Source organism: Ptiloglossa arizonensis, chromosome 7 (assembly GCF_051014685.1).
Source record: "Ptiloglossa arizonensis isolate GNS036 chromosome 7, iyPtiAriz1_principal, whole genome shotgun sequence".
Classification (NCBI taxonomy): Eukaryota; Metazoa; Arthropoda; class Insecta; order Hymenoptera; family Colletidae; genus Ptiloglossa; species Ptiloglossa arizonensis.
Genome location: NC_135054.1, coordinates 21,953,957 through 22,088,068, shown reverse-complemented (window position 1 = coordinate 22,088,068; position 134,112 = coordinate 21,953,957). Strand labels below are relative to the sequence as shown.

At 45.7% G+C, this 134,112-nt stretch overlaps 16 protein-coding genes and 1 long non-coding RNA gene across 27 annotated transcripts; 11 read left to right on the top strand and 6 right to left on the bottom strand.

The window, feature by feature from the left end:
- The first annotated feature begins 564 nt into the window (after positions 1-564).
- LOC143149693 (uncharacterized) lies at positions 565-3,031 on the top strand. The gene is made up of 5 exons (XM_076317260.1): positions 565-582; positions 994-1,233; positions 1,294-1,490; positions 2,628-2,865; positions 2,945-3,031. Exons 1-5 carry the CDS (start codon positions 565-567, stop codon positions 3,029-3,031), a joined length of 780 nt encoding a protein of 259 aa, XP_076173375.1.
- Positions 3,032-5,928: 2,897 nt separating this feature from the next.
- Positions 5,929-7,744, top strand: LOC143149692 (uncharacterized). Its single transcript, XM_076317259.1, has 4 exons — positions 5,929-5,946; positions 6,341-6,420; positions 6,487-6,716; positions 7,428-7,744. The coding sequence occupies exons 1-4, from the start codon at positions 5,929-5,931 to the stop codon at positions 7,742-7,744; spliced, it is 645 nt and encodes a 214-aa protein (XP_076173374.1).
- Positions 7,745-9,563: 1,819 nt separating this feature from the next.
- Positions 9,564-10,924, top strand: LOC143149264 (uncharacterized). Its single transcript, XM_076316477.1, has 3 exons — positions 9,564-9,587; positions 9,957-10,455; positions 10,626-10,924. Exons 1-3 carry the CDS (start codon positions 9,564-9,566, stop codon positions 10,922-10,924), a joined length of 822 nt encoding a protein of 273 aa, XP_076172592.1.
- A 2,598-nt stretch (positions 10,925-13,522) lies between these two features.
- Positions 13,523-14,676, top strand: LOC143149691 (uncharacterized). Its single transcript, XM_076317258.1, has 5 exons — positions 13,523-13,534; positions 13,702-13,852; positions 13,944-14,018; positions 14,083-14,192; positions 14,485-14,676. Exons 1-5 carry the CDS (start codon positions 13,523-13,525, stop codon positions 14,674-14,676), a joined length of 540 nt encoding a protein of 179 aa, XP_076173373.1.
- A 6,173-nt stretch (positions 14,677-20,849) lies between these two features.
- Positions 20,850-21,692, top strand: LOC143149374 (uncharacterized). Its single transcript, XM_076316690.1, has 4 exons — positions 20,850-20,861; positions 21,033-21,159; positions 21,247-21,416; positions 21,552-21,692. Exons 1-4 carry the CDS (start codon positions 20,850-20,852, stop codon positions 21,690-21,692), a joined length of 450 nt encoding a protein of 149 aa, XP_076172805.1.
- A 5,202-nt stretch (positions 21,693-26,894) lies between these two features.
- On the top strand, positions 26,895-28,746 carry LOC143149307 (uncharacterized). The gene is made up of 2 exons (XM_076316543.1): positions 26,895-26,955; positions 27,881-28,746. Exons 1-2 carry the CDS (start codon positions 26,941-26,943, stop codon positions 28,643-28,645), a joined length of 780 nt encoding a protein of 259 aa, XP_076172658.1. The 5' UTR covers positions 26,895-26,940; the 3' UTR covers positions 28,646-28,746.
- Positions 28,747-30,802: 2,056 nt separating this feature from the next.
- LOC143149580 (1-phosphatidylinositol 4,5-bisphosphate phosphodiesterase) lies at positions 30,803-53,514 on the bottom strand. 7 transcript variants are annotated; one of them, XM_076317116.1, is made up of 19 exons: positions 53,372-53,514; positions 45,490-45,544; positions 40,837-41,069; positions 40,171-40,230; positions 39,720-39,857; positions 39,236-39,315; positions 38,747-38,882; positions 38,531-38,631; positions 37,175-37,341; positions 36,298-36,508; positions 35,790-36,048; positions 35,255-35,455; positions 34,953-35,157; positions 34,479-34,636; positions 34,197-34,403; positions 33,466-33,838; positions 33,244-33,393; positions 32,131-32,846; positions 30,803-32,053 (listed from the first exon to the last, which is right to left on the bottom strand). In XM_076317116.1, exons 3-19 carry the CDS (start codon positions 41,005-41,007, stop codon positions 31,985-31,987), a joined length of 3,402 nt encoding a protein of 1,133 aa, XP_076173231.1. In that variant the 5' UTR covers positions 41,008-41,069; positions 45,490-45,544; positions 53,372-53,514; the 3' UTR covers positions 30,803-31,984. The 7 variants fall into 7 exon arrangements, with proteins under 7 accessions (XP_076173231.1, XP_076173232.1, XP_076173230.1 ...); XM_076317117.1 differs by having other exon boundaries at positions 45,490-45,538; positions 53,372-53,480; XM_076317115.1 differs by lacking the exons at positions 45,490-45,544; positions 53,372-53,514 and adding an exon at positions 43,876-44,603 and having other exon boundaries at positions 32,131-32,581; positions 32,669-32,846.
- Positions 53,515-79,106: 25,592 nt separating this feature from the next.
- On the top strand, positions 79,107-81,097 carry LOC143149689 (uncharacterized). The gene is made up of 7 exons (XM_076317257.1): positions 79,107-79,888; positions 79,975-80,056; positions 80,141-80,223; positions 80,320-80,422; positions 80,494-80,595; positions 80,804-80,959; positions 81,029-81,097. The coding sequence occupies exons 1-7, from the start codon at positions 79,107-79,109 to the stop codon at positions 81,095-81,097; spliced, it is 1,377 nt and encodes a 458-aa protein (XP_076173372.1).
- Positions 81,098-82,807: 1,710 nt separating this feature from the next.
- On the top strand, positions 82,808-84,496 carry LOC143149688 (uncharacterized). The gene is made up of 4 exons (XM_076317256.1): positions 82,808-83,585; positions 83,772-84,034; positions 84,190-84,345; positions 84,416-84,496. The coding sequence occupies exons 1-4, from the start codon at positions 82,808-82,810 to the stop codon at positions 84,479-84,481; spliced, it is 1,263 nt and encodes a 420-aa protein (XP_076173371.1). The 3' UTR covers positions 84,482-84,496.
- Positions 84,497-87,618: 3,122 nt separating this feature from the next.
- LOC143149057 (uncharacterized) lies at positions 87,619-89,233 on the bottom strand. Its single transcript, XR_012992679.1, has 2 exons — positions 89,180-89,233; positions 87,619-87,878 (listed from the first exon to the last, which is right to left on the bottom strand). It is a non-coding gene; the product is annotated as an uncharacterized LOC143149057 (long non-coding RNA).
- A 3,969-nt stretch (positions 89,234-93,202) lies between these two features.
- On the top strand, positions 93,203-95,368 carry LOC143149687 (uncharacterized). Its single transcript, XM_076317255.1, has 6 exons — positions 93,203-93,501; positions 94,005-94,411; positions 94,508-94,607; positions 94,903-95,004; positions 95,074-95,229; positions 95,297-95,368. Exons 1-6 carry the CDS (start codon positions 93,208-93,210, stop codon positions 95,366-95,368), a joined length of 1,131 nt encoding a protein of 376 aa, XP_076173370.1. The 5' UTR covers positions 93,203-93,207.
- Positions 95,369-95,814: 446 nt separating this feature from the next.
- LOC143149686 (uncharacterized) lies at positions 95,815-96,953 on the top strand. The gene is made up of 3 exons (XM_076317254.1): positions 95,815-96,108; positions 96,165-96,580; positions 96,743-96,953. The coding sequence occupies exons 1-3, from the start codon at positions 95,815-95,817 to the stop codon at positions 96,951-96,953; spliced, it is 921 nt and encodes a 306-aa protein (XP_076173369.1).
- A 587-nt stretch (positions 96,954-97,540) lies between these two features.
- On the bottom strand, positions 97,541-105,683 carry LOC143148934 (putative cytochrome P450 12a5, mitochondrial). The gene is made up of 11 exons (XM_076315775.1): positions 105,260-105,683; positions 100,536-100,811; positions 100,021-100,132; positions 99,842-99,964; positions 99,634-99,775; positions 99,075-99,325; positions 98,817-99,000; positions 98,581-98,750; positions 98,431-98,509; positions 97,905-98,105; positions 97,541-97,836 (listed from the first exon to the last, which is right to left on the bottom strand). The coding sequence occupies exons 1-11, from the start codon at positions 105,363-105,365 to the stop codon at positions 97,726-97,728; spliced, it is 1,755 nt and encodes a 584-aa protein (XP_076171890.1). The 5' UTR covers positions 105,366-105,683; the 3' UTR covers positions 97,541-97,725.
- Positions 101,426-104,690, bottom strand: LOC143148935 (H2.0-like homeobox protein). Its single transcript, XM_076315776.1, has 3 exons — positions 104,438-104,690; positions 102,160-102,350; positions 101,426-102,092 (listed from the first exon to the last, which is right to left on the bottom strand). Exons 1-3 carry the CDS (start codon positions 104,565-104,567, stop codon positions 101,901-101,903), a joined length of 513 nt encoding a protein of 170 aa, XP_076171891.1. The 5' UTR covers positions 104,568-104,690; the 3' UTR covers positions 101,426-101,900.
- Positions 105,684-106,973: 1,290 nt separating the features above from the next.
- LOC143148808 (uncharacterized) lies at positions 106,974-112,748 on the bottom strand. 2 transcript variants are annotated; one of them, XM_076315489.1, is made up of 4 exons: positions 108,445-112,748; positions 108,195-108,364; positions 107,437-107,720; positions 106,974-107,271 (listed from the first exon to the last, which is right to left on the bottom strand). In XM_076315489.1, exons 1-4 carry the CDS (start codon positions 108,453-108,455, stop codon positions 107,134-107,136), a joined length of 603 nt encoding a protein of 200 aa, XP_076171604.1. In that variant the 5' UTR covers positions 108,456-112,748; the 3' UTR covers positions 106,974-107,133. The 2 variants fall into 2 exon arrangements, with proteins under 2 accessions (XP_076171604.1, XP_076171603.1); XM_076315488.1 differs by having other exon boundaries at positions 108,195-112,748.
- On the top strand, positions 108,656-109,852 carry LOC143148809 (uncharacterized). The gene is made up of 4 exons (XM_076315490.1): positions 108,656-108,841; positions 108,919-109,172; positions 109,232-109,348; positions 109,592-109,852. Exons 1-4 carry the CDS (start codon positions 108,766-108,768, stop codon positions 109,850-109,852), a joined length of 708 nt encoding a protein of 235 aa, XP_076171605.1. The 5' UTR covers positions 108,656-108,765.
- A 76-nt stretch (positions 112,749-112,824) lies between the features above and the next one.
- On the bottom strand, positions 112,825-133,271 carry Cep164 (centrosomal protein 164). Of its 4 annotated transcripts, none has more exons than XM_076315484.1 (11): positions 132,909-133,268; positions 128,080-128,328; positions 119,838-120,623; positions 118,671-119,473; positions 118,184-118,603; positions 117,155-117,489; positions 115,555-115,994; positions 114,828-115,000; positions 114,204-114,435; positions 113,752-113,946; positions 112,825-113,214 (listed from the first exon to the last, which is right to left on the bottom strand). In XM_076315484.1, the coding sequence occupies exons 1-11, from the start codon at positions 132,985-132,987 to the stop codon at positions 112,967-112,969; spliced, it is 3,960 nt and encodes a 1,319-aa protein (XP_076171599.1). In that variant the 5' UTR covers positions 132,988-133,268; the 3' UTR covers positions 112,825-112,966. The 4 variants fall into 4 exon arrangements, 3 of the variants coding, with proteins under 3 accessions (XP_076171599.1, XP_076171601.1, XP_076171602.1); XR_012992608.1 differs by having other exon boundaries at positions 113,075-113,214; positions 113,752-113,926; positions 132,909-133,269; XM_076315486.1 differs by lacking the exons at positions 112,825-113,214; positions 113,752-113,946 and having other exon boundaries at positions 114,226-114,478; positions 132,909-133,271.
- Positions 133,272-134,112: the final 841 nt, after the last annotated feature.

Below are 134,112 nucleotides of genomic sequence, written 5' to 3'. Positions count from 1 at the left end.
AAAGAAACAAGTTACCTTAAAGCGTGTTTTGGATCGAAAATGGTCCAAACGACACCCGTGAGAAAATTGAGGAAATACATCGAGTCTGTTACGATAGACGCGATAAAAAATAATATATAACGAGGGTCGAGAGAGACCCGAGGAACTCGGGGTTAAGATCGAAGAGTGTAACTTTCGACTGGAGGTTGATTACGATGCCGATGAAATAAACCCACCTTTTCCCCCATGAGAAACGCGACTTGCAGGAAGTATATCAGAATATAGATCTTGTTGTTTTTCTGGACAGGAATTAAACACAGTCCATCAATTTTCAGACTGGTAGCCAGCTCCCCGTAGCAGTGATTGTACGACAACGCCGCCGCAAGGAATCGTCATTAGACAATAAAGACCCGTAATTCTCCCGCGGTATGTCAATTTTTCCATTACCTTTATAGTCGTCATCAATTTTGTCATTAGACCAACGCCGGTAGGGCATTCTCCCGGGAAACGGAATCTGTATATATACTCGTCGTTCGAGACGTAGAATTCAGTATCATCGATATCGTCATCCACAGCTCTTCCAAGATGAGGATCACCTACACGGTAACGATTGTTTCAAATTTTACAAATTCTCGTCCCGATAAGGCGTATCGTACAAATCGTAGAGCATCTTCGCCCGATGCACGCAGAACACTGTACACGAGTAAACGTCTTCTTCACTTTCCTCGAAACTGTCCCAATTAATCTCGAATCGATCGAGAGACACCTTTCTCCAAATTTCCATAAAATATTCGTCCTCGGTGCTGGTTTCGTTTTTAAAAATTTCTCTTTCCGTTTTCTCGAGACCACGTTCTTGTCACGAGGATCGATGTCGTTTCAAATTTATAGTTACCAAAATCGCGACGCGTATCTTACGTCGACGGAGTCCGATCGAAAATAATTCGAGCTCGTTCTGCAACCATTTTCTCGAGAGAGTCTCTGGAAATTAAACCAAGATCTCCGAAATCTTTTCAGATCGTTGTCGCGCTCTTACTCGTCGCAATCGTCCAATCCAAATCCCAGTTTAAGAAAAACAAACGAGGGGTGACACTGTACGGGCCAACTGGTTTCGATTTTTCTCGGGTGGGTTCGATCGTGTCCCCTCCACTTTGGCCCCCCACCAGTTTCGAGCCTGCTCCTTGGAATCCCACAGGAATATCCGATATACCCCTGACCCAGGTGCAAGTTCAAGCCACGCACGATGTCGCTGTTCAGGTAAGATTTGCACACCTCGAGGGGTGGTTCTTTACTTTAATTCGAACGCGTCGATCTCAGGCTCTGAAGGATCCAGCTCCAGGAACGCCCAGCATCGCGTATCCCCCGGAGGTTTTGAGAGCTATCCAGCAGGCCAGCGAAGCGAACCATAACGTGAACATGGCTCAACAGAAAGTATCCGAAGCTAAGCAGGCGGCGGTTGTTCAGCAAAAGGTTGCTCTGGCGAAAGAGGCGGCAGCGAGGGAGGCTGCGGCAAGGTAAACGTAATAGATATCGTCTCGTCCTGGGACGAAGCAGTGGTTTAATTTGTACCGTGGTTTGTTTAATAACAAGCCACCGCTTCGTGTTGCGATTAGCCTCGGTGCAACGACTACAAACAATGTCATACACCGATGCATTCTCATCTTACGATATTCGTTCGCAAAGCGATGCAACGGAGGATTCAAACTAATTGCTTTCGTTTCGTTACCGGTTCCTCCATGTGTTCTCGAGGTATGGAAGCACCGTTGGAGAAAGATTTCATTGCGGAGAAAAATTTCTTTCGAATAAGATCAGGGTCAAGTACAAAGCGCTTTCTTACGCGCTTCTGGATTGTAGTCGAATTCAAGAATCGACGAATAAGAGCTCCCGAGAACCCTCCCCCTCGATGGCTCTGGAAGTTAATTACTGGAATGTTTCGCGAAAGGCAAATGTAATTTATCTTCCTACTGTTCTTACTCTGGTGATTCTCTCCTCGACGCATTCTTGAGCTGTAAAAGCAAGTGCTGGATAGAGGAAGATTGCGAACGCGCAGTCTCGCGTGGAGAACAATTTCTCCTAAAAAAAAGTCTGGGAGACGATGAAGCTGTTTGATCAAAAATTCTATCCTTTATTGAATATCGAGTTTGGAATAACATTGGGCGATTATTTACACGAGTCACAGTTAGTTGTCGCGGCGTAAAAAATTTCTTCCACGCTTTCGAATAATGGTTAAATCGAAGAATCAACGAGAGCTCTTGGGGGCTCGAAGCTTGGTTAGTTTCACGGTGCATTCGCTCTTGGGAACGAGCGATATACATACATTTTAGGGTTGTCACGTAAGTTTTGGAGTCCTCCGCAGGGAACAATTCCTGCTCAACCCTTTGCACTCGGAATTTCAGTTGCACAGGCACTGCGCTTTACGGAATTGTTCTTTCGTGTACGGTAATTGTAACGAATTAACGTTTCCATTGGTCGTTGCTCGGAGAATTCACGAAGAATTCATTAAAATTGTAAAGCAACTCCTACGGTACGGTGCATGTACGCGGAAGTTGCGTTGCGCTTCCGTTGTGAAAAAAAAAAACAGTGACGGTTCGTTTGCGCGATCGCAACGAACAGAAGTTCCCCAGCAACGTAAAATATCGTTTGTTCGACAGGACGCAGGAAATTTCGTCAACCGCGGAAGCGGAAGCCAGATCGAGCGCTAAGCAGCTCGTGGCACTTCAACAGAGACTGGCGTCTCTGAAAGACGCAGTTGCGGCTGCACAACGAGTAGCAGCTGCCAGAGAAGCTGCTGCCGCGGCTGCGATCCAGAGGAGCGCCGCTGCAACTGCAGCCGAGTTGCAGAAGCAGGACGTCGATAAGCAGATCACACGGAGCGAGCAGGAAGCGAAGGTAAAGTAATTGGAAACGCGATTTTACGAACTCGCGAGCGTTCCATCGAATAGAAAAATGTTTCGTTTTTACTTCGCAGGAGAAGGACGTGATAGCCGCGAAGGAAAATGCAGTGGCGAACGCGGTGCAGCTGACCTCGTTGTGGAGTCCTCTGCGTCATTACTAACCATCTCCGACGCGCTCTCTATCGGTTACAGTTACGGTGGCGGTTGCCTGTATTTTTTACAATCTGTTACGAATAAAATCTGTTTCGCAAAAATTCTGCCACGACTAATTTACGTAGCGTGTCGCGCAGCTACGTAGAAAGTGAGTACACCACGCGTGTGCTTTCACCGATGGGATGCATTGTATCGCGAGCAACGGATTCGCCGATCGCGTTCGCGACCGTTCGTTAAATTTAATCGCGTCTCTTGACCAGAAAGAACCGATCCCTTCCTCGAGCTCGCGCTCCGTTCAGCTCCCGTTTATCCGCGATTATCTAACATCCCCTCCTCGCGATCGTGACACACTTGTCGGTCGATCGTCGCGACGGATCGTTAACCCTCGGAGTACCGGAACCGGGTCCTTCGCGACCCACACTTTGTCGAGGTTCCATCCTGCGAAATACGCCATCCGTTCTCCGTACGCCTACTTCGAACTTTCAATCATTCGCTACTTAACGAAATGAAAAACATCTCGAAAAGTACCGTTCCTCGAAACGTGTTCTTCGGTTCCGAAAGCAATCGAGAGCAAGGCGTTGACCTAAACTCCGACTTTCCACGTTCAACGTGCCCATTTTTGGCGCCTGGTTCAGCAGAGTGTAGCGAAGCTCTCGGGCTGACTCCGTCAGCGGAACGCGAGGGTTAAAGATGTCGCGTCGTTGCCACTTTTTCTCAAGGCTGTCGTTGTTTCGGGGTGGGTTTTCCCCGTTTCGAATTCACCGTTTCCTGGACCGACAGGAGACAATGGGCTCGCAATTATGCCACGGGGAAGTCGCGGTGAAAGTGGCCGAGGCGCGATCCGTTCCGCAGGAAGACGGAGTATCGACGACCGAAGAACGCAAGATCGGTGTCCAGTTACGTGCGATACAACGCCCAACAGCGTTGCACCGGGAGAACGACCGGATCGGATAAACTCTCCTCGTCGGATCTACGAGCGTGTCCCGCACGGAATCCTTTCACTCGCCTCTTTCCTGACCATCCGTAATACCCCCTTTCTCCGTCGCCCGTTTGCGGTCACGGCGATCCTGTCGGGTCTCCGCGAATCAAGAGCAATTACGTGGGAAGAAAGTCGCTCGATCAAACTCTTTCTTGGCCCGGTGACTTCCATGCCTCCTCTGCGATCATTTACCTGGACAATGGCTCTTTCTTTCGGCGTACGTTCCCGCCGTGGAACGAAAGAAAGAACCACCCCCGGGGGCCGAGCGATGCGCGTACATACCGTAGAATCGCCAACGGGTTCGGAGTGCTCGATTTCTTCGGGAATATCCCCGGCTCGAGCTTTCCAGGTGGCTTCACCCACGCCGAGGAAATGCAGAAACCTGTTTAGCGGCGATGATAAATTGCGAGAGAAACGTGAGCAATTTTTCGACAATATCGCCCGTGGGTGGGAACGTTTGTGTACAAAGAATAGTTTCGAAATGGTCTCTACTGTGCGAACGAATCGGAGGGCGTTTATTTAATTTTAGAATCTGTTACGGGGACTGAAATTTTGACGCGAGATTATCGATTAAATAATCGGGGAGAGTTAATTTTACCGAAGTTTCAATATTGATCGATAAACGAGGCTCGGAAAACACCGATGTAAGATACGGGAGCGTTTTCCGGGGTGAAGGAAACGATTCGCAGCCCGACCCGATCCTGTAACGTAGCCTTGCATTGGAATCGACCTCGGCCGAGCACGTCGCGCAACGATCGTTCTCCCTGGAAACGGTTTAACCTGTTTCGTCAAAAGGTTCGCAGTAACCGTCGTTCGAGCAGTCGCGACTATTATAACGGCGAGCGCTCCTCCTTTCACACCGAACCGGCCAATACTTTCATCGATGCTGGTTTTTTGGCTCTACTCGCGTTTTGCCTTTTACCTCGCCCGGTCTTATTTGCTTTCCTTTCTTATTTGCGCGAAAGACCGCGCTACTCTCACTCGAGCCGGCTGTAACGGCAATTATTTTTTCCCCGATCGCGTCGCGCAGTGTCCGTCCACGCAACTCTGCGGGAAAAAAGAAACGAACGATAACGAACCACCGATCGAAGTGGTCGATCCACTCGTTGGCGAAAAATTCGTGCTCGAGTTTCGATCGTTCGACGTAGCGGAAACCGTTCGATCACGGCGAGTAGTCGCGGTCGATTTCCGCTCGGGAATCCCATACGACGGGTGGCATCGCGAAATAGGGCAAAACGGAAGAAAGAGATCTCCCCGTCGTAGAAAAGGAAATCGCTTTCATCGGTGCTTGGAATCGCGTAGGTCTCAGCGACGGTCCGTATGGGCGTTCACCGCGTTCACTCGGACCGCCTTGGTCGGCGAATGTGCATTCCGTCGGCGTTTCTCGAGGAAGAGCGACGCGACGACCCGGTCCCTCCAGCGTATGAATTTCAATCTCCGACGAGAGAAACCAGCCCCGAAAGTTATACAAGCCGTGGAACGGTTTGCGCCGCGTTACGAACCAGACGGACCAGTGTCCACCGCACCGGGACGAGGAAATACTACACGCGGAAAGATCAAAGGACGAAACTTGTCTCTCTCGTGATCTCGCAACGATTCGTTCGTTCGATCATCGATCCAGGCGATCGTCGCGATCGTCGCGATCGTCGCGATGTCCACGGGTCCTGGATCACCGTGACACTGAAAGTCGCCCGGCGTCTAGGGTGTCCAAGAGCTCGGTATCGCGTTTCGTACCGCGCTTGTGTTTCCTACGTGCGAGTGTAGGATACGAGCGCGAGCATGCGAGTCCGGTTTTCAGGAGAGAGATCATCCGCGCGGACTCTTGGAAGGGGAGAGGGAGAAAGCGTATAAAAAGGAGAGGTCCATCGGCAACTACCCGCAGTATCCCTATCCGTTTCTTCATCCACCGTCCTCATCGGTCAGAAAATGATTTCCTGGTCCCTTGTAAGTAACTCGCGATCGAGGCAGCCAAGGAGAGAACCGAACGGCGGGTGAACCGTGACCGAAAAAATTACGCTCGCTGCTCGTATCGCGAACAATGACGGTGAAAAGTGTCTATTTATCGTCCAACGGGTTACTTTCTTCCGCGCACGTTTATTCCGGGCTCGTAAACGCGTCACGGGGACAGCCCCCGTACCTCGCGAGATCTATATTTATGTCGCGAGAGGAAGTTACCGCCGTTGTGGACTCATCGCGAATAAGTGATATTCGGTAGCTTCTACCGAGCACGATCGCGAGCTTGTGAACGATCATCTGTTCCCGAGCGTAACGACGACTCGATAATTATTCGGTTAGTTTGTTGTTACTCTTTTGAGCTCGATTCTTTCGACTGTTTCAGCATATCGCGCTCGTGGCGTGCCTGATCGCGAGATCCGCGTTGGGCAGCATCGAGACCAACGATTACGGTGGCTGGCAAGGGTAAGACTCACCCCGTTTACTCGTTCGGTCGTTGGTCGATTTTCTAATCGGTTTCTCGCTCGACAGATTATCCGGAGGCAGCGACTACGGAGGAGGACACGTCGAGGAATTGGGACATTTGTCGGGCGGTATCCACGAAGGACTCTCCGGTTACGGTTCCTACGGATACGGGGGCGGAGGGCTCGAGCACGGATTGCACGGAGGACACGTTCAACATCATTATGCTCCCGCGGTGCCGGTCAGCGAGCACGTCGAGATCACGAAACCTGTGCCGGTACCCGTGATCAAGAATATCGGTAAGTCGGGGAGAAGAGGCGAAGGTACTTTGGCACCTTCCTTTGGATCGAGTGCTCGAGAACGCATCTGACACACAGTAGAGATTTTTAGCCGACAAATCGGAGAACTCTACTCGAGACGTTTACTCGTTGGACGACTCTCTCTCGAAGACTCTCGCTACGACTAGACTCGTTTCGTCGGGGACCAAATTATTTGTACGCATTCTTGCAAAAGTATCTCGACGCATACAAGATCGAAAGAGGGAAGGATTACGAACAATTTGTCATTTTCTCTTTTGCATCGACTCCGTTCATCGATCACCCAGATTCGTAGTCAACGGTTTCTACGATCGCACGACTATAATTCGTTGCCTCGAGTCGCGTAAACGTGGACAAAAAATAGTTCGTTACTTGGTAAATACTCGTGCTAGTCTATTCTCTGCCCGGTCTGCACGGTCCACCTTAAAACTTACGAAACCTTTTCACCGTGTAGAAACCGTGTCTCGAAGCTTTTTTACTCTTGCTCGTACGCGTGACTTTTCGTTCTCGGTCGACCGTACGTACAGACATCTACCGTTTCTTTGTCAAAGAGCAGAGGCTCCGTTTCTCTCGATTCGATCGACCGATTCCGAATAACCTCTCGTTTCTCGATCGCGCTTTCACGCTCGTACACGCGTGCACACGAGTCGCTTGCAACTCAATCGAGACTTTCCGCTTGACCACCGTCAACAGGAGTGCCGGTCGCTCAACCGGTGGCGATCCCAGTGCCGCATCCGGTCGCAGTGGGCGTACCGCAACCGTATCCAGTTCACGTGCCGATCGCGAAGCCGGTCGCGATACCGGTGGTGAAGACGATCGCTGTTCCGATCGAGAAGAAGGTCCCGTTCCCGGTGGAGAAGGTGATACCGGTCCCGGTGGAGAAACACGTGCCGATACCGGTGGAGAAGCACATACCGGTGCCGGTGGAGAAGCCGTATCCGATCCACGTGCCGGTCTACAAGCACGTGTTCCATCGAGTGAGGTCTCACGGTCACGGATGGAGCCATTAGTACGCGCGTATCGTCTCAGGAGGACGGTCGAATCCGTGCGCGATTTCGAAAGATTTCGTAGGATCGGCGAGATCCTCGACAACGGACGGATGTCCTACACGTTGAGTCTATTTGTTACACAGTATTTATAATTGTTCTGTTGCCAAATAAACGATTGATCTTCAACCGTATCGTTCAACCTGTTCATTGTGTCCCCGTTACCGTTAGGTTACCATTGGGCGTTCCGACCCAGAAAGCCATCGATCGCATATAGGTCGCGGTAATTTCCCACCCGTGGAATCCTCGTTCGCTTCCCGATCCGAGCAATGATAAAGCCAAGTCACGGAGGAAGTGGTCGCGCAATCGTCGACCGTTTCCACCGCGTACCTCGAACCCATCGGATACGTCGATAACGTTCGATCGACGTCCGTCAGCGAAAACGACACCCCGTACTTTTTCCCGCGAAGCCTCGATTACGAGTCGAGGAGTAATAATCCGACTCGATTCGCGTAAGCTACCGCGGCGGATCATTACGGACGGTTGAGTCACGAAACTCCGCCGGGCGTCGGTCTTTTAATTATCATAATTTTCTGGCTAGTTACGAGCCACTCGGTTCGCGGCCAGACGGACTCCGAAAAGACTTTCGTTATGCTCTCTTCACAAGCGCAGAGTTTAATCGCGTAGCCAGGCCGCGATGTTTGTGTCTCGAGTATCGCGGACATGCGATATCGCATCGGCCTGTTTGTCGCGCGTTTTCTACCGTTCGACTCGCGAGTATTAATTACGCTCGCAGGACTCGCGAAACAATGTTGGTAGGAAGGTTCCCCGCGCGTGTCGCGGGACCGAGTTTCCCGTGAAAACCTCCGCCCAGCGGAACGCGACACTTCGGCGCGTTAATTAACCAACGATGCACCGTGTAAACGATCCGAGAACGGTGCAGAGATCGCGAGACGACGTCGAACACTTTCTAACTCACGCTCGCCGCGACGAGGGAGTAAAATAATAAAAAGGAAAACACGAGGCGCGGAAGGATTAGAGAGAAATATAAAAGGTAGAGAGTTGAACAGGCCCCGATGCTTTCATCGCGGCGCAGAAAATTCGATCGTAATGATCTCGTGAAAATTATAAAATGAAATCTCTCTTCCGGTCCGGTGATCGTTTTCACGAGGAAATTGATTATTCATCGGTCGGAAATTCTCACGGAAAGGCTCGTAATCTAATATTAATTCGAGCAAATCGTAATCGTTCAACGACACTCGCGAAGTGGAATTTAAACGATCGGTACGATATTCTCGTTTTTCTTCGCGTTCCGCAAAACGAAGGATACGTTTGTAAATAACGATACGTTCTACCTGGCAGTCGTTCTCGGGCCCGATTGAATCGCATCGATCGTGGATTTCCTTCGTTATCGCGGCGAGAATTGCGAATCACCGCGACGATAGAAGTTACCGATGCATCGAACCGTTCGATGCACGTGGAATCCTCCGAGTTCCGCGAGCCTTGAATACGCATTGACGTAACGGTAGGCGCAGCACGGTAGCGGTGGCGAATCGTAGACGAAGGAGCGTACGTGGCCTCGCCTCCTTCGAACAGAGGCAGAAAATGTCTAATTCGCGCGGCGCGGATTCGCAAAAGTGGCCAATACTTGGGACGGTGTTCGCTGGACCGATGGCGGAGAAAGAATTGCACCGACGGGGTACAATTCACCGCCACGGGCGCCGGGACTAAACTACATCGTCGACAGTGAAAGGCACAACGGTATATTAAGACGAGCAATGTGCAAAGATGTATCAGTCGCCGAAGGAACTTCTGCAACCAGCTACCTGGTGTACAGAGCCAAATGCGTCAAAACATGAACAGAATCGTGAGTAAAGAACACGGGAGCACCGCGTCGATCTTTTCCAAATATTTTTCACCGCGAGGAGACCGATCGAAATTCGAATAAAACGTTCGCGTCTCGTTTTTTTTCGACGCGTAACGATAAATCGAACGTTTACCGACCATAACCGTCGAAGACTCGTTCGTCCATCCGCGATACTCAAAGTCTTTTGTTTCGCGTCCTCGAAAAGTTTCTCGTCTCGCGTCCAATTTCAACGGTCTATATTTCGTTTAACTTTCGATTCGAGATTCCTCCAAGGATAGTTAACCGCGCGATCCTTTTACATTCTCTTCCCATTCACTCGACGTTCGAACGTACCTTCACTCGGACTTGAACTTTACCTTCGTGGTGCAGGCGCTGCTTTCTCTGGTGTCCTTGGCCGCGGCCGTGCCGTTGATCGTGAACCAGGATCAGAACTCGTACCACCCTCAGCTCTACGGAGGTTTCCAGCCGATCGAGAGGTCCGATCACGAGAGTCTCGGCTCTTCCGGGGGCGGAGGTTACGGCGGCGGCGGTGACTACGGAGCCAGCTACGGCGGTGGTAGCTACGGCGGTGGTAGCTACGGTGGAGGCGATCTCGGTGGCGGTGACTATGGCGGCGGTAGCTACGGGGGTGGTAGCTACGGGGGCGACCTGGGAGGTCACGGAGGATTCGAGGGATCCTCCGGAGGACACCTGGACGTGTCGAGCGACCACTTGGGCTCGGATTACTCCTCCCTCGGCGGTGGTTACGAAGGTGGTGACGACGGTGGCGTTTCCCTGGACGGAGGCCACAGTGTAGTCCAGAGCGTGCCCGTGTCCGAGCACGTCGAAGTCACGAAGCCCGTGCCCGTCAAAGTGATCAAGCACATCGGTAAATGATCGCAAAATACGCGTAACGACACCTAACCGGTGCTAATTGCTCGTGGAAGTTCGAGAAAGTTTCGAAAGCGATAATTACGATAATTTGAAACGTACCGATAAAAAAATTGTCGGACGATTGCGCAAATTTTGCTCCAATCTCGCGAATTGTTCGTCTTTCAGGAGTTCCGGTTCCTCAGATCTACAAGATTGGCGTACCCCATCCGGTAGCGGTCGGTGTACCCCAACAGTACCCGGTGGCTCAACCGGTTCCAAGGCCGGTGCCGGTGCAGATCGTGAAGACGGTGGTCGTACCGATGGAGAAGAAGGTCCCGTTCCCGGTGGAGAAACACATCCCCGTCCCGGTGGAGAAACCGATCCCCATCACGATCGAGAAACACGTGCCGGTGCCAGTCATCAAACCGTACCCGATCAAGATCCCCGTGTACAAGACCATCTATCACCACGCGAAGAAACACTAATACATTGGACGCACAGGAACCCGCTCGAACGATCCCGAAACGCTTGAGAGACGTTCCATCGCTTTTGCTCGAGGTTCGCACGTAGACTGAACAGCCAACCCCGATGGAACCGCGTTGGAAGGCTACGAAAAATCGTCTCACCGCGATTCGATTCGATCGTCGAGAGAAACGACTGCATTTATATAGTTTCTTTTCTACTGTATATACGTTAAGCATCGTTGTTACCATTGTTCTTTTGTTACTAAGTTTTATATTAATTTTACAATTTTTGTTTCTCTTTTTAACGAAACGTTATTGTTCTTGTTTTTCAATAAAAGGCTTGAGAAAATAGACACGCGTGCACACACGAATTCTTTCGCGGTGAAAGTCGATCATCGACGGAAAGCCGAGCGTAGATTTCCCTCTCGATATCGGGGAGTCGTCTTATCTGTCTTGTAATACGTCTATACGTTTACCTCGATCGGATGAAATACAAGCGATCAACGTTACGGATGAGATTTATTTTTGGTATACCGCGGGCGTGAAATCGACAAACAGAAACAGATACTATCGATAATTGCGTCGTTGCGTTTACGTTTTACGCGCGACGGGGAAGACCGTGTGGAAGATACAGGAGAAATTCGATTCACGGGGAACTTTCCACGCAGGATTAGAGGGATCCGGTACATTTTTCCTATTGCTACGTATAAATTGAATACACGAGCAGTTACCGACGCACGCATCGACGTATTCGAGTTAACGCGCTCGAGATCGTAATCGAAACTTTCACTGGTATTTTCGATACATCGACCGCCGATTCCGTGGAAAGTGAACGTTTGCCAAGTGGATTATAGTTCGGGAGGGAGCCCGATTCACCGTTGCAAATGAGGCGTGAAGACCAGGGATGCTCGCCGAGGCAACCTCGCGAGCGATAAACGAAATCTCGCTCAACGTAGCGCGGTCGACGCTTTCTTTGACGTTTAAGATGTTCAGAAAGCGACCGCGATAAATTGAAAAAAAAAACCTATCCAAAGTGCGTATTAATGGCCGCCGGGTAACGAACATGCAAATTAGTTTTCTCGCCCACCGCGGTTATCCTTTTGTTCGTCGATACGTGGGTTTATATGGGACACACCTGTACTCGAATTGAGTCGAGTTTCATTGAGCCAGATTTCTCGAATATTGTGGATCAAGAGCGAGACCTACGAGATATACCGTGCGTTAAATATGTACATTGTTCCGAAAGACGTTTCTTTTGTACTCCCGGTCTTGCTCTGTTTAACGTTCAGAAATCTCGGAGGTGTATTAACCCATTTTGAAAATTTGACGACAATCTAGGAGAAAACTATCACCTCTGGGTACTTTTCGTCGTTACTTCGTCCAAGAATCCATGTACGTACAATTTTCGACGAAAGAAAATTTTCTATCGGAAAGGATCCTTTTTCAGAGGTAAACTGTACATATTAGAACGCAATGTGCGGGTAGAAAGAATATTCTAGGTACGTAAGGAATCTTGTACTGTATTTTTGCGATAAAAATAGATACCAGATGCAATTGTTCTCCCAAGTCGTTTCACTGCGTAATTAGGTTTTCATAATAGAATTTTAGCTACGTTTCACCTCTCTCAAATTTAAGTTCTGTTTCCCCTGTTTTTGTTATACGCGTACATCTCTACTTTCATTTCACCGGTAATTCTCGCGCATAATGAGGTTAGATTTTAATAACATTTTAGCTGCGTGCATCCTCTTCGAAATTTAGATACTATTTTCTTAATTTGTATCAGATTTGCATATCTCTACCCCCGATAATTTTCCTACCTAACGGGGTTAAATTTTAATAGCAATATGTTGGCTGCACTCCCCTAGGAATTTAGGCTCTGCTTGTTTAATTCTTTCAAATCCCTATCTCCGTTTCACCGGTAATTCTCGTACGGAACGTGGCTAGATTTTCGTAACAATGTACAAAATTTAGGTACTCGGTATATTTTTTTTTAATATTCGTGTAACTGTACGCCTCGCGTTTCCCTTACGTAACGAGGTTAGATTTTAATAACAACGTTTCGGCCGCTCCTCGAACGTACACACTGCTTTGCATCCACGTATACGTGCCTCCGTGCTTTTCGAACAAAAACGTTCGGCAAAACGAACGATAAGGGTTTCGTAAGAAAAACCAACGAGTTTCGAACGTAACTCTCAATGAACAAATATTGGTCAGGCGATTGACCGGTATCGGGAAGCAGGAAGCAGTTCCTACTCCCACCATTGTCGGTTCACCCGTGAACGTACACGTACGTTCCATCGGGTCTAGAAAGTAGCGTAATTAAGTTGCTTAACGGTAACAAAAGGAAGACGCCGAAAGTACGAGCGGCTCGAAGTTGCAAATCGCGCGATCGTGGAAAGACGGAAATCCTCGCGTTGCGTAACCGGTCCCAACCAGGGCGTCATTGGAAGAAACAGAGAAACGTAACCCGCACGGGTGAAGGTGTCGAATAGAATTTCACAGGGTGGTGGGGTCCTCGTGTTTCCCTCTGTACAGCTATATAAAGTGACTACGCGAAGAATTCGTCTCGAGTTTATCTTTTATTCACCGAGCATTCGTATGGGCCGACACAGGAATAGAATGGAGAAGCTCGTACGTGAGTCGTGTCGTCGCCACCCGCTATATTACGACAGTTCATGCTAATAAACCGTTATCGATTAAGTGTAACACGCGGCTTCAGGGATGTTTCGTGATTGTTTTTCACACCCGTGTCCGGTGCGAAGTTTCATTCTTCCGCTTGTTCTTTTCTTTTTTTTAAGATCTTGACGCTGACGTTGGTCGGTTCCTGCTTGGCAGGGTTGGAGCTGGGTGGTCACGATTTGGGTGGTCACGGGTTCGGCGGTCACGACCTGACTTTGGGGGAGATCGATGTGGGTCAAGATGGCCACGGCATCGGTTTGGGTGAACTAGGTCCGATCGCTGATTAAAACATCCGTTCGCGCTATTTGCGTTCGCGGTTGCCCCCGCGATAACATTTCACATTTTCTTTCCATCGATCCAGGAGGACTGGATTCCGACATCCATCTCGGAGGTCACGGCGGAGGCGGCCACTTCATACCCGTTGTCAAAACAATCGGTAAGTGAGTCACGGTCCAATCAGCGACAGATCTTCACGCCGTGTTAAATTTTACTCGAAACAGGAGTTCCAGTGCCGAAGCAGGTTCCGTTCGTTGTTCCGACTCTGCAGGTCCAGCAGGTCCCTCAGAGTTATCCGGTTCCGGTTATCGTCCCGAAACCAGTTCCTTATCAGGTTCGATTACGCAGCACTTAATTACGGGGCCGTATTAACGTATTCGAGCGCACACTTCCGAAGTATAATTCGATTAATACCGGATCGATAAAATTACGTATAGAAATATAAATCGTCTCGGTAGTTTCCAATCGGAATAGAGATTTTGTGTCGAATAATGTGACGGAATATTCTTGGATTTTCTTCGATGCGCAAACATTTGAAAATACCGTTCGTCGCATAACATTTGTCCGTTGCGTCGCTCTGTGCTCGCTGGTTCGATCAACGTCGTGGATTCGTTCCTTTTTCGCAGGTGGAGAAACAAGTGTTCACGAAGGTGGAGAAGAAGGTGCCCACACCGATCGAGAAGATCATCCCCGTGAAGATCGAGAAGCCCGTTCCGTTCACGGTGGTGAAACACGTCCCGGTTCCCGTGGTGAAACCGATCCCGATCAAGATTCCAATTTACAAAACGATCGTTCACAGCCACAAGGGTCATCGTTGATCACGTGGCAATACATGGCCGATTGTTTCGTATTTATTTTTACGTGTTGCACTCTGTATCTCGCGATACTGTACTCGGAAGTTATTTGTTAATAAATGTGCTCGTTGAATAGAAATCGAGGTATCCCTTACGAACTTACCTAAACTTGCCCCGATTAGCGAAACAAATTTTTGCCACGGGGAATGGTAACGAATACACTTTTTCCGAAGTTCGGAACGACCCGCACCGGATTCGAGGTGAAACAGGAAATTGTCCAACGGTTTCGACAATTTAAGTTTCTTTCTCGTTAAATAGAACGCGCGGCGGTATCGACAAACGCAGCGCAACACTGTCAATTAATTCGATTTATTACCATTGATTGGCGGAACTCATTATAACATAGCCGTGCCGGAGTTTTGCCAGCCCGATGACGCGAATTGCGAATCGGAATTAATTAATTTCAGCAATTACGGTGCACGGGTACATAGGGAACCGAGAGGATTCCGTGTTACGCTATTACGTTAACGCGACGTCACGGTCTTGGCTCGTTATTCGGCGACAATGGCGAAGGATGCCGGGAAGGAGAAAGGAGAATGTGCGTTCAGGGCTCTCGTGGCGAAAGTAATCACCGGGATTGCTTTCCTCTGTCATTGACCTTCGTTAAATTCGCGGTGAAAAAGATACCCGAGGAGAATGTAATCGAAATTCTTTTTCTCTTGAAATTCCTCTTCAAATTTATCGAGGCACCTTGAAAGAAATTCCACGAAGAGACGTATCTCGAGAGAAAGAGGAACACCGAGTTGAAAAAATCGACATTGGTTAAATTTTTCCGATCCTTCGAACGCGAAAAAGTACACGCGAGATATTCTTCGACCACCGATCGTTCTATCGCGTGCGGTGAACGCCCGTAGGCGTTCTATACGCGTGCATACTCTACACGCGAGAAGATTTTCCGCACAGAGGACACGTTTCGCATCGAAATCTTTCACCGTCGAAGGATCGATCGAACCGTCGCTAACTCGGGAACGAAGCGATCGACGTTCAGCCAACTTCTGTCCGTAATGGTGCATTATCCTTAATCGTATCGCTACGAAGATTCTCGGAGAACGAGAGAAGAAAGTACGCGACGCGGAGAAAACCGTGGAGAAAGTAAGGCGCAAAGATGATCCATCGTTCTGGTCGATCTTGGCAATCACGAGGAGGAAGGAGGCAGAGTAAAAAGAGTCGTAAAAGGAGGAAGACGAATCCTCGTGGCGCGATGGCGGCGCTAACGATGCGCATTGTACAGAAACGAGAAAATATCGCGGCAACTTCCGTGTTCCACGATGGGTAGGACGTTAACGTACGTGGCTTTTCGTTGATCGAGAAATCGGAGCAGGCTCGAGCCGTGCGACGATATTCGTGATACAGGATGGTAAATCCGGGGAAACGATCAAACTCGGTGAAAGTATAGAGAAGGTTTATTTTATGTTTCGATAATCGGTGAATTTTTCGATCGAATGTATGCCAGAGGAATCCGATGAAATAACACCGGCGCTGAGACGGCTCCTTGTTTCTCCAACACCGCTCCTAAGGTTCTCCAAGAGATCGTGTTACCCCCGAAGAAATCTTCCAAACCGGTAGATTTAATTGCTGGTTCGACTCGATGCACAGAAACGCGAGGACTAACGATTGCTTTCGCGTGCTACCCCCTCCTTTTCGTGGCTGTCCTTCACCGTGGTTTTTTTGCAATAACGAGCGCAATTCAACGCAGAGCGTTAGAGTACGTACGGTGCATACCCGCGGAAACAGGAACAACAACGTGGGCGAAAGAAATGCTTGTTGCAGAAAAAAAAGAAGGTTGTCGGCGAAAGTAAAATTCAAAGTGGAGCTCGGCCAGTCTCCGTGTTAGCGGCGTTCTAAACAGAGACGACACGCCTCGTTTGCTGTAAAACATCGACCATTAAATTGTCTTCGCGGTTCCGTGGCGATCCGCGCGCCACTCCGCCGAATTAATCTCCGAGGATTCCTTCGACCGTACACTTCGGAAGAACGCTCTGCGAGAAACGTCTGGAGCCCATAATTTCGTTCGCAATTTTGTAATTTGCCTCGCAGAATTTCGACCGACTGCAACTTTGATCGAATTCGCGGTGTTTCGAGGTGTGGTCCGATCGGAGAATGCAATATTTCAAAGGTGGGGAGATTTTTGAAATCGGTCCAACGGTGATAGGACGTTGCAACGAGAGAAAGAAAATAAAGGAGAGTTCGATCGTTCCTGTTGTAATAATTTTATGCGTTGAAAAAGAGTATACGTTCGGTTTAAACAGAGAATTAGATCGATCCTTCGATGGTGGGAGTAAAAACCTCTCTTACGTTTCAAATTGCAGTTCATCGTCCAGGTGAAACGTTTCGATGATTAACGCACCAGTGCGGAAGAATTTATCTGGAAACATTAACATTGTACATTCGTGAGGAAGCAATCAAGATTCGTTATCTCGCGAGCAACAGAAAACGTTCTTTTTCTGTTTCCGTTACATACGTTTCACGTGAACGTCTGTTTCTCCGTCCCGATAATATCGTTACATCGATAACGTTAAAACTACTCTCGGAGAACGTGGACACTTACCTCCTCTGCGTTCCAATTCGAAGTAAAATGTTACATCGTTCGACGAAACAATTTTCTTCGTGCTATTCTTCGCCCGTAAGGATCCAACAATGGGAAGAACACGAGGACAATTCGAATAATATCGAAGTTAAACGAAGTTCTTACGAATAGTAAAATTTTACTAGGAACACTCCAAGTTTTCATTCTCCCGTTTGGAATCGTTTGCATCCAGGAATATTCCATCGATTTGGAAAACGTTGTATCGTCAGTGACACCGATCGATTGTTAATATCGATGTAATGGATAGTACGAGGCGTATTTAGATTACCGTTGAAATTAATTTCTAAACGAGCCGTCGCTCGTGGATTATATTCGGTGATATCGGTAACTCGACGCGTTGATAACTAATTTCGCTGCTCGGTGCAAACGGGTCGGGCAATGGGGAAAAAAATTTGGCGAGGTACTTTCACCTCGAGCGAGGTCGCGGGTCGCGACCCGATCGCGACCTGGTTCCGATCCGAATCGAGAACAATGAAAAGCTTCTGGAGCCGAACTTTCAAAATCGTCGAATTCTCACCGAGAACTTTGTTCGTCGAATTTGTTTGCCGGGCTGTTGGAATTAATTCGAGCCATCGAGATCGGCTCCTTACACCGACCAGCGTCACGTGTCTTTAACGAGGTCTACGCGCGTCGCTGAAAGCGACACCATGAGTCGTTACTAACACCGTACCGGGCACATTTCCCCGTCCCGTGTATATTCAAGGTGCGTGTACTTTGGCACGTACGCGTGTACTGTTTCGCGTATAATTAAATTTACACGTAGCGTGTTAACGTACTTGAATGGTAATTCGTGAACTTTTGAAACTACGCTCGGATGTAACCAACGTTCCTAATACAATTGGATAGAATTTAGAATATTCTCTTCCGTTTCGGCCGTTCGGTGATTTAATTTGCTTTTGCGCCTGTAACCGTGAAATTAGTACGATCGTATTACCGTTAATTAGCGTTTTAAGGATCGTGCGAATTAAAATACGGAATTAACGTACGCGTAATTAAATACACGTGTATTCGAATATACGCGGAATGATAGACGGAACGCGGGAGCGCTGAAAGTTGCACTCGATCGGTGTATCGATAGACCGTTAATACGCGTTCGAAGCCGTGATCTCCAACGCCGAGTCATCGAGTGTCGAATCGAATACACTTTGACCATCGAGCGGATTCATTCGATGCGAGCAGCTTTCGGTCGGACGAGCTTAATGGGAACGGACCGTGAGCCGCGGTACTTACGTTTAATGCAAACATCGTCCCTATACTTAGTCCGAGGGAAATTCACGCGGAGGAAACAGCGCGGCCATGCAAACCATACCGAAATCCGAGACAAACTTTCCACCGTGAAATGATAGCTTGCACGGGTCTCTCCGCCGTCCTGAGATATTACCATATTACATATTATCCGCGGTTCGCATTAAATTGCCGCCGCAGTTGCATTTAACTTCTGTTCTATCTCATCTCCGGGCTTCTGGGATTAATATACACGTTAGCGGACAACCAAATTGCGTCGCGATGTTTCCTGGACGACGAGCTGCCCTCGAATAATTAAAGTCTCTCCTATCCGAGGTTAAGAGGATTTCGAACGAGAACCGTTACAGAGAATTTTGCGAAGCGGTGGCACACGGTGGTGAAACGGCGAACGCCGCGTCCCGTATCGACACCGCTCGCGAAGAATGTTGCAAAAGAAACGATTTACGAGCGCCGCCCGATACACTTTCTTCTCCTTTCTTCGTCCGTGAGCGAGCTCCGCGATCGAAATCCCGAAATCTAATTTCACAGATACAAAGAACTCATTGGACCCGACGGTTTTTTCATCGGCGATCCTTTCACACGGAGAACGCGTTCGGACTTTCGTTCCGTGGTCTCGCCGAAAAATTTGATCCGCTTTGAGTGTCTTTACGCCAGAGAGCGTACCAACACCTTCACTTCCGGTAAACTTGAGATTTCGCGTCGAGACAACCGCGGCTGGCTACACCCGAAAAAAGAAATCGCTCCGGCGACCCTTTCCCGTCATCGAGATCTCAATACTTTCGAAGAATACCGCCCGAGTACCTAGAACACGACCATTCAAATTTATACGGGAACTCGCTTAATGGAGTTTTTTTTCACCGTCCCTCGATTATTCCGTTCCAAACACAACCGAACGGCAACCCGTTCAGTTTGCCACACGAACTCGAAATCGTCTCTGGAAGTTTTCGTAACCGCACGAAGGCGTTCACTTCCGGTAAATGGAGCGGCCGTGTAAATTTGCGGTTGCATCCAAAGGCGCTTTTGATCTTCCGCTTTGTCGGTGACTTCGCGGTTAATCGTTCGAATTATTCATGATCCCGTTTAAATCTCGACCAATATAGAATCTGGTTTAATCTTGGATTCGGTTCTCATCGGTTCGATTCCGAACTTTGCGAATCGAGAACCGAGAGACTCGTTCGGAAATCTGAAAAAGGGAACTTTGTCAATTATGCGTACCGACTTTGAATTTGTATCGATTTATTCCATTCCCGGTGACTCTGCGTCGTTGGGCCACCGCGCGCGAAACGTCCTTCTCTAAGGATTCAATTTTACAGCAAAAACTCAAGTGCAAGTAACCAAGTAACTTTTTAATTTCTAATTCAACGTACACAGGGACGCTAAATTCTTTATCTACGTAAACCTACCTTCCGTATACTCGTTTCTGTTAAGCTCTAATTGGAATTGTTTATCATCGAGTGGTGTTGAAATGGATGCAACAATGATCCAAAGAGCGTGAAATGTCGACGGTGAACGGTCGACGTTAAGGACTGTACTCGTATTTCAACGTTTTGGCTATTTTCCTTTTTTGGTTTTTCCATTCAGTTCCAAGCCAAGAGTCACAAAGATAGCACAATACTGTCGTCGTTCGTGCCAAATTATATCACCGTATATTTCTTTATCCCGACTTTGTATTCTCCTACGTACAATCGATAAATTATACATATTACGATCTAAGCTTTACAACAGGTAGAAATATTACCTAGCACGAAACACCTTCTACATAAATTCTATCTACCTCCCAGTCTCGTCCCAGTTAAAAAACATCGTTCGAGCTTTCCTCGAGAAAAGAGTGGATCGACGTTTCGTTGATTAGAATTTTTCTAATCGCGTAATCGCGATGTCTCGATACCGAATAACCGATATCGACGAAACTCGTCCGATCGAGCCTAAATGCGAACCCACTGACCGTAGCGTATTACTCTAACGACAGAATAGAACCGTGGCGTGCATTTCCCGCGCCCGCAAGCACGCGTAATCTCGACTTCCGGTGTACCGTAGACGGAGAGCGGTTCAATGAACCGCGCGAAAAATGAAACGCGAACCTTTCATATTCATCGTCGGTGCCTAGACTCCCCCCGAAGGTTGCCACGTGGTGATACCTGGCACAGCATATCCTGGCAAGGGTCGGGACTCTAGTGCAAGGAATCAGTGAAAGGTGGTGGAATCGATGTTAGTATATAAGCTCGTTGTTCCACTGTCGTAGACATTCGACGCTCGATTCTTGTGCCCGTACAATTAACACACCCCCGTACGAAAACCTGCAATCATGAATCAAATCGTAAGACACCTGTTCAAGTATTCTTAAATCGATGCGAATGTAGCGTCCACGGGAAAATTTAAACCCATACCTGCCCACGCAATTCATTGTTAGAAACGAATGCGATCGATAGTGTACACGGTTCATAGTTTCGCCGCGTTAAATGGAGGATTAACGATCGAATGTTTACAGATTGCTCTGGTCGGTCTGGCCGTGTTCGTTGGAATGATTTCTGCGAGCCATCTGGACGAAGACCACGGTCACTCGACCTACGAGGAAAAATCGAAGCCAGTGGAGATACCGATCTATAAAAAATACGGTAAATATTTCGGTTGAATTTGTAACGGTTGCGAACGCGTTCACGGGAACGGGGTGATTAAACGAATATTGTTTTTACCTATTTCAGCGATCCCGATACCGCATCCGGTGCCGGTCGAAATCCCCCAGAAGATAGAAATCCCGATCCCGCAGCCTCAAAGCGTCCCCATCGAGATTCCTCAGCCTTACCCGGTGGAAGTCGTCAAGGAGGTTCAAGTACCTATTGAGAAACCGGAGCCGGTTATCATCGAGAAGCATGTAAGCGCAAACGTTGAAAATTCACCGACCGTTGATAGAATTCCTCGCGGGTAACAATGTAAAGCTCGCGGACGGCTCAGTTGCGTCGCGGGACGATGATCGATCGCTCTAACGTGTAATCTCGCATTCGCGCAGGTACCTTTTGTGGTGGAGAAGCCGTATCCAGTGTACGTGGAGAAGAAATTCCCGATTCCGGTCGCCAAGCCGTATCCGGTTCATATTCCGGTCTACAAGCACGTATTCCATTACAGCTCGAAGAGCAAAGGATGGCACTAAAGCGCAAACCTCCAGCCGTTCGGGAAGTCCGTTTCGTCGGACCGATTGTCGTCTTTCTTGGAAACTATTTAATCGAACGAGGGTCCCGAATCGTCGATACGACGATCGCGACGTTTGTTCGAAGAAGGGATCGTCGACGATCCTCTCGCATCGGGGGAACTCGTTGACGGGGCCGATGTTGCCAATGCTCTTTGTTACTATTACAATTTTATACAATCGTTAAGTTTTCCTGTTCCAGCGAATCTCAATGTGGGTTCATCTTTTTTTTTTGTTAATAAACGATGTCTGAAACGTAAACCGGCGTGTGTTGTGTGTTAATCGGACCCGGGGATCGTTACGCGCCGATAAATGCGTTCGCGTGTGCCCGGGCGCTCGCTCGCTCGCTCGCGCGCACGCGCGCATAATTCAATTAGTCGATCGCGGAAGATAATCGAGGCCGGTTTGTACGGTTGATCGATCGGCAGGAAACGGTACTGGGTCGAAACACGCGTCTTCCTGTTCGCGGTCTATCGACGAACAAAGGGGAAACCTCGTAATCCCCGTTGGATTTCTGTTTCCTCGTCATCCGCGTGTTACGGATCGGCTGTGAAAGAAAACCGGCCGCCTACAGGTATTCCGCGCGATCTTGATTCGCCATAATGAGCCCGAGACAGCAGACGGCAGCGTTCCTGCATCGAAACCACTTTTACTCGGGATACACTTTCACTGTTCCGCTCGCTGAAGGATCGTGTACGATTCGAATCTTCGAACGTCTCTGGCACGGCCCCACCCTCTTCCTACACCCCTGGCCACGCTCGTTCCGTGTTATTGAATCGCGAATCGAACACGAATCGCTACGAAAAACCGTCACGGACGAGGTCGAGGCGCGAGAAATTCGACGAACGAGACCCACCTCGAACGTTCTCAGGAGTCTTTGCCAAGGTCTCCGTTCGAAAGTTCGATCCGCGACTCGGCGAGACGATCGATGGGGAAATTCGATGCACTCTGAAACTGTGCTGGATCGAGTGTCCGTAGCTCCGCGACGCCGTGAACGTTTGCGGCCTTGTTTCGTTACGATCGACGTGTCGTTGGTTATGTATGAACTATTTTTTCATCGGTTACGAGGACGGTGTACGATTATTTCGTTTACTATTTCCGTTACGATCGTAGCGGAGCACTGTATCGCACCTGAAATTGGAATTTACGAATAAAGTTACTTTTCCTCTTGGGAAGAACGTTACAAAATTTATCCCTACATTTCTACCAACCTTGACACGCACTTATTTCTGTTCGATTAATTGAAACGATCGAATTGACAATTTTCACGTTCTAGAAAGTTACGAAGATGCAACGAACAAGGAACAGAAAAACGTGTCTCTTTGAAATCTCCGGAGCAAGTGTCATCGAACAGCTCGTTGAGTTGTTTCGTCGACGATTAACAAGTGTTCCGGCATAACCGGTAGAATGTTAGTAGAACGTAACAAAAAGTTACAACACGTGGAATTGCACGTGAAAAAAGTTTAGTTTTAGCGAAACCAATCCGAAGGTGTAAATAAAAATTGCACAAAGTCGAATATGAATATTTGTAGAAAAGCGTTATCAGTTTCTGAAACTTTTAATCGAATATTGCGGCTACCCCGAGGGTAGTTTTCCATAAAAGAAAATACACGTATAGTACTTTCCAGCGCTTCGTGTACAAAGTTTCTCGAAAATTGGAGACATCTGGTCTCTCGAAAAGGATATTTTCGTTAATTGAACGATAGATGATAGATAAACGCAGCGTGTGAGTTGCTTTACACCCTCAGCGCGAAAGCGGCGACCGTTTGGTAAACGTTCTTCGGCGATCGCGTGTTAACTGAGATGAAAACGCCTCTACTGGTTAACACACCTTGCCCGACAGCGATTTACAAATTGTTAAGCCCGCGAACCAGACCACGACCAGGCTGCGCTATCCGCGGTAGACTGATCTCATTCTAAATTCTCGTTCGCCGCGGAGATCGTTATACTCAACCACCTCCGACTAACAAAAATGTTATTCACGGATTGTCGGCGAACAACCGGGGCTAATTAAACGCGCAATTACTCAACGAGATGATCGAACGGATAGAAACAATTTCCTTTCGCTGTTTGCCTCCCACCAACCATACAACGTACATTCGATACGGTGAAAATCGAAAGCGATCACTGTGTTTGGTATCCGTGGGAGCGGTGCCCATAAATTTCACAAATATCTTTTTCGCTCGCGCAATTGCCGTAGCGTTAAACGGAGCAACTTGACACGTTCGTTGACCGACACGGCGGCTCCTTTTCAAATTTTCTCGAGTCGTCGTTCATCTCCGCCGGAGAATAAAAAGAAGAAAACAAATTCCAACGAAGCGTGTATCGTACTTTAATGATATTCGAATCGAAGAAATCAATTTCGCTGGAAGTTGCGGGGCACCGTGAAACGTTAATTTCGCTAATCGTTCGATCGGTGCAGCGATAAATCGAAAGAAACGAGAGGCTTTACGACGTTCGAACGTCAGGAAGAGCGAAGGCCTACCCGTGGATGTGTTATTATATCCCCGCAGACAATCGTGGGGGGCATCGTGTACGTGCACGGATATACACGACGAGCAGAAAGAGTCAACGTAATGAAGAGAAGGGAGAAAGCGACGTTGGTATATAAACACTTGGCCGTGACTTTGAAAGCATCAAACAGTTCGTGGCCAGTTAACACTACGGGTTGAGCGCAGTGGGATTCGTTCGAGCGTGATCGCCGGGTTTACCAAGCAAACCATGAGGATTATCGTAAGTTTTCACTTCGTCGCGAGAGTTTTCCATTCGCGTTCACCGAGTTTTTCTCGGCCGGAGATCCCTCTCGATCTCAACCGAGGGAAGATACCTCGAAACACGAGATTCTCGGACGATTTCGACGAATGTTGTCTTGGTCTTTAGATATTGACCGCTCTGGTGGCAGCAGTGTGCGCCTCTTACGAAGAGGAGCATGGCGGCTCCACCTACCACGAGACATCGAAACCCGTGGAGATACCGATTTACAAAAAGTACGCTATACCGATCCCGCATCCGGTACCGGTGCCAGTTCCGCAGCAGATCAAGGTACCGATCCCTCAGCCCTATCAGGTCGAAGTACCGGTGCCCCATCCGGTCCCAGTGGAGGTCATCAAGCACGTAGAGATCCCCGTGGAGAAACCCGAGCCCTACTTGGTGGAGAAAAAGGTACTGGGTAAAAGGATAACCTTGCGCTAATGTTCCAACTCGAAGGAACCGAGGGAAAGCACCGCGTTTCTCTGTTCTCGAGGACATCCAAGACGGTGTAGCTTTTCGCGGATCGTTGTTAACGACTCTTTTTGTCCACCTTCGGACCACTGGCTCTGTGAATGTCGGACACGCGGTATTTTTCATTATTTTCACGCAGAATGGCCAACGACTGTCGTCCAGGCGTCGTCGGGTTGCTATGAAAACGATACGCGCAATTCTCGCGAAGCTCGGGATTACGTTACGAGCGCGTTGGCCTCGTTGCGCTCGAGGACGAACATTTACATGCACGGGGAACATCGACGCGACATTCTCTCCGCGAGGATGTCACTTGTCCCGTTACCTTCTTTGGGTAAAGTCGAAGAAATTGTAATCGTTCGGTTGCTAGTTTGGAAACTTTTCCATTTTCGCGTTTTTCTCCGTCATTCTGTCTCGTCGAGGTACGAGAACTCGGGAGAGATATTTTCATGTACGAGAATTCACGAGGAATGTCCCAATAGAGAACTCACGGAGAAGTGTCTCGTTATACGAGAAGTTGTATAGAGGAATATCTCGCTCTATAGAACTCGCGTAGAGGAATGTCTCGCTATACGAAAACTCGTATGGAGGCACATACCTTCGTCTTGCGTTAATACAGACCTCGCGGAGGAAAATTACGATGAAAATTCTTTAAGAACGAGCGTTCTTTCCCTAGAGAATTTATTCTCCTCGGTGTTACATCGAAACATCGTTGTTGCAGGTGCCGTACGTGGTCGAGAGACCGTACCCGGTGACGGTGGAGAAGCATTTCCCGGTGCCCATTCCGAAACCGTACCCGGTCCACGTGCCCGTCTACAAACACGTCTTCCATCATCAAAGCAAGGGCCACGGTTGGAAACACTGATCCACACCAGGAGCGACCATCTTCGAAGCCCTTTAGCCAAAAAACTTACGACACATTGTACATAGCCCGTCACACCTAATGTATTGTTACGTTGTTTAAATAAATTGTTGTCGTTTTTTTCTTTTTCGTAACCACGCTGGTGTACACTTTCTTCCCTACGGTGCCGCGTTCGGTTTCGAAAGCGCGTTGCTCCGTCGCTGGGCTCGTCCATCGGCGAGCGAGCGGCCGAGTCACTTTTTCTTTGTATTACAGTATTTCTTAATTGGGTCACCCGATCCAAATACGATTCCTTTGATCCTCGAGGGGGGCTGCTCGCCTACCCGGTGCGTTTTTACCATGTAATTGCCACCGAGATCGTAACGAAATAATTATTTCGCGACTCGGGGAAAGCAAAACTCGATGATTTTACAAATGGAGGATCGTCGAAACCGGTTATCCGACCGTGGTGGCAACGAACCGTTTCGACGACGATCGATCATCGAACGAAAATCTTTCGCGCGCCATTCGTGTTTCGTAGAAAAAAATATTCCCGTACCGATGTCCCTGGACGGATCGTAATCGGTGGTGGTGTAATTTACCGGTTTTCGTAGAAAAATGTTTCCATATCGACGTCTCTGGATAGAATCGGGACGGATCGTAATCGCAGGTGGTGTAATTTACCGGCTTTCGAACGGATACGCTATAAATTAAATAACGCCGCGGTAAATGTTTCCGAGCGTACCTTTTCTCGTGCGAATTTCTGCGGGCGACACCCGCAGCGATCCGTCGTTGTCCTGTCCTCCGCTTTTGTCGGTCGAGAAACCGGCCAATGACTGACCGACGGTGTTGGTAAATGACGAACGCCTAACGACGGGGCCGCATAACGCGACTGAACGCCCCGAGGTGCAGAATTTATTCAGGAAATACCGGGGCGCGACCGGTTGCGTCATAGAAACGATCTACGACCGCTTTTTACGCCCGGTTAAGGGAATCGCATTCGACTTCGGTCCGCGGGAAACCTGGCTGGCTCGAGTGGTGCAAAAGTTTATAAAACCGACCGCCGCGCACGCCGCGCTTCTAGTTTCGCCCGGGACGTTAGATCCGGCGTTCGTTCGCGAAGATCGTACACAACCACCAGAAGAATAAATCATGTTCAGGCTACTGGTAAGCAGACACGGACGATGAATTCGATCCACCTTGATCCTCGACGGGGACTCGCGCCTCTCCGACAGCGCGATCCCGTAGTCGGAATGGCGTGTTGCTAATTGATCCTTCGCGTTCGAGAAAAATTACCGTGGAAGTTGAAAATGTAGCGGAGAGCCCATTAGTCGGAGCACCCGCCGTTTTGACGAGGAACGAAAGTTAAATTACTTCGGAGTCGATTCGTGCAAATTGACCGCCGTAACTTCTAATTGTGAATCCGTTCGCCGCGTTTCCAGATAATTATTACTCGGTGTATTGTCCGGTATCTCGACGCGTATTAACGCGGCAACGGTGAATTAACTTCGCGAAGTACGAAACGCGAGACGGGCGTGTTACTAATTGCAACGAACCTTTCGATCTTCAACGCGGAGGTCTTCCACGGTTCGCAATTTCTACAACTTTTTCCTACGAGCGCTGTAATTTTACCGATGAATTCGGACGCGATAATTACAGCTATGCAAATCCCTCGACGGCTTACGGTCTCTCGAGCTCGAAGCTTACGGTGAAATGAAAGGGTCTTCTTCGTTAGGGTAGAACGTTCGTTACAGTTGTCCAGTGACTATTCACGATCGTTACGGTTGCTCGATGTCTACTTACGATCGCTACAGTCGTCCAATACCCACGATTGTTCCCGTTAAGCTATTGGCTCGAGGGAATTGGAATCTTACCGACGTTCACTCCGAGCGTGTTCTCCGCTTCGAAGGCTAGCTTCGAAGACACTTTGGTCATCCTGTTTCGCGTCTATGACACTTGTAATCGGTACATGATATTTTTACATTCGGAGGAGACTCTTCGAAACCATTCCGTAGCTCCGTTCGCTTTCTTTTCACCTACGATAAAACGATGGAATGGTCGTTGATCCTAAAACCCTTTCGATGATCTCCAGATACCGTGTTTGATATGGCTCTCGAGCGTCCGCTCCGAGACCGCGATGAGCATGCACATGCCGGACGCCATGATGGAGGACAAACTGGCCATGACGGACGCGCTGATGCTGAAGCCGAAAAGGGAATCGTACCACAACCCGTGTCCCCCGGTGTACTCTCATCCCATCTCTTATTCGCCACCGCCTCAGATCCTCGTGAAACCGTTGGTACACGCAGCGCCGGCGCCGATAATACACCAGTCGAGTTACTCCGTGATTTCCAAGCCGGTGATCACCTACGTGAAGCCAGCACCGGCTCCAGCACCGGTGATCGTGAAACCTGTCGTCCAGCCGAAAGTGGTTTTACCGATCTACCAGAAGCCGATGATCTCGTACGCGCCGATTTACCAGAAACCGGTCTATTACCAGCCCAGCTATCAGAAGGTGATGTTCGAGGCGCCTAAGCTTTACATCAAGAAGCTCGACGCGCCGATCTCTCAAGTCGTGCACCTTCCTCAATACCATTCGCCCAAAGTCGTCCAGGTGCCTGTGCCGGCTGTCAGCTACGCAAAGGTCGTTCATCCACCTGTGGTACAACCCGTCGTTCATCCTGTGGTCCAACCCGTGGTCCATCCTGTGGTCCAACCCGTGGTCCATCCTGTGGTCCAACCTGTCGTCCAACCTGTCGTTCATCCCGTGGTCCAACCTGTAGTCCATCCCGTGGTTCAACCGGTCGTCCATTCTGTGCCCGTTTTCCAGGCAACCGCGAAGCCTTGGTGTCCTTAAGGGATCTAGATACGGTCGATCGCGGGATCGTAACGATCGACTCGATCGATCGACCAGCTTCGTCCTGGAAGAACATCGAGGTCCTTTCGCGAAACCCTCCTCGTTCATCGTGAAACCGTCCGCGTTAAGTCTTCGCTCGGTCCATACCGAATCTCCGTAGTCGAGCGGAATTTAGCGAGGTTCTCGTTCCGCAGTTTGTACAATAAAAACGAAGGAAGTATCAATCTTGTTGTCGAATCCGCTCCACCTGTCCGCGCGGTCCTGGAACTTTTCCCTTTGGTAATCTCTCTTCAACGTTCGTGGGAGCTTCGAGCGCGACAACGACGTGGATTCGAACTCGTTAAAAGCTTACACGCCTCCTCCGCGGTAGACGAGCGCGTGGCTACGCGTTCGAAACACAAAGTTTCGATGGCCGACTAATTTTCGCGGAAAACTTTTCGAACCTTTTCATCCGACAAGGGCCAACTCCCGTCGGGAGATTGCCTTTCTCGGGGTCTTAATCCGTCGACCCGTGGAAACTCATTCCCCCGTGAAAGTTTCCTTGATTGTTCTCGGAAAACTGAATCGCATTACCGCCGCTCCTAAGATCGTGTATAACTTCCCGGTGGCGTGCTGGCCTCTCTCGGACACTCGTTCCTACGGGATATTACATCGAGACGAGGCCGGGGACTCGTCCCTCGAATATCCACGGATGGGTTCGCCGAACGAAAACTTTCCGAAGCTTTCGTGCCACGCGAGAACTCGATTTTCTCCGAGATGGAACATCGAGCCCCGTCGAGTCCCCGCAACGCCGATATCGCTCTTTTCCTTTGTAGAAGGAACTACGATGTACACTGTTCGTGTTTCAAGACGAGTACGAGTCTTTGTTTTAAAAAGAAGGCAAGGGGTAGCACTATCGACAGGTATTACACCGACCTGCTTTAACGCGCCCCAATATCGTTGTTTCTCTCCACAGAGGGAACATTGTGAGAAAAACACGAGCCTTTGTTTCGACAAAAGCAAGAGAAGGCAATATCGATAGGAAGGGAAGAATAACCCGATAATAAAGGCTTCCGAAAGAAATCGATAACGAAGGTGTATATCATCGACGGTGACATTCGGTATATTTTCACCAACGTTACTGTTACGAAGTGTTTATTGAGCTCGAAGAACGATTCGCCTCTGCTTCGAACCGCAATAAAAATATACCAAACCCACCTACCGCTAAAAAAAGAATCGTTCTTCCTTCTTCGCGACGAGTCCCGGGGTGGTAGCGCGAAATGTTTCGTCTCGTGTACCTCGAAGCGTTTTTGGACATCTACGTGTTCGCGAGAACGTTCAACGGTGTTTTTCTATTCAATTAAATTACGCGCGACGGGCTGGTAAGGTGCGCGGCGATCAGCCGCGAACAGGTCCGACATATTTTCGCCTTTTATCACTCGACTCGATTGCGACAGGTCGACGGTTGCCGGGACTAACTAGGGAATTAATTACGAGCTTTCCAACTGATTCCCGATCATTTCGAGGAATCGACGTTTCGTCACGCCGAGCAATCGCGTTGCGTAAGCCACGGCGACGGGACGAACCGCTTCGCGGTTTTGAAACCGCGTCGGTCCATCGATTTGCTCGCGTGTCGCGTTCGCGCGAGCCACGGATCGGGAACATTGAAATTTTCTTTGGCAAAGGTACGACCACCTCTTCGTTGCGAGATACTTGGCCAGTCGTTCGATTTATTTGCTTTGTTCGCGATATCGACTAGATGGATCACGGTCTATGGATTTTAGCCCAAGGGGGTCGACGCGTGTTTGTTTGACGTCTGCGGTTCTATCTCGCGATTGCTTTCCTCCGCGAAGCGCCTAGAACTAGCGGGAACGACCGAGTAAATGCGTTTACCGAGAAGAACGATGCTCTCGGCTATCGGGACGCGCAAATCGGCACGAGCATCGGTTCTTGGAGACCGTACGACCCTGGATGGAGACTCCGATACGAGAAATCGCGACCTACGTAGATCATAATACCATGGATCGATAGTTACTTTCAAAGTAACCCCGAAGCACGGTGGGATCTCGAGTGTTTCACGAGATTACGGAAGACGCGAACCGCGGAAATAGTCGCGACTATTTTCTCGCGGGAAGAAAATCGCAAATTCGACACCGTGGCAAATAAATCGTCGATTCGTGGAGACGATGATAACAGACTGGGCTAGCAATCTCTTTATTTCTCCTTACTCCTTTATATCCAATATATATATAATATAGGTTAATATAATCATTTGTGTAAATAACATTATTAGAATGAAAACAACGACGTGGTAATTATTATGCTAGGCTCTCCTTTAGTTCGGTTTCCTTTTTTTCTTTTTTTTTTTTTTCATTTTCCTTATGTACAATGCTATTTTGGCTCGCGACGTTACGACTTTGGACCATTCGTGCGGGGTTACCCTTTCGAGGGGGGAAAAAAGGATTCCCGAAACGAGTAACCCGCTCGATCGTGAGCGAAGATCGCGTGAGGGGGCTCTAATACTCTAATCGCGGACCGTTCGACACCGCCACGGTCGCGCGTGCGCGCTCTATCGACCGTAACAAGCATTGTTCGGAGTACAGTTATAGCGAAGGTAATCGTCATCGGTGACGGGCAAATCCCTCGTGGCGTTAGGCAATGAAACAAACACACGCGCTCGCACAGTCGCTCATCTCACGCTCACGCACGCGGTACGATAGAATTCGATAATAGCGTTAACAATCGAAAAATATTGAAATCGACGAATCCCGCGGTTACGCTGGCTCCGCGCGATCCGCTTCTCGTGCGTATAGAGTGTGCCCGATTCTAGCGCGCGTTCCCAATTCGTCCTCTTAGACAACAAACAATTCCTCGAGCTTTTCCCTATCCCCGTGTCCTCGATCCGAGACGCAACCGTTACCGCGCGCTCCAACCGGGCCCACCGTAACGTATAATAAATATATACTTATCATTAATATAAGAACTTGACTAGATCACTTTAGTTTTTATTGACTCCCTTATTTAGTCTAGGTACTTGCTCGTGCGACGACGGAGAGTATGGAGAGTTACAAGATGCTTCTTTTTATAAAAAAATATCCAGGAGAATGAACTAGAATTACGATTAACGCGGAGTTTTGTCTGTTTGCTTCCGTTTCTCGTCGCGCTGACCTGATCTCGGGGGATCGGTTGGGGAGAGTTGGCACCCCCGAGAACACGTCCGCCGATACGAGAACAACGGCTAACGAGGCTTGATCCCAATTCCAATTGTAATTAACGTTTATAGCGGATTTCTCTGAACGCAGCACCTCAGTTTCTCTGGAACCGTCTCGGCTGCAGATACGCGACAACCCGCGACGGCCATCACACGTAGAATTCGGTTTTAGGGCCCAGTTCGTACTCCATCTCCTCGTTTTTGTACATGTCCATGATCTGGAAACACACAGACGTATTAAACGATCCATCTCGGTCGGTAAATAAAAAAGAAAAAAAGAGAGAGACTCTCGTACCGCGTTCATGTCCTTCTGCAATTCCTCCAGTTGTTTCTCGTGAATCACCTTCAGCTTCTCCTTCTCCCTGTTCTGGATGATCTGGGCGATCTTTCGCTCCTCCATGAACTTCTTCGTGTTGTTCTGTTGCTTTTCCCTGAGTCTGCCCTCCTTGATGCCCCGCGTCTTCAACGTTTTGTCGTTCATCACCTCCCTCATGCTCTCGACCGAGAGTCTCGCTTGCCTCGCGTTCATTTCCTTGATCTCGCGCTCGTGTCGCGCCGCGAGTTGCTTCTGTTGGGACACCTGGGCGGTCACGCACAGTTTGCACAAGGTGTTACGTCGTTCCTCCAGGTGCGAGCGCACCAGATCTCGTTCCTCGCGTCGTTGCCTGTCGGCCAGCCGGGACCACTGTACGGTCTGCTCGGAGACTGCACGACGAACGGTCGGATCCCTCGAGAGTACCGCTTTGCTGTCGAAACAAGAAACAGACGCTCGCCTCTTTATCGAAGGCACGATCACGATGCCACGAAAGCGAAGCAAGCGAACTGTTACGTACTTTTTCCCTTTGATAATCTTCTCTATCGCAACACAGTGTTGCTTCTGGACGGCAAGTTTCTCTTTCTGGTGTCTCTTCTTCAGCGACTCCAGGTCCTTCTCTTGTTTTCTGAGCACTTTCTGGTAGCCCTTTTCTTGCCGCAACACGTCCACCGTTATGGGATCGAACTTCATCTCCTCTGCGCGGAAAGATCTCGGTAAATACGATTGAATAAACGCGATCAACGCGATGAAACTTTCGCGCGAAAGCAAAGCGAGTTTTCTACCTTCGAAAACGAGTGCAAACACCACCTCGTTCGTACCGATTTTAACTTGCGCGTTATTTACACCGATTATCATTTTTTAGAAATTTTCAATTACTAGCGTAGAATTGAAAATAGACGGAACGAGGTCGTGTTTGCGTTTAATACTCTCACGAATGTTCAGTGATAGGCGGTACGATTTTCGTTTTCGCTAGTGGGCGAAACCCAATCCCACTCGAGACAGAGACAGTGGTGGGGATGACTCCGTCTCTTCTAAGCGGGGCAGATTGGTCGCGTTGACTTCAAAGCGAGTCGTCTCGCCGGAAACACTCACCTCTGGGTTTGGGTGGCTCGCGATGATGAGGAGGCGCGGAATCGTTGCCCCTGTTGTTGCTCTCCTCTATGCCGAGGCCGCGCATTTTATTTTGCGACATGCTCTCCGGTTTCTTGTAGGCCCGTGGTGCCGTGAGCGCGTCCATAAGTCCTGAAACCGAGTCTCGATGAAATCGTCGGTTCGAATCACTCGTAATACGATCCGGTGACAGTAGAGGCTAACCTTCGTAGCCGTCCGGGACGTAGATTTTGATCTCGATGTTGCAGAACAGCATAGGCAGAGACATTGGGAAGTTTGCCTCCGTTCTTAAAGATATGTGTCGATACCCCGATTGTAGACCATCGAGGGGGACGATTCTCTGGCCCAAAAGTCTGCCGTTCGATTCGTCGTAAACAGCGAAGCGTAATGCCGCTAAATCGGGAAGGACGACTTTTCGAAAGAGGAAGGGTTCTTCATTGTAAACAGGATTCAGGCCATTCGCTGGGACTACTCTGGTGCGGAACTCTTTGCGAATCGTGTCCGTGGGTAGACCGTACATCTCCACCTCCACGTAAGTCCCGACTTTCTTGTCGGATAAAAATTGGCCCGCAATCACCTGTTATCGGGAAAGAAAGTTGCTCGATGGTTCGTGTAACGTTTGAAAATTGACATTGTCGATTATCGATAAAAGAAGCAGGGGTAGAGATCTTTTTACGGGAACTGATCGGTCCCAATTAGCGAACGAGATTGGACGGAACGAGAAAGGATATAATTCTTCGAGATAATTAGTGATCGCTGCGAAGATAATTAAGATGGATTTAATTTAACCGTAATAGTTGTGAGATGAATCTTTCGAAAGCAGTCGGTCTTGATAAAATATAAACAGTGGTGGGGAGACTCCTGTTTCGAGTGCTTGGAATAGTACGCGGATAGACGGTATACAAGACTGGACAAAGTCGAGACGATCGAAATACCTGAACGCTACACTGCGTAGCGATGACACCGTCCACAGGACTCTCCGCGAAAGGATCGAAGCTCCGATCGGCCCGTCTCATGAAGTCCGGCTTCAGCAAGTATCCCGACGAGCCATTGTACTCGAACTTGCCTTGATTCAGTTGCATAGGCAGATCCGCGGTTTGGAAATTCAACGATACCATTTGGCAGCCAGCGTTCCAGAAGACCTGTTTCAAATGATCGATCGTTCGAAGGACGTGGTGGAAAGGCCGCCAGAAGCGTTCATAGGTCGCGAAAATTACCTGTGGCATGTAATTCGATGAGTCCGCTCGAGTGCCTTTCGGGTAAATACGGCTCATTTGACGCTTGTTGTAATTGACGAACTCGATGGCTTGAGTCTTCAGGTAGTTCAGGCCGGTGTTCTCCGCGAAGGAAGACATGTTATGGTGAATATTTTTCTCTGCGAAGCACGTAAAATTTTCTCTACCGGACGACGAAGAAAAACATAAGCTAGCCATATACCGGTATACTTTCCGCGGAGGAAAGGGGACATTGAAAAGTTCGTCCGAACGAACTTCCGGACTTCATCTACGAGCTCGCCCACATCGAGACCTCTGTTACGTTCTCGTACATCGAGGGGTCACAACGACAGGAAATACAGGAAAAATACTCCGAGAAGTTTCCGAGCGAGCGACAGGAAAGACAGGAAAGACGACATCCTCGCGGAAAGATTACCAGTCTGGCTAAGGAAAAAAAAGAAAATTGAACCATCTTACGTTCGGCGATATCGAAGCCCACGAATTTGATGGGTTGAGCATAATTGACCATGGACGATAGCAAAGGATGCACGTTCGTCGTGCTCCCGGTGTACGGTTGAACCACCGCCAGTTCCAAACTGTCGCCCAAGCCGGTGCTGGAGCCGGATTGTTGCTGATTTCCGGTCGTGGAGGAGGCGACCGACTCGGTCGTCGATGTTTCTTCCTGAAAACGATATTCGGTTACGGTGAACCGTTCCGTCGATGTTGCAGAGGTAAAACGGATGTCAGGGGTCCATGCTGGCGCATATACCGAGGGTTACCTTTACCGATTGCTGTTCAACGACTGCCGCCACGGCTGGTAGAGCACTGGCGTCTTCCTTGACCTCGTCCTCGATGACGAACTGACCTTGCCTAAACAGTTCCAGCTCGTGCTTCTCCACCTCCGGCTTCAAGCGTTTGTTTTTGATCAGGATTTTCCGCTTGAGCGCGCTCGGCGGCGGTAGCGACACTCCAGGCTCCAGCTAGATTTTATCAGGACACAGCTTATCGGTATTACTCCCACCGAATCGATATCCGATCTCGCGGGCGTAAGAACCGTCCATCGTGTTTTTTCAGAACGTAATCTAATCGCGGATCCTCGACGAATATACGCGCATCGAGTGCTCCGCGGAGATAAGCCCCGATAACAATACGCTCGGAGTACCTTTGCTTTGTTTATCGATGAAAATCTAGATTTCGATCGACGCGGAGGCTTACGCTCTTATCGGCCACTGTTTATTTTAGAACCGGTCAAAGCACCGAACAACTGGCGTATACGTTAAAATATTCCGCTTTATAATAATTTATAAGACTCACGGGATACTCTTTGAGAGGTTCCTTCAGCAGCAGGTCTCCTAGAATTTCGTCGCAATATTTCGCCAACTTGTACTGTTGTTTCTTGCCGCAGTGGTTCTCGAAGCTGAGGATCACCGGATACTCGGACGTGACGAACGCAGTGTCTCTCACCGCGTATATCACGTCTTTGAAGAGGATGTCGGTGCACATGGCTTTGCCATGGGTGATGATCGGTTCCTCGTCCTCGCCCTTCCCGTCCCAGCAGTCCAGCTCGACGCACCTTGAACGATTAAAAGACTGTCGACGATATCGTTTCGAACGAAATTGAACGCGTGAACGACAATCACGAGCTTTGAAATCGTACACTATCGTTCGAGAGTATTTGACCACCTTCGCTTATTAAAAATTAAGAACGAATCCGATTTAAAAATATTCGTGTTGCAGTAACCGTAAAAACTTTTCGATTCGGTGTCATCTGGTGTCCAAATACTTCCGAATCGTGGCGTACGCCCGTTTAATCAACATTTACCTGCAACCAGCGAGCAACACCTGTCTGTACATTTCGACGCTGCTCTTGCCACCGAATTGACGACCGCTCAGATACGTGTTGTGACTCGAGTTGATGTAATAATGAGCCAACGGTTGGTCCATGTCCATGTAAACGTCCAGCCTATCCAGGAAAACTGGGGCGTTCTCGTCGGAGATCAGGTACCTTATGAAACCATCCTTCGTCATCGTTTCTGAAAGGACGTGATTGCTTCTGAAAGGATGCCGTTTCGCAGGTACAAACTAGTTTGAACACTCGGGCGATCGGGTAGCAGATATTCTCAATGGGGAGAGCCGAGCGATTTCGAACAGCGAGTAAAAAATATTCGAAGCGAGTTTACTCGTTGCCGATCTCGATTGTGCGGTACGATCGATCGATACGTTCGATCGACTCGCGTTTCGTATCCCCGATACGACGTTATTCAGAATCCACGGAAGCTCTTCCACTCGCGATAGAATATTCTTTCCCTGCATTCGTAATTTTAGGCAAAGGAGGGGAATCGTCGGGATCGAGGTCGTTTAACTCCAGCCCTATGTTTATTTATTCGGATCTCTTTATCTTTTTCACTCGTCCCGCTCCTTTGCGAGTTCTTTGTCCCTTACATTCGTGGATTCATAATTCCATTGAATCGTACCGAGGAGGGTTCAAAGGATCGGAATCGTTCTCGTGGAAAACTCGCTCGCTACGAGTACCACCGTTCGATTTTATTTATATCCGGCAGGCACACGTATCGACTACGCTCCGAATATTTTATCGCGCGAAGTTTATTCCTTCGAATACTTTCCACTCGATGTTGGCGGCACCGAAGCTCTCTCGAGAAGAAAAAAACGTTAAGGAACACAGCGAGGGAAAATCTTACTTTGATTTCGCGCCGTCTCGTTCTGCTCGTAATCCTTGATGATCTCCATCGCCCTCTTCTCGTCGTACAGGGGGTAGAGGATCTCGTTCAGAGTAGGATCGCGTTGCTTCTCGTTCAGAAACGTAACCAATTGCTCCAGATTGATCGTGTCGGCTTTACCCTGGGTGCTAGAACGACCGAAAGCAAACAAACCGATATACCGTTTCCCCCAGCTTTATCGACGTATCAATTACGATCGGGACGCGACGCGCGTAACTTATGCTTCCTGTACGTACTCCGTATTATCGCTCGATCGATTTAAATAACTACGCGCGCCTACTTAAATTCGTGTAATTGCTTCTTTACACTGTACGATCGCTTTATTTACTTGGTATGCGAGGAGCGAAACCGTGCGTACACTAACGATCAAAAGTTTGGGGCGCTCTTCGATCCTCGAGCGAACCTTTCTCGCGCGAAATCTTCTTACGAAAGATACGATGCTCGAGTATCAATCGAGCGTTGTTTGACCGTACTTCTCCACGAAAATTAGGATCTTATTCGATTGGAGATATTGACGAAAGAAATTCTAAAAAAGAAATCTAGATAATTCTAAAGTAGTTTGCGAACGTTCGTGTTTCTCCGGAGAATATCTGAAACGCGTAATTCTTATTCTGTACCGCGCTCGGTGTTCCTTCGAGCTCAGTTTCCACGAGGATCGAAGAGCTCTCGAAACTTTTGAGCGACATTGTAGTTCCGATTCCATTTCGTCGGTCCGAAAACCTCCGCCTCGTAACTTCTTCGAGGTTCTCTCTTCATCGAAAAATTCTCAACGAGGCTGCGAAGGGGCCACGTTTATTTTTTCACTACACATTTGGCAATTTTCAATTTCTTTTCTCACTTTAACGCTCGGCCCCCGGTGCCAGCGGTCTCGTTCCTCGCGGAATCGTGCGATTCGACAGGAAAAATAACTCACGAGTTCCTTGCAACTGTTCGGAGAGTGTATAAATAGTACGAAAAACGTTCCCATCTCTCTCTCTCCGTGTCGAATACCGTTCGTTGTTCGATATCGTCGATTGCTCGTGACATATTCCACCGTATCGAGATAAAACGTCCCCTCCGAGTGTCGTTAACCAGAACGATTTAATTAATTTTGGGGGCTGGGTCATCGAAACACGTGTACGCGGACCCCATGCCCGGTGACCATCGAGGGTTATCGTCGCTTCGGCTTTGCGGTTTATTATTGCGATCGATCGAAGGGGACGCGACGCGCGCTTACTCGCCGACCAACGGCGAGTTTTATTTACGAACGAGCCCAAGTCCGATCGCTCGACAGCAAAACAATGCGTTTTTCGTATTCACGAAGCTTCCTGTACTCACATAGATTGGAACAGCTCCTCGATGTCGTTCCTCGGGCAGATTTTGTGATAGAGCGCGTAGAAGGCGTCGAATGTGAAATCGTCCGGCTCGATCACGTCGTTCTAGAAATATCGATCGATGTTTCAAGCTGGTCTCGAGATCGTTTCGCAAACGATGCGCGCGTTTCTTTGTTCGTTTCTTTCTTTTCTTTTCATTTTTTCGTATCGTTCTCCGTACCTTTCCACTGGGTAGGCCTAAATCGGCGAGGCACTGATAGACGAGCTTTTCCGTTTTCCCGGACGCGAAAGTTCTCGCGACCACTTTCACCGGAACTTTTCCATTCGGATCGACCAGCATTCTGAGCCGCATCCAACTGGAACACGCGAAAAAAGTTCACGTATTTTTCACCGATAAAAAAGATGCTCCCGGATAAACTTTCCCGTTCGCGCGCGGACGAGAACGTTTCGGCTCGCTCGAGGAACGCGCGAGATCGCGATACGCGCGTTTCTCGAGCCGGTGAAAAAACAAAAGAAAAAACTTTCCTCGCTGGTGTTGTTTGCTACGAAAGGTTTCGTCGAAGTGCTCGCGAACGATGGAAGATTTCCGTGGAGAAACGCGCGACGTCTCCGCGAACGGGAACACCTTGGACTCTCGCTAATTATTCCGCGGGGTGTAAACATTACGGGCGGCGTGGGTGTGCGTGTGTAATTGCATTGGTAAACTCACTGTTTCTTCAAGCACGTAAGCGGGCATACGTTGTTGGCTTTCACGTTGTGCGTAATCGATCGTACGCCATCCAGCCATACCTGTCACAGGACACAGCAAACACGTGGGCTTATTGATTACCTTAATAATTGCTTAACCAACGAATTGGAAAATATCTCTACGTCTGATCCGTACGCAGCTGCTCTATTTTGTGCGAACGTCGTGCGAAACAACATCGTAATTAACGGGAGTATTCTTGTCTAGGAGAACGGGTCTAGAAAGAAAGCGATCTTCGAGTAATTGCATTTTGCGAACGTTCCCGTAGAATTTTACACGGTTTTCGAATCGTCTCGCGTGTTCTGATCCTGGTGCGTTTCTATTGCGAAATGTGTGTCGAAAAAGACGTTCTCGTACAAGCGAGTGCCAGCGTGATCAATTTCGGCAGAAATTTGGAAACACGATGCGCGCGTAGCGTTCTCCCTACGGTTCCATCGATCCAGGTTACCTTGGCTGTCGCTGGATCGGGACAGACGACGTGTTGGTAATTGATGTTGGTGTAATCCACGCCGGAGCAGATGGTCAAACTTTTCTCCTCGAGTTGCTCCCCGTGCTTCGTCAAGAGCTTGTCGTACAGCTTCGGGTCCTGGATAAAAAAAAAAAAATACTTCTTCAAACGAGCCACTCGCCGCGCTGGGAAAAGTACTCGTCGAATGGAAACGACGAGGGCCTCGATGCATTCGTAAGAACGAAAGAAACATCGACGGTGAAAACGAACGTTTCCGGATATCGTGGCACGAAAGGAACTCGTTAACGTTTCGAACGAACGACGAAACATTTCCGTCGTATCGTCGAGTTCCGCTCGAGCACCGTCCCCGTCGGACGCTCGCTAAGTTCATCGTTGAATATATCAAAGAAAAACAGACGTCCCTGTGGGAGAAAAAAATGGTTGTTCCTACCTTGGGCAATCCACCGGCGCGTATATCGCTCACTTGACACAGCTCTATCACGTCCCCCTCCTGCGCAGCAAATTACAAAAATTAAGACAATGGAACCAGTGATCATTTATCGCCTCTCGATCTTCTTAATAGATCAACGAACTAATCGCGACGGTGAGAGTCATCGATCGTTCGATCGGTGACACGAATCGGTGAGTTACGTTCAGAACGTGTGTTCGCTCGATCGAGGGGGTAATATCTTCGCGACGAACGTTAATGTCGTCTCTAATAACGTTGTTATTATCGTTTTATCGATTTTATCTCAACTACGATAGAATCTATTCCGTGCGAAGGACGAGAGCTTCCGATAGAGTCAGCCTGTAATTGAACGCGTGAGATATTTCGTAGATTCGTCGTTGGTTCGACTCCATCCTCGCGAGTCTCGTTATTTTCGTCCTCGAGGCTTTCTCCGGATCATTCTCGCGACACCGCTGATAACGTAATCTGGCACGTGTTCCGTATAAACGAAAAATAAACGCGTCACGGTTTCCCAACCACGTGTATTCGAAGCGCCCTCCGTCTTCGTCGTAAATATTACGCAACGTTACGCTTCGGCCGACCTCGACGCGACGAGAAGCGGCCGGTGTGAACTTTCCTCGAAAGGACAGTGGGGAAATTGACGCTCACCTTTCCCTCGCTTTGCCAGTAGATGAAGAAGGCGTATTCGTCGACCTTGAACATACAGTTGGGCTCGAGGTCCGTGTTGTCCTTTTCCTCCGCCCAGCGATCGAACATGCATCCTTGACGGAGGGCTGTCGGTACCTCGATCTGCCAATTGAACTCGAACCGTTTCGTCATCTTCGTGGCGCCGATTGGTCCGTGTCGATCAGCACGCACGCACCTCGATTGTCCTCCGATTCCTGTACGGGGAGTACGAAGGTTTTTTTCTCGAAAGAAGAAGAAAAAAAAAACAGAAGAAAGAAACAATTTCTAAACGCGTCCGTGACACGGTTAATCGCGCGGCGGCGGATACGAAACAACGACGCGACCGGGATTCGGAATCGGTTCGATCGTAAATTTTCACGCGGGTGATTAAAAGTGCCGCGCGAGATTCGTTTAAATTATTAATCGCGGCAGTTTCCGAAACGGTCGGTCGGGCCCCGGGTGTTCTTATCGCGCCGCGCCTCGTTAACGATTCCAACGTCGTTCGCCGAGATTACGAAAGTTGGCGAGCAACCGCAGAGAATGCACGAACGATCGTCGCGGTTAAGTTCCTTCGAAACGAGAACGCCTAGGATGCGTTCGTTTCTTGTCGTTTCACGGTACAGGGTGATTTCGATGTACACGGGGCCAACGCGAGTAAAAAATCCCCCGTGAACACGTATCCTGTGCACTGTTGCTTCGAGTTGCGGACGATCGAAGAAAATATTGAAACTGTCGAAAAAAATCGGGTACCTCTTCGAGGAGGATATCGATCGGTAATTTCTTCCAGAGCTCGGTTTCTCTGCGCGTTACGTTCTCCCGTTGAATACCGGATAGATTCTAGTCCCGAAATAAAATCTCGAAGTTTTCTGAACGTTTTCTAGGATCGTTCGTTGCTCGAAAACGAAGGTGAGATACGTTCGTAGGATATTTGTCGATATACGAACGTATATTTCCGAATCATCCTGTATTTTCCCAACACGAACCGAGTATTAACCTCCCGGCGGAACGAGCCGCATGGGTGCTTACGACGTCTTTCACCGGCATTAGAATCCAATTAGACGGTGATCTCGTTAAGCGGGAGAGGTTCGATCCACGTTCGTGAAACGTTTAATTGGCTCTCCGAGGGTGGAAGACTCGGTCGTTCAAAGAAATTCACGTACGCCCCGGTCGAACGATAAACGATCACGTTCGGCGACCCGTCGCCCATCGAAATCTAAGCATCGATCAATTTTATTATTGTTGGCGGCACCGTTCCACGAGGACTCGAACACTGTTTTCCCAACCTCGATCGTTCGAGAACGGTCTCTTCGGGGAACCGTGTCGACAACGTTTCTCGACCCGATTTCCTGTCACATCGAACGGTTCGTGTCCGAAACGGTACTGTCATCGTTGAAACATTTCGTTACGTAGCGTCCTTCCTCTCTACTCGAACCGGGAACGACGCGCGACCGGTTGGTTAATATTTATGGTGTTACGCGTATGTCGCAATCTCTTATCGCGCGTCTCCTTTTCTAATTGTTCCTCTCCGTTCGAAAACTACTCCAATAGTTGTAGTCGATGCGACTCTATCTGTGAAAGCGATCGGTCCAAGGGATCATCGAACGGAGAGTACGAAAGAACGAAGAGATAGAACATTTCGGATTACTTTCGAATTTTAATACAAAGGAACGCGCGCACAATTCACCGGATTATTTTAACCGTGAAATTCTTATCGATAGCAACGAGAGCAACGAAGCGATTATCAAACGGAGAGTATCGGAGAGCGAAGAAATACGCGTGGAATACGCGCCGATTTTTCCCACCGATTACTTTCGATTCTTGATGCAAAGGAACACGCGCACACTTCCCGTATTATTTTAACCATGAGATTCTTATCGATAGCAACGAGAGCAACGAAGCGATCACCAAACGGAGGATATCGAAGAGCGAAGAGATACGCGTAGAATATTTAGATTACTTTCGATTTTTTAACGCGAAGGAACACGCGCGCACTTTCCGGATTATTGTAACCGTGAGATTCTTGTCGATATCGACGAAACCGATCGGTATCGAACGCGGATGCAACAGTTTCGAGGATCGTAGCGAGTATTTTTGAAAATGTCGCGCATACTTACGATCACGAACGAACGAAGAGCGATGCAATAATCGCGCTCGCGGTAATAATTCGATTCCCGATGGTAACGCGAGCTCGTCACCGTTAACGAACCGTCAAAGGGTGGAATTATCCCTCGACGACGACGAGGTCGCGACAGGCTTCGGATCGAGCTCTCGAGCTCGAGTGATCTCGAAACTCGGGCTTCTTTTCGCCACGGTCCAGCGAAATCGAGATCGACCGAGGCTGCGCCGATGTAACGGTAACAAACGGATTTAAATTCGCGGAGCTGTCGACGCGACGATCCGTTAAAGGACGCTCGAAAACGACGTTTCTGCAGCCGCGGCATCGGTATCGGTGCCGCGATCGCGACACGCTTTTGGTTCTTTCGACGGATCGATACTGTATCGAAGCGCAAAGGATTTGCTGGCATCGGTGCACCGATTGACCTTTATTCCCTGGCTACAAAGTAGGACGAACCATAGACAGAGACCGCTAGGTGAAAATAGAACGACGCTAGAGCACGGTACACACCCCTCCCCCGTTAGCCCCCCGTACACCCCGCAACCGAGAAATAAATCCTCAACTTCTCGCCATGGAAATAGCGCGCGCGAGCGGCCCTTTTACGCGATATTTCACCACACCGGAACCGTCTCATCGTCGTTGTCCGTTCGATCAGAGACCGAGAAAATTGTTTATCGCTGGTCGGTTCGACGTTCACGTTTGAAATCGATACTCTTGCCACGATTTCGAGAATCATCGCGCCGATATCCACCGATTGCTATTCGTGACCCGTTCGACGGCGTTCGAAACTAGCCGGAGATGCAAGAAGATCCGTCTTCTTTGCGCGTCGAATGTAATCATCGCGTAACTTTGCACGATTTCACGGCGTAAAATTCGGGGAAATTTCGAAAATTGCGCAACTTTACCGCGCGAGATAGAATCAAAGATACTCGGATGGAAAATCGATCGAGAGTCCATCGAATGATTCGCGTAGGCGGATAGCAGATGCTGTTTTCTACGGGCTGTAAAAAATATTTGCAAGCACTTCCGATCGATATCAATCGCGACTTGTTTCTCCACGTTTTTAACCCGCCGTTTACACTTTAGTTTACGTTATGCAAACACGGTTGTAATCGTGAGTCAAACGCGACCGTAATCGAAACACAAACACGGCCGTAATCGTGACACAAATACGGCCGTAATCGTGACACAAACACGGCCGTAATCGTGACACAAATACGGCCGTAATCGTGACACAAACGCGACCGTAATCGTGACACAAATACGGCCGTAATCGTATCACAAACACGGCCGTAATCGTGACACAAACGCGACCGTAATCTTGACTATGACGCGAGCGTAATCGTGACACAACCGCACGCGTCACGATTGCGCGCGTAAATCGAACGGAAGCCCGTACGGCGCGTCTTCGAAATTGGTTTCCCCGATCGAATCGTTGAATTGTTCGTCGCGAGTTTCGTATCCGTCCGACCGCGAATCGATGCGCGTGGAGATCAGTTCGAAACGACTCGCCGTTGTAAACGGAAGTTTATCACCGTGAAGTCGAACCGTGAGCTCGACGCTCGCAAAACGAGGAGCACCGCGAGACTGGCTTTGTCGGCGCGCGGTTACCTCAGCTAACGTTCCTACGGGCCGATCAATTACATTTATTCAAACGCACCAATTGATACGGCGAGGAAAGGGGCTCGAAAAAACGATATAAATATACGGAAAATAAAGAGAGAGAGAGAGAGAGAGAGAGAGAGAGAGAGAGAGAGAGAGAGAGAGAGAGAGAGAGAGAAAGAGATAGAGAGGATGCGACGAAAACACAAACAGCGTGAACAAAAACAGGAAGCTATGAGTCACGCGTAGCGGCGATGATGGAGCGTTTAAATGCAAAAAAATAACTATAAAAGAAACCGTTGACGATAAAAAATGGATTAGCATTCGCGAGGATACGATCTAACCCATTCTAGTCGTCGTAAAACGTTCCGCGAACTGTTGCGAAAAAATGAACGGCGAGTCTATAAATTCCTAACCGGACAGGAAAGTTCAGATCGTAATCCGTCGACGTAATAATGTTTTGTGTACAATGCGGTCGAGTCGATCGAACGCATCCGTCCTCGGATGCACCGACTTTCGGGACGCAGTTTCGCGTTCCGTGGAAATGGTACACGAGAGGAACCTTGGCGGATGATTTCTATGGAACGTCGCGAGGGAAAGAGTCCTTTCCACGAACCGCGTCACAGCCAGGATCTACCTTCGCCCGTTCCTTGGCAATCCCCAAAGTCGGCGACGGCCATTTTGGCTGGAAAAATAATTCAGAGTCCGCCCTACCGGTTCGTTCACCCGCCCTCGAGCCGTAACACTTTCCAGAAACGCGAGCTTCGTACGAGAAAAATTTTACGTACATTTTCGAGTTGTTTTCTCGTGTTTCTTTTTTCGTTTCTTTCTTTTTTTCCGCAACGCGAAATCACGAAAGCAAACGACGTTACGACGGGAAGAGCAACGTCGAGCGAAGAACAGTGAAGGCCACTTACGACGTTAAGAGCGTTTCTTCCTGGCTGGCTTGCACATTTTAGGTCCTCGCTGCACCTACGGCAGGGAAGATCGAATAAAGTTTATAATACCTTGCGTCTCGGCAAGAGTCAAGGTCTGGTGGTCTATCTATAGCAACCGGTACACAAATTGGATTCACTGGATTTTATGACCAATCTTCGGTGGATATTTCACACGCCTGTCAAACATCGTTTTCGCGCAAACGTTGCCCCGCTTCCGGTCAACGGAGATCCGTGCATTTCGACCGAGTTTCAATTTATCGAATTCCCGGTTACGTTTCCGGAAAATTCCGGCGAATCTCCTAGCGGCGCAGCCGCGAGAAATATTTCTAGTCGCGTTGCACGGTTCTCGAGATGTAAAAATAAAAACAATCTCCAGGTGGTGGTAAATCGCGAGAAGCTTCCAAGTGGCAACGCTCTGGAATTTTCCAATTCCCCGAGAAGATGTTGCGCGACGAGAACCGTATTCGAATCGACGGAAACTCTTTATCAAATTTTCGAGAAATCGTCCGTCGAAACGCTACTCGAGGCTCGCTCTCGTTAAGGTCACCGTTTGCGTAAAAATCGACTTTCGGGAGAAATAAAAATACCCTCTCGCTCCGCGAATAACCCGCATTCGTGTGACGGAAGCGCGCGTATCCGAATCGCGCGGTTCCGGCGCGATTAATTATCGAAGAGCCACGAATATTTAACGCCTCGCGGCGTTCGTAACGCTTGCGTCTCGGTCCCGGGATTACGAAACGATCGTCGATCGACGATGGACGAACTTATTTCTCGGCACGAGGCTCGCTGAAAACATCGTCGTAACGAGTATCCGTTGAGAACCGGCGGCTAACGAGGCGCGTTTAATTAAACGCTTATCGCTCGGCGAAGATTGACCATTATTCAGCGAGCGGATTTATCGTACGCGCGGCGAGTAAGGCCGGGCGTACCACCTATCGATGTTGCTATCGCGCACGGATATCCCGCGAGTTATAATCGAGAAGTTATCGCGATCGACTCGGAGGAAGTTGCAGTTTCTCGGATGCGAACCAACGACGTCTCCGTCGCTCCGTTCGAATATTAGATGCGCTAAACCGTTTCCGTGTCTCTTTGAACGATTCGAGGCACAGCCGCGCGAGTCTCGCGCATTGTTCCCGTACGCTTTTGTTCTCGGCTTGGAAACGAACGTTGGCTGCCACGGGGAAGGGGAGGAGGTGGTCGGCGATATTTTTTAACGTTTTTTCTTTCGTGCTCCGTACGAGCGTTACGTGGATGGAAACGAGCGCGACAACGACGTAGAAACGCGCGGGAATAAAGCCGAAACGAAGGAAGAAAGAGTCCGAACGAAAGAAGAGGGAATAAGGTCAAGCGGGAGACGCGACGAAAGAACTCCCAGACACGTAGATATTTTAGGATTTCCCGAGCTTCCGACTTTTCGGAACGTTCCCTGGTCTGGCTCCAATCGGAATAAAAGCGCTGTATCCTATAAATCTCCGACGGGAAGGTCGACGTTAACGCAGCTTCTTCCGAGTAGACGGAGCTGGATCGCGGATATAAAATCACCCCGAATGTCGTTTACATCGGGATCGGTATCGATCCAATGGAATCGGTGGTCGTCGATACGCTGGAATATCTCCGCGTTGAGGTCGTTTGCACCAACGACGACATCGGAACGATCCTTGAGAAACGCAACGATTATTCGTCCGAGTTGAATCGGTGGTCGTCGATAAGCTGGAACAGCTCCGCGTTAAGGTACCTTTGCGCTATCGACGAGATCGAAACGATCCTCGGGAAACACGAGTCGTTAGCGTTTTGTTCTTCCCGATTATTCGAACGCGGAACGAGGAAACTATGGGTGAAAAACTATCGACGGTTGCCATCGAACGAGTTCGGGCGATCTCTACCATCGATAGTCGTCCACGGTCGGAAGCTCGTATCGCGACACTTGTGTTCCGTACCTTTTCAAATCGATGCATTTTACTACCGGTTCGAGGTAAAATGGCAAACTTTCTGTCGAGGAGATCTAATCTGCGATTTATCCGAAATTTTTGGAAATTATCGCAGCAGCCGTCGATAGTTTTCCACCGGTAGCTTATCGGAAAATCTTCTTCAATCTACAGCTTTTTCGAAACTTTAAAAAATGATAAATATAGGGTTGGTCGGAAAGTCGTTTCGTTTTCCAAAATGCAGAATATATAATTTAATAAAATGTTTATACGCTCTAAAAAAAATCGTGTTTCATTTTCACCAAAAAAAGTCTCGATAGTCGCTACTATAGTTTTCCACTATAGATAGTTTTCCAGCTCTGGAGCAAGCTGTGAAAAATCTTTGCCAATGGCGCACCAATCGCCCGTAGCGTTCGTCCGAGCGCCATTCGGCCCTCGTCCGAAATAAATACGTTAAACGGTCGGAAATAACGACGAAACAACATCTCGTTTTTCTTTTTTTTTCTCGTCGGTAGAGTCGTCCAGAGCACGCCTTGTCGGTAGTGTAAACGAACCTTTGTTCGTCGATTCCCGGCCCCGGAAGTCGAAACGTCGACGACCAGACACTGGCCGATTGCCTAACTCCGCTAATTCACCTTGGATGAAACGAGTTCGAAAAACGCAGTTCCAGTGGCATCGGTTCGACTGAAATAGCTGTATCGTTCGTACGCTCGATTCGGCTCGTATCCTGCGCGCTCTCGAGTACACCTTCGTGCGATCCGCTCGCGCGTAGTACACACAGAGACGCGTGCGTAAACATCGAAGCGTTACGAAAATAATGCGGAGAGGCGAGACCGTTGCTTCTTCCCTGGCACGATGAAAACGTTTCTGGCGTACGATGATTTCCGCGCGAAACGATCGCGCTAACGATGCGGAGACAGAGGGAAGGAGGAGGGGGCCTACTTAATGGATCGTGGAACGAATACGTGTGTCGACCGCGAAAGCGGAAGAACGCGGGATGTCGTAACGCCCCGAGACTGTTGATAATCCGCGGGAGGCACGCGGCCACTGACTGCTCGTAAAACGTCCTCGGAATTTCCTTAATCTCGAAGCATTCTTACGTTCGCTCGACATCGAAACCTTTGAATCGAAAACGAGTCGAATATACGAAACTCGAGCCTCTTGCGTTCGTAATTTAACGAGAGGAAACGCGGAAGTAGCTCCGATTAGAATTGTGCAGGGATATTGGTAACGTAGGCAAGGTTAAGGGACAATTTGGTAATTTATGTCCGATCTTACGATCGAAGTTTTTGGCTCCAATGTGTACCGAATGTAGAATTTTTCATTTTGCAATCCAACGAGAGAATACGAAGAAATACAGGGACGTTCAATCGTATCCAGTAGGTTCAATTATACAAATGTTTAACGCACCGTGGAGACAATGGTCGAAAGATACACGTTTCGTGTTCGTTTCGGTTCTCTTGTGACGTTACAGTGTTAAAAGTTTCCACGCATTCGGGCCATTACGACTCGGAAATTTCGAGCGCACGGTCGAGCGGAAGAACGGTTTACGGTTAAAGATTCGTGTCTCGTAAGCATTATTTCGCGAAGATTCGCCGAGAGATTACGATAATTGGCAACGTTACAGGACCCTCGATCGAACTCCCCCAAAATTTAACCTTTCTTCGCGCGAATTTTTATTCGCGTTCTAGACGAGCACACCGAACGGAAAACAAGATACATTTGCCGAGAAGGGACTATAAAAATTCTTTCCTGAAAATCGACCGTTTCATTTTCGGGAAAAATTTGCTTCGTACACGCGAGAAATTCGGGGAACCGAGCAAGTTTTCGGTACTCTCTCGCGAAAATACACTTTCCGAGCACGTTGAAACGTTACCTCGAAAACTAATAAAGTTCTCCACTCGAGACCGTAGCAGTTCGTAGGAATCGCGTTCGCGCATCTGCCGGATTAAACTCGCGATCGTTTTTCCAGTAGCGTTTCTCTCTCGTTAACGACGCGAAAATCTATTTACCTCTCGACGTTCGTCCCGAGGATAACTCCGCGAATCTCTTGTTTCGATTCCATCTCGACGTACAACCCAACACCGTACCGGGAACTTTGACAATTATTTCGTAAAATACCGTCGTTGCATCGATCGGAGAAAAAATGTACAAATACGCGCGAACGGTCGCCGAACACGTCCCGTGAATTCCGACACGATCGATCGCGTAGTTTTCCTTCGATAAATTCCCCGAACCGCTCGCTGGTTCGAAGACGTCCGGGCGTACGTGGGAATTTCAATGTCGATTTTTACGTATCGGAGAAAACCGGTGGAGAGTCACCGTGCTGGAAACGATCGTGTTCCTCCGGTGGCGGGAATAGCGCCTAAGTGGACAGAGTGTATCGATTTTCGAGGGTCCCTAATGGAATTCAAGAATTCAATTATCCCGAGGCAACCGCGATCGCGGTGAAAACTCTTGGCTCTTTTAAACGGGGCCAGCGGATCTAATTAAAGTTATCGAATATCCCCGTGGCGTTCCCGTGGCGGGGCCACGACCTTTTCACGGCCCGATATTCGTCGGGAAGAGCTCGTCGCGCGAGCTTGTAATATCCCTGCGCGTCGATTGCCACCAGCCGCGTAAAAGCCTTAACCGAGTAATTGAACCGTGAGCGCAACCTCGTTTCGAGGATCGTCCAACTTGTGTGCATCGCGAGTTCGCGCAACATTACGTAACCCCCCTGATCGTGGCTCGGCGCGAGAGTGAATGAAATTGTTGCTCGATGGAAGGCCGATGAACACCAATGGAAAACGATGCGATAAAACCGAGAGCACGCGGCGCTCGCGCGTGGACGATCGCAAACATTGACGTTGCATTTTATTGCGTTTACCTCTTTAGGCTCGCTCGGTCCTACCTTTCCGGGGATCGCCGAGAGTGGAGGGGGAAGATTTTTCTTCTCTTTTCTTTAAAATATAGCCACCGCCCCGTTGAAGTAGCCATTAGACTTTGCGCACACACCGCTCGTAAATGCACCGCAAACATTTACACTTTGATACACATAATAAGCGGAGCGCCGTGAAAAAATATTTGCACAGTCGATGAATAGCGGGGCGTTGCTCGGATCCCGAGCCCGTGAGCGCGTAACGCTCGAGAGTTTCTTCGCGGTATCGATCGACGACCGTGGTTCAATTACCGCGTCGGTGATCGATAATTACGTAACTTCCGGTGCGAGCCGTCGAAGAACGAGTCGAGTCGCCGCGACATTGACCGCTCGATCGGTTTAACGCGGCCAGCCGCTCGCTGGCTCGCTCGCTTCCTCGCTCGCCGAGAATGAAAACGAACGAGGGTCACGAGACTCTCGTGATTTTTACAATCTTCGCGACAACGTGTCCCGTGTGCGGTAATCGTCGAGCGTTACGCGCACCGGACAAGATTGTCTTCTCTCGCGACGCGCGATCGACAACTTTGTCACAGCGCGGAAAGTTTCTACGATCCTCGAAAGATCGCGAGAGTAATTGCACGAATGGACCGAGTCGAAAATCCGACGAAAGACGATCGTTCGCGAGCACGAGCGTTGCGTATCGTTGGGTAAGGCGAAATTGAAAAATATTCCATTTAGTCGTATGGAAGTTTTTCCAACGATTTGGAAAACCGAGAGCAACAACAAGGACTCTCTTTGGTCGATTTTCTTGTCGCCTTTTACGACGAGGAATATTTTATACGAAAATAACGATAAGGTTACAAGGATTCGAACGCAAATTATTTTCGATGTACTACGTATACGAGGTATATCGGTCGCCTCGGTCGGCGATAACGTAAAATTAACATGCCCGAAGGAAGGAAAATTATTTACCGAACGGAGAGCCGCGGATAAGAATACTTAATTACCGTAATTTTTGCAAATAAGTTTCCTCCTTTCGGGCACGTACGCTTCGCGTTGCCGGTCGGGAAGCGGTTTATCCTTTTTCTTTCGTTCGTCGCGCGCTAACAAACGTTTATAACGTTTTTCAACCATCACCTCTGCGATCTCTATTTTTTCGTTAGTATTGTTACGAACACCGATGCTTCGAAGACGTTATTCCCTTTACAAGGGTCGAAAGGATTAGTTGGTATTCGTTTCGTTTAGCTGGAACGAGGATTCGGATCGCGACGAAAACAAATTCGAACGATCGAGCAAATTATCGATCGCGATAAAATATGCAGCGATACGCTCGAGAAGTTTCGCAATAGGTTTTTAATTCGACTCCGCGACGTCTCTGCATCGGATCGCTCGAACTGGACAAAAAATTCTAGACAACACGTGAAAACATCGTGTTCTCGAGCTTTCTCGGAAGTTGCCACCTAATCTGTCGTCTGCGTCATCGACGATATCCATATCGAACAATTCGACTTTCCTTAACAACATCGTGCCTACGATAATTCGGTTTCGGTCCGCGATATCTCCTTCCAGGAGATGAAAATTTCTCCAGCGTCGAAGGTCTCGTAGCTTTACACCTGCGAGTAGCGAGGTCTGTTCGAGTTTCCCAATAAAATGGAAACCGTGTCATCGACGACACTCGATCGGTTTCGCTTCTCTCGATAGTATCGCGCCTACGGTAATACTTTCCATCGGTGAAATCTCTTTTCCGCGAGATGGAAATTCCTCCAGGGTCGAGGATCGTGGACCAAACTACTCCAGCGAGTCTCGACGTCTATTCGTGTTTCCCCGGAAAAATGGACGGAGTAGTTTGTCCTTCCTCGACGGTATGGGGTCGACCGGAATATTTTCCATCGCGGTGGGCTCTTTCCGCGAAACGAGAATTCTTCGAGGGTCTCGCGTCTCGTGTCTCCGTACCTGGGAGTATCAACGTCTATTCGAGTTTCCCCGAAGAATGGAAACCGCGTCATCGCGATTCTAACGAGCTCAACACCCGAGGCGTCTCGTTTCTTCGGTCGTTAGAGTCACGGGTCCCCCTCCGACAAGAAGGTCAGAAGTCAGGGAAGGGGGGACTCGGAGCAGCGAGAGAACGGGAGATAAAGTGGTTGATGGCCGATGACAAGTTAATATCGGCGAGGGCAAGGTGGCCGGAGGGATCGACCGCGAGAGCCAATACCGCGTAATGGAGGACTGCGTTCTCCTCGTCGAGTCCACGGGGGGGAGACCGAGAGAGAGAGAGAGAGAGCGAACGAGAGCGAGAAAGAGAGAGAGAGAGGGACGTGTGCGTGTTTGTCACTCGGCCACGCTCCGGATCCCCTTGACCTCGAAAATCCCTCGGGAGGACTCGGCAGTCAGGGTCGCGTGGATCAGCTTCCTCCCCTCCCGGTTTCTTCGCGTAGCCGCGCGCGTTTCGATCGGCGCGGATCGAGCGGATCCATCGACGGTCGAGGGATTTTTCGTTAACCCGCGGGGGTGGTGTCGAGTGTCCGCGTCTAGGTACGTGTGCGTCCGCGTACACGAAACACAATGGGCCTGCGCGTCACCACGCATGAGCGGCAAAGACAAACAGAAGGAGGAACGGGGGGAGTGGACGAGTGCGTAGCCCGAGACGACTCGTTGAAACGTGCGCGCGTAACTCGCCTGGAAGCGTTATTCCGTAATGTCGAACTCGCGAGCAACTCGCGAGCGACTCGCCACGAGAGGGTAAACGCGGTCCCGTCGTTTACGAGGGTCGTTGTTTTCGCGCCCAACGACTCCGGGTAACCCTTCTCGGTAGCTTTCCACGCGAATTTCTCGTACGTCGACCGATAATTTGCACGGTTAGCGAGCGCCAAGGTTTCCAGACGAGACACGCAACTCGAGGCGCGTGTGTGCGCGCGACCGTGTGTTCGTGACGTCCAGTGACCATGGATGGACGTCGTCTGGGCGCATGCACGCACACGCGCCATCACGCGCTCTCGCACGCACACCGAACCGCGCACGAACCCGCACACGTAACACGCACACTCGCTGGAATTTACAAGGTGTCTACGGTTCTTACCGTGTGCGAAATTACCGGCTGAACGACCACGACGACGACCACGACCACGACCACGAGAGCGGCGGCGGCGGTGGCGGCGACGACGACGACGACGGATCGAGTCCCAGTCGGATCACATTCTTCCACGGTTCTTCTGTCGAGCGGGCTCGGGCTCGGGCACGCTGGCTGTGCACGCGCGGACGCGTCCAGTCTCACCGGGGACCAACAGGGAGGGGGGTTAGGGAGATAAAGAAAAAAAAAAAAACCAACACGAACGAGGTTCAACGAGGAGCGCGCTGTTTCCTCGGTGCGACACTGAACGCCTTTCAGGCGCGGCGGAAGAAACTGACGGTGCGGCACCGTCTGTTGACGGGCAAGCCACCAGCCTGGCTCGATACCGTCCTTTTCCCCTGCGCGCATGTGCGCGACGACCCGCTACCGTTTACACTCAAGCTCGGTCGGTAACCGCGAGACCAACCATTTTCGCTCGAACAGTTCCTCGAGTCGGTCGAGACAAATTCCCGAACGAACGCCTCGCGATTCGACCAAACCTATCGCCATGCCCGAACACTTTCTTTAACTCTTTTTTCATCGGGAAGAATAACATTGTAATTTCTTTTTTCCAGGAATTTCACTCCCTCCGGAATTTACTTCGAAAACAATCCTTCGCCACCTCACTCTTCTCGGACCCATTTTAATAAAAACTTCGCGACTCCTTTCCACGAATAAAATATATAAAGCGCAATGCACGATGGTTTCGTTCGACTGTTTCTTCACCGGGGAGAACAAGCTTGTAGTTCCTTTTTCTCAAGAATTTTACTCCCTGCGGTATTTACTTCGAAAACAGTCCTTCGCCAGCCCACTCTTCTCGGACCCATTTTAATAAAAACTTCGCGACTCTTTTCGACGAATAAAATATACAAAGCACCAGTGCACGATGATTTTGTTCGACTCTTACTTTCTCGGGAGAATAAGGTTGCAGTTTCATTTTTCCAAAGATTGTACTATCTGCAGGAACGTTTCTTCGCCAGCCCGCTCTTCTCGGCCATCCACGGACGATTAAAATGTATAAAGCAGAGTGCACGATGATCTTGTTCAGATCTTTCTTCATCGAGAAGAATAAGCTCGTAGTTTAATTTTTCCAAAGATTGTACTCCCTGCGGGATTTATTTTAAAAACGTTTCATCGCCAGCTCACTCGTCTCGGTCATCCACGGACCCATTTTAATAAAAATTTCGCAACGCTTCTCGACGAATAAAATATACAAAGCACGGTGCACGAAGATTTCGTTCAACTCTTTCTTTATCGGGGGGAACAAGGTTGTAGTTTGTTTTTTCCAGGAATTTTATTCCCCGCGGGATGTATTTTAAAAACGTTTCTTCGCCAGGCCACTCTTCTCGGTCGTTCGGGGAGCGATTTGACGAAAAATTTCAGAAAAGTGTATTTTTTAAACACACCAACGACGCAACGTTTTCGAGCGCGAAAGTTTCAAGTTCCGTTCTTTTCCATATATAAAATATTTGTATCGTACACCGCGTATACGTTCTCGGTTTATTGCTTCTGACGAGGTTGTAGGTATGTCGTAACGTTTACCCACGAGACGCTCTTCGCTTTAAATATTTCATTAGAGAGCGAAATGAGTCAACGAGTCCGAAGGAAAGTCTCCCCGCAAGAAAAAAAAAGAAAGAAAAAAAAAAGCGAGCGATGCGATCCAATATTTAAATAAACGCTTCCGCGTCTGGGTACTTGCGCCACTTCGAAGCTAGGAACCTGAATTATACCACTTGAATGGAACCTCGTTTCGGACTTGGTATATTTAGATTCTTCGAGCAGAGGAGTAATTAGATATTCGAACATCTTACGAGTCGTACGTACTTGTTCCACGTTTCGAAAGCTTCCAACGAAAGCTCGAGCCGGTGACGATCTCGGCAACTTTGTACAGTTGTTTCGCTGGAATCTGAATCGTTCCCGAATCGGAAGCTGGTCCTGGCTGCGTTCGGGCGCGAATTCGAAATCGAACGTGTTCTTTGTTTAGTTTAGCGTGCTCGCGAATCTCGAAATCGAAGGTGTTCTTTGTTTCGTTTCGCGTGCTCGCGAATCTCGAAATCGGGCCACGGTTAATCGTAATCGTGATTTTTGAGCACGCTTTCGCGCGTCAAGTATTCTTCCGTGTGATCGGGTACACCGTTCCATGAATTTGAAAGGTACCGGTTGATATTTAGACGTCCTCGTGCGTGAATAGGATCGTAGGTAAAGAGGAGAAACGATTTTCTTGGAAAAGATATCGCGTAGCCGCGCATTCAAAACACGGTGGACCCGCGGTATCCTCGAATCTACCACGGTAGAGAATGGAGTTCTGAATCAGACGGTATAAATATCTTTCCTCGTGAATAGAGCGAACACAGCTATCTACACTGGCAGACAGGTGATATGTAAATAAACATGCCACTCTGATCCGCTCGCTAATAAAAATAAAACTGGAACGCGATTATATTAGCGAATCGAAAGATCAAACGCTTCTTCGTTGGTCGTCTTATCGTTTCTGTTCGACGACATCGTGACGTACGCGATACGTAATCGATTTCTACGTCGATAAGAACGAACCACCGCTCTTGCAACAAGTTACACTCGTACGCGTTCCACGTTCACTCGCTTTTCGCGCAAAAACCGGGTAATTATTTCGGGAGGACGCGTACGATCGTGTTTCCCGCCGAGTCATTCGACGTCTCGTCGTAAACATCGTTCTTAACGTCGATGTTACGTTGTAAATAATAACGCGTCGAAAGCGCGAAAGAAAAGAATATTCTTTTTCTTTTTCAAATAGTACGGCGTACAGCAAAGTTCAGATTCTTGCGTAATCGTTGGGTCATTGATAAACCGGTTATGCATGTGTTCCGCTTCCGTCGATCGACGGCTGTGATTAATCGTTTTATTATTTCACGGTGATCTAACGTTTCTTTCCGAAAAGAAAAAACACTCGAACCGAGAACGAGCGTATCGCGAGACACGGTAGGTGATTCGAAAGACCGATTTTTTTCTCTTCAATTTTTATTCGCGCCTCCGAGTCGCGAACGTGAAACATCGTTAAACGAAATACGTAAATCTCATTGCGACTTTGCAAACGAGTTTACGCATGTTACAGGAATAATCGACTAGAGCTACGTTGAAAAAATCCTTGTAGTTTCAAGAATATCCGAAGTTAGAGCTTCGACCACTTTTTTCTAGGAACCGCAACGTCTGACCTTGTTGACTGCACAACTCGACGGTAGATCTTCGAATGTTGCTCGATTACGTAGAAATCAACGGCAAAAGAATCTATCGATCTTGCGGTAAACCAATTTGTACGCTTCAAACTGGCGTAAAAAATTGAAATCGCGGTTCTTTGAAAATTCGTCCAGTCGAGACTTTGCGACGTGTTCTCCGTTATCTAGGTAAACTCTCAAACAGGCATTCTTGTTTATCCCGGAGATCCGTTATTAACGATAGCTATCTTCCATTTAAAATAAGATTCCGCAAAGCTTCTTTTTGCGAGTAATTTTAAAAATGATTACCACCGATGTATCAAGTATTGTTTCAAGAGAGTACAATTTTTCCACGAAAGATTCGTAAACTTTGACCTTTTACGAGCCCTGTGGGGTGTTCCAATATTTTAAGGGCTCAGAACAATTTTTAAACTACAATTTTATACATGGCAGATATAATCGTTGTTACTTGACATGTGAACAAACTTATCGTCGAATGGAATTGTGTTATGGTTAGTAATGGGCCTAAAAACGTAGTACCATTAATCGGTAAAGTATGCAGTGAGATGCGAAATCACAGACAAGGTATATAATAGACGTTGTCAATATATCGTTTTACATTGTGGGAGTTAGCATGTAGTAAAAAATGTTTCATATTAAAGAGTCGTTGCGCAACTAAAAATTCCAACCGTATAAACGTAAGTATTGCGCGTATTGCGTAAATTATAAGAATTAAATAAATGTACCAAATAGACAATTATTACTTCCATGCTTCAAAACTTTACGAAACACGTTTTCACTTCGAATCTCGATCAAAATCAATTTCTATAAGTTACTTAATCATTTGAAATGCCTAAATAAGATGCACATTGTTCGATTAATATTGTGAACAAGCGTAAATGTTAGTAACAATTGCGGAAATGAACAAACATTCACCTAAACCATTCGTCTTCATAGATTTCGCAATATCTTGATGTTTATTTATCATAATTATTAACAATCGTCGTTGGACCATAGTTTAAACAAATACTAACAATGTCCTAGTACAAATAACGGCTTGAAAGCCATTAATTTCTTGAAATAATTGTTAGATCGAACAAAGCCCATCGAAGTAACCGTGCGATAAAATAAATGAATATTTCTCTACATATCGAAATTATAGTTTGAATGTTTGCATGTATGTTCTGAACGCTCAGTGACACACATATGTCACACGGCAAAGAACTGAGTTGCCATCTACTGGAGAATTGGTAAACTACACTTAAGGTGTGAAAGCACCTGGTGGAGAAACGCTCAAGTTTGTCGAGGAATTGTTCTAATTCCCACAAATAGATGGCGGGACAAGCATAATTTACCGACATTACAGATAAGTAATTTCATTTGAATGATATTCCCTATCGTATGATAAAATAAATAAATATTTATGTACAAACTATTGTATGTATCATCTTTCGAATAAATGTAAAATTAAACGAAATTAGCGTAATGTAATTTCCCTGCATTTTAGCCTTCCTTTATATATTTAAAAAGATCTTCAATACCTCGAAATCAAAGCTACACGTATCGATTATCGACTCACAACTGTTTCTCACGATTTTTCTATATAGAAAAGCGATTCATTGAATTTCGGTGCATTTAAGTGAAAAATGCAACTTTTACGTGTATTGTGTAAATTATGAGAATTAAAGAAATGTTAAATTATTGCACTAAATGGACAATTATTACTTTCTGTGCTTTAAAATTTTCCGAAACACAGCCAAACACTTTTTACTTTGAATCTCGATCAAAATCAATTTATATAAGTTACTTAATCATTTGCAATGCATAAATAAGATGCACATTGTTCGATTAATATTGTGAACAAGCGTAAATGTTACTAACAATTGCGGAAATGAACAAACATTCACCTAAACCGTTCGTCTTCATAGATTTCGCAATATTTTGATGCTTATTTTTCATAAATATCAACAATCGTCGTAGGACTATAGTTTAAACAAATATTAACAATGTCCAAGTATAAATAACGGCTTGAAAGCCATCAATTTCTTCAAATATTCGTTAGATCGAAGAAAGACAATCGAAGTAACCGTGCGATAAAATAAATTAATATTTCTCTACATATCGAAATTATACTTTGTATACCGGCATATTTGTTCTGAACGCTCAGTGACACACATATGCCACACGGCCCTGATGTGAGTTGCCATCTATTGGAAAATTGGTAAACTACACTTAAGGTGTGAAAGCACCTGGTGGAGAAACGCTCAAGTTTGTCGAGGAATTGTTCTGACTTTCATCAATAGATGGCTCCACAAGCATTATTTACCGACATTACAGATTAGTATCTCCTTTCGAATGCCATTGCCTACCGCGCGATAAAATAAATGAATATTGCTCTGCATATCGAAATTATTGTTTGTATGCTTGCAAATATATTTTGAACGTGCAATTCCAAACATCTGTAGCGTGGTAATTATACGGGTTGTTCTCTATTGGAGGACAGGTTTGTTAATTTTCGCGATTTTTGATAACATTTATGCATGTTTCCAATATTAATAGAACAAAGTGTATCTTATTTATGCATTATAAATGATTATACTTATAGAAATTGATTTGGATCGAGATTCAATTTAAAAACTTGTTTAGTAAAGTTTTAAAGCATGAAAAGTAATAATTGTGTAATTAGTGCAATAATTTAACATTTATTTAATTCTTATAATTTACACAATACGCGTAGAAGTTGCATTTTTTACTCGAAATTACCGAAATTCTATTAATCGCTTTTCTATATGGAAAAATCATCGTAATAAGCACTTGTGAGTCCATAATTGATACGTGTAGCCTTGATTTCGAGGTATTGAAGATGTTTTTCAATGTATAAAGGAAGGCTAAAATGCAGGGAAATTACACTAAACTGATTGCGTTTAATTTTACATTTATTCGAAAAATGATGCATACGAAAGTTTGTACAGAAATATTTATTTATTTTATAGCACGGTAGGGAATACCATACAAATGGAATTAGTTATCTTTAATGTCGGTAAATTATACTCGTGGCGCTATCTATTCGTGGAAATTAGAACAATTCCTCGACAAACTTGAGCGTTTCTCCACCAGGTGCTTTCACACCTTAAGTGTAGTTTACCAATTCTCCAATAGATGGCAACTCACATCAGGGCCGTGTGGCATATGTGTGTCACTGAGCGTTCAGAACATATATGCCGGCATACAAACTATAATTTCGATATGTAGAGAAATATTCATTTATTTTATCGCACGGTTACTTCGATTGTCTTTGTTCGATCTAACAAATATTTCAAGAAATTGATGGCTTTCAAGCCGTTATTTATACTAGGACATTGTTAGTATTTGTTTAAACTATGGTCCTACAACGATTGTTGATATTTATGAAAAATAAACATCAAGATATTGCGAAATCTGCGAAGGCGAACGGTTTTAGTGAATGTTTGTTCAATTCCGCGATTGTTATTAACATTTACACATGTTCTCAATATTAATCGAACAATGTGCACCTTATTTATGCATTGCAAATGATTAAGTAACTTATAGAAATTGATTTTGATCGAGATTCAAAGTAAAAAGTGTTTTGTTATGTTTCGTAAAATTTTAATGCACAGAAAGTAATAATTGTCCATTTAGTGCAATAATTTAACATTTTTTTAATTCTCATAATTTACACAATACGCGTAGAAGTTGCATTTTTCACTTAAATGCATTAAAATTCAATTAATCGCTTTTCTATATGGAAAAATCATCGTGATAAACAGTTGTGAGTCCATAATCGATACGTGTAGCCTTGATTTCAATGTATTGAAGATGTTTTTAAATGTATAAAGGAAGGCTTAAATGCAAGGAAATTACATTACGCCGATTGCGTTTAATTTTACACTTATTCGAAAGATGATACATACAACAGTTTGTACATAAATATTTATTTATTTTATCATACAATAGGGAATATCATTCAAATGAAATTACTTATCTGTAATGTCGGTAAATTATGCTTGTCCCGCCATCTATTTGTGGGAATTAGAACAATTCCTCGACAAACTTGAGCGTTTCTCCACCAGGTGCTTTCACACCTTAAGTGTAGTTTACCAATTCTCCAGTAGATGGCAACTCAGTTCTTTGCCGTGTGACATATGTGTGTCACTGAGCGTTCAGAATATACTTGCACACATACAAACTATAATTTCGATATGTAGAGAGATATTCATTTATTTTATCGCACAGTTACTTCGATTGTCTTTGTTCGATCTAACAAATATTTTAAGAAATTGATGGCTTTCAAGCCGTTATTTATATTAGGACATTGTTAGTATTTGTTTAAACTACGGTCCTACGACGATTGTTAATAATTATGATAAATAAACATCAAGATATTGCGAAATCTATGAAGACGAACGGTTTAGGTGAATGTTTGTTCATTTCCGCAATTGTTACTAACATTTACGCTTGTTCACAATATTAATCGAACAATATGCATGTTATTTATGCATTGCAAATGATTAAATAACTTATATAAATTGATTTTGATCGATATTCAAAGTGAAAACTGTTTCCTAGTGTTTCGTAGAGTTTTAAATGATGGAAAGTAATAATTGTCCATTTGGTACATTAATTTAACATTTGTTTAATTAATGTAATTTACACAATACGCGTAGAAGTTGCATTTTTTACTCGAAATTGCCGAAATTCTATTAATCGCTTTTCTAGATAGAAAAATCGTCGTGATGAATACTTGTGAATCGATAATGAATTTGTGTAGCCTTGACAACGTCGGTTGAACCTCAATGACAACAATTTCATTGCGAACAAGGAATACTTCAACGAAATAATATTTTAAGCCATTATTTATACTAGGGCATTGATATTAATTGTTTAAAGTATGGTCCTACGACGATTGTTATTAATTATCATAAATAAACATCAAGATATTGCGAAAAATGCAAAGGCGAACGGTTTTAGTAAATGTTAGTCATTTCCGTGATTGTTATTAACATTTTCGCACGTTTCGAACATTTATGTTACAGTATGTATTTCATTTATGTATTGCAAATGATTGGTTTGCCTATAAAAATTAAATTTTATCGAAAAATTAAAGTAAATGTTTAGAATTCATATATTCCTCGATTTCTTATCAAAATTAACATTTGTAAACTAATTAATGATTTTAACTGTAAAAATTGTGAATATTAATGTTCAAAATGCATATTATTTATGCATTTTAAATGATTGATTTGCCTGTAGAAATTAATTTTGATCGCAAATCAAGAAACATATCAATGCCAATATTATGCTTTCATTTTCGATCAAAATCAACTTCTATAAGTCACTTAATCATTTACAATGCACAAATAAGTTGCACATTGTTCCATTAATATTGGGAAAATGCGTAAATGTTAATAACAATCGCGAAGATGGATAAATATTCACCGAAACCGTTCGTCTTTGCAGATTTCGCAATATCTCGATGTTTATTTATCATATTTATTAACAACCGTCGTAGGACGATACTTTGGACAATTATTAACAATGTCCTAGTATAAATAATGGTTTAAAATATCATTTCGTTGAAATATTCTTTGTTCGCGAAAGAATTTTTCGCTGAGATCCAACTGACATTCTCAAGGCTACACATCGATTATCGATTCACAAGTATTTATCGCGATGATTTTTCTAACCAGAACAGCGATTAATTGAATTTTGGCATTTTTATTTAAAAAATACCACTTCTACGCGTATTGTGTAAATTATAAGAATTAAACAAATGTTAAATTAATGTATCTAATAAACAATTGTTACTTTTCATGCTTTGAAACATTAAGAAACACGTTTATACCTCGAATCTCGGTTAAAATTAATTGCTGTAGGCGAATTAATCATATTTGATGCATAAATAAGATGCACATTGTAAGATAAATGTTCGGAACATGTATAAATGTTAGTAACAATCGCGAAAATGGACAAATATTCACCGAAACCGTTCGTCTTCGCAGATTTCGCAATATCTCGATGTTTATTTATCATATTTATTAACAACCGTCGTAGGACCGTAAATTAAACAATTATTAACAATGTTCTGGTATAAATAATGGTTTAAAATATCATTTCGTTGAAATATTCTTTGTTCGCGAAAGAATTTTTCGCTGAGATCCAACTGACATTCTCAAGGCTACACGTATCGATTATCGATTCACAAGTATTCATCGCGATGATTTTTCTATCCAGAACAGCGATTAATTGAATTTTGGCATTTTTATTTAAAAAATACTACTTCTACGCGTATTGTGTAAATTATAAGAATTAAACAAATGTTAAATTAATGTATCTAATAAACAATTGTTACTTTCCATGCTTTGAAACATTACGAAACACGTTTTAACATCGAGTCTCGATCAAAATCAATTTCTATAAGTTTCTTAATTAATTGCAATACATAAATAAGATGTACATTGTTCGATCAATATTGGGAACATTCATAAATGTTAGTAACAATCGCGGAAATGAACAAACATTCACCGAAACCGTTCGCTTTCGAAGATTTCGCAATATCTTAATGTTTATTTATCATATTTATTAACAACCGTCGTAGGACCGTAGATTAAACAATTATTAACAATGTTCTGGTATACATAATGGCTAAAAAGCCATCAATTTGTTGAAATATTCGATTAGATCGAACAAAGACAATGGAAGTAACGGTAAGTCACTGGTAAGTGACCTTGCGGCGGGTATAAAAGGAGCCGCCGGTTGTTTAAAATTTCATTGTTCCTGGAGCCTCCGAGGTGGACGGATCTCTTCGTTTTAGGTTCATGGAAGGAGGATCCCCCCCCCCCCCCACCTTGGTAACCGGTACTGGCCGCCGGTAGGCGGTGGTCAGTACTGGCGACCACTCTCTCAATCTTTTCTTTTTTTTTAATTGTTTCTTTGTCTAATTCATTTCATTTGTTCTCTGATTTCAATTTCTACTTGTTTTTACATGTTTATTTTTTTTCCACTAACCAAATTCATTTCTATTTTCTATTATGCCTTGACTTTAGGTTACTCTTAGGTTTCTCTTAGATACATTCTCTTAGATGCATCGGAAAACGAAGAACGAAGAACGAAGAGGACTGATGTATTGCATCCTCCGCGGGACTGTTGATTCCAAGTATAGACTAAGTTAGTTTTAAGGTCACCATGTACGAATATCTGTGATCTGCCGAGCAATTATCCAATCTTTAGCTTCTTTTTGCTCGCTTGCTCGTATCTCAGTCCGGCCACCTCTGCTTGTTGCATAAGCAAGTGACCGGCCGTGGAGGTGGGCCGAACGTTCGATCGCCGTCTCTTCTGGTGCGTCCGCTTTGAGAGAGTATCTGCTGCGGACACAGGGGCAGGTGTTCGCACCGGTCCCTGCGGAAGCCCTTGATCCATCATAAGACCCTCTCTTCGTCATCCTCCGTGAGTCAGGTCCACGCTCTGCGTGGCTCCTGGCTGCGGAGTTGGGAGAAACGGGGCACTCCTCTAGAGGAGTGGACGGCGTCGCGCATATCCTTGAGAATCGGGCCCACTGAGGGGAAACGGGACCGACCTAGTAGGAGCAACTCTACGGTTCGCGTCGCGTATTTCCCAATTTTGCCTAATTTTTCCATAATGTAATTGCTCGGCAGAATTAAACGAGGAGATCGAAGGAACATTGATTCCTTCTATCTCTGCAGTTAGAATAAGTTAGTTTTAAGGCTGTGATCTGCCAAGCAATTATCCAATCTTTAGCTTAATTTTGCTCGCTTCCTCGTCCCTCCGTCCGGTCACCACTGCTTCTTGTACAAGCAAGTGGCCGGCCGTGTAAGTAGTCCGAACGGTCTATCGCCGTCTCTTCCGGTGTGTCCGCTTCCAGAGGGGGCATGTTGCGAGCACAGGAGCAGGCATTTTTGCCGGTCCCTGCGAAAGCCTCCAAAATAAGACCCTCTCGTCGTAAAGATGGAGAAACGGGGCACTCCTCTAGGGGAGTGGTAGGCGTCGTTCGTTTTCTCTGGAATCGGAACCACGGAGGGGAAACGGGATAGACCTAGTAGGACCAACTGCACGGTTCGTGTCGCGTCTTTCCCAATTTTGCCTAATTTTTCCATAATGTAATTGCTTGGCAGAACTAAACGAGGAGATCGAAGGAACATTGATTCCTTCCATCTCTTTGGTTTAGTATCTTCGTTTGTATCGCACGTCGAGGGAGATCGATGGAACTTTGATTCCATCTATCTCTCTCCGGGTCTCCGCTCGCAGCAACCTCCACGTGGTGAGACCTGGTAATCGGTATTACTCGCTGCGAGTAATATCGAGCTAATTGGCTGCGAATTTAGAATGGTTATTTAAGATAAGAAAAAGTTGAAAACCTTGAAAAGTAACATTTTTGTGGTGCGTGTGAATGCTCGAGTATGTTAATTAAACGAAAGAATGAGATTGTATCACCGATGTATTGATATCTTTCAATAAAGTCATTTTTAGTAACAACAAAAGCTTCTTTTTAACCATTATTTGCCTCCAATTCCTTAACCGAATCCTACCACATTGCTAAATTACCAAAGTTCCAAAATCGTCGAAAAATTTGGCCAATGTTCAGAAATTCATTCGGAAATCACGCAAAATCTTAATTCGCAGAAACTTTTGGAATTTGACGACATTTCCAAAAATCCCCGGAATAGGAATACCTTCTCGAGTATCGTGTCCTCCCGTTACTAAAGCCAAAAATCAACGACAGATCTAGCAAAAGTTCAGAAATTCGTTCGAAAATGCCAAAAAATCTCAATTCGCGGAAATTCTTAGAATTTGACGTCATTTCTAAAAATCCGCGAAATCGTGACACTTCCTCGCATATCGTATACTCCTGACACGACGAGTCCCAAAATCGAACATTTGCTGAAATTTATGTCTGAATTTCAACTTTTGGTACGAGGAGAACACTTTCGCCAAGGAGGTATGCATTTCGATTTTTCGAGTATTAATCAAATGTTACATTGATACATCTTATAGACAATTATTACTTTTCATATTATAAAACTTTAAGAATCATCTCTTTACTTCGAAGCTCGATCAAAATTAATTTCTACAAGTTTCTTAATCATTTGTGATGCATAAATAAGATGCACATTGTTCGATTAATATTAGGAACATGCATGAATGTTAGTAAAACTCGCGGAAATGAATAAACATTCACCGAAACTATTCGCCTTCGCAAACTTTGCAATATCTTGACGTTTATTTATCATAATTATTAACAACCGTCGTTGGACCGTAGATTAAACAATTTTTGACAATGTTCCGGTATAAATAATGGCTAGAAAGCCATCAATTTTTTGAAATATTTGGTTAGATCGAACAAATACAATCGAAGAAACCGTACGATAAAATAAATGAATATTTCTCTACATATCGGAATTATAGTTTGTATGTTTGCAAATATATTCTGAACCCGCAATTACAAATCCCTGTAACGTGGTAATTACATGAGCTGCCATCTATTGGAGAAAGGGTTAAACTATACTTAAGGGGTGAAAACACCTGGCGGAGAAACGCTCAAGTTTGTCGAGGAATTGTTCTGACTTCCATCAAAGGATGGCTCCACAAGCATTATTTACCGACATTACAGATAAGTATCTCCTTTCGAATGATATTCCCTACCGGGCGATAAAATAAATAAATATTTCTGTACAAACTTTCGTATGCATCATTTTTCGAATAAATGTAAAATTAAACGCAATCAGCGTTATGTAATTTCTCTGCATTCTAGCCTTCCTTTATACATTTAAAAAAATCTTTGATACCACGAAATCAAGTCTACACATATCAATTATCGACTCGAAGTGTTTATAAACGATGACTTTTCTATATAGAAAAGCGATTAATCGAATTTCAGCACTTTTGTGTAAAAAAAACAACTTCTACGCGTATTGTGTAAATTATGAGAATTAAATAAATGTTAAGTTATTGCAATAAATACACAATTATTACTTTTCATGCTTTAAAACTTTACTAAATATGTTTTTAAATTGAATCTCGATCAAAATCAATTTCAATAAGTATAATCATTTATAAAGTATAAATAAGATACACATTGTTCGATTAATATTGGGAACATGCATAAATATTAACAAAAATCGCGAAAATTAACAAACCTCTTCTCCAATAGAGAACAACCCATATAATTACCACGCTACAAATGTTTGGAATTACGCGTTCAGAATATATTTGCATGCATACAAACAATAATTTCGATATGTAGAGAAATATTCATTTATTTTATCGCACGGTAGGCAATGGCATTCGAAAGGAGATACTTATCTGTAATGTCGGTAAATTATGCTTGTCCCGCCATCTATTTGTGGGAATTAGAACAATTCCTCGACAAACTTGAGCGTTTCTCCACCAGGTGTTTTCACCCCTTAAGTGTAGTTTCTCAGTTCTCCACTAGATGGCAACTCACATCAATGCCGTGTGACATATGTGTGTCACTGAGCGTTCAGAACATATGTGCCTACATACAAAGTATAATTTCGATATGTAGAGAAATATTCATTTATTTTATCGCACGGTTACTTCGATTGTCTTTGTTCGATCTAACGAATATTTCAAGAAATTGATGGCTTTCAAGCCGATATTTATACTAGGACATTGTTAATATTAAATTTTATCGAAAAATTAAAGTAAATGCTTGGTATTCATATATTCCTCGATTTTTGATCAAAATTAACATTTGAAAACTAATTAATGATTTCAACTGTAAAAATTATGAATATTAATGTTACAAAATGCATATTATTTATGCATTTTAAATGATTGATTTGCCTGTAGAAATTAATTTTGATCGCAAATCGAGAAACATATCAATGCCAATATTATGCTTTCATTTTCGATCAAAATTAATTTCTATAAGTCACTTAATCATTTGTAATGCACAAATAAGTTGCACATTGTTCGATTAATATTGGGAACATGCGTAAATGTTAATAACAATCGGGAATATGAACAAACATTCACTAAAACGTTCGCCTTCGCAGATTTCGCAATATCTTGATGTTTATTTATCATAATTATTAACAACCATCGTAGGAGCCTCCGCGGCGGACGGAGCTCATCCTCTGGGGGACCTCGACCCTCAGGGCCTGAGTGGCACGCCGCGGAGAGGGCCGGTACCGTGGCGTACTCGCGGAGGACCCGCGGCGCATCTGCGCCGACCAGCGCGAAGGAAGTGTGTGGGAAGGTAGATCGATGTAACTCCAATACATTTCAATAAATTCATTAAGTAAAAAATAATGGGCATTTTTTCTTTTCCCACTTTATTTCCATTCCCTCTACTGCAAGAATTTCTAACTTTTGCTAAAATTTTTCGAAAATTCTCAGAAGTTACGTCATTTTCGCGAAATTCCGAAAATTCTCAGAAATGACGTCATTTTCGCGAAATTCCGAAAATTCTCAGAAATGACGTCATTTCCAAGAAGTGGCACGATAGGAATACCTCCTCGCACATCGTGTTCTCCTGATACCAAAGTCTCGAAAACAGTGAAAAATTCTAGTTAAAGTACAGAAATTCGTTCAAAATTCGCGGCTAGGAGAAATTCTTGGAAATGACGTCATTTCCAAGAAGTGGCACGATAGGAATACCTCCTCGCACATCGTGTTCTCCTGATACCAAAGTCTCGAAAACAGTGAAAAATTCTAGTTAAAGTACAGAAATTCGTTCAAAATTCGCGGCTAGGAGAAATTCTTGGAAATGACGTCATTTCCAAGAAGTGGCACGATAGGAATACCTCCTCACACATCGTGTTCTCCTGATACTGAAGGCTCGAAAACAGTGGAAAATTCAAGTTAAAGTACAGAAATTCGTTCAAAATTCGCGGCTAGGAGAAATTCTTGGAAATGACGTCATTTCCAAGAAGTGGCACAATAGGAATACCTCCTCGCGCATCGTGTTCTCCTGATACCAAAGTCTGTAAATCGGGCAAAAGTTTTAGCAAAATTTTGATTTTCGGAACTTTGGTATCAAGAGAACGTGACAGTCGAGGGGGCATTCTTGCCACACCATTGTCATTGGAACGATATTGTCAACTGTTTCATTTCGATAAAACAAACTTCTAATATATCGTGATTTCTTTGTTCAAGATAGAAACGTTTTGCGATGACAAGTACCTAATCTTAGTATATGAAACGATGTAACGTAAAAGACCCTCCTGGCGTTGTTTGCGTTGTTACTCTTTTCAGCGGTGTGTACGTCCGTAGGTTTTCTCGCACAGAAACTCACTCGAAAGGAAAGCACACCTCTTTGTTGCACCACGATGCGCTTTTCCCTTCACGATAGTTTTATACGAACCACTCCATTAACTGACAGCGTTAACCGCGCACTGTGCAATATTTCCATCTAATATCCTTTCCCTGGTAATTCGAAGCAAACCCTTTGCAACAAGCGGTTGAAATTAGTTTCTATAAACTAACGGAACGTGACGTGTTCTCACGAGGCGATAAAATTATTATAACTGGTGCGAATCTTGATTATACAACATGCGGACCTGCGCCTGATTTATTGATGCAATTTTCCGTTCGCTGAAGTTCCGCGATAGGAGCTGCAGCACGATTTTAAACCGATAACGATTGGAGCGATCTCATCGTTCAACGACGACTGATTCCGAAAATAAAGTTTCATATTTGCAGATTATCGCGAGTACCTAGTGAAACGTGGTCCTCGAAACTTTCCAAAGACGTACTCGAGCATACGTTTCGTTCTGAAAGGATACTCAAAAACAGGTATTATTGTAGCAAATACAGGTACTTTTCTAGAATTATCAACGTTCGATTTCATGGCGAGAAGGTAAATTTGAAATAACAAGTTTTCGCGCGTGTTTAAAAATATTTAGAAAGTGATCGGATAGAAATTCCATATTCTTATTCGTTCGATATTCTACAAACAGTAATTATCGTATTCAGAATAGTATATAAGGTACGCTTTAGAAACTCATACTTTTCAAGAATCTACATTCTGCAGCACCTCTCGGTTTTGTCGATATAATTTCCAACGTACATTACCTGCACAAAGATTGAATATCTCCGGCACAATTGAATTTACCTAATGTGGAAGAACCTGGCAATGAGTGCATCGTTCGTGCCACGAGTCCTCGTATTTTTATAGACAACCAGAGATGGGGATGACACCGGAGAAAGCTATCAGATTCACGAAATACAGCGTCGCTCTGGTTTGTTCCTGGCCACCGTCGCTGATGGCGACGAAATTCCAACTAACGTTCTTCAACGCGTTGTGGTACGCGTCGTTCGTCAGCTCCATGGTGTTGCTTCTACCACTATTGAACGCGATTTACGAGTTCCGTAAGGAGCCCATAATTCTTGGTAAAACCGTGAGTCTTTGCTCGGCTGTCGCCCAGGTGGTGATTAAAATGTCAGTTTGCCGGTTGAAGCAGAGAGAATTTCGAGTAAGTTGCCAGGCATTCTTGGCGGAGCGTCAACGAAACTCTCGGAAATTTGGCAAGCATTTGGTTTGATTTCAGAATTTGTTCTACGAGCTGGAGACATTCTGCGAGCGAGCAACCGCGGACGAAAGAATTGTTCTCCAACGTCACGTGGACAGATACAAATGCTTCCATTGCGTTTACACGTTGTGGTGTTTCATTACCGCGGCGTTCGTCATAAGCGGGCCGTTGTACTCGCTGCAAACGTTCCCCACGCATGCGAAGTACCTGTTCGCGGTGGAACGTCAGCCACTCAAGTCCATTATTTTCTTGCATCAGTCGTTGGTTGGCTTCCAGGCCTCCGCTGGCATGGCTATCGACGCTCAGGTGGCACTCCTTTTGCGATACGTGGCGGTCAGGTTCGAGATTTTGGCCCTGCAATTCCGGAAAGTCAAGTGCAATCGCGAGCTCGACGAGTGCATCAGAACTCACGCGGAAATTTTGAGGTAAATTGTGGATAATATCGGAAGCAAATAGATCGTGTACTCGTTTAATATTTTTTTTCTTTTCGAGTAATCTAGGCAGCTTTAAAAATTTGTCGTGTAAAATATTACAGTTTTATGTAACGCGTCCCGTAAGATTTGATGTATTATTCTTTTGTATTGTGTGGTATATTTTTTATCCCCGTCTAGAATAAATGTGCAATAATTGTAACGAACTGTTTGCGATTATTTACCGCGCGAAAAACCCTTTAAGCGATGGCAATTGAAACGTAGATTGCACAGTGATCTACAGCAAAGCTTTCGTAACGTTTGTAACAATTGACAAAGAAATTTTTTACCAAGTACTCGGGTGAAAGATCAACAATCCATGTACATGGAAGACATGGTCATCTTGGGAGAAGAATCATTTTGATTTTAAACTTAAAAGAAATGTATAACCTTTGATATGCGTTTCTTTTCTAAATGTCCGATAAAAGTGTTCTAGATTATTTCGACAATTATTATATATTTCTTTTCTATCTTCCCCGTATTTCTGCCTAACTTATCGCGATACATTCTTTTAGAGTATCCGAACTTTATACTTACATCGGGCGTCGAATTTCAGGTACTCGAAGAAAGTATGCCAATCCAGCAAGGTATTAGTTCTGGCGACTGTAGCGACGACAAACTTGGCAGTGATTTTTGGTAGTTTGAACCTAGTCACCGTAAGTAACTCCTCCGTCGTGAACTACGAAACGACAGGACAGGACTAACCAGTTTCCGGAATTTTCTGCAAAATAGAATCAACCGTTAATTCTGAAAGTTCTATACGCTCTCGTGGTGTTCAGCGCCAGCATGGAGTTGTTCATGTACGCTTGGCCGGCTGACAATCTCATCCACATGGTAATTAAAATAAATCGCACGATCGTCTTCAAAGCTAGAAACTGTGTTATCATAGTTTCTAGCTTTAGAATTCTTCTAGCTCGATCATTCTTTCGTATATCGAAATTCAGAGTGCAAAAACTGCTGTAGCCGCTTACAACATCGATTGGTTCCAACACGACATTCGAATGCAGAAAAAGATTTTCTGCGTCATCCTGAGATCCCATAAACTCGAAATGATCCGAGTCAGCGGAATTCTACCGAAACTTTCGTTGTCCTACTACTCGATGGTGAGTTTTAAATTTGTATACGATATTTCGGAAATAGACGACTTCTCCACTCACCCTAAGAACGAAGAAGTAGTTAAAAGATAGTTACTCTTCGTTCGCGACACGGTAGCGTAGAAATGTTTAAAACTTGAAAACATTGCTGAAAATTATTTCCACCTTTGTCGATGTTTCGGAGACGATCGATTTTCAAAAATTTATACAATATTCCGAATTTTGTCACGCGCGACTTTTTGGTATTATCTGGTTATCGATGGTGTCATTTTAAATTAAATTCTTCGGATCTTTAGAATATTTCTAACGGAGAAAAGAGTCGACAGTGGTCATCGTTTTACGTGAGATTAAACCAAAAATTGAACTTACGTTTGCACTACCATTTTCATCTTCAGAGAGAGTCGAGTATCAAAATTTGGCCACCTATTTCCGAAACATCTTCTACGAAATAACTAAATGGCGTTCGATTCCAATTGTTCCTTCTATCTTTGCAGTACCTGTACTCGGCTTTCTCCTACTTCGCAGCAGTGCGTATTATGGTTGAATCCATAAACGTCGATTGAATTTCAACGAAAGAAGGGGTTTAGTCAATGGAAACGATAACCATGTACGTTCTAAATATATACGAACAACGATACTCGAATTATTCCATGCAACGACGTGTTTCGTTTCGAAGTACTTGCCACCATATGCTACTTTGCATCTGCACGGTTAGGTAGGGGCGATATTCGTCAAAAGCGTCATGCGTTACCTTATCGACCGCAGAAACAAAATTGAAATTACTCGTTCGTTCGAGCAGACATTTCTAAGAAATTTCGATCTTAAATGCACCTCGTCGAGTTTAAATCACTTGGATAAACCGAGACACATCGTTCAATAATTCCTCTACGAAAAATTACACCGACCGTCGCGAGTGTCTACGCGGAAAAAAGAACTCGACTACGCTCGAAAAAAAATAAATAACGCTCGAAAGCGTTTCGAACTGCAACAAGTACAACATATTAATTATTTCAACGCGTAGAAGTCTCGATAATTCCATGGCATTCGGTATTCATCGTAGTTATAACGCATCGATCCCCTTCTTCTCGGGAGACGATATCGGACACGTCAGTTCGTGGTGAGAGCCCCTAACGGAACATTTACTCGATAAAAAGAGCTGAGAAACTCGAAACGTCGCTACTGCTTCAATTACCGTTTCCCTGTCGTTTACAAAATGTTCTCGAACGTGACACCGGAGATGGCCATACACTTCACCCGACTTAGCATTCATTTGAGTTGTTGCTGGCCGTTGCACGCGACCGCCACCAAGTTCCAGATACTCAAGTTCAAGATACTGAGAATTCTTGCGTTGATCAGCGTTCTGATGCTGTTGCTACCGCTGTTGTACGGATTGTACGTACACCAAGACGATTTCGTTACCTTCACCAAGATGGCCGGATTTATCAGCAATTTGTTTCACGTTCTTCTGCAGACGAGCGTGTGCATCGCCGAACACGATAGTCTAAGGGTAAAAAACGGGAACGTTGCTCAATGATTTCCAGCGGGACGAGTCGACAACAGAGGCTAGGAAATCGGTAACCACGTGACGTGTTGCAGGCCTTGATCGAAGAGATGACCGACTGCTGCCAGACGGCAAAGTCCTACGAAAGACGAGTCTTTCAACAATATCTCGACGCGTACTCGACGTTCTACGGGGTGTGCGCTACATGGTTTTACACGACCCCATCTGTGGTGGTCCTGGGGACCGTGTTCACGTCACAACCGTTCCCGACACCGGCCGAGTACCCGTTTCCTGTCGACTACGAACCCCTGAGGACGATTCTCTTCTTGCACCAGACGCTCGTGGGGATGCAGTGCGCCGCCATCGTATGCATCAACGTCGTCTGCGCGCTCCTGATACTGTTCGCCGCGGCTCGTTTCGAGATCTTGATGGTGGAGATGCGCGCCGTTCGGGACGTCCGTGCGTTGATAAAGTGCGTGAAAAAATATTACCACGTGAGAAGGTAAGAGATCAATTTTTGAACAACGAAAAACAAATACCGACGTAGAAGCTGAACGTTGGAACGTGTACAAGGGTGTGTCCTTTAAGTTTGATCGTTCCTCTAGGAGTTTTTCCAATCTAACGAAGAAATGTTTTCCAAAAACTTTAGACAGATCTACGTAGCTTGTACACACTTGGATATTACGAAATACATGTTTCATCGAGCGAAGAATCTAGGACACTTTGTGTTTTTTACTTTAGAGGGTTGTAAACGATGTTGAGAGGGACTTAAGATTTAGGTGCAATGAACTCTATAATCTATTGTAGGTGGAAAACATTTGCATAGTAATTACAATGTGTGTTAGCGGCAGAAAGAAAACATTTCTTTGGTATATCGTGACTGGGAAATCCTGGTCAAACTTAAATTATATACCTTGTATAACTATAGGGTGTGTTGTTTCAGGTACGCACAGAAAGTGGTCAGTGTGGTTCAATACATGGATCTGGTCACGGTAACAATGGCGAGTTTACCACTGGTACTCTATGGTCTGAATGTTATCGGAGTAAGTTTTTCACGAGACTATCTTTCTCATCGTGTTCGCGACTCGAGTTGACAAACATTTTTTATTAACAGCGACAAACGCTCACGGTCAAAATACAGTTCCTGTTCTTGGGCATGACTGCTTCGATGGCTGTCTTCATGTGCGCATTACCGGCTGATCACCTCATGCAAGTGGTGAAACGCTTTTACATACTATTCGCCAGAGATGGACTTTTCATTTATAAATAATAATTCGTGAAATTTCTATCGTGGTGAAACACTTAATTCTCTGTTCAATATCTCAATCTTTGTTTATTTTTCGATCGTTCGAAACTTGTATCTGGATGAACATTTTGCTCATCCTTACTATTTGTTAAACGATGCTTGATTTATCGCCAGAGCGAGAACGCTCTTCGAAGCTTGTACGAATCGACGTGGTACGATCAGAGTGTGGGACTACAGAAGACTATTGTTCGGGCTATAGTACCTCTGAAACCGGTGACTATCAGTATAGCTTGTATAATTCCAGTCCTCTCGTTGCAGTACTATTGCTCGGTATGGGAATGCATTCGTGGAAGCCACTCGTTTCGTCGCATCGTCGATTGATGTTCTGTAATGTTTCAGTACATGGCGAATGCGTTTTCCTTGTTTACCGCTTTACGAATCGTGGTGACAGACGACGAGCAGGAATAAAAACTATCACACGAGTTTAATTCGTGCGTTATGGCCTACCTTAACAACCGAAAGACGACGCACGATCCTTGTAATTGATACGTTAGCGTCAGTTCGACGTATTTTTTCAATAAAGGGTGTGCAGTGGACCCAAGGGTCGTAAGTCTAATTCGAAGCTCCAGCTCGTCTTATTTTTGTCTCGTCTTTTTTGTCAGGAATGTAGTTGAACCTTTGCGCGTTGGTAGAGTTGAGTATTCTACCTGAAAAAATATAAGTCGTGGGGTAGACACTGGATAAGATGTTTAAAATATCGTTACATAAGTATAGATTTTATGTTTCTCGTGTGTAAAGATGAGCACCAGTTTTTGTGTTTTATTCCAATGTGATTATGGTGCGACTGAACTTACCAATACGCAAAGTGTCGACTAAATTCACGATTCAAAGGTTCTGCAATCTCCTTGCGAGTTCGTCGTCCCTTTTCCTTTGTCGTTCACACGACCATCTAGTCCACAACTGTGCGTTTAAAGTGAACAACGTATGTAAATGCTCTTATACTGATAAGAGGACTAATACACGTCAAGTGCGTGTTAATATTCGCTTTATAGTAATTTGTTTCACGAACCGTAGAAACTACAGATAAGTCCCCCAAATCGTGAAGACCACTTGGACACAATTTTTGGCAACTTATCGCCGTAAATTCGTGAAATTTTCTGCCAAATGGAAGCAACCGTTATTCCAGTTATCCCCTTGCTTATTAAGCATATGTATAGTAGCACTATACGGATACTCCGGTGCAGCTGTTTACCTCCATGGAAAATTTACATCGCGTTCGTCGATTCCTCGTCATTGCAGTTTCTTCGTATTCTGCTCCGCGTCGATTAAAATGTTACAAAAAGGAACGAAGCCGCGAGAAACCTTGCTTTCTTCGGTGCACTGTATTTGTACGGCGTGGATGCGGGAATTATTGACGTTCCATGCGCCTCTTATCGCAGTTAAGTAGAGGTGGCGAGAGAGGAAAACTCAGGGGCTATCATTAGAGTCGCATAACTTATTAACCGTTCCAAAACTTAACTGGAAGAGAAGAAGAACCGTCATTCTGCGAACGATATTCTTCGGGTGTTATTGTCTTATCTTTCGAATAGACGTCATCGTTTCGAAGTTGCTCTCGCAGAATCACTCTTCGCGAAATTCGTCCGTTCACACGATCATGTTCCGAAACGTAACTCCGGAGGAAGCTCTAACCTTCACGCGGTGTTGCACAGCGTTGAACTGTTGCTGGCCGCCGCCTTTAACCGCCACCAAGTTGCAGATACTGCGTTTCAAGTTTCTCAGGGCTTTGGGGATCCTCAGCAGTCTGGCGTTGTTCTTCCCGCTGTTGTACGCGTTGTACGTGCATCGTGACGACGCGATCGTCTTCACCAAGGTGATTTGTCTCATCTTCGCTGTGTGTCACATCCTCGCGCAGTCGTGTCTGAACATCGTTCATTACGAACGATATCAGGTAGACGACGACCATTCGAAAAATCGAGGGAGGAGAGTTTCGCGAATCGATGACTGAGTGTTTCGTAGGCGTTGATCGAGACGATGATCGTTTGCTGCGAGAGAGCGAGGTCGTACGAGAGATCGGTGCTGCAACGATACGTGGACAGGTATTCCATGTTTTACCGGGTGTCCGTGATGTGGTTCTACGCAACCGCCGCAGTCTTCGTCGGGGGAACACTGTTCGTCTCTCAGTCGTTCCCTACGGACGCTGAGTACCCGTTTGCCGTGGATTACAAGCCCCTCGGAACGATGATTTTCCTTCACCAAGCCATCGTCGGGATACAGTGCGCCGCGATAGTGTGCATCGGCGTGTTCGCCGCGTTGCTGTTGCTGTTCGCCGCGGCGCGATTCGAGATTCTGATGCTGGAGTTACGCGCCGTGAAGAGCATCGAAACATTGATACGATGCGTGAAGAAGTATCATCGCGTGAGAAGGTACGAAACGATGTCCAATGACTGATACGACCCTTTCGTTGCGAAAGAAATTACGAAAATCCGGCAAAGTTTCGAAATACGAAAATCGATTGGAGTATTTCTCAGAACGGTATTTAAATAAATTTTTGCCAGGTTTCGAAGATTTCTGCACCAAAATGTACGCGTTGAGTATTCTTAAAAAACTTGCTTCGATCGACTATCGGACACTGGGTACGCGAAGAGCTATGGCGAGCGATTGTAATCGCTCGTTGCAACGAAAGGGTTAAACGTTTCGAGCGGAACAGCCGCAGGATAATAATTTTTTCAGTTATGCGCAGGAAGTGGTCGACGTTGTTCGATACATAGCACTTATTGCGACGATCATGGCTACATTGCCGCTCGTGTTCTCCGGTCTTCATGTTATCGGTGTAAGTATGCGAGGTTCGTTGGAGAATTCGAGCGAAACACGATGAGAGATACTTTTGCGCAAACAGCGGGAACCGTTCGCGATAAAAGTGCAATTCATGCTGATGGGTGGGACCGCTCTACTGGAGATTTTCATGTACGCGTTACCGGCTGACAACCTGTTGGACGTGGTGAGACAATTTTTCTTTTTCGTACCATCCGGCACGAATTTCTTGACGGTCGTCGCGCGTTAACCGTGTCGTTCCCAGAGCGAGAAGACTCTTCGAAGCTTGTACGAATCTACGTGGTACGAACAGACTTTGGAAACGAAGAGAATGATCGTTCGTACGATAGTACCTCTGCGACCTATCGTTATCAGCGTCTCGTGCGTGATACCGGTCCTGTCGTTGAACTATTATTGCTCGGTACGAGAACACTTCGAATCGATGTTCGTCGCGTCGCTACGTCGACTGATGTTTTTTAATATTTTCAGTACATCTCGAACGCCTTTTCCTTGTTCACCGCTTTGCGACTCATGGTAAGCGACGAGGACATGAGTTGATCGTACGAGAGAAGCACAAAACGTATAGAGAATTGAACGAATTTTACTTGGACAACTGAGTTACGAAATATAGATTTTCGAGTAATAACACGAGCGACGAAGAATGTTCGTTCCGTAGTATTTATCCAGTACCATCGACGATACGATCGTCTAATATTAGCATAAAATAGATATATTTACTTTAGTCGACTGTATCTTGCAATAAAATATAACGAAAATAAATTACAACTCTAGATCCGACTCTACAGTTTCTATAAAAGTCTCCGGAGAATTGAAAATGTATCTAAAACAGTTTGTAAATTTATTAGTAGTCTCTTCTGACTCTCATTGCACAAATATACGCTCTTTCGAGCGTCCAATCATTTGATGAAACTCACCCAACGACCATCCTGTACAGTAGGTATTCACTCGATTCGTTTCTTCTGTCTGCAAGTGTTTCGTCCACTCCAGAAAATTAATTAAAGTTCTTCTTTCTTAATTGATCGTTAACTATCTCGAATGATCCGAATGTTCTATCGGGAGATACGTAAAAAGACATATTTCGCTTGAAAGAATTTGGACACTTCTATCTGCAAAAGAAAATCATGATCGAAGTTGAGCATCGTTCGAAGATTATACCCCCCGTAAAATCATCGCTTCGAGTAAAGTAGTTATCAGAGGAGATTATTTTCGATGTCCCACCCTATGTAAAAAACGCGTCCACCTGTTTTCAACATCGTTACACGTTTTCCATTCAATTTCACGTTTATCGACCGTTCCTTCGACACTTACGTAATCCGTAACCATCCGTTCTTCGACTTGGCTATCGTGGCTAAAATCATCTTCGGTTAAAAACACAATTTTTACAAAGTAAAGGTGACCGCGTACGTATTCATTACACGAAAAAAAGAACAATACGCGAACCAAGGGTGAGCCGAGTGTAACGCTTCTGGCAATTATCTTCGCAGCGAGAGGAACGTGACTGAAAGCGGAAGCGGAGAGGAGAGTAGGAAAATGATATCGTCGATGCGGCAACACGCATCACCTATTCATAGCCTCGATTATACGATTAGAGAGGGGTTGGTAACATACCTTTGCGTTTTTATTGAAAACGGTACAAGATTACAGTTCTCTCGCACCGATCCTCTTCTTTGGATGCAATACCGCACTCTCGAGTCCCTTGCATGAAAATTCATCGCATAAGAATCGTTTATATCCTCACGAAAATTCATTGCACGAGTCTTATTTATCGCTTCCAGTCGCTTCACAAGTCGCTTCTCGAAATTGTCGCAGCCATATTCGTCGTGTTCCTTTCCCTTCGTTATGTTCGGGCCCGTGACACCCGAGAAGGCAATCTACTTCACGCGCCTCAGCGTGGCACTGACCTGCTGTTGGCCACTGTCGTCCACCGCCAGCCGGGGTCAGTTGCTCTGTTTCAAAATCATCAAATTCCTGGTAAGCGTTAGCGCTTTCGCACTCTTGCTGCCGTTATTGTACGCGATTCGCGTGCACTGCAACGATCCGATCATCCTCCCCAACGTGATTTGCCTGACCGTGGCCGTGGGTCAGATCCTGATACACGTGTTGCTCTGCATGGTACACAACGATCGGATTCAGGTAGAATCAGCGGTCACTCGTCCAGGATCTGGTTCGACCGATCGAAATTTAGAAATGGTTAATCGCAGTGACGTGTTGCAGGCAGTGATCGAAGAGATGACCGACTACTGCCAAAGGGCAAAGTTCTACGAAAGACGAGTCTTCCAGCAATATCTCGACACGTACTCGACGTTCTACGGGGTGTGCGCTACATGGTTTTACACGTCCGCCTCTGTGGTGGTCATGGGGACCTTCTTTCTGTCACAACCGTTCCCGACACCGGCCGAATACCCGTTTCCCGTCGATTACGAACCCCTGAGGACGATCGTTTTCTTGCACCAGTCGGTCGTGGGGATACAGTGCGCCGCCAGTATGTGCATCAATGTGTTCTGCGCGCTCCTGATACTGTTCGCCGCGGCGCGTTTCGAGATCCTGATGGTGGAGATGCGCGCCGTTCGGGACGTCCGTGCATTGATAAAGTGCGTGAAAAAATATTACCACGTGAGAAGGTAAGAGATCTATTTTTTAATAACGTAAACCAAACGCCACCGTAGAAGCTAGGCGTTGGAACGTAAACGAAGGTGTATCCTTCAAGTTTGATCGTTCTTCTAGCAGTTTTTGACGATCTAACGAAGAAACGTTTTCCAAAAAAGACTTTACTAGGTACACACTTGGACGTGAAGAAATAAATGTATTATCGAACGAAGAATCTAGGTCGCGTTGACCTTTTGAAGCGGGAATATGTATTTCTGACATAACAGGATCGTAAACGATGTCGAGAGGGACTTGACTATTTGTTGTCAGTGGAAAACTTCTGTATAGTAATTACAACGTGTGTTACCGGGTGAAGGAAGTCATTTCTTTGGTAGATCATGCTCAGGAAATGGTGGTCAATCTTAAATTATATACCTTGTGTAACTACAGGGAGGTGTTGTTTCAGGTACGCGCAGAAAGTGGTCAGTGTGGTCCAGTATATGGATCTTGTCACGGTAATAGTTGTCAGTTTACCGCTGGTGATCTGCGGCCTGAATATTGTCGGAGTCGTAAGTCTTTCACGAGACTGTTTACCCATCGTGCTCGCGACTCGACTTGAAATGATATTTTTTATCAACAGCGACAAACGCTCACGGTGAAAATACAGTTCCTCTTCTTGGGCGGGACTACTTCGGTGGCTGTTTTCATGTGCGCATTGTCAGCTCATCACCTCATGCAAGTGGTGAAACGCTTTTACATACTATTCGCTACAGATGAACTCTTAATTTATAAATAATAATTCGTGAAATTTCTATCATGACGAAACATTTAATTCTCTGTTCAATATTTCATTCATCGTTTATTTCTTGTATCTGGATGAACATTTTGCTCGTGCTTGCTATTTGTACAAAATCTCGATTCTTGTTAAACGATGCTTGATTTATCGCCAGAGCGAGGACACTCTTCGAAGCTTGTACGAATCGATGTGGTACGATCAGGATGTGGTACTACAGAAGACTATTGTTCGGGCTATAGTACCTCTGAAACCGGTGACTATCAGTATAGCTTGTGTAATTCCAGTCCTCTCGTTGCAGTACTATTGCTCGGTATGGGAATGCATTCGTGGAAGCCACTCGTTTCGTCGTATCGTCGATTGACGTTCTGTAATGTTTCAGTACATCGCGAATGCGTTTTCCTTGTTTACCGCTTTACGAATCGTGATGGCCGACGACGAGCAGAAGTAAAAGCGATCAAACGAGATTAATTCGTGCGTTATGGCCTATCTTAGCGCACGATCCTTGTAATTAACACGTTAGCCTCAGTTCGGAGTATTTTTTCAATAAATGGTGCACAGTAGACCCAAGTTTCGTAAGTCTAATTTAATGCTCCAGTTAGTCTACTTTTGTCTCGTGTCTGACTCCCCTTCTACCAACAAGAAAAGCTCACGACCCTTGACTTGCGAGTGTAGTCGAAGCTTTGCACGCTAATAGAGTTGAGTATGCTACTTACGAAAATGTGAGACATATATTTGGAATATTGTCAGATTACTATAGATTTTGCATTTCTTGTGCGTAAAGGTGAGTATCAGTTTTGTGTTTTTTATTCCACTGTTACATTGATGGGATCAAACTTACCAATACGCAAAGTTCCGACAAATTTCACCATTCAAAGGTTCTGCACCCTTCTTGTAAATTCGTCGTCCCCTTTCCTTTGTCACACGACGATCTGGCCCACAATTGTGCGGCTAAAATAAACAACGTCTGTTATAATCAAATCTTCTTATCGGTAAATATGGGTGTACACGTGTTAAAATAATTATATATTTCTTTCGGATATAAATATGTAAGGTGATCGTCTTCTTGGTATCGTTGATCGTCGTTTGTAAAAGACAATTGATCTCCGCTTCGTAGTCTTTTGTTTTACCAACTGTGCGGTCTAGAATTAGACGCTTGACGTTGACTGACAATTAACAGCTCTCGTATGGTATTCAGGTATAATCAAGTGACTCTGTATTTTCATTCGTTGCAGATTTCAACATGAGTCTACCTATAGCTAAATAATAGTACTTTTTTCAATATTATAAACACTGACAACAGTTGCTAGTTTGCTTTAAAATTATTTTCCCTTATTTTTATAGCGAGGCTACGAACGATTTTTTTCCGTCGACACCTGCTGAATGTTACGTTCGTCTTGCAATAATCGCTCGAGGTAAACTAGTTATTAGAGGGAATTATTTTAGCCGTTTCACCCTACATAGAAAAAACATCCACCAGCTCTCACCGTCGTTAGACGTTTTCCACTCAATTTCACGTTTATCGACCGTTCCATCGACACTTAGGATAAACCAACTTTTCTATCGTAGCTACAACTACCTTCGGTTAAAAAAAAAGTTTTCGCGAAGTAAAGGTAACCGCGCTCGTTTTCATTATACATTAAAAGAAAGCAATACGTTCACCAAGGGTGTGTCGAGTACCGCCTCTGGCAATTATCCTCGTAGAGGGAGGAACGAGACCCAAAGCGGAACCGAAGGGGAAAAAAGGAAAATTACATTGTCGGTGCAACAGCACGCATCACGTATTAATAGTTCCGAGTGTACGACTAGAGAGGGGCTGGTGCGTTAATATCCCTTTGCATTTCCCTTGCAAGCAGTGAAAGATTGCAGTTCTCTCGCACCGATCGCCTCTTCTTTGGACGCAATACCGCACACTCGAAGCAATACCGCATACATCCTCTCGCAAATAAATCCATCGCATAAGAATCGTACACGTGTTCGTTTCTCTGTTCGTCTTATCGCGAACTTGCACTAAAATTCATCGTGCTCGTCTCGCTTCGTTATGTTCGGGCCCGTAACACCCGAGAAGGCGATCGCCTTCACGCGTCTCAGCGTGTTAATGAATTGCTGTTGGCCACTACCGTCCACCGCCACCCGGTTCCAGTTGCTCCGTTTCAATATCATGAGATTCGTGATAATCTCTAGCGCTTTCGCACTCATTCTGCCATTATTGTACTCGATGCACTTGCACCGCGACAATCCGGCCGTGTTCACGAACTCGGGTTGCCTGGCCATGGCCGTGTGTCCCATACCGGTACACGCGTTGTTTTGCATGGTTCATAACAATCGGATTCAGGTAGAATCTGCGATCATTTTCCCAGGATCAGACACGACCGATCGAACTTTAAGAATCGGTAATAGCAGTGACGTGTTGCAGAAGTTGGTCGAACAGATGAACAAATGTTGCGCCAATGCCAAACCATACGAACGAGAAATTCTGGTACGATACGCTGAAAAGTATTCGACTTTTTACGGGCTGTGCGTCGCGTGGCTTTACATGACATCGCTCGTCTTCGACGTGGGCACACTTTTCCTAGCCCAACCCTTTCCATCGGACGCCGAATACCCGTTCGCTGTCGATTACGAACCCATGAGGACGTTCATTTTCGTCCACCAAGTGGTCGTCAGTTTCCAGTGCTGCGCAGGCGTGAGCATGAACGTTTTCGCCGCGTTGCTGTTGCTGTTCGCAGGGGCGCGTTTCGAGATGCTGGTGGTGGAACTTCGCGAACTACAGGGCATCGAATCGTTGATAGAGTCTGTGAAAAAGTATTACCACTTGAGAAGGTACGAGACGATCGTCGCAAAGGACGAGCCGATGATCGAGCCGTTTAATGGAAGAGTCGAAAACAAATTTTTATTTCGCGAAAAGAGAACGATATTGTTTCGACGACTTTACAATGGCTGTTAATAAAAGAAACGTAACATATCCTGTGTCATTTTAGCGAATTTACGCTTTCTCTCTCGCCGTACGGTGATTAATTTTGACTCGCCACCCTTTTGCACCAAACGACTCGAATTATCTTTTGCTCGTGTCTTGGACGTTTCCAGCTCGACGTAGAGAATAATATCTTTCCAGTTACGCGCAGGAAGTGGTCAGTGTTGTTCGGTGCTCGACAATTTACACGACGATTGTGTCTACCGTGCCACTGGTGCTCTCAGGCCTCAGCCTTATCAGTGTAAGTACGAAGTAGACTGTTGCCGAGCGATTCCTAGTTACAAATACGTGAAATTATTTTTTTGTCAACAGCGACAATCGCTCACGGTGAAGGTGCAGTATATGGCTCTGGGTGCAATCGCGTTGTTGGAGGTCTTCATGTGCGCTTGGCCAGCCGATAATCTGTTGGACGTGGTGATTGCATTTTTATTCCGACTGAAAGAATTTTTAATCGATATTATCTTACTTGTTTTCTTTTTGGGGGTGAAAATACACGGTGGTGTTCCTTGTTTGTTTTATCGGAAAAATTGTTAATTAACATTGTCTCGATCTTTGTTCTTTGTTGTCAGAGTGAAAACGCTGTTCGGAGCTTGTACGAATCGTCATGGTACAACCAGAATGTGAGAATGCAGAAATTAGTTTTAATTGGTTTAGCACCTCAGCAACCGATCATCATCAGTTTCGCATGCGTGGTTCCAGTTCTGTCGTTGATGTTTTATTGTTCGGTACGAGAATACTTTTCTTGACTATAGTACGATGCACTGCGATATCATTCGATTATTTGTTATATTTCAGTACGTTTCAAATGCATTCTCTTTGTTTACCGCTTTGCGGCTCATGATGTACGAAGAAGAACCTTGATCGCAAGGAGATAAACGATTTCTATGTAAATTATGGATTGACTAATAATACCAAAAATTAGACGTTGTAGTCAAATATGTCTTAAATAAATGGTTGGGTAAATACGATTAATTTTGAGTCGAGCTTCTTTCGATAGTTTCCTTGCTTTCTAAAAAAATTTGATATAAAATATTGGGTCGTTCGGAAAGTCCATTTTCCAAAATGGAGAATATATAATTTAATAAAATGTTTATACACTCTACAAAAATCGTGTGTCATTTTCACCAAAAAAAAAACGAAATGACTTTCCGAACGACCCAATAGAACGATACTTGTGCAATATGTTTCCCGGAAACGTTCTCGTTTTATCCTAAAGTAAGGTAAAAGATTTTTGTACCGTCTAGCTCGTTAGAAGCAAGTGAAAAGCTTCTCTAAATTATTGATCCGATTGCGATATCAATTTGGAACAGAATGCACATTGAAAAGCATATCTTGCTTTATCTTCCAGACGTGAGTAGAGAAATAAATGTTATCAATTTCGGCACTCGCTTGTTTGTTGATCGTGTCGATATCCGTGCAATTGATGTATTATAGTTGCACCGTGAATTGTAAACTGCAACCGGTATTATTTAATTAATGCAATTTGTACGATAGATCGATGGAATCGTAATTGTTCCTGAAATATGGAAAATTAATATTATCGTGCAATTTCAGGTGGAAAGGAGGATCACGCTATTTGTGGTACATGTAATTTTGGCAAAAAATGCAGTTACGCAACAAAGGACGTATTTATTATACGTTGAATATAAGCCCAAGAATGGATTAACTGGTACTTCCAAACGTAAGTATAATAATATTCTGTGAAGTTAGTACGATCGATCGCGTAACGAGTAATTAACGCACACGAGTCGCGTAATAAACACTTTACCCTTTGTTTGACGTATTTTTTCTAAACGATTTACAGTAGACTCGATATTTTCATTTACTACGGATTTCGACATTAGTCAACTTGTAGCTAAAAAACAGTGCCTTTTACTACAGTCTAAAGAGCGAAGATGTACTCGCGTATTAACTGACAACAGTTGTTGGTTTGTTTTAAAATTATTTTCCCTTATTTGTATAACGAGGTATAAGAAAAGGTGAAAATTATAGACTTTTTTCTGTCGACATCTGCCGAACGTTACGTTCGTCTTGCAATCGTCGCTCGAGGTAAACTAGTTATCAGAGGAGATTATTTTAGCCGTCTCATCCTACATAGAAAGAACATCCACCAGCTCTCACCATCGTTAGACATTTTCCACTCAATTTCACGTTTATCGACCGTTCCATCGACACCTACAGTAACCGTAACCATCCGTTCTCCAACCTCCCTATCGTGACTGCAACTACCTTCGATTGAAAACAAGTTTTCACGAAATAATCGTGCACGGTTTCTTTATACATTAAAATAAAACAATACGCTAAACACGGGTATGCCGAGTTTCGCGTCTGGCAATTATCTTCGCAGCGAGAGGAGCGTAACTGAAAGCGGAAGCAGGGAGGAAAGTAAGAAAATTATATCGTCGGTGCAACACGCATCACGTATTAATACTCCTAACTCTACGACCAGAGCGGGGGTTAGCCCGCTAACATCCCTTTCAGTTTTCCTCGCAAGCAGTACAAGATTGCAGTTCTCTCGCATCGATTGCCTCTTCTTTGGACGCAATATCGCACTCTCGAGTCCATCGCACGAAAATTCATTGCATAAGAATCGTTTACATCCTCACGAAAATCCATTGCATAAGATTTGCGAACATCTTCATAAAAATCCATTGCATAAGAATCGTTTACATCCTCGCGAAGATCCGTTGAACAAGATTCGTGTACATCTTCACAAAAATTCATTGCATAAGAATTGTATACAGGTTCGCGAAATCCCATTGCATAAAAATCGTATCTTCACGAGAACCTACCGCATAAGAATCGTACGTACCTTCGCAAACATTCATTGCATAAGAATCATCTAGGTACACCGTCTCGAAAATCCATCGCGTAAGAACCGTGTACATCTTCGCTCTTCTCTTCGTCGTTTGTCGAAGTTCTCTCACCTAAATTCATCGTGTATCGCTTCGTTATGTTCGGACCCGTTACACCCGAGAAGGCGATCGCCTTCACGCGTCTCAGCGTGGTAATGAATTGCTGTTGGCCACTATCGTCCACCGCCACCCGTGGTCAGTTGCTCCGTTTCAATATCATGAGATTTCTGGTAATCGTAAGCGCTTTCGCACTCATCCTGCCGTTATTGTACGCGATGCACTTGCACCGCGACGATCCGGTCGTGTTCACGAACGCGGGTTGCCTGGCCGTGGCAGTGTGTCAGGTCCCGGTGCACGCGTTGCTCTGCATGGTTCATTACGATCGAATTCAGGTAGAATTTGCGATCATTTTCCCAGTGTCTGGCTCGAACGATCGTAATTTAGGAACAGGTAACCGCAGTGACGTGTTGCAGGCGTTGGTCGAACAGATGACCGATTGTTGCGCCGAAGCGAAATCGTACGAACGACACGTCCTGGTACGATACGTCGACAAGTATTCCAAGTTTTACGGGCTGTGTATCGCGTGGTTTTACGTGACAGCGGCCGTCTTCGACGTGGGCACCTTGTTCATATCTCAGCCCTTTCCATCGAACGCCGAGTACCCTTTCTCCGTTGATTACGAACCCGTGAGGACGTTCGTTTTCCTCCACCAAGTGATCGTCAGTTTCCAATGCTCCGCAGCCGTGTCCATGAACGTGTTCGTCGCGTTGCTGTTGCTGTTCGCGGGAGCTCGTTTCGAGATGCTGATGGCGGAACTGCGCGAAATACGGGACATCGAATCGTTGAAAGGGTGTGTGAAAAAGTATTACCGCGTGAAAAGGTACGTGACGATCGTCGCGAAACACCAGCGATGATTTAGCCGTTTAATGGAAAAGTCGAACAAAGGCTTGACTCTTTGGACGGGGAACGACATTATCTTAAGAACTTTACATGGCTATTGATAATATTTTTTGTTACTGTGTCATTTTAGCGAATTTGTACTTTGTCTCTCGCCTACCCTTTTGCATTAAACGACTCGAATTATTCCAGCAGGATGTAAAGAATAATATCTTTTCAGGTACGCGCAGGAAGTGGTCAGTGTTGTTCAGTACACGGCAGTTTACACGACGATTATGGCGACTCTGCCTCTGGTGCTCTCAGGACTCAGCATTATCAGTGTAAGTACGAATTACGCTAGTTGCTAGTTAAAAATAAGCGAAATTATTTTTCTGTTAACAGCGACAAGCGTTTACGGTGAAGCTGCAATTTTTGTCCCTGGGTGGGCTCGCGTTGCTGGAGGTCTTCTTGTGCGCTTGGCCAGCCGATAACCTCTTGGACGTGGTGATTGCACTTTTTCGTTCCGACTGAAAGAATTTTTAATCGATAATACCTTATGTGTGTTTTTTTTGTGGAGATGAAAGTACACGGTGGTTTTACTTTTTTGTTTTACCGGGAAAAATTTCTAATCGAGACTATCTTGATCTTTGTTCTTTGTTGTCAGAGTGAAAACGCTGTTCGGAGCTTGTACGAATCGTCATGGTACAATCGGACTGTGAGAATGCAGAAATTTGTCCTCCTTAGTATAGTACCTCAGCAACCGATCACCATCAGTTTCGGATGCGTGATTCCAGTTCTGTCGTTGATGTTTTTTTGTTCGGTACGAGAATGCTTTTCTTGACTAAAGTACAATGCACGGTGATGTCGATTGATTATTTGTTATATTTCAGTACGTTTCAAATGCATTTTCCTTGTTCACCGCTTTGCGGCTCATGATGTACAACGAAGATGAACCTTGATCCCAAGGAGACAAATGATTTCTATTTAAATTATGGATTGACTAATAATACATGGAATTAAATGTTGTAGTCAAATATGTGTTAAATAAATGGTTCGGTATATACGATTAATTTTGAATCGAGCTTTTTTCGATCGTTTTCCTTGCTTTTTAAAAAAATTTAATGTCAAACGTGGAAGATTTTTGTATTACCTAGCGCGTCAAAAGCAACTAATGGAATAATTGCACACATTGATAAACTGGATTAGAAACTACTTTGCTGAATTATTGATTCGATTGCGATATCAATTTGGAACAAAATGCACATTGAAAAGCATACTTTGCCTTATCTTCCAGACGTGAGTAGAGAAGTAAATGTTATCAATTTCGGCACTCGCTTGTTTGTTGATCGTGTCGATATCCGTGCAATTGATGTATTATAGTTGCACCGTGAATTGTAAACTGCAACTGGTATTTCACCGTGGCACCTGCTTGTATTTAATTAATGCAACTTGTGCGATAGATCGATGGAATCGTAATTGTTTCTCAAATGTGGAAAATTAACATTCTCGTACAATTTCAGGCACAAAGGAGGACACGCTATTTGTGGTATATTTAATTTTGGCAAAAAGTATAATTACGCAACAAAGAACGTACTTATTGTACGTTAAATATGAGGCCAAGAATCGATCAATTAGTGCCTCAAAACTTAAGTATAATAATATTTCTTAAATACCATCGATCGCATAATGAGTAATTAACACAATAGATACTCATCGCGTACAACTTCTCATTGATCGCAAACTCGTCACATTTGTTATTAAATAAAGAGCTATAAAATTTTGGACGATTGGGCACTTTGAAAAACGTGGTACAAAGAAATTAACAAACCTTCGCACGGGACTTCTTGCATCCATTATCTTGACAACGTGTTCTCAACTTCGCGCTGATTAACCACGGTTGCAATCACCAGCAACTATCATCTTGTAAAACGAAACATTACTGAAGACAAATATCAAGCATGCGCGTTCTCATTCTGTGTAAGACCAGCGGTGTGTTAATTATTCGCACGTCATGAACCGCCTCTCGCAATTACCACAGCGCAAGGAAAACGCAGCTGAACGCGGAACCGGTTAGGAAAACTCAGAAACTATAATTAGAACTTTATCGTGTATAACATATTGATAGACCCAACCTATGCTACTACATTTTCCAAGGGTTGATTGCACGTCAAAAGTGTACCGTCAATCATTCCACGTTCCCTTTGTAACCAGTGTCTTTTTTACTCACATTGTAATCGTATTGTTACGAAAGTGCGAAGAGTCTCCGTTTCTCGACGTCTTTGCTTCTTTGCTAGGCGCTCCTCGATCGCTATCGCAGTGTTCATTTCGCTTCGTTATGTTCAAAAGCATAACACCGGAGAAAGCCATAGGCTTCACTCGCCTAAGCGTGTCTCTGAACTGTTCGTGGCCGTTGCCATCGACCGCCACCAGGTCTCAGTTGTTCCGTTTCAAGATCATGCGATTCGTAGCGATCGTTAGCGCATCGGGGCTCTTCTTCCCGCTGATATACTCACTCTTCTTGCACTACAACGACCCGATCATCATCACGAAGGCTGGTTGCTTGGCAGCGGCTGTGTCTCAGATCCCGGTGCAATCGTCTTTCTGCATTGTTCATTACGATCGGGTCCAGGTAGAATTTACGATTATCCCAATGGTACCAACTTAGATTAAAAGGCCCAATTGTCTACGCTTCGAGGACCGACTGTAACATTATACTATCCTTACCTATCGACGAAAAGCATACATTTTTCTTGATACTTTTATAACTCTCATACCCTATTCTTCTATTTCTTATAACTTGAGTACGATGTCTACATTGGTCAAAGAATTCTATTTTCTCGTATTAATAACTTAAATGTCACAATTATAATTTCTTCGTTAATAAAATTGTAGTCACTCCTCCGATCGTGATACCAACAACGAAATTTAAATTCTGTCATATTAATAGTACTTACAACCGAATGTTAAATTTCTTTTGCTTATAGTTTTGTCAAGTTCGTGCGGTATTTTGAGTAAAACAGCTTGGGACGATACTAAATGAATCCGTACCCTGTAGCAAGGTTCGAGAACCCGTAACTAAGGTTGCGTGTTACAGGCATTGGTCGAGCAGATGACGGAATACTGCGCGAAAGCAAAGTCGTACGAGAGATACGTTCTGCAGAGTTACATCGAGAGGTATTCGACGTTCTATGGGGTGTCGGCGACCTGGATTTACATGACTGCGATCGCTTTCGTCGTGGGAACACTGTTCCTGTCTCAACCCTTCCCCACGGAAGCGGAATACCCGTTTCCAGTCGATTACGAACCCGTGAGGTTGGTGCTTTACGTGCACCAAGCTTACGTGGCCATGCAGTGTGCAGCGATCGTGTGCGTGAACGTGTTCGCCGCGTTGCTGTTGCTGTTCGCGGCGGCTCGTTTCGAGAGTTTAATGATGGATCTGCGCGCAGTGCAAAACTTCGAAACGTTGATAGAATGCGTGAAGAAATATTACCACACGAGAAGGTACGTGACGATGTTACTCGAACGACTGGTACTATCGCGTACGACTTCAAACTCTCTATTTCAGGTACGCGCAGGAAGTGGTTACGTTTGTTCAGTACACGGTACTTTCCACGACTATAGTATCCAGCTTTCTGCTCGTGCTCTGCGGTATTCATATTATCGGAGTAAGTATGCAACAATCGCGGTTAGGAATCAAACAGAGGTACGAACAGATTTTGTTTGTTTCGTTCAGCGGCAACCAATCGCGATAAAAGTGCAATTCGTTTTCTTGGCACTGACTGCATTGGTCGAGGTTTTCATGTGCGCCTGGCCAGCCGACAACCTGATGCACGTGGTGAGTTGCTTTGCGATACTATCTTTCGACTGTAAAGAGGTCTGGTTGTAAATTGTAATCGAAAGTAAGTTTTATAAATTCGAACAATCTATCTTCTTTTCTTTATACGTTGGAATTCTCTGATCACGATTACAGAGTAAATTTGGGTAAAATGAGATTTTTATATCGTATCGTCGTAGCCGTTTTCGATAAGTCTGACTCGCGTGGAATGCAATGTAACATTTTGAAAATATTTCACGGTGAATGGAAAGTTTTATATACTTGTACACACATGTGTACAAATTTCAACAACTAGACTTACCTCGAACGAAAAGAGTCGTGTCGGTCCTCGGTCGAGGTCTAGTGGACCTTTCTCTCTTTGGTATTCGATGCAGTTGAAATGTCACCTTACAAAACAATGTCAATGCGTTGACACCTGCACAATTGATTAAAAAATAGACAAAAGCTGGTGACCGATCGGTACTTGTTGATCCGAGTCTGCCAGACGTCATCAAACCGTTTCAGGGTCAACTGACTCCAAACGATTCTTTTTAATTCCCAGAGCGAAAATGCAGTTCGAAGCTTGTACGAATCGTCGTGGTACGAACGAGCTCTGGAAATGCAGAAAGACGTAATGCATGCGTTGCTACCTCAGAGACCGATAGTCGTTAGTATCGCGTGCATCATCCCGGTCTTATCGTTGAACTACTTCTGTTCGGTACGAGACTGCTCAACGCGAATCTCATTCGTCACGTTGCGATGTCAATTGATCTTATGTAATATTTCAGTACATCGGGAATGCATTTTCGATATTCACTGCTTTGCGAATCGTGATGAATGACAAAGACGAAAGTTTGTCGCGCGAGACTAACAATACTACGTTTATTACTGACTAAGTAATAACAGCTCGAAGTAAATACCTTGATTTTCGTCATCTGTGTTTTGCAATAGGTATATACGAATCATTTAATTTTGTGCATTTTTATATCGTTTGTTCGAAACTCGTTTTAAAGTGAATTCGACAAAGAAAACACTATACGGACTAGTTGTATTTTTATGTGTCAAAACTGTCTCATAATCTAACATTTTCATATACAATCGTTAAGTAAGCGGATAAATGAAAATTGTGTTTCGTATTGAAACACAACTCTATGTCGATAGGTATTTGGTAAAATTTTATCCATTTTACGTACGAACGCAGTGTTTCTTAATTATTCCTGATTTTATCTATATATTTCTCGTTGCACGTGTAATTATAAATACAATAGTGATTCAATATCGCATACGCTCAAATATTTATATTAATAAGATGATATATGTGCCATTGGTTAAGAGAAATGTAAGCGATTGTTTTGAAAATAAACAAACGTAAATATCTTACCTAATTTCAGGTAGAGCAAAAGAGTACGCTGATTCACCGATTGTTAATTTTGACACTGTGTACTCTAAGTGAGTATTTTAAAGCAAGAAATATTTAATTGTACAGATATTTAACCAGAGAAGACTAAACAAGCTTGTCGAAATTCTTTCTTGGCTGTGAATTGTTAATCCTTTAATACAGATATCGAAAAAGTACACGAACAACGTACTCGTGAGCAATTTGCTAATACTGTTGGTAATATAAACATGTTTCCAAAAGTGTCTCGTCCGCTGCGCGTTACTTTGTTCCTATTGTGCGCGAGCTTGGCATAACAATAATTATTCAAACAACATTTATTACCGAGCGAGTACTTCACCGAGAACAGTTGCCTTTTCGCACGGAGCTAGATAATTGCCAGCGGAAGTGAAAAGGTAAACTTTCCAGCCATTATGTAAACCGCAACAGGTGTAACGTACTAATTTGCTAGCAAGAAAATTGATCGAAGGGTTGCTTATTCATGCACGCGTATTAGCATCCACCTGCAATTTCGTTAACGGTTGCATTCGGTATTAATTTATCTCGTGTATTCATTTCCATTCGAGTCTCTCGCTGCAGAAGACTTATATACATTCGTACGGTGTTCCTCCATCGAGGGAAAATCTTTAAGTTATTTTCCATCGCCATGTTCGGCAACGTGACGTTAGAGTCGGTGATCGCGTTCACTCGACTCAGCGTTGCTTTGACGTGTTGTTGGCCTCTTCGTTCCACGGCTACGAAATCTCAGGTGATCCGTTTCAAGATCTTCAGATTCACGATGATTCTGAACGCGTTCGTGCTATTCTTGCCCCTGCTGAATGCACTGTACGTGCAACGGGACAACGCCAGCAACTTTGCTCAGGCGGCTTGTCTCGCACTCGCTGTTGTCCAGCTGCTCATGCAGACAGCTTTCTGCATTACCCAGTACGATCGTCTTCAGGTGAGGCTTTATCGATACAATGGTGCCTCGTTTAATGTTAGCAAAAGTCGAGTATCGATCATCGATACGCCAAACAAAGATAGAGAATTTTAATCGAATCTGTTCAACTCGGTACTTACTGTAGTATCTTGTCTAATGTTAAAAAAAAAATTAAGTATCGGTAATAGAGAATCTTAATCAAATCTGATCTAACGTTAATTCATCGGTACTGTAGTACCTTTTTTTAATGTTAAAAAAAATTAGGCATCGGTAATTACTGTAGTGCCTCGTTTAAAGTTAACGAAAATTTCCACAGCTGCCCTTCGAATAAAAGAAACTCTGAAACAGCGGTGACGATGATTTAGAAGTCATCGTCCTCTAGATTAGGATCTAGAATCCGAGTACCGAATGTTACCACGAGGCACCATTGTGTCCCGAATTGTGACGAGTTCTATCTCGATCTTTTCGGCTCGATCGCTTCGCACGAAGATTTAAGAACCGGTAATTTTAGCGACGTGTTGTAGCGGTTGATCGAGGAGATGATCGCTCACTGCGAGAGAGCGAAGCAATACGAAATACAGGTGTTCCAACATTACGTGCAGAAGTATTGCACGTTCTACGGTGTGTCCGCGATCTGGTTCTACGTGTCTGCGTCCGTCTTTGTCGTTGGAACCGTGTTCATATCGCAGCCATTCCCTACTAACGCCGAATACCCGTTCGCTGTCGATTACGAGCCCTTGAGGACGATCATTTTCTTGCACCAAGCTCTCGTCGGGATGCAATGCGCTGCCCACGTGTGCATCAACCTACTCGGCGCGTTGTTGTTGTTCTACGCGGCAGCGCGATTCGAGATTCTGATGATGGAACTGCGCGACATCACCGACATCCACGACCTGATAAAGGGCGTGAACAAATATTGCTCCACGAAGAGGTAAGGGACCACTTTTAGCGATCCAAACGACGGATACTTTTTGGTAACGTCCATGTGTTTCGTGTAGACTACTCGTACTCGAACATGTCGTTATAGATACGCGCAGGAAGTGGTGAAATCGGTTGGATGCATTGCTCTGATCACGATAGGAATCTGCGGTGTGGCGCTGGTGCTGTGCGGTATTAACTTCATCGGGGTAAGAGTGCTAGTCGGTAGCTGCAATAGCTACTTTTGTATTATAATACTCATCTTGGACGGTGATTATTTTTTTTCTTGTGTATAACATCCATCCTGGAGGGTGATTATATTTTTTTAAAATTGGAGTATCCGTCTGGGATGGTGGTAATCGTTTGTTTATATTACAATTGTAATGGGAAGTCAATGATTTCGATTGATCGCTTTTCGACCATCTGGTTTTTAAAATTATTTGAGTCAGAGGTTTTAGATGTTAAAATTGGTGATACTCTAAACCGTTATTTGTTCCCAAACAGCGGCAACCTTTCACGGTGAAAATGCAATTCTTGTGCTTGACTGGAACTGCATTATTAGAAGTGTTCATGTGCGCGTGGCCGGCGGATCATTTGATAGATACAGTGAGTTGGACTTCAATAGCTCCATTGTTCTCGAATTGCTAAGTACTATGAAGTCCCTATTACCGTCAGAGCGAGAATGTTGTCCAAGGTGCATACCAATCGATGTGGTACGAACGAACACCGAAGATGCAAAAGAACGTGCTGTACATGTTGATACCAAAGAGGGCGGTAGCCATCAGGATCAAGTGCATTATTCCGGTCCTCTCTTTGAATTACTACTGCTCGGTACAATTGCGTTGAATTATCCTTCCTGTAATTACAATGTCTATAAAAACATTTTTCAATGTTTCAGTATATCTCGAACGTATTTTCCCTGTTCACCGCCCTACGGATCATGATGATTAAGTACGAGGATGACAGTTGAAAGTTCCAAGTGAACCGAGATTATTTTCGTAGCTTGAGGTAAATTTGTTAATTTTTACCAAATTCTAGAATAAAGATGTATTTCTTTAATAACTATCGACTTCTCTGCGAACGTTTACTTATATCTCCCCCCTGTGTACATCACGCGAGACGTTAAAGTTGGCTCGCCGATTAAATATTTATCCCCGATACATGTAACAACTGCCGATAATGCGTTCCATCTCCCCTCCGTAAGGGGTAGAACGAAAGGGGGTTCCTTAATTACTCTCGCTAATGATCGTTAAAATCATCGATTTCTCCTCGTGAACCTTTCCAGTTTACGGTTGTCGGTACTCGCTGGTTGTTGATAAAAACGTTCTCGAACGTGAAAGAGTTTTCGAAAATATAAATAACGCGGTACCACGTGTCGGAGGCTAATTATTCCACGAGCGAACGAACCGTGCATACATGCGTCGCTCGAAGACTAACAGCAACCTGATGAGGGTTCTAAAACTCGGCTGTCAGTTCTATGGAAACTGGCCATTGAGCTCGAACGTGGCTAGATGGAGACGAGTACTTACAAGAGTGTTGCGCTGGTTACACTTTTCGAACGAGTTCTTCGGGACATTAGCGATTTTCAACGGACTCAATTGTTGTTTCACGAGCCTGGGCGATTTCGTAAAGTCGTCCGTGGAGGTAGTGTTCATGCTGGAGACTATGTTCAATTTGATCTACTACCGATGCAGGGAATCCGAGTTCCAGGTTAATGTTCAATTACGTTGAAATTGTTCCCGATAAAAATTTCGCGTCGTTTGCAGTGTTTGATAGTCAAGATGGAAAGATTCTTCGATACGTCGAACCCGACGGAGAGGATCGTGAGATTGAAGTATCTGAATCGCACGAAATGGGTGTACTACGTGCTGATAACAATATTTATCGTCGGAGGACTGCTCTTCGCTCTCATTCCGCTTTTCGCGAGTACTCATGCGACTCCGGTGAACACGGCGTACGAGTACTTTACGCTATCCAGGGAAACATACTGGGGCTTACGCATTATCTACGCGCTGAATGTATTTCACCTCGTGAACGCCGCTTCGGTGATCTTTCTCGATCTGCTCATAATTTCGATAATATGGCACGCAGCTTGTAAATTCCGTCGGCTGGGTGCGAAATTGAGAATCGTCGACAAGGAGAAGATGAACGCGTGGATCGAGGAACACCAGGACGCGATCAAGTACGTTTCTTTGTATTGTAACTCGCTCGGTAAATCCCTTCTGTCTGGTCTAGCCAGAGAAAATTAAATCGTAGGTAACTGTATCGTTTCAATTTTAACGCTTTGTACCTATTCGCTCACTCACCGAGAAAAAGTCGAGAAAATTTCTCTTTCCTCGTGCAGCCACGCGAAAGAAGTCGACCAAGTGATGGCACCCCTCGCGATCAAATCGACGATCGCTGTAACGCTATACATGATCATGTCTGGTCTCGTTATCGCACACGTGAGTGCCTTGTGCGTCTATACTCGAACCATGACAGTAAATTTTTCTGGACATGGTAATTGTCTGTTTAAATATACGTGTCTTTTCAATAACGCTTGCACCGTGATATAGGACATACCCTACTTCGAGCTGACGAAGTTCCTCGTGGTCACCATGTTATCCGTGTTGAGATTCCTCGCGTGCAGTTGGGCAGCGGACGCCATGACCGAAGAGGTGAGATCTTGTTTCAATTAGGGTCGAGACGAGCGTTTAACGAGCACTTTTGAACAGGCGCGTGGCATCGCTTGGAAGATTTACGACTACCCGTGGATCAACGCGGAGCCGAAAATACGCAAAGTGGTGGTAATTATGATCCAAATGTGCCAAAAACCAATCGTCATTCACACGGGTAGATTTCTAACGGCTTGGTCGTTATGGTTCTGCGGTCGGGTAAGTTATCTCTTCGCTTTCGAAATAGTTTTCCATTCGAGAGCGCAATAATAGATCTTCTCAGGTTCTGTGTACTATATTGACCTACTTCTCGACACTGAGAGCGGTGCTACGTGGATGAGCACTTCTACGCGAATGAACTTGCCTCGGCCAGGTAGCCTGCGACGGTTCCACTATTTGCAAACACGGTCGACTCGAGGCTGGGACATCCGACAAGACCATAGAATAGCAAGAATACCCTTGAAACCCAATCAACCAAACCCTCAACACCGTAATAACGTTACTTTATTGCTCTTCCGCGAACGAAACGAATATTCAACGAAACTGAGCATTAAATTACAGATATTGTCATCTACGACGCTCTTACTGTATTTCCTACTACCTTCTATACATAACAACGAACTGGTGATTCGACAAAATATTGCTTCTACCGATAATCGGCCCTTCGGGTCCTTCAGATCCTGTCGACGAAACGGAAGCGAAGCGGTTTATTGGGCACGTTCACCATCATGAATTTGCTACCGATGTCGGCGTAGTCGTACTCGACTCTGAATTGACGTATGAGCTGGAAAACGAGAGACGATGAATTCGAACACGAAGTATACGTATTCACGATTCGATCTATCGAGCAACCTTTGCAGTCAGTAACATCATTGTCGTTTCGGCCATATTCTTTCCTAAGCACGACCTTGCCCCGTAGCCAAAAGGTAGACAACTGAAGTCCGTGTCCGCGTCCGAAGAGTTCTTCAACCATCTCTCTGGACGGAATTTTTCGGGATCTTCGTAATTCTCCTCACGTTGCGACGTTATTTGATTGGCCATTATGACGAACGTCTGAAAGAATCGATATTCACGGATAACAGGTAACAATGCGGTAATTCTCGTTGCACGATCATCAGATTTCATTTGTTCTAACATTTAAAGATCACCGACTTGAGAAAGATCAACATTTTTTAAATTCCTGGTTTCTTTCTTACGATAATATTAGCGACGCATTGACGAGATTTTTCCAACGAAGATAAGATAAAAAACGATGCAATTTGGATAAGTTTTAGTCGCGGTGAGGGAGCCGCTATGTTCTACGCGCTATAAGACTCTCTCCGGTCCCGAGCAGCGATCGTACAACGAACATTCACCGTAATTTTGATATTTTACTCACTCCTTTCGGTACCGTGTATCCATGAAGCGATATCGTCTTCGGCAGTAGTCTCGTGAAATACGGGAACGCGGGTTTCAATCTTCGCGATCGAATTGTCCATTTTATATTTAACAATAACGCCTATTATCTATTTCCGTTCTACTCAAATACCTCAAACTTTCCTGGATGCACGCTTTTAGGTACCGCATACTGTTCAACTTGTTCGGCGTCAAGGAAGACTTCTTATCCGGCAAAATATTCATTATCTCGTCGTAGACGTTCCTCTGTGTTCTTGGATTCTTCGCCAGATAGTACAACAAGAACGCCTCGCAGTTCGCCGTCTGAAAACGCGCCAAATGTTCAACATCCGCGATAAATTGTTCCAATTTGTATATTCGAATGGTTACCGCTTGTACACCCAAGATAATCATGTCCATTAGCAACGTGCAAACGTCGTCGGGATGAATGCCTTCGTCTAAGAGGAACTTTTCCAGAACAGGTGACCCGTCCTCCGCTCTGTCGTGTTTTCCACCTACGGGCGATCGATTTCGAAGCTTGTTTTGAGCATGACGGACGTACTTTCCTATGACCCTTTCCGACAAACGATCGATCAAAATTACATAGAAGACGTATTATCGTTATTATATATTTTTCCAAACGCTTACCCATCGAGAACGTCGCAAGCTTCGAACAGAGTCTTGGCGAACGGAGTCGCGAAGAACCTCCACACCTGGAAACCAGTCTCGCAACGACTCATGTACTTGTGAGCAGTCGTCAAGGAATTTATGATCCTCGCTGCTTCGGATGTCGTGTTGTAGCCCGCTGATTCCAAGAAACCGAGATGTTTGTTGAATATAACGGTGCAGAAACACTCCATCGACCAACGCGTAATGTCCTCGTGGAAGGTGCGAGGTACCTGTTCACCGCCGATTCAATATTTTTATCATTGAACGGTTCTCGTTCAAGAGAACCCTCGGCACTCTCGGTCAAAGTGCAAAACAATTTGTCTCGTGTCTATTTTCACGCATGCTTGCATCCCCACTCTTGTTTATAGTCTACTAGCTCCGCCCACTGTCGATCTTCTTCATAGTTCTCGACCAATAGCGACAATAAGTGCTACGGTAGGGGAACTGGTAGACTGTGAACCAGCGTGGAGATGTAGACAATCGTTAACCTCTTTGTCAAGGACGCACAGTACTTGGTTCACGATTGAAAGTTGGATACCTCGTCCTGTTTATTGCGTATTTTGTACATCCTGTTGATCAACTCGTCGCAGATCGTATCGATCTTGTAGAAGAAGCTGGAGGCGATTTTTTCGAACTCTTCCTCCACTTTCTCTCTGATCTCCATCCACTCTGCCCCCTGCCTGAAAAACTCTCGATATGGAGCACGGAAAGTTTAAAAAAAACGATTTGGAAAAATGTTTACTAACAGCGAAAATGGCCCTGCGAGACGATACTTGCGATGGTGCAGACGATAGTGTTGCAATATGTCGATTCCACTGCGAATGGGCGTGCCCCCTTCCTGCTTAAAAACCTCGGCTATGTGTTCGGGCCTGAAATAATCAGCGAATCGACCAAGATCGGGGAACGTTCTAGGTGAAAATCTCACCTGTGAATTATGACGATATCTCCGGAAAGTGGACCATTGATCCTCACGATGCAACCGTACTCGTTGAACAAATACTTCAGGGGCGTGATGTTGCGATTCCACGTCAATCGTCCTGAAAAGTACTCGATTGAGCGTTAAATTTTAATCGTTCGAAGCTTCTGCGCGCTTCCTTTCAAACGTATCTTTATTTCAGGGGTCGAAGAAAACAGTTACTTTTCTACTTTTCTTTTAAAAAATATCCGAACCGGTCAAGAAGAACACCCAAACAACTCTCGAAACGATTCGGAACGTTTGTGCGTGTCTCTTGTGAATTTGATTGACACTGGAACTTTTATTTTCGAGAATTTTTATTTCCAGAAATTGTTCAGTAGCCAGAAACCCGAAGAGACAGCAATACTTTGCTATCCTGCACTCGATAATAATAAAAATAATACACGACAACTCTAAAGACACGAGTGACGAAATGGGGGAGTGTCTTCGGACATTTGACCTATTGGTACTTCAACAGATCGTACCCTGAGTGAATCTGTTGATTAGCAGACTGGAAAACAGTTGCGTACCGAGGAGCGGCACGTATTTCCAATACTTCTCCCAGATCTTCAGAACCGTTGGCCCGGGGACCTCTTCGAAAGGCAATGGCGTCCTGTCTCCGATGATCTGATCGCTCTTCGGAATGGACAACTCGAGGGTGGACGACACTTCCGTGGTCGCTGGATCCAGCAGAGGAATGTCTCCGCGCGACAAGGGCTCGGCGACGATGTTGGTTGCTTGAGTTTCGGCCATGGACGCGGCTGGAACCCAAACAATTGTCCCGATTAATAATTAAATGTGAAAGAATGAAATCGTACCAGTCTTGATTGTATCCAAAAGATTCAATTGCAGAAGTGTTCTTTATTCAAATTTATTGTAGAATAATTATACTTGATACTGTTTCGTTCGATAAATCCATTACGCGGAGAAAGTTAAATGAAACTTCCTCTTCGATATTTTAGAACAATAAGAATTACTCGTTTCGTGTGAGCAAGTGGTAATAGAAATTAGAATAGAAAATAAATGCCAGTAGTTACGAAAGCGTGTGTGCGTTCTTGCTCCAAAATAACAACAACGGTTAACTTTCCTCTACGTAATGGATTTCTTTTTACAATTAATCGCGTTTGAATTATTTTTTCTATTCGTTGCGCTTACAAATTATGTTCGTGGCATTGAGATTCAGGCACTTTTGACTCTCGGAGGCCGACAGAGGCTTCGTCACCTTTATCACCGAGCATCGTCGAGAGAACGACGTGATTCTTGGCAGCAATCGTTGCATCTCCACCGAAGTTAATTACTTTCTAATATCTAAATTATAATTGCCGATTACGAAGTACGTTTACGAATGTCGCGAGTGTCGCTTACCTGTGCGTTTTATACAGTAGAAGATTATCCACGGAAACTTAACGTTTCGACAATGTGACAGTAAGGCAAGATATAACAAATCAGTTGCCTTGGTAGCAACCACGAAAACGTTTGAAGGTAGCGTTTGAAAATGGCGCCGAGGTTGATCGAGTCGGATCGACTCGATCGGTGACATTTAACCAATAAATGCACGATTTTTGTTTCAAAGGTAGTAAATAAAATCGAAGAAAATTATTTTAGTCGTTGTAATAAATAAAAGTTGATAAAAATAGATTATAGAAAAGCAATAGTAATTAAGTAGCACATCGTTAGTGTCTAGTAACATTTGTGTATACGAAAAATAGATATACTGCAGTCGTGCGATCAGCGTTGCAACGCAGACAAAAGGAAAAGGACGCTCGTATAGAAACTTTATTTACCGTACAAATTTGTCGCAAATTATAAACTAGACCCGTATCGAGTATCGTTAATTTACACCCCAGAGTTCACACGTCAACCTCGATCTCGACGTCCTCTTCGTCCTCTGAAACAGTCTTCTCTGTCGTCGTGTTCCTTAAATTATCCTTTGTTAATTTCCTCGGCGAGTCCTTCTGGGTGTCAGGATTCGTCAACGAAGCGTTCTCGCTTTCTTTCGTGTGCCGCCACTTCATTCGTCGGTTTTGGAACCAGACCTTCACCTGAAAAGAATTCAAAAATATTCAGATACAAATATCTCTGGTATTAAAAATTGTAACTGGTAATTACCTGCGCGTCCGTAAGGCCCAAAGTCGCTGCGAGCTGCCTCCTGTCAGGTTTGGTTATGTATTTCTGCAAGGAGAATCTTCTCTCCAACCCTTTTCGTTGCAGAGAACTGAACACGGCCCTTGACCACGACCTTTTTCTTCTGGTGTTGGGCTCTGGTTGGCTGGTCGGTGTCGTCGTCGAAGTTACCGGAGCTGTAAACAATTTTTTCTCATCGAAAGAAACATAAAATTACGAACCAGGGGGTTTAGGTAAAAAATAATGGTACTCTTGGAGAAATCAAGCAAGGATCGATTTATTAGACAGAAATTGAGAAGCTTCTGGATAGTCATAACCTAGATGTTGTCTTCTCGAGAGGTTTATTTTTTATTAACTTGATCGTAAAACTTTGTAAGCTCAACGTGTATATTTTCTAAGAATAAAGAGCTCATTTGCTATAGGAATTATGTTTTCACTTATTTTCCCTCGTATAAATTCTACCGTACATGGGTCTCTAACTTTATAATACTGTAAAGTAACCAAAGGAGTAGGTCGAGGGGTTTTCTTATCCAGAGAAAGTAAATAACCGAGTCGAGGAAAAATTTTGATTTCGCGTCGCACGGAGAGTTACGATTATCCTCATGGCCGTCGCATACCAGCGAGAGATTCTCGTGCACGCAGAGAACCCTAGTTGATACAGAGTTTCTGTCTATAAAACAGAAACCGAGGGGATTCGTCGCGATGCACGCGGCTCGGATCACAAATCAGAGGGAGACGTGACACGATGTAAACGGTGGCCCGAACTCTTAAGCCGGACGGGTGTCTGTTTCAACAGATCCTAGCCCCGAACAAGAGGCCCCCGCGATTGGGCACTTCTGGCTGATTTACAACCCTACAGAATGTATACAACGTGTACGAATTTAAACAGTGCGGTTCTCTCCCCGGTTGGTACGGTCCTACGAATGAATTGGACGACCAGTAGGATCATAGTTATTTCGGGATCTCTATGCTGCTCTTTGATGGTGCAACTTCGATTGGCGAATATCCTCGCGTTCGCCGTTAACCAGATCGATTCGATTCTCTTGGCGTCGATAATTCAGGAGAGACGTCGCGAAACTTGGCAGCGTATTCCCCGTTTGAAAATTAAGACGAAAATCGAACCGTTAATGGGAAAATTCTTCTCAACGCGTAGAGAGAAATATTCGAACCCTTGCTGCTGCAGTTGCACAAAATTTCGAGAGATTGTCCTTCGATGAAAATATTTTACGAATGTTGCATCGGAAAATACAAAGTTTCGAGAGATTTTTCGTTTAAATGGCTGATTCAATAGTTTACATAATTACAATGTTTGCGAAGACTCTTCGAAAACATGCCACGACGAAAATGCGGAAACTTTTCTTTTCTAAATTGCAAACTAAATATTTAACGGTTCGTGCAATCGCAATAATATTTACGAAGACTATTCCGAACGCGCCTTGATGAAAATTTTCGGATTGTTTTACTCCAAATTACGCAATTCGAATAACCGATGGTCCGGTCTACAGAGTTGCACGAGTGTTATTGTTGGAAGATGTTCGAGAAGTCTCGTGAAACGCGTGGAAGATCATTAAGGACATTTAATCCTCGTAATTGATATTTTATAGCGTTCGAGGAACTCGCGTGCAAGACGAGAGAGGGTGGTCGGATTTTTCGACTTTTAACTAACGGAGAAGGGTCACGACTAAACCGCTGTTTACATCGCGCGTAAACGAATGGTGGCACTTAAGATGTCGTTTAAACACGGACAGGAAACACGAGAATACACTGGCGCGTAAATATTTTGCCCTACTTGCTGCCGAGTATTCGAGAGACAAGACAGTGGCCCATATGGTCGCATTTGTTAATGACGCAACGTTCGTTTCACGAGCGTTCGCTCTCGCGATGATTTCCGCTAAAGAGATCTAAACGCTCTCGAACTGGGGGGTCTCTAAATTATCGATTAGCCCGAATGATGAAACAACCTGTCTACGAAGCAAAGAACAGCTTCTTCCGACAATAAATTCGGAGAAACAAATTATGTAGTTTAATCGCCGTCGATAGATTTTCTTCTTTTTCATTCCGATTCTCATTCGTATGTAAATTACTCGAATGGTAATATTGCCGATTACCATTCGCCCATCCGGATGGACGATAATTATTATTACGAAATTTTAGAAGCGTTCGTCGCGAAGTTTTTCATTTGAAAAATGAACGAATTCGTTTTTATAGTAGAGGATTTATTATTCGTTGTAAAGAATAAATAGAATACCAATTAGAGTCTTACCTCGAGGGACAGGTCGAAATGGAGCCGGTCGATAAATGTTCCCGTAATTTTCGATGATTCCGTTGCCGTGATTCGCGCTCCCATAACTTCCAGGGATCGTCGTTTGTCCGTAGGAAAATGTAGGGCACATTCGGAGGGCTTCGCACCTGACGCAACCTCCGGGGCAAGGACACCGCACGGTGGAAAATTGTACCGGAAGTGGCCTGAGCACATCTTTTGGAATGCACGATCATACTCAAAAGTTGTCCATACGAACGAGGAATGCAGGATATGCCGCTCGAAACAGGCCACCTAATTACCTCCTTTAACTATAACGATACAAGGAAGTGTTACATACATAATTTTCATGGTTTTAAAGGTGCGACATCCTGCCAGAAAAATTGTCTTCCCATGGTAATATTTTTTCCAAAGTTCTCAAGGTCACCGATACTCGTGCACCGTGTTTTCTTTTTTGTACGCGTTGCACTCTACGTGTCCAATGAGTACGATAATGCGACGCGAAAATGACCTGGACACTCCACGGAGAACGATACTGGGAAGAAAATCTTTTCATGCAACGTATCCACCTTTTCGAACCATTCAATTTATGTACGAAATACTTTTTGGTATCTTCGCGTCGAAAAGATATAATCGAGCGATCTGTTTCGAGCCGAGACACCCTCTATAAAACTCGCGCTCTTGCACTTCTTTTACAGATTGGTTTTACATCGAGAATTTTTATGAAAACAAACAAGATACTTAAACCGAAATAATTTTCGAAGAACTTTTTCGTTCAATGCCAACGAAACACGCGTTTGGACAGCCGATCCCGATCGTTCTCACCTGTTTTCTTCGAAGAAATTTCATCCGAGAGTATGCGTTCTACGCCGAACTTCAATTGTTTCGAACAATTCGTTCCATCCACGACGCGAGTTTTGACTTCGTCCATTTTTATCACTTGGGAAAATTCACCTACAATTGTCCTAGATTTTTCAATCACTCTGTCTTTCTCACCTCGCGAACTTTGTACGTTCACAACATTTTAACGATCGAATTTTCTCACGAGCACGTTTCACTCGATCGCACTGTTTGTCTCATGATGAAAATCGGCGATCACTTGCCAAGATTGGACGCGATATTTTCAATAGCAATTTAATTGTAAACCGACGACGAACGAGAGACGAGGAAACAAGAACGGAAGTCACCGACGCAGACGAAGATAATTACCCGCCAAACAATGACTTTCACGGAAGTGCATAAGAATGAATGAGCGAAGGTATTCCTGCCATCTTCAGAGCAGATTTTAGTTTAAAAAAAATCATCCGAGCTGCCTGCAATTTCGACCGTGGGATTGGTCCACGCAGATGCTGTAGGCGTGTCTCTCAGAAGATTGGTCCCTGAAGGATGATGAGTCCGATGCCAGGGTTACGAGCCTCCATGGAGCGTTGCTCGCAAGTATTCCACTCCTCGAGCTTTTTATTAAGTAAATATTATAAAACGTACCCACTGCGTGCAACATTATCGAACAGTGTAAACAATCATCGAATTTATGTCCAAATATATATATACGGGAGCCTTGACACACGTCGTATCGGTTGCAAATTAGAACGATCTAATTTTATTTTCGTTATTATTATTACAATTCTAAGAAGCAGTCTCTCCGGGAAATTTATTTTCATCTCGTGTGTGTGTGAAATATAATCTTATCGAGAGGAAAAGATTTTTGATCGACTTTTAAACGAAAATAATGGATTTTTTGTAGATTTTATACATTTTGCTGTATTATTCGGTGTTGAACCGTTAACGGGGTCGAGAGTATTTTTTTTACGAAGTATTTTATATCGACGTTGTTAAGAAAAGTACCGTCGAGGACCTCGAGAAATTATAAACGACACAAGTGGACGAAAAAGACGTGAAAAAGATGAAGTTCCAAAAAATGCTACTCAGGCTATACATATCCGTGGAATAATAGCATAGAGACGTATGGCCGATGATATCTCTGGGAGCCATATGGTTATCTTTGCATGCAGACTTTCGGAGTATACAGTCACTTAGGTGTTTATTTGGACAGCCATGTTTGAAGCAGCCTCTCTACCCACACGCTAAGAATATTCTTTGGGATATGTACACACCGTGATCCTCTATTCGATTTTATTAGGTTTTAGGATTTTCGAGAGTCCGCGGGATCATGATAATCGAACCTCTAATTGAGTCCGTCGATCGAGATCCACGATTTTTTGTCGCGGCCATTTTACGAACTCGGGGACGATCACGCTGCAAATTTACTTCGTTCCTCGTGCCTAGACGAGAAACGAAAAGTACAAAAAATTTCCTCGAGAAAATGCTACCGAATCGACGCAAAATACGGACGATCAATTGATATCACTGTTTGCACGAAATCGAACTCGATCCGTTTTGCACGTAACTTTAACAATTCCAAATATTCTCGTTTCGATCGCATTTCGTAAAAAATTTCAAACAGAAATCTATTACCCGCTGACATGTACTACGTACCATAGGATGGCGCCAAATTTAAAATTCCTTTAGAATATTGATAAATTCATTTTCCGTTATATTACAAATATCAATAATTCTTATTAACTGTGTACAATGGTGCACTCTACGTATCATCGTGAGAAACATTTTGACGAAGAACGCTAAATCGGTCCAGTTAGTCCCACCAGGGTGTATTTAAAATAATTATCGACGATGATCGATCAATTGTACGTCGCGTACGATCGAGAGAGCATGATCATTCCCCGATAGAGTTTCTCGATCTCGAAGTCGTTCTCCGCCGGATCGAAGATCAGCGTGTTTCTCTTCGGGCGATTATAGTTCTGCAAGGCCTGCAAGTTCTGAAACAGAGAGGCACGCGGAGACTCGATGATGTTTTCCACCGAATCGATGGGTTTGCACGGTTTCGGGAAATCGACGCAAACTCGAAACGCAATTCCCGGGGTTTGTTTTTCAATTGCCCCGACGACGCGTGTTTTCCCAATTTCGCTGGGGAATCGACTCACCGAGACCACGATAAAGTTTCCGTTGTTCGTGTTGCTCGAGTTTCGACGAATGGCCGTTATTATGAGCGTGAGCAAATAGCCACCGAAAGCCAGGAACGAGAGCGCCGTGACCGCCAGCTGGAAGATCTTCGAGATCTTCGTGTCCTTTCCCTTCTCCTCGTGGTGCTCCTCGTATCGTCTCATTGGCTTTTTGTTCGAGCTTTTCAAGGGAAGCGCGATCGGCTGCGACAAGGACAACGTCCTGGCCGACATTTCGTTAAACCGTTCCTCTTCGTCCGCGAGAACTGTGCACGCGAACGTATAGTAAAACTTTGAGACGTAGCATGAAAAATATTCACTTCGAGGATAGGTACTGCTGGGAAATTATCTTAGAAGAGTATAGGTATACTTACCACAGGGTACAGAATATTCTCTCCCCTTATTAAAAACCAGGAATATTTTTAAAAAAACATACAAGGTATTTAGAACACCGTTTGTAGACTTTGGAAGCAAATTGGGATACTTTACTGGGGTTAGCACGCCCTCAAAGTCTTCGAACATTTTTCTTCGATATTCTATATATGTATCTATGTAGTGTCTTACTCTAGAATTTGTCTACGCTACAAATTTTTCGCGTTGGAATTTTTTTACGCTAGATTCTTTTCAGCTGGAATTCTTTTAAGCTAAGATTTTTTCTCTCTCGAATTCTACGCTAGAACGTTCTATTTCTCATGTTTGCAATTATATTTCGTAACTCGTACGCTATCAATTACTTCTACCTTCCTTGCCCCGGAAAGACGATTTTATTCGTATCAGTTCGGTCATCGGAAGTTCGCTCAGACCGCGAATCTCCTCCGCGTATAAAAATGTCCGATTCCCAGATGCGGCTTCCAAACACGAAAACAGCAATAAAATAAAAGCCGCGGGCGCGAGCGATGCGGCGGTGTTCCTGAAACCGAAATCGTCGAGAAAGCGTTCCATAAACATCGAGCCTGTCGATGATACTATAATTCGTAAGTTTCCACTCACCTGGTAGCCATGGTCGACCGTGTCTCTTGTAACGGTGTTAACTCGTCGTTGAATAACTGTGACGCGGGTAAAATTCAACAAGTCGTTTCTCGACAAATGTTCGTTTTGTACTGATTCGGGAGAGGATCGTTCCTACCGAATCGCGGGATCTCGTTTCTCGTGCATGGTCGACGAAGCGAGAAGTGTCTCGAAGCGGTCGCCACGCTGCGAAACAGGAACGGAAACGTTGTTACTCAGCGGAATGGAAATGGATAATTAACACCCGTTACGAGCTGGTCCAGCGCGATTGTTCAGTGTTCTTGCACCGTCTGTCGGCTCGCCATGCAGAAATTGCTGTGCGTTCTCGGCGTTTGCGTAATGGCGACTATCGCCGCTACTTTGCCCGAGAAAAAGGACGGTAGGTCGCGGAAAGTGAACAGAGATCGCTCGAAAAGTAGGAAAACGCGATCGTTCTCGTTTCTCGTTCCGTTCCAGGTGTCCTGGACAAGATTAAAGCGGGTCTGGAGTACGCGACGAATTATTTGGAGACCGCGAAAGACATCGCCGATTTGGTAGCGATGAGCTTGGGTCGCAAGAAAACGGATAAGCAACGAGGGGAGAACGACACGAAGGAGAAGGGTAGTTTCCTGCCCTCTGACCTCGTGTCAGCGTTTTTCCGATTGGTCGGACTCGATTCGCAGAAAGCCACAGCGATCGCTGTGAACAGCGTCATATTCCTCGCGCAAATGGCGAGTAGAAGCTTCCCGACGATCGAACAATTATCACGATTTACCTTGTCATCTTACAGATAAGCTCGCTGTTCGGACTGACTCCCAAGGAGAACATCGCGAGGGATTCGGACGACGAGGACGACGCTATATTTTGGAATCCAGCGAAGTTGATCACGGACAGCAAGAACGAGAGAGTGAGTTATCTTCAACCCTTTGATCCATGCCTTTAGAAAGGTTGATACGTATGTATAGACGCGTGACTTTGCCGAAAAGTCATCGGTTACCCGAAACTTTGCTTTTGTACGATTAATTCTCGCGAAAATATTCTTTGCTCGACTGGTCCGAAAGAAAGTCGGCGTTCTTTAATCTTTTTCGTGCAAAATAGTTTGGCGTTTAATCCAGAACGGTAACAGTGGCGAACGATTGAATTTTTTCAGATACAGAGATTGATCGAGCAAGCGCACGACGAGAATCTCCCCGACCAATTGATCGAGAGAGTGAACGACGTCGACTCCGCTTGCGTGAGATTGTTGGTGTGCAAAACCTCGCCGGTGATCAAAGCGGCGCAGAATTTCCTAAAGAACAAAACTCCCGTCGAATCTCGGGGAATGACTTCGTGGTTACCCAGCAGGGACGAATTCGAGGAAAACAGCGATCACTGCGAAAACACGCACGTCGATTGCAGTTTATTCGCGTAGCGATCATTGAAACGGTCCACGATTTGTTTAACTTGTTCGTTGGTCGGTTTTGGCGAAGAATGCTCGCGGCATTTTCGAGGAAAGTTAATATTGATACGTCGGTGTCGAATGAAAATTAATCAGCACGCTTCGACACACCTCAATAGGTGGCTGGCGATTGAATTTAATTCCGTCTTAAAATATACGAAAACGTAATCCGTGGCGCGAATGTGCGCCACTTTTTCAATCGTATCGATTATTTGTACACGTGTTTATTTCAAAGAGACGAGTACCGAACGAGTACAGCGAATCGCTCGGGAAAACGGGACGTTTGTTTGTATAGCATATATATTTGCGTCCATACAAATATATACTATATTACAGAATATACAAGGTACATACTCCAAAAATTAATTTACCGAATCTTGTACGTCGTAATGCCTCCTGTATTGTACGCGTACGCGTCGACGAACGAAAAGAGAAAGAAGCAGCGAATAATCGCGATGCACGCTGCTCTCAACGTATATGGAGTCGTTCGTTTAAATTAAACTACGGTGAACGAAGTGTTTCCTCTTTTTTTTTCATTTTTATCTTGGCCGTACGCTTCGCGCTTCCAGCCATCGCCAGGATGGTCGCACGAGTTTCTCAAACGAGCTAACATTATTATTCCGTCGTGTCGTTTCAATCCGTACGAAACGATGCGTCACAATCTCCTCGTTATAAGTCGCGCGATCGCGAACGTCCACGCTCGATTATCGGTTACGTGGACCGTCGACGCTGATTTAACGAACATTTTCTCTTTTTCTTTTTTTCCGTTTTTTTTTTTTTATTCGTCGCCGTCGTTTGTTCGCGAAACTCATTGTGCGAGGAACTTAACATCAAGTGATCGTAACGAAACAACGCAATCGAGTTTTGTAAAACGCGTTTCACGTAGGGCTATTGCACTGTGCGCGAAGCACCATTCGAACGATCGACGAAACAAACGCAACGACGCTATCTGCGTCGCAAACGTCGAGCGGTATAAACGTTGACGAGTACATTCGTTCACGAGGAAGAATACTTGTACGATTCGCGAGGACGGTGCTAATATAAAATCTCTACACTCTGGAACCACCGTAAAGACTCGTATCGGGTTGCGTTCGCGAAGCACGAACGTCCCGCATCGTAGAAGGAGGGAGGGGGAGACGACTCTACGATTCCAGAATATCGACTCAACGTTCTATCGATATACAATATTTTAACTCTTTATCGATACAAAAAAGAAATCGTCCAATGTTCGAACGTCGAGCAACGCCCGGGACGATCGCTAAACGAAACAAACTCTAATGAAGTATATCAACGTGGACAGTAACAAGAAAGAAGGAACCGTTTTGCGTAACAACTACGTGGGAAACAAAGGTTTCTCGCAAAAATTACCGACGAATCTCCAGGGGCGAATCCACCCCTCGAGAGTATCGGTTAATTGTTCGGTCTCGGCGGATTTTGGAATCCGTGGACGACTCTAAGCTATACATCTAATGAGATCAGGATTATTGCGGACTAAATGCATCGGGGGTGGGGTCGAAGATCGATCAGAACCTCCTAAAATCGTCCGTGGAATTGTTACGGTGGAGTAATTAGTCGTTTCTGGGTTGGGGGTACTTCGTTCGTACCAGAAACGTTGGTTTTTTTTTGTTTTTGTTTTTTGTTTTTTTTTTTTGTTTTTTTGGCATACACCGTCTCCTGTCTACTTTCCCTGTAAATAGTACGCGCGATACGATATTAAGAATGTCGATAATTAGGAAACTTTGGCATTCGAGAGAGACACGTTTCGCGGTTGAACGCGAGAGGGTGGAGGAGGGACAGACAGCCTCGGTTGCGCGCTCGAGCTTCGAGTCCCGAAGAAGCGGAAATAATCGTCCCGATGTCGTCCATTGTTCCGATTAACGCTGCGTCGTTAACAAAAACGCGTCGAACGACTCGCGACAATGAGTAAGTATACAAAAGCTAAGTCTCCTCTATTTAATAACTTTGATTCGGATTATCACATACGTTCAGGGGGGTGGTCGGAGGGTGGAGGGAAGGGCGAGCCGTGAGAAATTGCGCGCGCTTCTCGATCCTCGAAGATCGCGCGGATCGGGGTTTCGTTTTCCTTTTTCGTTCATTTCTTTTTTCTTCGTTTTCTTTCTTAATCGAACACGATCGTACTCGTTACACGAAAATGACTCCGAGCAATTTGGATATACGTATACGTTATATAGTTAGTGTATAGAGTACAGAGGTAAGCGCGATTAAATTCTCGTGTTACACCTCGCGGAAAAAATCGATCTCGAAAATATATATAAAGGATCAACGGACTGTCTTCGAAGAAGGAACCAGCGAACCGTACCGATCGCGCGCACGGACATCGAGAAATTCTTTTTATTTACACGAGAACTGCTCCCGTAGCACCCGATCGTCGGTTCCTTGTCTTTTCCCCTCGTAAATTTTACAACGATCTTTGCCACGATTCCCTAAGCCTTCTCCGTCCGGTTGGGTGGTTAACGGCCAAATTCGCAAGAACTCGATTCGCCCGAAAAAAATCGATCGAACGTTCCTGCGTATCGTCGTCGAGGAGGCTGCTCGATCCCAGCGAACGTTTCGAGGAACGCCTGTGCGTCGTCGCGCGTCACGACGTCGACCTCCTCTCGTCGCGAGTTCGCTCGTGGTCCGGGTACGAGAGGACGACGAGTCTGCGCGCGCGATTGCAGTCTTGATTCAACGAAGTGACGAACTGAACTCGTGTTAGGAACAAGCGGAGATGAAATTCCGAAACCGGCGCAGCGGGTTTGTTTTTCTTTTCTTCTTTTTTTCTTCCAGACTTATTCTAACGACGAACGTCGAGAAACTCGCTTCCAAACGCACGACCGGGGAGACGTTTGGAAAATTGGACGAACTATGGCTACGAATATACAGAATAGAAGTACGGACTCTCTGACGACGAGGGTCGACTCGGAGCACGGATCGACGAGCGAGATCGAGCCGTCAACGGGACGATCGCTCGGATTCTTTGGCGAAAGGAGCTCTCGACGATGAATCGGAGCTCGTCGATGGAAGATCGTTGAGCGGTCGGGAGACGTTTGGAAAGAAGTTTCTCGCTAGACAACGCATCGCTCTTCAGAGAGTCGCTTGACCCGGACCGATCAGATCGGTGTTCTCGACGCGAGCTTGGCGCAGCCAGTCCCTCAGATTCCACGTCCTCTCCATCAGGTTCGAGGTGGTTTTCTCGACGGTACCGACGCTGGTCGTGTAACCGCTGTTGGGTCCGTACTGAGCGATGATGTTCTGCGTGGTGGTCGTAGGTGGTTGCACGGCTGTCAACTGGGACAGGATGTTCGACTGGATGTTCGGTGTGCCAAACGTACCTGGAATAAAGAGGGACGCAACGCTATTAACGATGTTCTTCGTGAAACTCTCTCATCCACGTCTACGGTGGATCGGATCTATAGTTCGTCCAACGAGACGAGATACCGAGTACAAGAGTCCGCGATCGGATCCAATGATCGCGTACAACATTTCTTCTAAACTTCGCGATTATTTTTTTTCGTAATTTAAATTATTCGACTCGCAACTAAACGACGACTTGTACAATCAACGGTAAGCGTAATAAAGAAACTATACTTTTGAACAATCGCTTCTTAAAGAAATATGGCATAATAAGTCTTGAATCACTGTTTAAATCACTACTACTACCATTGCTACGAACACCACCGTAGATCGAAGCAACTCGAAGGAAAGCGAACGATTCGAATTGATCCAAGCGAATTGTTCCCGGAGCTCGAGAAAATGAACCGATAGCTACGAAGGACCATTTAACCGATCACGCGGCCGTTGATGTAAACATTGGTATCTCGTCTCTTTGGATGAACTGTAGAGGACTCGCAGAACCGACGTGCACCAACCTTGCGCGTTGTGCGGCTGCGCCGACAGATGGTGCAAACGTAGCCATCGCAAATCGGAGTACATCAATGTCGGCGGTGGCGGCACGTTACTGTCCTGCCGCTTGTTCAGTACGCCCCAAATCTCACGTATTTCCGAGTTCAGGCTTTCCAGGCTCGCGATGATTTCCGTCGACTCCTGGTAGTGATCCGGTTTGTCTGAATACGGGGGATCATGACACAAGACCGAAAATAAATTCTCGAGTGGAAGGGAACTAAAACGCGAACGAACGACGTCGTTCTCGGCCATTGCGCGCGAACACGAAACCTACGCTGAGATCGCGAAGAAGGACGATTCGAAGAGACGAAGATGATCGATCCCGCGAAGGTGACGAGAGATCGGGTGATTCGAACGACCAGAGAAAACGAAAAATAAACAAAAAGATCGGGTGGATCGCGAAGTGTCGAAGGCTCACCTATAAACGTGTCTGTTCCCAGATCAGTAGAGCTGAAACCACTGCTGGCACTGGACATGTCGCTCAACGTCATTTCGTCGTTTTTCGCGCAACTCGGCTCGTTCTCGTTCCTTTTCGCGTTGGCCACTCTCTCCAGGGTCTGCTCCAGGTGACTCAGATGGATCACTTTCTCACCCAGAAGGCTTCTGGTGCGGTGCAAACTCACTTCCATGTCCGACAGTTCCCGTTCCTCCTGAGAATCGATCCGCTGACGTGATTTCGCGTCTTTTCGCGAGCTAGAATCGGTTGTCGCTGACGCGACGCTGTTAGTTTTCTTTTTTTTTTTATAATGTCCGAGAAGGAGAGGCGATGAAACGTTAAACTTGGCCCAGGAGGATAAGTTTGTAAATTCGATTTCGAGTTTTCGCAGTACCTGCAAGTTCGATACTGTCTTTCAGGGTTTGTAAATTTAACGTTTCCTCTCCTGTGCTTCTCGTGGGTACGTTGATGGTAATTTCGAACAAGGAGCACGATATTTTGAAAAGAATTGTTCAAATTCTGTGCTTCTTTGTCGGTATTCTGCGACAACCGGGTCTAGAATGTCCTCGAAAGCACCGATCGCGAAACAGTCGGCGAGGATCGTACCTGAACCAATTGCTCGAGGGTTGCCCTGGCGCTACGTTGCTTCCAAGCCCTCTGTCGGCCCTGAAAAGCGTTCTCCTGGTGTTTGAGCGCCATCTGAGCCCTCCTTACGGAATCCCTCTCGACGTGTATTCGGTGCCGGAAGAACTCCAGCTCCGAGGAGGCGTTCGCCGGTGCTAGAAAATCGAGCAGAATCCTTTTCGGTGTCATCCGACGAGCTCGCACTCGGGCTGGTCGTGGGAAGCGGCGTGCGAGAAAAGAAACAACGAAACAAACGGAAACGAAAACAAGAGAAACGGAAAAGCGAGTACGGGCGACAGAGGTGGGCCAGGGGTGGGTGGAGTAAACGAAAAAATTCTGGTGGTGCACTTACGAGCAGGGCCGAGGAGTGTAAGCCGTTTTAGCCAAAGTAAAGTCTATAGACGCCTGGGAAAAGAAATGAGAAAATACGGTATTCAAAGTCCGGGAAGAAAACGACAGAACTCGCTGAAACAGCGACGACTGAGGAAAAGAAAGAAACATTTTGTTTGCGTTGAAAGTATATCGGTAGCATAATCGAAGCGTTTAAGCTGTAGATCGTTGACTTGTACATCGGTGGAGTGTGTCGAAAATACTACAAAATAAACGTGTGTAAAATTCGTTTACTGTATAACAATAAACGCTACGAGAAATAATAATAAATCGGATTAAGAAAAATCAATGGTTCCTCGCTACTTTCTTCGACAGTCACCTTTGTCTTGGAAAGGATAACGCAACGTGTAGGCCGTTTCGTTGCTGGGCAGCTGATCCCCGAGATCCTCCAGCTTCTCCAGTTGCTTCCTGATGTTCTCGACCGGGTTCTCGGGGTTGTTGTTATTCGCGTTCGCGCTGGAGCTTGCACGAGCTCCGGTGGTCGTCTTCTTGCTGAAGTTCTTCTTCTTCTTCATCATGTTCGCGTTCGTCTCGCTGGCGGTGGTTGTGTCGTCGGACTCGAATCGCGCGGCGCTCTTCGCGACAGCCGTGGTCGTGCTCGCGATCGCGCTCGCGGCCTTCTGAAACCCCGAGTTTGCCTTCTGAGGGTGCGAGTCTTCCGGTTCGCGATGACTACTCGACTGCCCGCTACCGGCCTGAGCCTCGTGAATCTTCGTGGTCGTCCTCGCCGGGCTCGAGCGCGTGTTCCTCACCGGGGTACTGCGAGCACGATTCAAGGCCTATAGCCAGACATTAGGGCGAATCGCATGAACGTGAGAGAGGAGTACCTTCACAGTTTACTCTCCGGGGTTGTGTCGACGTCCACGTTGGGTGCAATTCTATCCAACCACTGGCCCGATCGAACGGAGAACGTACCCAACGGATCGCGATCGAGTACAATAGGTTGCTCAATGAGTTTCGTCGTTCGATAGGAAATGTGGCTATTAGTTTCGTCTGTTCTTAGATCAGTTTCGTGCAGATCCGTCGACTGATTCGTATATTCAAAGTTCAAGTGTCCTAGTATCCTTTTACAATGGAAAAACCAACGAAACTTATCGAACAACCTAGCCGTGAAACAACTGCACAGATGGTACCGATGAAACAACGATGGCAATTTATCGTCGGACGCGTTCACCGTTCGGGACCAGAACTATGGTCACTGCTGGGGTCGTTCGGGTCGTTTGGGTCGATGGGACGAACATTTGGAAATCGTGAGAGTGCTAGACTCTAGCCACGTGCTTCGGGTAAAGTGACCGTGAAGGGTACAGCCGACTGTGAAGGTACCGGAGTTTGTGACGAGGTAAATGGATGTGCACACAACTTAACAGCTAGTACATTTAACGAGCACGCTACGTGTAAATTTTTCCTATAAAATCATAGCGACTAATTCGATTCCGGGACACGGAACGGACGCGAGACGGTTGCGTATGGATGGACCTTGACCCTTTCGCTACTAACGACGACTACGGCCACCCAACGTCTGACGACTGTTCACTGGCGGTGACTAATCGCCCGTTAAATTTCGCCTTCACGGTAGACACCTTCCGGTGATTTACACTAGCGCAAAAAACTGAACGTAAAAGTGCATCGAGAAAAAGTGTCGTTCGTGTTAAAAATGACGCGCAGAGAGAAACGCGTCATCGATGTAAAACACGTAACGTGGAACTCTTGTATCCTCAACTCGCGTTGTAATTAAATATATCCGTTACGTTTCCGTTCGGTAGAATTGGAACGAAGAGTGGATAATTTACCTTGGGTCGTCGGACATCGAAAATGACCTTCTCTTCTAAACTAAAGCGGATCCTTGTAAAGGGATGGCTTACACGCGAGCAAATCCGGCGTAGCGAAAGGGTTAAAGGATTTCGGTGGTTCGAACTCACTTTTGTTCCGACGACTCGGTCCCGTCGGTCCTCGTCCTGGTGGACGTCGACCTCTCGGTCTCCGAGGTGGTCGTGTATCCCGCCTCTCTTCTGTTCCTCCTCTCGACCACCAGACCGCGCACGTCGTTCTTCAGCTTCCAGTACTTCTCCTTGAGCGCCGTGTACTTGTCTTGCAGGAGTCGGTTCTCGGACCTCATCTTCTCGATGTCGACGGCGCTGCTCTCTTGCTGAGCGATTCGCTCCGTCTGCTTCCGCGCCTCTTTCTCCGTGTCCCGCGTCAAGTCGTTTCGGATCTCCTCTAAACGCTGCTTGTACATCTTGCGCGTGACACCCTCCTGAAACGCCAGCAGACAAATGGCCGTCAGACGCGGAGGTCACGCCAGAACGAAACGAACGCCCGCGACCGATATCGTTCGGTCCTTCTCGATCCTCTTCGGTCCTGTTCGTCGGAGATCGACTAGATCCAACGTGGCCGATTTTGCCAAACAGCTAAGCGAACGCCCGAGCGATTTTTGCGGTGTGTCGTGTGTATCGAAGGAGAAAGTATAAAATGTAGTGGACGGTGAGAGTTCGACGACGATTACTTTTTTTTAACGCATACTGGGCGTTTTATCGGTTCTTCGAATACAACGGCTACGGAGATACAATTCCAGGAGAAACTCTGTTAAAGCTAGTCGCTCGAGGTGAGCGTTCTGGACGGTATTGCGCACTGTGGACGAAAATCGAATCTATCGACACCCCGAGGAAACTTGGCGATCCGTTTCGATCGCGTTCGCTGAAAGAAATTGCACCTGACGTGGTTCTGGCTGAAAGCGATGAGAACGGCTCGTGTTAGTCGACTAGTTATTGCGCAACGCTGATCGTTCGTATCGCGCGCATAACCTAATTTCCTTAAACAACGATGTAGGTAGTACGCGTCGGTAGAGGTAGAGAGATTTCGAGCAGACGCGTTATCGGTTGGAAGTTGCGCGACGATCGCGCGCAAAGTTCCAGGATTATTTAAAGTAATAGGCATCGTCAGGTACTCACGTCGATTCTAAAATTACGTAGAATCTCCGCCAGACATTTCTCGTGATTTTCCGTGACTTTCGTTATTTTCTCCCTCTGTTGGGCGCGCAGCTCGGCGCGCAACTCGTCGAACTCCTTTTCCAACACCTTCTTCAACATCTCGATTCTCTCCGCGTGTTGCTTGGTCAGCTCCAGCTCGCTCAGCTTCGCTAGCTTCTCCTCGCTCAAGTCTCGTTCGTATTCGTTCTCCAATTTGCCCATTTCCTGGTTCCTCAGTTGCAGCAGCTCCCTCTTCCTCTCGAAGAGCTCCGTCTTCAGGTTCGCTAGAATCTCCTGCTTCTCCTTCTCGTAACAGACTTCCAGCTCGGCCCTCACCTTCTTCAGGTTCTCGGACCTCGCCTCGTTCATTTCGGCGATCAGCCTCTGGATTTCTCGTTCCTCCTGGAAAAATCATCAAAAGAGAGATTCAGTCGACGATCAAGGTTTAACGTCTATCGTCGTGGGATACCTTCTCGGCCATCTCGCGTTTCAGATCCTCCAGCTTGTCGTTCAGATTCTTCTCGAGTTGTTTCTTCTGCTCCAGAAAGTTCTCCTCCAGCTTCTTCTTCGTTTGCTCCAGCTGATCGTCGAACTCCTTCTTCAGAGAATCGATCTCCTTCTCGTAGTTGTTGCTCAGCTTCGTCCTCAGCTCGTTCAGGTTCTTCTCTTCTCTTTGCGAGAGCTGTTGATTGACTCTGGAGAAGTCCGATGTGTCGTCGTCGTCCGTTTGCCTGTCCTTCGAGAAACGTATCGCCGATTTCTTCGGCTTGTGCCTCCAAAACTCGTCCGAGTCGCTGCTTTTGGCTACGCTGCAATCGGTCTCGCTCTTCGAGACCAGATCGATGTTCTTCACGTTGTCGAACTTACCGGTGGGCACGTAGTCCAGGCTACTCTCCCTGGACACGCTCTCTCTGGCCATTTGATTGCGATGCTCGGTTTCGGAGACGTTCTGAACGACGAATCTTTTCCCGACAATTTTTCCAGACTTCTTCGCGGGTTCGATCTTCTCCGAAGACGAACTCTTCCGAGTGTCTTCCTCCAATTTGCTCTCGGAATCCTCCTTGTTCTCGTCGTCGAAGCTCTGAGAATTCGACTTCTGCAAGGGCATAACCGAACCGACTTTGTTCGAGATCGTCGTGGAAATTCGAACGTTCTGCTCCTCGGACTCCGACTCCCAGTCGTCCTCCGATCCCGAATAAGTGAACTTGATGTCCACCTCTTTCCCTATGTCGAACCGAACGCTTTTGCGCTCCTCGTCCACCGGTCTCTCGTCTGTTGGAAACGAATCGAGTTTAACATCGAACGTACACGAACCGATAAACGCTAATCGAAAAGTACACGAAACGAGAGCTCTATTTATTTTACGAAACTTTCTCCGATAAAAGTTCTGAAATAATTTTCTACACGGAACTTTCGCGATACTCGTTCCACGAGGACAGTTTTCTAAAAAAGTTCTCAACGCCGTGGAACTTTCATCGCGAGAGTTTTGAACCGTTACTCGTAAACGGTTTAAAAAAAGAAACAAATTTCTATCGCGTTCATCGTTCTCGTGAAACTCGAACGACCTTATTATCGGAAACTATCGATCAAACCGAAAAGATACTCTCTAAGCAAACCTCCGGCAGTGTAACTCTACCTCTTTCACCGTCTTCCGATTGTTTCTCCCTGAGAATCGATTTCAAGCTCTCTCCGACAACATTGACGATCACGTCTGCGATCGTCACGGACCGGAAGTCGTCCAGTTTGCTGCCCTCTTGACTAGGAGTGGTGTCCCTACTCCTGTTGCGTTTCAGGAACATAGTCCCGCCACCGCTGAGCGTGAGCTCCTTCTGTTGGCCAAACTGACTGGGATGTTTCTCCTTGTCGAACTTGTCCGCCTTCTCGGACCTGGCCAACGTCGTGATGCTGAGCTTGTCGATGTCTATGATGTTCTCCTCGGAACTGAACTTGCTTGACAGTTGTTCCCAATCTTTCTCGTGACGCGGGCTCAGGGACTCCGATCTCTTCAACACCTCCTTCAGGTCAAGCTCGTTCACAGGGCTGGCAATCGTTTCCGACGTGGTGGCGCTGGTGACCGCTGTGGTGGCGGTTGCCGTGGATTGGACGTTCTCCAGGAGTTTCGGGCACTCGTAGAACCGTGGATCCTGGAACCTGAGGTTGGTGTAGTCCCTGGCGGCTCTGTCGGTTGCCAGAGGCGTGTCCAGTTTCCAGTGTAGCTTCTCCAGGCTTTGATTGTCCTTCTTTCGAGCACCATCCGCTTTATCCGGTTTCTTCAACGGTGTTAACTTGGTAGGGATCCTCGTTGGTGGTGGAGCAGACGTCTTGGTAGCTTTGTTACCTTCCTTCGAGAACGAAGACTCCTTGGGCAGGGTCGCCTCCTCGTGGGACTCGAGATCCTTGGCTGTTGTTTTCGAGTCCTCCTCTGGGGACGAGAAAGTCAAGTGTAACTTTTCGATGCAATGGATACAGGGATTCGTGAAAGGGGAAGAGTCGATGCTTTTGCTCGAGGGCTTGGAAAACTTTGAAACTTTTCCACGTTCGCGATCTCTCGAGCGAAAAGAGGCGTCAACGTTCCCTCGAGTGCGAGTCAACGACTGTTTTCTCTCTTCTGTTTTTTTCCTGTTTTTTTTTCACCTTTTTTTTATATTAATACGAGAAGGACGGCGAAGGATTGGATTCGAAAAACACCCGTAAAAGTCTGAAAGCTCTCGACGCGTCTAAAACCGTGTACTCCTTTTTTTCGAAACGCTTTTGACAACCTCTACACTCGCTTGTCCCTTTTAGCTCTTTCCGCGAGCGAACGTTTACGAACTAAATAGCGAACAACGACGGAGTACGACGGTTTACGTTATTCTGGGTTTGTTTGCTGATTCGTCGTGTTGTAATCTCTTTGCACGAAAACAAGCACCTACCTAAAACCGGATTCGTATTGTACGAAAAGCTGCGTATAACACGAACGTGTACCATAACGTGACTCTATTTGGAAGTTTGGCTCCGTGTTTCTAATAATAACGATTGCGTTTCCGGTACGTGAGAATGGTCTTTTGAAAAACGTTTTTTCATTTCGATGCATATGAGGCGGAAGGTGTAATTTGCTAACGAGCCAACATTAACTCGAGTGTTCTCTCGTAGACGAAAAGGTAATTTGAAGTAATGCGACTCTCTTTGGAAGTCTACCCTGTTTACAATAATAATTGCGTTGCTCGTACGTGAAAATGGTCTTGTAAAAATGATCGTAAATTTTTGTGAATTCAACGAAGAAAGAACTTTTTTGCAGCGAAAGTTGCCCGAAGACAATTCGAAATTCGTCGAATCGCGTCGAGACGCAACTGTAGCGTCTCCCCAACGAACAGAGAATCACCGATATAGCGAGATCACAAAAGTCTGCTCATTGGACTCCCGCGGCTTTAATCTTCCGCTATTCACAAAGTGAAGACGAGAGAGCCAGAGGGAGAGAACTGTCAACAAATATTGACTTTTCGTGCCGGTGCAATTTGGTCCGCGACGAGCCAACAGCGTCGGAGCGACATTAAAGAAGGATTTCCATTCTAAGTGACTCCGTAATTCGATGATAACGATTCGACTAGTGGAAGCTATCTTCCCTCGAGGCGATTCTCGACTTCGTCACGGTTTCGGTGACAAAAGGGGCTCGAGAAGTTTCAGCGTCGACTCGACGCTCCATTTTTATTCGAATCGCGTCACCGTCATTCGACCGGCAACCATTCGAATAATTCCATACTCGAATATTTTACGAGCATTCGAACGAGTGAATATTCAATTCTACTGTTCGAAAAAGAAGGTATTATTGTATTTGTATCGCTCGAACAATCCGGATACCGGTGCTATATTTAAATGTTACATCTTGTCATCAGCTGATTCGGGTCACGCGGACGGCTGAACCGTTGCGGTGAGTGGAATCGATGACTCTTAGATGACGATGAATCAGCGCGTTGTATGAAACCGTAAATGAAAATAAAGTCTCCGAAGGAACGACGGAAACTTAATAAACTTGATTTATGGTCAGCATCGCGCTGCTCGAACGCTACGAATATTTCAGCGCTCGCGAAATATTCGAATAATTCGAGTGCTTGAAATATATTACTCCTTCTCTTACTCCGAATTATAGTACTCCTCTTTGTGGACCAAAGGTTTCTTCGCGTAGAAATAAATAAATTATCAATCTTGTTAGACGATTGAATTGGTCGCATATATCACTCGTTGGAACGCTCGAGTATTCGAATTGAATTCGTCGAATATATCGCTCGTTCGAACGCTCGAGTGTTCGAATCGAATTCGTGGAATATTTGACTCGTCGAAGCTTTCGAATATTGGAGTATGGAAACAATTCGACGAGTTCCTGCCTTACGTCGAATCTGCACCATCGAGGAGCGTCCTTTCATGGACGATTCGCGTTCGATACGACGATACGATAATTGGACGGATCCGCGTTTCAAGTACTATTACGTACTTTCACGAGCGAGTGCACTGGCACGTGAGTGCCTTAACGAATGTGTCGCACGCTCGCGAACGGCTCGAAAGTGTTTCAAGGGCTCTCTGACGAGCAACGCGCGTCGTTCGTTGGCGCTGGTGTATCCGATCGAGAAAATCGCGCGATAAATTCGACCGTGTGTAACTTCGTTGCACTCGAAGCGCGCTGAATTGGTCTTCGACCCTTTCCACGGTACAGAGTCCGGCTGAAAAGTGTCTACGGGGTCCTACGTGCGCGTAAACAACGCTACGGGGCGTACTCGTGCGAAATCACGGACTCGTATCGAAGTATCAGATTTTTTTCCGGTCACGTCCGATCGATCCGGAATCGAAGTGTACAGTCGTCGAGGAAAATATTTGGACACGCTTTATCGCGGCGATATACTTCCATCGGTACGCTCGAATTCCCCTTTGTTCGCGAACGAATGAAAATTTAATATTTCTAGACCAGGTCACCATTGTGTATAGAAAAGATCGGGAACAGCTTTGCACGAGGCAAATTTAGAACCAACGTTGAAACACGGAGAAGGTTTCCCCGCGGTGCGAGGTGCCACGAGAGCGAAAGAGTCGGTAATTTGAACATTATACACGGTATAATGACCCAACGCGCGCGCACGAATATTTTAAAGAAAATTTAAACGAGAGCGCGTTCGAGCTACACGCCTTTTAAAAATTGTGCAAATATTTCGAGAGCGTATGAAAATATCGGTACGATATCATGCCCGTTTGTGAAAATATCGGCGTATCTTTATTTACCGATATTACCTTCTTCTGTATATTTATAAACGTTTTATTTGCGCATGGGTATTCACAGGCGTATGAATTTGTAACGCGTTACACGTACATTATGCACACTATGTATAGATTTCGAGACGTTACGTAGAGGTCGTATCGGATCAATGAACACCGGAACAAGATGGTGTTGAGTTTGGTTTCGTTACTCGGTCGAAATAATTTCGATTCGAAAGCTCTCCGTTGAAAATAGGACGTGACGGAAATAAAGGGGAAAACTTTTGGAGTTTTCTACTCACCTGGAGGACGAGGAAAAATGTCACGCGATCGTGTATCTGGAAGCACTTCCAATTCGAGTTACAAACACTTTGGGTTAGAGTTTCGCAAGAATGTCTGCAATGTTGGTCGGTTGTTGAACACTGGCGTCATCTGCTACTTTCGATGTACACGATCGTTGCAATTATTCGCCACCGACTCGAAGGAAATAACAAACGTCACTCGTATCTGTAATCTCGCCAGACATTCTTGCAAAATTCCACCGTGGACGAAAATAATTAATAAGAATGCGTCTTTGTCGCCTAGACGCGAGCTAATAGCGGAAGAAAATTAGCGTTAATTGTAGTCTACATTCAGCGGCAAGGAAAAAAATGCTACCATTAAATCTAGCCTTGCAAAATTTAAATTGCGCTACCAGTAAGTGGGCACTAAGTACGGTGATTTAAAAAATACGCAAGCCAGTCTACATCGCTACGGAGACGAGTGTTATAATTTATTAATAACGATCGGATGCGAAACCTCGCAGCGAGATGTCTAAAAATTGTCTACAACGGGGAAAGAAAGGTATTCGATGGTACGACCTTGTTTCGCGCGATACCGCGAGTACAATTCCCCAAAGTTTGGCCAACATGATTCTGCGAAGCACCCGGTACAATCCAAATTTATTGCCACGTGCTAAAATCGCTCTCAGCATTTAGAGATCGTTTCGGAGTAACGCGATTGTGTAGTCGCGTTTCAGCGGCGAGGGGATTTGCAATTTCTTTCGATTCGATTCGTTTTTAACGCGAAACGATCGGCCTCGCGACCCGATATCGCTCGACGAGCGAAAGGCTCGTTAAACTCTGGTAAAAAGGGAAAAAAAGATACTCGAAGAAATACTTTCCGAAATTACATCGATGATCTTCTTTCCAAAGTTCAACGAGCGCATAAATATAAGGTGCCTGTTTTATCTCGATACGATGGAATATTTCGCGAGGAACCGAAAATATACAAAAAATACGTTCTAGAAGAAGAAATTGTTTACGTCGATACCATCGGTTGCTCGCGAGACACTCCACCGTGTCGAGATGAAACAGACACCCCGTATGTATGCACTGTCGCTGAAAAATTTGTCTTTCGTTGTCGAGCAACGGATTAAATCGATCAATTTTCGAACAAGTACGCGGAGAGCAAACAATTACAATTTTTGAATCGAGCTCGATCAACGTACAGGGATATTCTCGGTTTGCGCGTTCGCGCTTAGCTCGAAGATCGGAGGGTGCACCGAACTTGTGAACAACAGTGTACATATACACGTACGTATGCATGTATATATATATATCTAATTTGTTACGCGAAATCGGCTCACGTGCGCGATAAGGTGGCCCGTTATCGCGATCGGCGTTTGTCCCCGTAAATAATAATACGGTCGACGGCTCGTACCGATTTCTTAGCGATCGTCGCGCACGCGCGTCGCGAAATCGAAACGTTGCGGAAAACCTGAACGCGCGACCGGCGCGTTACGTGCAACGTTATGTAAAAAGAAGTAGACGAAGAAAAAAGAGACTAGATGAAAAGAAAAAAAACGGAACCAATGAGCGGAGACCGTTCTGGTCGGTCTCGGTGGTCTGCGGTCGTTTGAAAAAGAAAACGAAGTCGTGCCGTAATTGCGCGAACTCGATGCTCCAAGGTCAAGCGCAAAAGAATATTTCCACTTTACGTAACCGATACGGAATCGGCGTCGCGCGCTCCGGACGACTCGAATCCGCGACCGAAAGCGCCCAAGCGGATCGCGCGCGCGTACAACAGGGGCAGAGAAAATTCGAGCCAACGAAGAAACGAGGAAGTTCGCGTGACGCGCGAAACACCCGGATGAAATCGGAAGACGGCGGCCAAAGTTTCGCCGAACGGGCCTAAAAATATAATTCATCGTTGACGAAAAGCCAGACCGCGATTCGATTGCCAACCGAGTCCTTGGGGACTGCGGATCGAAGCGAGAACGCGCTAACGAGACCAGACATTAGCGATGGAACGGCCGAGTAACCGCCTCGACGACTTAGCAGCATCGAAAATTGTTTTTCGATAATTAACCGCAACACTGACATTCCAACGAAACATCTTTCACCACGTTCCTCCCAAACGGGTGCGGAAAGATTTGCTTTCTCGAATCTTCAACGCGCTTTACAATTTGCCCGTACGGAAACTAGGTAAATAAATATCGCGGTTAATAATATTATGCAGATCGTCCGGTCCGGATTTGCGTCGAGAATTTCTTGCCAATAGCTAGCCATACACTGACACATTTTTTCCACGAGGAACGAAACATCGTTACTTTCCTTCGACAGAGACATTCTTTTTTATGTCTTCTCGCATACTTGCGTTATATCCACGTGGACATTGGATAAATTGTTACGTTTCGTTTAATAGTAAGGTCACGTGGACGGTGTCTCCGATCAGACAGCATTTTCGAGGGTAGGATTTATCGATCTGTCCGGTTTCGATCGAACGACCCTTTTCGTTACAATCGAAGAAATTGTAATTCGTTAATTTGAAAACTTTCTCTCCACGATCCCTTCGTTGTTGGACAACGGAAAATCTCGAAACAATCGCGAAAGTACGAATCTGTTACCAAAAGTTGCCAATGTATAACTTGCTAATGAAACGGCCGCAATCGTGAACAGGTGTTCGATTATTTTTAACGATGCTCGACGGTTAACAATTTATACTCGTAACGATGGTCGTTTCCCCGTCTCGGTGCATACCTCCGTCAGATAAGATTCGGAAGAAGCGACTGCGTTCGATTCTCGGCGAAGATTACCATTATCTTATCTTGTTTACAAACACATCCGACGATAAATCATGTGAATTCGAAGGAACGTCCAAACGTTATCGAAAGAAAGTTTTGACTTCGAAAAGCCAGACTTTGCGGATTATGGCTGTACCGAGAATCAGGCTTTCGAGAAAATATTTTCCAGTCTTAACCCTTTGCACGGATATACACGAAAGAAAGAAAGAAAGAAAGAAAGAAAAAAAAAATGAACAAAATAATAATCATGCCATTACGAGTCGACAATTCACACTTTATGCTTTATTTATATACAATGTTTTTTTACATGCATGTACAACACGCGGAAATCCGACTCCTGGTAAATAACCTGCCGCGTCGAGATCCGAACGATTGTTCACCCGACGCCGGCATCGAAGAATACGAAAATACTCCGAATATGTTACACTGCGCTTCGAAACTTCATTTGGCTACGTTCTAAGTCTATCTACGGGCAGAATCAGTCTTTATCACGGTATTCTCTGTTACAGTGACTCACGAAATTGATCAAATTGCAACGGGGCTGCGGATCTCTCCCGCGAGTAAGTACATCGATTCTCGAAAGTGGAATTCGCTGCAAGGTCGGTTTATTCGTGTGTTTGTACATTCCGTTACCATGGAAGCGCCTTTCGATTGTTCTCTCGAAATTGTACCGGAATGTAATTATCTCTGTTAAAATAAAAAAGAAGCCTATCGTCGATTTTAGCGTGCCTACCGACAATTTCTACACACTGGCGACGTGTGAGAAAAATGGAACGAGGTGCAAGAGTCCTGCGGAAAAGTATACTCAGAAGAACGAACGCTATGCAAAAAGTGGATACGCAAAGTGTCGAACTAACGTTATCCACGAGTGGTCGAGCGAATGCGTACGTGCAATTCTGGTGCAACGAACAACGCACGTTTCTTCGAAATTCTCCCCGATCCGTTAATCGTTCGTGGAATGTATTTTGCATTCGGTGGAGTATGGATTTCGAATGCGTCGGAATTGGTGAATAAATTGACAAACGAATACTAAATATCTTAATCGCGGGTTACGTTGGTCCGTCGATCGCTCGTAAATCGATACGACGATGACGTCTATGATCGACCACTTGTTTCGTCTCGAGAATCGAAATATAAAACTACCGGTACTTACGAAACGAGAAAACCCCATTGTTGCACCCTGTGAAATGCCCTACGCAAGAACCTGGTGAAAAAATTAATATCCACGATTGTCCAGGAGGGTGGTCGAAAAGAAATACTCGGTTGAAAGTAAAGGAAAATCCTCCCCATCGATACCAAGGTCTCGATCGAGAGAAGAAAGACAATGGCGCGAAATACTCGATCGATTTCCGTGAGTCGCTGTAGACGCGCGTCACGACGAGAATAAGCTCACGGTTCTCGGCCCGTTCCTCGATTCGCTACGCAGCGAAAACCGATGCGAAAGCAACAAAAGCGAATCGATATTTGAATAGTCAGTCTCTTTTTATCACGGTTCGGTCTCTATCGAGCGCGTGGTCGCATCGGAGGCTATGCGGTCCAAGCGCAAAGGGTTAATCCTATATTTTCCATTCAGCCGTAATGACGAGGCAATCCGTACCGACGCTCATTTGCCTGGTGTTGCCAGCTCTGGCCTGCTCGACCAGCTCCTTGTACACGGCGTCCAGTGGATGCTCCCAGGTGGTGGTTCCGGTGGATGCCTGGTAATAATACCAAGCGCCGCTGGCCTCGTGGAAACACGGCCGCCAACCCTTGGGCAGCGCCGCCATGAGGCCCTCGCGGGCTAAGTCCAAGAGGTGCGGTTCCGCATCGGGGTCGATTCCAAGCCGCCTGGCGTACTCGAGCACCTCTGGAAAAAGCACGCGTCCGCTCCATTAGCCGATTGAAAACCTGCGAAGGGTTTCGCGAATATCCATCGAACGGGCGCCGTGATATCAATCCGCGTGGAAAATATCGTAGGCGGAATCGCGCGGCTCGCGAACCGCCCGTGCGGTTTTTCAACGTCCAGGAACGGGGTCAAGGATTTCCTCGACGACGAACAAAGAAAATTCTCCACGCGTCGCTATTGTCCAACCCCTTTCGAGTTATCGTCGGTTCGCGCGCCCCACGACCCTCCAGATATTCGTCTTCGTTTCACGGATAAGGGTTGAGAATTTTTTTCAATCGTTCCATCGGCTATTAATACGCCCGTCGATAAGTAACGCGAGTGGATATTAATAAACTCTTGAAACAAGTGATTTCAAGGTTCCTGGGTCGGCCGCGTGTGCCGAGTGTAACGATGTCTATCGATTATAGGCCAGGTGGAGTGTACACGTGGCAACGCGGAACTGTCGTTCCGGAACAACGAGGGGCAAGATGTTTTTACGGGTAACGTGCGCCGACCGAGCATTGTCTGCGCGGAGAACGAGCGCTTCCACGGAAATTGGAATTAATTTTTCACGTGGTTGGAGAAAACTGTGTTACAACAGCCGACCGGAGTCAAGATTCTTCGCGACGAACAACGCGCCAACTCTTTCTCCACTTTTGTCTCCGCGATCGAACGCAGTTTTCCGGTACGACGTATCGTAGCTCTTCGATCGAAATTCATTCTTCTACCACCGATGGGAAAACTTTATTCTGCGCTGTCTCGAATTAACGTTCTTTCTTTCCTTTTTTTTTTTTTAATAGCGAACGACGTCACCCGACCATCGTGTCGCAGAAAACGCGTCACAGGTGCTATATACGTGAAATTAATTTTCTCTCGTCAATGGAAAACTTTGCTTCCCACGCAACCTAAAATTAACCATTTTTTTTTCTTTCTCGTAAGGAACGCGTCATCCGATCATTGCGTCGTAGAAACCGCGTCAGGGTGAGATCGAAATTAATTTGGCGTTGCACAGAATCGATGTTCCTTTTTGTACCGACGACGCATTTTTTTTTGTTTACTATTCTGAACACTCGCGGCACTCGAGCTCTCCGCGATACAACGAACGTTTTTACTATAACGTATTATAGCTCTTTAATCGAGGGGCAAATTAAAATTTCAAGAACCACTTTCCCGCCTCGTTGAAGGTATTATCAATCCTGCCACGTGGAGACTGTTTGCCTACTTCGTATCGCGATCTCGTATCGTACACCGTTTTACCACGTTGACAATGGAAACGAACTTTTTCTCCTCGATGGAAAACTCGATTTTAGTAGCAAAGACGCCGTTTCACGCGCAAAAAAAGAACTTGGAGGCGAGTATTGCGTAGTTGTATCTCTCGAGCATTTCTAGCATCAGCTGGTTTAAGTAAGAAATAATTGCGTCGATGTAAATTCATCGTTCAGGTTTTCCCTCGTTTTTTTCAACCGTAGAATTTTCTAGCTACCGATTTTAAATCTTGGTGGAACCCGGTTCCGATTAAGCATTATCCGAAGAGAGCGTCGAAGCGTTAACTCGACGCGAAGTTTATCGACTCTCGTCCATGCTTAATTAATTTTTCATCGGCCCAGCCACTCGGGTGTACACTCGGCGAGCCAAGATCCGAAAATTAGGGCCTCGAAAGAGTCACGCGAACCACGCACCTATGGCACGATAAAACACCAATTTATCGCGACATCGATCTTGTCGTTTCGTTCGATCGAACACCGTCGAAGATAATTAATCGAGTTCAGTTTATCCGGGACGAAGATATCTACGAACGACCGTGTTACCATCGGTTAACGTTTCGCGAGGAAAATCTTAAAATTAACGTGCCCAACGACGCTAAGTACATTTAAAAAGAAAGTAACTCTCGAGAGTCATTTATCGCGAATGAAACTTTCGGAGAGGGGATCCGATCTGAAAGTTTATTTAAAAATTTCTAATTATATTTTCAATCGGATCCGAGTAACTTACTTTCTCTTTTAAAAATACTACCGTTATTTATAGCGCTGTTCTTGGAAACAGTTCCTATCGCGATGCGTTCGATGTTGCATATTTTATTCGCATCTTTCCTTTAACAGAGCAATAGGTCGATACATTTTAAGGTTATCGCTGAAAATTCGTGGTAATTATGCATATGGTGAGTTTTAATTCTGCGGGATGATAAACGAGCAGTTGTCACGCGATTCTACAAACTTTACGCGATCGTTCCGTAAGAGCTGAAAAAGATACGCAACTCGTTTTAGGGACAATTTCACGTTAAACGATCAACCGTCGATGCTCTTATCGCGCGTGCTCGTTGGAAATAATTCGTCGCGCAACGAAGCTGGAAACACGTTCGTCGTTGAGATCTTGTTTTCTTTTCTGAAACGACCGGAACGAGTCCCGACGACGTTTGAAATCGATCGTTTGCGATCGAGAGGCGACTGTCGCTCGCCACTTGGTTCGTGGCGGCAACTCGAATGGCGCCCGGAACTGTTTTATCAACGGGTATCTTTGCTCTTTACGTTTCGGAAGGTCGAGTCTATTATTTGTACGCGCTTTACGTCGCGGAATGAAATTTAAAGCGGTCACGGATTACGATGAAATCGGTAGCGACGAAAACGAGAGAAGCTCGAGTCCGTTATCCAAGTGCACTTTGTGCCGCGTAATTGACTTCGAAGTGATTCTTTAAAATTGAACCGAACGGTCGCGAACGAAAGCTAGACTCCAGAAGTCTTTGTACCACCAAATTGTATTCAAACTTATTATTTCAAACATAGTTCGTCTCGGTGGTTACAAGGTGTGACGCAATTGGTAAACGAGAATATTTGCACCTTGCGTAGATACCAAATCCACGGGTAATCGAATAATTGGTTTAAGAAGCTGGAAAATTACAATAATAAACGACGAAAGCTTCCTAAAATACCAGCCGAGGCAATATGGCAAAGGTATCGGAGTCGACTGTTCCGTGACCCAAGAGTATCGCGAAACGTTGCGGAGGAATAATTATATCCGTTGGTAAGCGTACGATTCGCTTTGAAAAGTGTCATCAACCGGGCGGAAGAGTTTCCCGTTGGTGGAAAAGGGGTCTTGGAACGCGGAAGGGTTAAACATACGATTAACAAGAGCAAACGTTTCCCCGTATCGTCGGTCATCTGAATGCTTTCGCGTAGACAAGAGTCGCGACGACGGCGCTGAAAGCAGGGGCCGATTTAAAATTCCATCATGGAAGTCTTTGACAGGTGGCACGGTGTACGGGGGTAAACGCGCCACAACATCTGTCTTTCCCCCAACGGCGGGGAAAATTTCGTAGCCTCGTCCGTGGCTCGCGCAGTTCGTTTTCGAATTGCTCGATCGGTCCACGCGGTGAATCGTACACTCGTAACGCGACTCGTTTCACGATTCTTCGACCGATAGATTTCGTCCTGGGAAATCTGGCCGCTGACACGACCGCCAAAGGGGGTGGGCACCCGAAGCTTACGACAAAACTTTCGCCGCACTGCGGATCCTATTGATTTTCCACGACGCGCTAGGCTACGAGCTCACTGCTCCCGACCGACCGCGGTGTAAATAAACAAGGAAACTCACCACCGAAACCGTTCAACCCTCGCTCCTTTTATTTATAACTTTCCTAACCCTTTCCGAACCAGTTGAATCGCGTTGTCGTCGATCGGGACCAACTTGCCAACAATTTCAATCTCTCTCTCTCTGTATCTCTCTCTCTCTATCTCGCTCTGTTTCGCGTTGCATAATCTGTATTACCGTAATAAATCCAACCGCTCGTAACGCGCGTTAATTATTCAAAGACGCGCGTTAAACTCGAAACACTCTTCTTTGAACGATTGCGTCTCTCTTTGTTTAGTTACTGTTCCATCTTTCGTACCGTTTGCTCTAGAAAATATCTCCGAAAAACGTTCATCGGGATGGTCTCGAACGATTTTCCAATCCGTAAGGTGGAGAAATCTTTCCGAAGTAGGAGAAAAGGAAGAGAAAGAACTCGAAGATCCGCAGAGCCCCCGTCCCGCGCCATTGCAGCCGAAACCCTTTCAGGTGCGTGCACCTTGGCGTACGGTTTGCGTTGCGCAACCGAACGATTCCCCCGATGCGACGTGCGGATCGCGCGCTCCAGAGAAAGAAAGAGAGAGAGAGAGTTTTCCTCGTTAGAAATGGACCGGGTCCCTCGTTAAGGGGCTGTAATTTTCTCAGGTGAGGATTCTCGCGAACGATCGAGCGTCGAGCGTCGAGCGTCGAGCGTCGAGCGTCGAGCGATCCGTGGTCGAAACACCGAAACGGAGCGCGAGACGGGTATTGTCAAGGCCGTGACCTCGTTGATAACGGACGAGGGTCCGAGAAACGGAGGAGAAAGGTTAGCAAGGGAAGGTAGGTTGACAGTCGGCGCGTTACGGGCAGGAAAAGCACCCGGCGGTCGGTCGGTCGCTCGATCGATCGAAGGGGATACGCCGCTGGGAGAAGGGTTTCCGCGATAATAGGCGTGGAGGGGAGAGACAGGGGTTGGCGATGCCAAGAGAAGCAAGAATCGAGGATAATCGCGTGGCACGTACCTTCGTTCGAGGGATGCGACGTCTCGTCGAAGACCTCCCTGCACACGATCGTCGTCGCGCTGTCTTGGGAAATGCTCATGCTAGCCGCGAAACGCGTTGGTTAAAACCCAGCCGGTGTGTCGTGTGTCCCGGTTGGTACGCGGGACCTGGTCGTCTCACATAACCCGCGTCGCGATGACGACGCGCCAGCACACGGGTTAGTCGCGCGGACTGCTACCCGTCATTTCCCGTCACCGATCGACGCGTGCACGCGAGACAGTTTTCGCCCCGGCGAAGCGAGGCCCGTCCGACGACGGTCAATGTTCAATTCGACTTGAACGCGAGCCGAGCGAAGCCGCTCGCCGCTCGCCGCTCGAGAGGAGGAGGAGCGAGCCTAACGCCGTGAGAGCACCGCGCACCGAACAGCGCCCCCGGTAGCCTGACCCCGAACTAGGCCAATGATAAGAAACACCAACGGCGACACAGCCGCCGGCAACTGTCTTATCGATTAATCGAAACCGGCCCGGTTGGCACGCCGCGGCGGGAAATATGCAATCCCCGACTCTTTTTTGTTTCTACTCTTCCTTTTCCCTCTCTTCGCTTGCGCGAATCTCGGCCAAGAATAGCAGCCACCGAGATTGTTTTCAATTTTCCAAGCGGACCGAATTTTTGGAATTCGACACCGTGAACCTCCGATTCCCGGTTTATTTTCAACACGCGGAACAGTTTTATCGTTCGTACGATCGCGCGGCGAATTTCCGGCGATCCGTTTTCCATTTTATCGTCGATACACCGAGCCCCGAGTCTTTTCTCGGTGTTCCAGCGTGTTCGTGGAATCTCGGCCAAGAATACAATCGGATTTTATTCGGAAGCGAGGGAATTTTACCGACGTTGAGATTTATGGCCAGTTTTTTTCGGAAACGGATTTAGGACGCGCGGCGAGATTTTTGGTCGTTTGTGGATCGGTGTACGGGCGACGTTGGCGCGTTTTGTGTCTGGTCGTACGTCATCGTTGACCGTCGCGACGCGACTGTTTGGTTTCCGAGCTGGGTCTTTATGGAGGTCGCGCGTCGCGGTGGTCTTTTTCCTTTAAACTCGCCCGGACGGTGCATCGCGAAGAAAGAGACGACGATCGCGCGGTATCGCGGCCACGAGGACCGATGGACACCGGAGAGATCATTTTTTTCCAAGGTTTTAGATCAATTCGCATCGACGGGATCCGCAG

What these genes read in the sequence shown, in the direction of transcription:
- LOC143149693 (XM_076317260.1), top strand. An exon ending in CGCACGATGTCGCTGTTCAG is followed by an intron (nt 1,234 to 1,293) that starts GTAAGATTTGCA and finishes CGTCGATCTCAG; the next exon opens with GCTCTGAAGGATCCAGCTCC. An exon ending in GCGAGGGAGGCTGCGGCAAG is followed by an intron (nt 1,491 to 2,627) that starts GTAAACGTAATA and finishes TTTGTTCGACAG; the next exon opens with GACGCAGGAAATTTCGTCAA.
- LOC143149692 (XM_076317259.1), top strand. An exon ending in GATTACGGTGGCTGGCAAGG is followed by an intron (nt 6,421 to 6,486) that starts GTAAGACTCACC and finishes CTCGCTCGACAG; the next exon opens with ATTATCCGGAGGCAGCGACT. An exon ending in ACCCGTGATCAAGAATATCG is followed by an intron (nt 6,717 to 7,427) that starts GTAAGTCGGGGA and finishes CACCGTCAACAG; the next exon opens with GAGTGCCGGTCGCTCAACCG.
- LOC143149264 (XM_076316477.1), top strand. Translation starts at nt 9,564, where the DNA reads ATGCGTCAAAACATGAACAGAATC. An exon ending in GTCAAAACATGAACAGAATC is followed by an intron (nt 9,588 to 9,956) that starts GTGAGTAAAGAA and finishes TTCGTGGTGCAG; the next exon opens with GCGCTGCTTTCTCTGGTGTC. An exon ending in CAAAGTGATCAAGCACATCG is followed by an intron (nt 10,456 to 10,625) that starts GTAAATGATCGC and finishes TTCGTCTTTCAG; the next exon opens with GAGTTCCGGTTCCTCAGATC.
- LOC143149691 (XM_076317258.1), top strand. An exon ending in ACCCGTTGTCAAAACAATCG is followed by an intron (nt 14,019 to 14,082) that starts GTAAGTGAGTCA and finishes TACTCGAAACAG; the next exon opens with GAGTTCCAGTGCCGAAGCAG. An exon ending in CGAAACCAGTTCCTTATCAG is followed by an intron (nt 14,193 to 14,484) that starts GTTCGATTACGC and finishes CCTTTTTCGCAG; the next exon opens with GTGGAGAAACAAGTGTTCAC.
- LOC143149374 (XM_076316690.1), top strand. An exon ending in ACCGATCTATAAAAAATACG is followed by an intron (nt 21,160 to 21,246) that starts GTAAATATTTCG and finishes TACCTATTTCAG; the next exon opens with CGATCCCGATACCGCATCCG. An exon ending in CGGTTATCATCGAGAAGCAT is followed by an intron (nt 21,417 to 21,551) that starts GTAAGCGCAAAC and finishes GCATTCGCGCAG; the next exon opens with GTACCTTTTGTGGTGGAGAA.
- LOC143149580 (XM_076317113.1), bottom strand. Translation starts at nt 43,927, where the DNA reads ATGGACTCTCGATCGATTTTCCATCCGAGTATCTTTGATTCTATCTCG. An exon ending in CTTTGATTCTATCTCGCGCG is followed by an intron (nt 41,070 to 43,875) that starts GTAAAGTTGCGC and finishes CTCCCCGTACAG; the next exon opens with GAATCGGAGGACAATCGAGG. An exon ending in CGAGCCACCCAAACCCAGAG is followed by an intron (nt 32,847 to 33,243) that starts GTGAGTGTTTCC and finishes CTTTCCGCGCAG; the next exon opens with AGGAGATGAAGTTCGATCCC.
- LOC143149689 (XM_076317257.1), top strand. Translation starts at nt 79,107, where the DNA reads ATGTTCGGGCCCGTGACACCCGAGAAGGCAATCTACTTCACGCGCCTC. An exon ending in TACTAGGTACACACTTGGAC is followed by an intron (nt 80,057 to 80,140) that starts GTGAAGAAATAA and finishes CTGACATAACAG; the next exon opens with GATCGTAAACGATGTCGAGA. An exon ending in ATTACAACGTGTGTTACCGG is followed by an intron (nt 80,224 to 80,319) that starts GTGAAGGAAGTC and finishes GTGTTGTTTCAG; the next exon opens with GTACGCGCAGAAAGTGGTCA.
- LOC143149688 (XM_076317256.1), top strand. Translation starts at nt 82,808, where the DNA reads ATGAGATTCGTGATAATCTCTAGCGCTTTCGCACTCATTCTGCCATTA. An exon ending in CCGATAATCTGTTGGACGTG is followed by an intron (nt 84,035 to 84,189) that starts GTGATTGCATTT and finishes CTTTGTTGTCAG; the next exon opens with AGTGAAAACGCTGTTCGGAG. An exon ending in CGTTGATGTTTTATTGTTCG is followed by an intron (nt 84,346 to 84,415) that starts GTACGAGAATAC and finishes GTTATATTTCAG; the next exon opens with TACGTTTCAAATGCATTCTC.
- LOC143149687 (XM_076317255.1), top strand. Translation starts at nt 93,208, where the DNA reads ATGTTCGGCAACGTGACGTTAGAGTCGGTGATCGCGTTCACTCGACTC. An exon ending in CGGATCATTTGATAGATACA is followed by an intron (nt 95,005 to 95,073) that starts GTGAGTTGGACT and finishes TATTACCGTCAG; the next exon opens with AGCGAGAATGTTGTCCAAGG. An exon ending in CTTTGAATTACTACTGCTCG is followed by an intron (nt 95,230 to 95,296) that starts GTACAATTGCGT and finishes TCAATGTTTCAG; the next exon opens with TATATCTCGAACGTATTTTC.
- LOC143149686 (XM_076317254.1), top strand. Translation starts at nt 95,815, where the DNA reads ATGCGTCGCTCGAAGACTAACAGCAACCTGATGAGGGTTCTAAAACTC. An exon ending in GCAGGGAATCCGAGTTCCAG is followed by an intron (nt 96,109 to 96,164) that starts GTTAATGTTCAA and finishes CGTCGTTTGCAG; the next exon opens with TGTTTGATAGTCAAGATGGA. An exon ending in GAACACCAGGACGCGATCAA is followed by an intron (nt 96,581 to 96,742) that starts GTACGTTTCTTT and finishes TTCCTCGTGCAG; the next exon opens with CCACGCGAAAGAAGTCGACC.
- LOC143148935 (XM_076315776.1), bottom strand. Translation starts at nt 104,567, where the DNA reads ATGTGCCCTACATTTTCCTACGGACAAACGACGATCCCTGGAAGTTAT. An exon ending in ATTTCGACCTGTCCCTCGAG is followed by an intron (nt 102,351 to 104,437) that starts GTAAGACTCTAA and finishes AATTGTTTACAG; the next exon opens with CTCCGGTAACTTCGACGACG. An exon ending in TGGGCCTTACGGACGCGCAG is followed by an intron (nt 102,093 to 102,159) that starts GTAATTACCAGT and finishes AATTCTTTTCAG; the next exon opens with GTGAAGGTCTGGTTCCAAAA.
- LOC143148934 (XM_076315775.1), bottom strand. Translation starts at nt 105,365, where the DNA reads ATGGACGAAGTCAAAACTCGCGTCGTGGATGGAACGAATTGTTCGAAA. An exon ending in TACGCAATAAACAGGACGAG is followed by an intron (nt 99,326 to 99,633) that starts GTATCCAACTTT and finishes GGCGGTGAACAG; the next exon opens with GTACCTCGCACCTTCCACGA. An exon ending in TTATCTTGGGTGTACAAGCG is followed by an intron (nt 98,751 to 98,816) that starts GTAACCATTCGA and finishes GCGCGTTTTCAG; the next exon opens with ACGGCGAACTGCGAGGCGTT.
- LOC143148808 (XM_076315488.1), bottom strand. Translation starts at nt 108,402, where the DNA reads ATGTTTATGGAACGCTTTCTCGACGATTTCGGTTTCAGGAACACCGCC. An exon ending in GTCTTTCCGGGGCAAGGAAG is followed by an intron (nt 107,721 to 108,194) that starts GTAGAAGTAATT and finishes TCGCGTGCACAG; the next exon opens with TTCTCGCGGACGAAGAGGAA. An exon ending in GAAACTTTATCGTGGTCTCG is followed by an intron (nt 107,272 to 107,436) that starts GTGAGTCGATTC and finishes TCTCTGTTTCAG; the next exon opens with AACTTGCAGGCCTTGCAGAA.
- LOC143148809 (XM_076315490.1), top strand. Translation starts at nt 108,766, where the DNA reads ATGCAGAAATTGCTGTGCGTTCTCGGCGTTTGCGTAATGGCGACTATC. An exon ending in TTTGCCCGAGAAAAAGGACG is followed by an intron (nt 108,842 to 108,918) that starts GTAGGTCGCGGA and finishes GTTCCGTTCCAG; the next exon opens with GTGTCCTGGACAAGATTAAA. An exon ending in CGGACAGCAAGAACGAGAGA is followed by an intron (nt 109,349 to 109,591) that starts GTGAGTTATCTT and finishes GAATTTTTTCAG; the next exon opens with ATACAGAGATTGATCGAGCA.
- Cep164 (XM_076315484.1), bottom strand. Translation starts at nt 132,987, where the DNA reads ATGAGCATTTCCCAAGACAGCGCGACGACGATCGTGTGCAGGGAGGTC. An exon ending in TTATCCTTTCCAAGACAAAG is followed by an intron (nt 115,001 to 115,554) that starts GTGACTGTCGAA and finishes TCGATTTTCTAG; the next exon opens with CACCGGCGAACGCCTCCTCG. An exon ending in CCCTCGAGCAATTGGTTCAG is followed by an intron (nt 114,436 to 114,827) that starts GTACGATCCTCG and finishes ATCGATTCTCAG; the next exon opens with GAGGAACGGGAACTGTCGGA.